This window comes from Mytilus trossulus, chromosome 14 (genome assembly GCF_036588685.1).
Source record: "Mytilus trossulus isolate FHL-02 chromosome 14, PNRI_Mtr1.1.1.hap1, whole genome shotgun sequence".
In the NCBI taxonomy this organism is placed as follows: domain Eukaryota; kingdom Metazoa; phylum Mollusca; class Bivalvia; order Mytilida; family Mytilidae; genus Mytilus; species Mytilus trossulus.
The window spans coordinates 76,437,326-76,581,504 of record NC_086386.1 but is presented as its reverse complement, the minus strand read 5'-3'; the positions used below and the strand labels follow the sequence as shown (position 1 = coordinate 76,581,504).

The window sequence follows — 144,179 nt, the reverse complement described above, 5'->3', positions numbered from 1 at the left end:
AACATTCATGCTATGTTTGGTTTCATTCCATTAAGTGGTTCTCTAAAAGAAGTCATTTGTATGCATTTCTCATAGGTTCCTATGTTAAACTTAGTCCCCCGCTGGCGGCCATCTTGGATAATTGATTGGCTACAAAGTAACAACACTTTTTCAGCACCTCATAAGGAACATTCATGCCATGTTTGGTTTCATTCCATTCAGTGGTTCTCTAAGAGAGGTCATTTGTATGCATTTCCCATAGGGTCCTATGTTTAACTAAGACCCCCGCTGGCGGCTATTTTGAATGATGGATCAGCTACAAAGTAACAACACTTGGTTAGCACCTCATAAGAAACATTCATGCTATGTTTGGTTTCATTCCATTAAGTGGTTCTCTAAAAGAAGTAATTTGTATGCATTTCTAATAGGGTCCTATGTTAAACTAATTCCCCCGCTGACGGCCATTTTGAATAATGGATCGGCTACAAAGTTACAACACTTGGTCAGCACTTCATAAGGAACATTCATGCCATGTTTGGTTTCATTCCATTCAGTGGTTCTCTAGAAGAAGTTCAAAATGTAAAATGTTAACGACGACGACGGACGACGACGACGGACGACGGACGACGGACGACGGACGCCAAGTGATGAGAAAAGATCACTTGGTCTTTCGGTCCAGGTGAACTAAAAAAGAACATGTTGAATCATGGTTTAAAAAAATTAAATAAAACTCTATTGTAAAATACATATAAACTGCAGAAGACTTGATATTTGCATATAGATGCTATCATTGTTGCTACATGTAATAAGACTGAAGAAGATAGGCCATGGTTCTTAAAAATTCACAACCATTTATAAATTTGATTTTGATGAATAATACATCATCTCAAGTCAAAAAACTATTGTTCTGAGACTCAAAAACTTTCCAATCAAAATACTGGATTTGGGGTTTCTATCACAATATTTTATGTAGAACTAATAGCTTCTTTGTCATAATTTAATACAACATCAAACATTATTTTAGGGAAAAAACAATTTTGTATCAAAGGAGTAAGTTCGGTAAGGGCCATATTTGGCCCCAATTATAAAGTTCATAGTTAGAAGGAAGACAATAAATGTTTTAAGTTGCTTTCAAGACATATGAGGAAAAAAAACAGAACTGTTTTTGTCAAAGTTTAATTCTAACACGTTGATTTTTACATCCCAAAAAGGTCAAGATAGGGGATATGGGTGAAATTTGACAAAATCAGCTGGATTTTTACCAAATAAAGGACAAGGAAACATAGAGCGCAGGTGTCGACAAGCTTAATATTCAAATAAGACATATGAAATGTGAAAAATTAATTCGAGTACAACTTGTGACGTCATAATTGAACACAAAAACGTAAAATTTTCAACAAAATGGCTTATATCCTATCTAGTCAATGTATTAGCTATAATTTATCGTAATATTGGTCAATACATCCGCATTTGAAATTTACGCTAAAAAGGGGGCTATTTTAGGACCTTATCGAACATACTCCTTTTCCATATTCATAAAATTACGAAATGTTTATCAACAGAAGCAAAATCTAACAATGGTCTATCTTCCTAGCAGAACAAAACAGTTCATTGGCAAGATGATTACTGTCTTCATTTTTTCCCTAATACATAAAATAAAAATAAATTCAATCCAAATTTTCTAAACATTCAGATATATTATTGTAATATGAGGAAGGCGCTACCTTAAATGCCAGCTTTATAATGTCCTAGATATTGATTGGTTGTTGGTTGTTTAAACGTTCAGTGGCAAATATTTCATGCATGGTCAGAACGAATGTCCAAGGCTACAATAACGTTTTGTTTATGTCTAAAATAAAATTATAAGTTCAGATGGAAAATGCTATTTTTCTTGAAAAAAATATTCTGATTCCCAAATGGATGAATAAAAAAGCATAGGACAAAAAAATATTTTGAATCCAGATCTTTGCCAAAAATGATTTTATCTTTCAGATATGCAAATTAAATTTAACTTTTATATATCTAAAACATAAAAACTTCCCAAACCGCACATGTCAGTCTGTACACAGTAGTTTTTAGGTGATAATAAGACTTTATTTGCAATTTTTTATGATAAACCTTAATACTTAATACTAGTGTTAAATTTTGACTAAATAATTTTAAATGATAGCGCCGAAGGGCTTCGGTAAAAAAAAATCTGACTCGAATAAAAACATTTGTATTTCTGATCATCTTCAGTTTGTGAGTTCTTCATCAATATCTGACATGTACTATTAAATTCAGAGTCAGTTTTATGTCATTTCTTGCATATATTTTTTTTGTTACATGTACATAATGTAGCTTACTTTTCAAGTTCTTATATGATAGCGAAAAAAAATTGAGAATGGAAATGGGAAATACAAGCATGTTAAAAAAAACACATTTGGTTTCAGACAATAACTTGAGTTAAGTAAATGGATTTCCATGAAATTTTAACAGGAGGTTCATACACAAAACTCAAAAGGAAGATAAGAATTGATTTTGGGGTTATAGTACATTATTGGGGGTATTTTTATTTTTTAATTTTGGGTTTTTCTTCCAAAAATTACCTTATTTACATCAATTATACTCATCTAGTACAGATTTGGCAGGAGATGCACTCAAAATATGGTGTTTTAAACATTTTATCTGTAGTCTGTGCATTTTTCCTATGATGTACATGTACTTCTTGATAATGTTGATGTGAGTATCATGATAAAGAAAATATATTTGGTAACCGTAAGTATATATTCACAATTGACATGCACCAGAGCAAGAAAAGGATCTTCTTTCCCTTTAATTCCAAAAATTGCACATGATTTTTTTTCTCTCACAGAAACACATGAGTTATTTGGTAAATAAAACATTTGTCAATGTTTGAAAATTTCAGTAATAAAAATTCAGTTTAGCTTGTTTGAATGTTTCACTGATTGTGTGAAAATTTTAACAGCATGTACAAAACACTTGAATAAATTGCATTATCTGCAGAATTATTGATAACTTTCCTCACAATAAATTCACAAGGACATAGAACTTACACATTGTCCATGCTATTCTGATCTGAGTTTTATACATACATATACTGGCATGGCTGTTCTGTTTCAAGTTGTCTTCTTTTTCTGTTTCCTAAGAAGTATTTGTTTAACCTGTTCAGTCACTATAAAGTGTTACAATTCTTATTTAGACGCAACACATAAATAGTGACCAAAAAGGTTCTGCTTTCACACGAGAGGAGCTAGAAAAAAATTAAATGTACACATTTTCAATAGTTAGTAGGACTTACTATCATATGGAATTAAGGAGATATGTACATGTAGTTTGAGATTTCTGCTGAATAGAAATATGTGGGTCTACCTGTGCCTGTTTTCAAATTAGTCCATATTGAAGTTTAAAGGATCTAAAATTAAAATATGTTTGATTTCAACTAACATAAAAAAATTGGTGTTATTTATATGCTCAATATACATCTGCGGTCGTATCCGGCTGTGCATGGCAAAGCATTTTATTGCCTTTAGGTTTGTACTTTTTTTTTGGTCATGAAAATAAATTTGCTATCATGAGAATACCCTAATTTTACCTAAATTGTCAGTTTTTTTTACCAAACTTTTGTTTATGTACCAGACAAAAGTTTATTCTGTGCTTATTTTGATTGTTTTAATGATTGGGATATAAAAAGAGATTTTGTTTTATTTCATGCTGTAACTATTATTTTTGGAAGAAAAGGATGTTCATGGTAACACATTTAATTTGCTCATTTTATTGGAACCCAATTGAACCTTTCCAAAGATTCACCTGATAGTTACCTGTCCATTTAAACTTTTTGCAGTTCTATTGTCCCATTGAACAAATACAACAGGTATTGTTCTGTATAGTTTATAGTCACTCAGATCTTTAAATTTCTTCTAAGAGAAATCTATCACTTATTAATTAATGTACCAGAGTAAAAAGATGATAATAAGATAATTTCACATGGTGAAACAAAACTTGTAAGTTTTTTACAGGTATTTTTTGTTGAATAGGTGCAATTTGGTTACTGAGTACAATTTTTGTACTGTGATGTTATATCATAAGTGTGTATTGCTAAACAGGTTCAAATGTGAACCTGATAGTGATATAGTGATAAAGTACTTGGTAGAGTGAAAATGTTTTGATCAGGGATAAACTGATGCATAAAATATGCACGCGACTGCTGCAGCTTGAATTTTAAAGGATGTAGCCCACATTCTTCCAAGTAACATGCCCTATATACACATCATGGTTTATTCTCATGGGTTATCATAAAAACTCCATCTTCCCATAAAATCCAATTTTGGACAATATTAAAGCATACAATATATACTGTAGTCAGTTCTAAATGTACTACTCATACTCAAGTCTCCTTTTATGATTAAACTTAGAGAGAGAAAACAAAACAGTTTCCGTTTCCTGGGACTGTATAAGGTGTGACATAATCAATGAAAAGATGTCTTGGGAGTTTGCCATTTAGAAAGTACAGAATAAGAAGATTGTGAATTATTTAAATGTTTTAACTTTTGTTAAGTTTTGAATTAGTTTGTGGACTACCAAAGGATTCAGAGGGAGACCCTTTTCTTTGGGGGGGGGGGGGGGGGATGATGATTATATAGGGAATAACTGAAGCATGACTGGAGCGCCCCGTCAGCCCCCCACCCCCCTTTATGAAAAATGCTGGATTCGACATTGACTACATGAATAACCGTGATCACATTCAACTGTATAATTATCACTGTTCCTTGGTGTGGGGAATAATGATATGGGGCAGATGAACATAAGGAGTCATGGTCAACCAGTGCACCGGAGTTTACCCCGCATGCCCGACATGGTCAATTTGTAAAAAGAAATGCGAAATATATTGCTTGCAGAGTTTTTTTTCTGTGTTCCCATGGCTGGACGGAACTTTTACACTAAATATGTTATCGTTAACTATGATTTTGTGACTTTTGAATGAAGTACCTGTGATTATTTAAGACATTTGCTTTGACCTCACTGATAATGGAATGTTGAAGCAGACGAAACATGGCGTCGGATGTTGTTGTCATAACTTCGGTAATTTCCGTGGTGCAATAAAATTCAAAAAAGGTACACAATTAGGCAACATTTCTGAATTCTTGTTTTTGCAAACAAATAAAAATTCATGTCGTATTTATCATCGAATTTGTTCCGTTCTGCCTGTTTTTACAAGATCGCGATTGAAAGAGAATTTTGGCAGCCATTAATAAAAAATAATCGTACGAGATTTAACGAGAGTGACGAAACTTTTCAGTCGTCTAGCAAGAGTTATCGTTCTTTGTCCCAAAACGATGCTTCTACCATTTAAGTGACATTATACACATATTTTTTCATCAGATGAAGCGAAAACATTTATTGTAAATGTTACATTTTAATTTAGATGTGATGTTTGTGTGTCCTTCAAAAGGAGGAAATAAAATCAATACAATTGAGCTGATTATATCTCTTTCATTTTCATTGGTTGATAAATACACAACAGCTCTGGTGACACAAATGTATGTATAAATAATTTAAAAGCATGCCAGATGGTTGATGGCATATTTGAAAATGGTAACAGTGATTTATTATGTGATAAAGCCTTTTTAGAATGCTTTTTAAATTGAAAACAAAAAAGCTTTCATGGTGTCTTTAATATCCATGTACTTCTGGGAACAGATAAATGCAATTGTCAAAACCATGAATGATATATAAAATACACAATTAATGCCGATGAAAATATTACCAATATATCTTTCTACTCATTCATATATCCATCTGCATCTAACATGTATCCTATAAAATTTTACTATTATGAATAATTCTATATTTGAATTATTTTGGGCTATATCTTCTTTTATCATTGGACGATGTTAAAGTGCCTTCCGTTCCGCTGATATAATAAATTTTTTAATCACCCGTAGCCGTTTAGAACCCTGGAACATTTTTTAATGGATTAGCATTTCGGTACCCAATACTTTTTGGCAAATACAAATGATTGTCTTTAAATGGCACATTCATAACTAATATTTTTGAAGCAATGGTAAATGAAACAATATTTCAATCTGATAATTTCTATTCTTTCGCGTAAATTTACTTCTTCTAACATGTCTAATGCAAGATCAATAAGAATTCTTACGTGTATATCAAATTTTCAAAAAATTAGTCTAAAAAGTTAAAACATGTCATTAATAATAATTTTGTAAGGATATACCAATATCATTCATATCAATAGTTTTGACTCTCATATTGCGATATTATGCAAGCAGACATTTTCACTGGAGTTTTAAGTCATTTATATCGTGAAGACATATTATACATTAAAACCTAAAAGTTAAAATCTACCAATAGAAAACTGTCATGAAATCTATTTTTAGGGGTTAAAATCTAAAAATGTTTAGTAATACACAAACAAGTTCAAAAGTTGTTGAAAACATAAAATTCTAAATCTTTTATATTATTTTGGTTTTGAGTAAATTCTTATTTTAAATCTGATATTTCCTAAGTTCATATTTCAAAATTTGACGTTTCCCTTATTTATATTTTAAATCTGACTTTTCTTCTCCTTCGTTAGATATAGATCATGTATGTGGCATGGAGAAAACTAATGCTGGACAATATCAACAAGATATATTTGATAACCACACTAAAAACTTTAAAAAAAAAGAAGCAAATAAACCACTAGACAAATCAACAACCAGAACCAAATTAAAATTTGATCTGTAACTAGTCATGATAAAACAAAAGAGGGACGAAAGATACCAAAGGGACAGTCAAACTCATAAATCTAAAACAAACTGACAACGCCATGGCTAAAAATGAAAAAGACAAACAGAAAAACAGAACCCCACAAAAAATATGGGGTCCAATAACCAAATACCAAATCAATATCTTCAAGTATGAAGAAAAAAGTAAATAATTGTCATTTCGGGGCATTTTATAGCTGACTATGCGGTATGGGCTTTGCTCATTGTTGAAGGCCGTATTTTGACCTATAATTGTTAATCTCTGTGTCATTTTGACCTATTGCAGAGAGTGGTCTCATTGGCATTCATCCCACGTCTTCTCATGATTTGCCCGACTAACGTATGGACAGAGAGAGTGCAAACCTAAAGTCCCCTTGAAATCGTCGGTAGGGGACTAAAAATGTCAAAAATATTAAAACAATAGTCAACATTGTGTTACAAACGTAATAACTATAAAACCCGTAACCCTTGTGGTGTTTATGAGCAAATCAATGCATTGTTTAGAATAGCGATCTTTATTTTAACACATACAAATACCTCTACTTTTATACAGATAAAAGAAAGATTGTAAAAAAAGGCGTAATATATTGATCTGCAATGTTAGCTTGTCAAACATCTATTGAATCATACAAAAAATGAAAGAGAAGACAATTTCATTGCAATTGAATAATAAAAATAATTATTAAGGTAACACGATACCGAATGACGTTACGCCACGAGTTATCGTTCCTGACGTTATCGAATATAACGTTCACACATTCAAGCCAATGCATCAGGATGTGACATTTTTAATGGTAACTTTTTCTGGATACTTGATGGAGTAGAGGAAAATAGTTCCGGAACGAAAACGATTACTGTACGGAGTTTGACTAATGTCCTGACAACCTGACAATGTCCTGACAGAAATGAAAATGCTAAATTCTTTTTTTATTATTGGAAGGATTAACTTGAAATTTGGAACCAAGCAAGATGAGAACTTATATTTAATAAATAAAAGGAAAAAATTGCCGAATATCTTTCTCTATGTTCCAGTATAAAAAGTCTCTGAAATTCATTCTCTGTACAGAGTAAATCCGACATAGTTCCTATAGTCCAAGTCTACACGGAATAGACAGCAACATCGGAATGAAGCCTGAAAAAGGTTAACGTAGGCTGAGAAATACTTGGGAACTTGATTCGACAAAAATAAAATGAAAAAGCAGGTCCCGTGACAGTCTGATTCACGGGGGGTCAACTTCCTATTATTGGGTATACGGGGACGTGCCATAAATATGGGTCATAATTTTGCGTGATTTCATATAAAAATGAGCCTCCTTTTTAGTGTCATCCTATAATAAAATGCATTTACGTTTGATAACTGTATATTGATTTGGGGTATGATCTACACACCAATCCAACAATCCATGCGGATTTATAACGATAAACTATACATATGTGCACCAAACGATGTCAATTCATATATAAAAACTTATGGGTAGCTGGTATATTTATGAATTATGAGTGATGATGAGTTAGTGCTTATATAAGCATGGGTCATATTTAAAATATTGTATATAAGTATAGGTCATTCTTTTTTAAATATTTATATAACTATAAATACTGAATTTTAGTGAATGTTATATTAAAATGGGTACGTTTTTTTATGCAAAAATGGCACACCCCTACAAAAAAGATATCGAAGTTAACCCCCCCCCCCCCCCGGTCTGATTAAAGCCATCCCCAAGTTGTCACTTGCGCCTATAAACGCAAGTTGATAGTCGGGACTGGCTATAGTCAGACTGGTTTCGTTACAATTTTTTTCTCTCCAAATTTACAATCAAACGACTGACTAGTTATTATTCGATTGACTGAAATAGCTAGATCTTGAAATCATTTAGATTTTATTTTCGTGTTAATTACGCTTGCATGGGTATTTGGTGGTAGTGTGGTTTTTTGTGTGATTTAAGGTGGAAATAATGTACATGTACAAGCTCGGAGACAACACATTTGGCTGTGCGGGATGTATTATTTATTGTTAACTGCGTCTTGAACATGCATAAAATATTTGCCACTGGACGTAAAGTTACCATGCAGCAATCAATCCTACAAATCAAAATCGCCACTTGAAACTAATAGAGCACGCAGCATCATATTGTTTCACCCGTGTAAATTCGACCGTCAATCCCACACTTGATAGTCTTTTTGCTTCAGGTTAAAATTGTGTATCTGTTTTTTAAAGGTCCGCATATCGTCTGGATTTCCCAAATTTTTTTTGTTCATGATATGTTGCTTGATTAGGCATTTTGATAAATTATAAAGGCCCGCAGAGTACAGACTCCGGGTAACATCTCCTACATTTGGAATTTCAAGCTTGAGCTTTTATGTTTCGTAGTTTGTTTTACTTATAAAGAATGCATATATGATCTCTACATTGGCTAGTGGTAAAGGGGGAGGGTTGATATCTCACAAACATGTTTAACCCCGCCGCATTTTTGCGCCTGTCCCAAGTCAGGAGCCTCTGGACTTTGTTAGTCTTGTATTATTTTATTTTATTTTAGTTTCTTGTGTAAAATTTGGAAATTAGTATGGCGTTCATTATCACTGTATTATAGTATATATTTGTTTAGGGGCCAGCTGAAGGGCGCCTCCGGGTGCGGTAATTTCTCGCTACATTGAAGACCTGTTGGTGACCTTCTGATGGTTTTTTTTTCTATTGTCGGGTTGTTGTCTCTTTGACATATTCCCCATTTCCATTCTCAATTTTATGATCTCAAGATTTGTTTTATATAAATAATTTTCCAAAAATGACAGACTGTTGAACTAATAGTGAAATTCTGCATACAGTTTGCAATGTTTGTCCGACTTGCACATTTACACCACGCAAAGTACACTATACTAATGTACAAATGTACGTAGAAAGTCAAGAATATAAGTTTTGAATTTTTCTTTGAGTTTTGTTTTTTATTTATCATGCATGAACTATTTGCCACTGAACGTTAAACAACCATCAAAAACAGAGCAATTATATCACTGTTAACTGAATCAAATTTTTAAAATACTATTTTTCTGCATGGATGAAGCAATGACACCACCATTGTCATAAAGGGTGGAGTTAAAAATCTCTGCATGAGGAGAATAACGTTACATTCTGTATTCAATAACGTTACACGTTTTCGTTCAAATTCTAAGGGTATCAATCAATTTTGAAGCCATTTATCTCAAAAACAAGGATGGTGACATATGATTTTCTATACATGTATGAATTCAGTTGGTAATTCTGAATATTATGTTAGTTTTTTGTTGTTCTCCGTATATAAGAACATAGCCATTCATTGGAAAATCTAAAAAGGTTACCCGAAAAACAGGCATTTCCCCTATATACCTAAGTAAATTTGTCGCCCAAATCGACGTTTTCCAATGAAAATACCAAGAAAACAAAAATGGTGACCCCCATTTTTTATTACATATTTAGATGTAACTCGGTGCAAAGAAAGCGTATGCCAAAAAGTTTGGAAATCGGGAGATATGCCATTCGGTATCGTGTTACCTTAAGACACTAAACCCTGCATTAATTTTCATTTTTGCTGCATGAAAGCCTTCAATTTGTTTTTTTTGAACCCCTAGAAATCTTATTTCAAAAATGTATCATCAACATGAGGTCAAGGGTAGGTGAAACCTGCAAAACAAACAGGTAGACTTTTGTCCCGAAGGATATTACCAGACCAGTTTTCTGTCTCAGTGTTCTCCATAGGGCTTTTTAGCCTCATGGTAATGTGATGGTATATTTCTTGAATGTGATGCTATCTGAATCGATTTTGTTATAGGTTGTGTTATGGATGTGATGTTATAATTTTTAGAAACAAGATATTATTTCAAATTTCAAGTTTACCAATATGCTAAATGAAATAGCTGGGGAGAACACTTGCCTGATATATGAAATACTAAAGATGTGTTCATGTTTTTGTAGTTTTTTGTTGAAAATGTTAAATTGTTAGAAAAATTTTGGTTCCTTTACCATTATTTGGCACAACTTCTTAGAATTTTCTTTTTTAATGATCCTCAACTTAATTTCTGATTTTGCCTTCCATCTGTTTTTTTTTTTGCTCCACCAATAAAACAAATTGTTTTTTTGATTATTTGATCTTTGAAGCCAAAAGTAAGATTTTCTTTGACGCCAAATGTAAAAAAGGCTATTCCTGACTTTATGATTTATGGTGAATTGGGAAGATATCCTTTGGATATTTCAATCAAGTTACGAATGATAAATTATTGGTTCAAGTTGGTAACTGGATAACCTGACACATTGCTTTTTATTTTGTACAACTTAGCAACTGCCAAATATGGTACAAATATTTTATGGTTAAAACAAATCAAATCAATTTTAGACACGTGTGGCTTGTCATATGTATGGGAAAATATCTTTTTTGTAAATAAAACATGGCTGCATGTAACCATCAAACAGAATTTGATAGATCAATTTAAACAAAAATAGCTAGAAAACCTACAGGAATCACCAAAAGCATTAAGTTATCGTTTATTTAAAGATACTTTGGAGTTTGAGAAATATTTAAATATTTTGCATGACAGGCAGATATCCTTATTTCTTAAATTTCGAACTTTGAACATGAAATTTTCAATATAAACTGGAAGATGGCAAAACATAGGAAGAGAAAACAGAAAATGTATATTGTGTAAATCAGATGCCATTGGTGATGAATACCATTACATTTTTAATTGTTCAGCTTTTGATAATTGTAGAAAACAATGTATTGCATTTTACTATAGAAATAGACAAAACTCATTGACGTTTTATGAATTAATGAATTCTAAAAAATGTACAGAACTGAACGAACTATGTAAACTTATTAAGGAGATCAATAACAAATTGAACTTTTCTGGGTGAATAATTGTGAACGCCTCTATCTACTTTCATACATTATTTATTTGTGTAATTGTATTGAAAATATGTATAATCTCTATACCTTTGTAATTTGGTTTGTAAGAATAAAGATATATATATATATATAATTCCGACACTGATAAAATTGTTATAAAAACAACAGACATAACAGTTAGGTAAAGTCACCTGTAAATCGTTTAAATACCGATTAACAAATTGTAGCTGTCACATAGATCAAGGGATTTATTGATTAACTTTTATCCCTGCGGCTTAGAAAGCGCTACGAATAAGGTCATTCTTTGTTTCTAATTGTTTTTGTGTTTTCACTAGCCATCGAGTGTGCAGTTAATAACGCTTAATCTCATGTCAATTTCAAACTTATCAAGGTTTTTTTTGTTTTTTTGAGAAATTTTGCCACTTCGTCAAGTACTACATAGATATAGGAAGATGTGGCGTGAGTGCCAATGAGACAACTCTCCATCCAAATAACAAATCAAAAAAAGTAAACCATTATAAGTCAATGTACGGCCTACAAATATAGTTCACTATTTAACGGTACACAGACAACTTTACAGTTTTAAAATTTAAAGATATTTTTTCGGGACATCGAAAAACCGCGAATTTAAAACGACGCGAATCTAGATTGACTTGGCAAATCGCGAAATAAAGACGGCGCGAAAATTTCCCGGTTTACAGTAATACTTTCAGAAGATGTTTTACGGTTATGGAATTTGAATAAAATCTTAATTGTGTCTATTTTACTGTCATAAAATTGATATCTTATCTTAGCTTTTCTATACAATATAAACCACTATATTTTGTTTTGTTTACGGTCTATAAAAACTTATTTTCTTAATTCAAATTCATGAACAATAGCACATGTTGTATTTTGCTTCCTTAAAGGAAAAGGATGCTGAATTAAACTGCACTTTGTTTCAAATAATTGATTTTCATAATGTATAAAATTTGATTTTTTGTAATGGATTTAATCTATCAGTTCATAAAATTGAGCGTTGCTCAATCCCATGACGTATATGACAGCAATGTATCTTAATGTCAAATCAATTTGAATTCATTATTTCCAAATATCAAAATATTTTGACATCTTATATAAATGATCATCAATCTCGTTTATTACTAATAACAAACGTACGGTCTTTAAAAATGTTGTTTTTACTTTACGGTCGAATTCCATTTTGGCTAAATATCGTGGCTGGACCAACTGTTTCGTACATCTCAATAGCGATGAACATTGTGATCTTTGTGGCTTTATTTGACCGGAAGATTAGAACACCTACAACTGTTTTGATGCAGGGGCTAGCACTGGCGGATAGCTTAACAGCATTATGTACTTATGGATTTGAGCCTTTATTTGTGGCATTTTATGACAGGATTGGAAAATCGAATTATTCGTACCACGATTTTTTAGCAGGCTTATCAGAGACTGTCAGTCTTAAGTATCCACTCTGCTGGCTTCACTTTTTAGTAACCAATCTGTCAGATACATTTCACCTCGCGTCTGTATTATTAACAACATCTCTTGGATTACAGAAAGTTCTGGCTGTACTTTGCCCAATATGGACTAAAACCAAAATTACCGAAAGAAAAACAGGTGTAGTTTGTGCTATCTGTTTTTTATTTTCATCGGCCATTAGTATCCCCAGATTGTTTATTGTAAGCTTTGATTCTGGCAAAGGAGAAATCTGTTTGGTGTCAGAACCGCACGTCAGCATCCAGAAATATGTCTTGGCATTTTATCCTATTATTCTAACCGGTGTCCTCTCCACTGCAGTAGTTTCTATGATTGTATCTACATGCTATATCGTTTTCATCCTGTGTCACAGAAAACATGTAAGAGGTCATACATCTGCGTCAAGCTCTGAAAAGAAATCGTGCGTGCTAGTTCTGAGTGTGATGGTTGTATTTTTAATCTCGGAAGTACCAAGATTGTACATTAATTCAACCATATTTTTTACCTATCGCACTGACCTGGAAAGGAACGAAAACATTGCTTTTGATAAAACGAGGACTGCAATTGACACAAAAAGGACAGGGGCGTGTGTTTACCATCATAACGAGGAAGCACAATTGAACATAACAAATTATAATTCATGTACTGTCTTTGGTATACCATCAACCTTCGAAAAAGAAGTTAAAGATGTGTTTGGAATTATTACGTACGAAATGATGATGGACACAAATCCAAATACATATATAAAAAACAAATATCATTCAAATATACAATATGAATTTATTTTTAAAGCTGATTTGCATGACAGGTTGTACCAAGATTTAAGAGACGTTGCCACGAAAATATATTGTAGTGGTGGTAACAATAATGCTATAAATCGGTTTTTGGATACATGTGCTGTAACTTTAATTGACCTTTATAGTTCAGTAATTGTTGTACATGAGCTTGCATCTACGCCGTTCAGTGAACCATTGAACTATACTCTCAACATTATCTGGGGACATTTTGACATTAGTTTGGAAGATTTGAAAATATTCCTGGAGATTTTAAAGTTCTTCATGATTATTGGTTGTTCGTCAAATTTTATAATATACTTACTCATGAGTGAAAAACTACGCACATGTTTGGCTAGAAAACTGAAATGCTGTCGGGACGCATAGGATAAAAGACCAGAAGACATTTGGGATGAACTGACAGATGTTATGTTCCAGTGCAAGATTAATTATTATTAGAAGTGCAACTTAACTGTTTTATATTATCTCGACCAATTAATTGCTATCTTCATGAGAAGGCTGTTGTATATGTTCATGCGTTGAGACATTTAGATAGAAAGAAAGACAGAAAGAAACCATCTTCTGCAGGAATCAATTAAGATCGGATTCGAAGGTATCTTGCCAGGAGAATCTTTTGAACTCACAACATCAGATTAAGCAGGGTTGTGAGTAATCACGAAAAACTTGTAAGACAACTTGGCCTTACAGACTTCTGTTTCATTCATGTATTTTCAACTTCTTTTTTGTGTTTAATTGTTTGTTGACTAAAACATTAGAAGCAAGGAAAATATAAATTAAAAAAATGTATGTCGTTATCTTGAAGCAAATTTATCACATGGTATTTCAAGTATGGCAGATAATTCAATTTATCTTCAATCTACTCTACTTTTAGGCTATGTAAGGGATGAGAAGGTACGAATATATCTTTTGATGGCCGTTCATGGAAGCTTTCAGAACATTTGTTTTGTCTTTTTTTCAGTCTAATTTTGAACCTCACGGATCCGCCTCATTTATGACACAAAATGACATTTAACATTTGGCAACCCAAACGTGAAGTACCAGGGCTTTATGCTTTATTCACCTAAATATATTAACGAGTGTTTAAAAGATGGACCAAAAGCTCACAAATAACCGGCTGATCAGAGAAAACTTCTTCGTTAGATATAGATCATGTATGTGTCATGGAGAAAACTAATGCTGGACAATATCAACAAGATATAATTTATAATAACCACACTAAAAACTTTTAAAAAAGCAAATAAACCACTAGACAAATCAACAACCAGAACCAAATTAAAATTTGATCTGTAACTAGTCATGATAAAACAATATACCAAATACCAAATCAATATCTTCAAGCATGAAGAAAAAAGTCAGTAAAAAAATGTCCTTTCGGGGCATTTTATAGCTGACTATGCGGTATAGGCTTTGCTCATTGTTGAAGGCCGTATTATGACCTATAGTTGTTAATTTCTGTATCATTTTGGCTTATTAAAGAGAGTGGTCTCATTGGCATTCATACCACATCTTCTTTTTTAACATGATTTGCCGGACTAACGTATGGACAGACAGAGTGTAAACCTAAGGTCCCCTTGACATCGTCGGTAGGGGACTAAAAATGTCAAAAATATTGGAACAATAGTCAACATTGTGTTACAAACGTAATAACTATAAAACCCGTAACCCTTGTGGTGTTTATGAGCAAATCAATGCATTGTTTAGAACAGCGATCTTTATTTTAACACATACAAATACCTCTACTTTTGTACAGATAAAAGAAAGATTGTAAAAAAAGGCGTAATATATTGATCTGCAATGTTAGCTTGTCAAACATCTATTGAATCATACAAAAAATGAAAGAGAAGACAATTTCATTGCAATTGAATAATAACAATAATTTTCATTTTTGCTGCATGAAAGCCTTCAATTTGTTTTTTTGAACCCCTAGAAATCTTATTTTAAAAATTTATCATCAACATGAGGTCAAGGGTAGGTGAAACCTGCAAAGCAAACAGGTAGACGTTTTGTCCCGAAGGATATTACCAGACCAGTTTTCTGTCTCAGTGTTCTCCATAGGGCTTTTTAGCCTCATGGTAATGTGATGGTATATTTCTTGAATGTGATGTTATCTGAATTGATTTTGTTATAGGTTGTGTTATGGATGTGATGTTATAATTTTTAGAAACAAGATATTATTTCAAATTTCACAGTTTACCAATATGCTAAATGAAATAGCTGGGGAGAACACTTGCCTGATGTATGAAATACTAAAGATGTGTTCATGTTTTTGTAGTGTTTTTTTTGTTGAAAATGTTAAATTGTTAGAAAGATTTTGGTTCCTTTACCCTTATTTGGCACAACTTCTTAGAATTTTCTTTTTTAATGATCCTCAACTTAATTTCTGATTTTGCCTTCCAACTGTTTTTATTGATGCTCACCAATAAAACAAATTGGTTTTTTGATTATTTGATCTTTGAAGCCAAATGTAAGATTTTCTTTGACGCCAAATGTAAGATTTTCTTTGACGTCAAATGTAAGATTATTTTTGAAGGAAGGTAATGGTTGTTAGTAATTTCTAGATAAACACTTGTACATGTTAACTTTGCTTTCTTTCTATATTTTCTTTGCTTTATATCTTTCCAAGTAAACAACTGTTTAAAATAAACAAGAGTGCACATGCTGAAATGTCTCGCCTTCTTTACTAATCATTGATATTATGTTGATAGTCCTAAGTATAAAGCTTTATTAAAAACTGTCACATAAACCTAACATTAACCAAGATAACTAAACAAAGACCAATGAACCATGAAAATGAGGTCAAGGTCAGATGAACTATGCCAGGCAGGCATGTACAGCTAACAATGCTTCCATACAACAAATATAGTTGACCTATTACTTATAGTTTAAGAAAAATATACCAAAACACAAAAACTTAACATTGAGCAATGAACCGTGAAAATGAGGTCGAGGTCAAATAAAACCTGCGCGACTGACATATAGATCATAAAATATTTCCACACACCAAATATAGTTGACCTATGGCATATAGTATTAGATAAAAAGACCAAAACTCAAAAACTTAACTTTGACCACTCAACCATGAAAATGAGGTCAAGGTCAAATGAGACCTGCCAGTTGGACATGTTCACCTTACATGTTATAACTGGAGATCTTAACATCGTTCAAGATAGAGTTAAAATCATTCCTCAGTAAAGGACCTAAATATCGTCCCCGTCAACTATTAATTGGAATGAGTGTCGTAATATCATCCACGACTCACTCCATACTTACTGTATGAAATGGATAAAACGGGAAAAAGCTGACAAAAAATCTTTGGACTCTTTTTTTAATTCAGTAATGAAGATAGTTGATATACGTATTCAACATTTTAAAGAACATTTTACTATTAACAATAACCACATTAAACCTATTTCTCGTATCAAACATAAACTAAAAGAACTAGCCAAGGAATTTGTTTTTGTCCCGGCCGATAAAGCTGCTAATAATATTATTATTGTTCGACGTAAATTTTACATTGAGGTTCTGAAAAAAGAAATCACCAATTCATCAACATTCCAACTGACTCCATTTTCAGAAAACGACATCTGTTACAAACATAAACTTTTACAATTAGTATGGCGTTCATTATCACTGAACTAGTATATATTTGTTTAGGGGCCAGCTGAAGGACGCCTCCGGGTGCGGGAATTTCTCGCAACATTAAAGACCTGTTGATGACCTTCTGCTGTTGTTTTTTTCTATGATCGAGTTGTTGTCTCTTTGACACATTCCCCATTTCCATTCTCAATTTTACTTCCATACACCGAATATACTAGCCCTATTGCTTATAGTATCTGAGATATGGACTTGACCACCAAAACTTAACCTTGTTCACTGATCCATGAAATGAGGTCGAGGTCAAGTGAAAACTGTCTGACGGGCATGAGGACCTTGCAAGGTACACACATACCAAATATATTTATCCAATTACTTACAATAAGAGAGAATTTAACACTACAAAAAAAAAATCTTTTTTTTCAAGTAGTCACTGAACCATGAAAATGAGGTCAAGGACATTTGACATGTGACTGACAGAAAGTTCGTAACATGAGGCATCTATATACAAAGTATGAAGCATCCAGGTCTTCTACCTTCTAAAATATAAAGCTTTTAAGAAGTTAGCTAACTCCGCTGTCACCGCCGAATCACTATCCCTATGTCGAGCTTTCTGCAACAAAAGTTGCAGCCTCGACAATAAAAACCACAACAAATAATGATACATTTTATTAATATGTTAGAAACACTGAATGAGGACGGACACTTTCAGAAACAGACACTCGATATTCAATTACAGATCGTTTAATATACTTAGAGACAGATCTAAATAATAAGTGTAAAACTACACAAGATAATTGTAGATAATTTACAGATCAGCGTTTGGTGTACATAAAACATTCTTACATATTTAGAGAATATGGTTCATAAGAAGTATTAATATCAAAGAAAAAATGCAAGTAAATAGATGCCTTAAATTCAATAGACATTAAAACATTTTATGGACTTTAAGAATTAAATCATAAGTAGCCTCTTCATGTCAAAGATTTGCTATATTATGAAAGTCTGGATGGAAAGCATCAGAAATATTACAGTTAGTCGACAAGTCAAGCTTGAAAACTTGAGATAGTTTCTGTAAAGATCTTTAGTTCCATAGGTAGAGTTGTTAGCAATCTATATATAAATACATCATATTACTATTTGGATTGTCTGATATTTTTGCAAATCATTGGAGGTACATTGATCGATAGAATTTCTCTTGATAACATATGATTAAAGTCATTCATTTGATAAATATAACATAACTATTATTAAAAAGTTGAGATTTTTTTTTTAATTTTCCTGTCAAAGTATCTTTGAAGCTATGGTTAGTAAATAATAGTTTTTTTTAATTCTACAAAGAAAGTGTCCATCTAATAACATACCTAATGCAACTTCTATGTAACTATGTACACAAAAGTAATTACTCTACAACTATGTAAACATACATGTATTAAATATCAGGAATAAATATTGCACATATATACATTTGATTTAAAGTAGAAATATTGCAAAAAAAAAATTAAAATTAAAAAAAATAAGTTTATCAATAAAATAAAGATATCATTAATTTGTTTTGACCTATATATCTGAATGAGGGTTTAGAAAAAGGCCTAATTTCTGTTTCTTTACTTGTTTATTATTTTATTATTCAGTATTCCAGATGAAAATATTATTTATACCTCATCATTTAAAATGAATACATTGTAAATAGCAAGAGTTTCATTTTATGGATTTCTTCATTAGTATGGACAACAGAAAACAATGAGGTATTTTTCAGGGGAAAGAAAAATCAACAACAACATATCAAGCATAATTATAGTACAGTATTAAACTATTTTTTTGCAAGAGGCATTTCATAAGTTTAAAATTGTTTAGAGATGACAATTAAACCTGCTGATAGAAAAGACTTAATGAACAGACAACCAACATCATCAATTAGTATTTTTTTTTAAATAAAAAGTTTTCAAGCCTTTCAAATTATCATTCTAAGGTTAATTGCTGAAAATATGTATGACTTATGCTGTATAAAGTAAAGTAACTCACAACTTAAAATACTGAATAAATTAAATTAAACCACAACACAGAATTGAAAACCACAAATCTATCACAGAAAAACAGCAAAAAGCATCTTACTTGGTTACAAACTGCAAATCAAAGCAAAAACAGGACTGGATTCTACAAAATTTTATTGATTTGTAAATGATTACATTAACACATCTAACTTCTATTGAATTTGTGCAAACCAGTCCAATATATTAGCAGAAAATATACAAAATACAGGTTTATCAAAATCATTTTTAAAACCATTCTAGCTTTTGTTAAGGTATGTTTTTCCAATATTTTTTCAAGCATTCACATGAAAAGAAGTGATACAGTCTGTGTTACCTAGAAGCTTTGGATATACATGTATTCATGAAAGCGATTGATGCAAATGGTTTTTCCACCGTAAATATATTATTTTTCCAGACTTATTATGAATATTCAAGATCAAATAACAGCAGTTCTTGTTGAAATTGACGAAAGAAAAACATTTGACTGAAACGGTTAATCAGTGGAGTTAAGTGTTCAGAACATAACAATGCAGCATGAGTATTATCCCTATTAAACATACCAGTACATATGTATATATCAACTATACAATTATCAGGATATTTGGTACAATAAATACTTCTATAATTACTAAATATCATAATTTACGAATTAGAAATACAATTCCTATTTATCACTGTTATTGAAAATACATTAAAAGTGTTTTGAACTTATATTAGTCCAGTGCTTATTTTAAATAGTGTTATCATATTTACATAATGTATATATATCAAGTTTATACAACGTGCAAAAATGCAGCAGAAAAAATATGTAATATATATTAAACATTTACTCTAATTATCAATACACCTAAAACTATATAAAAGTTTTAAATGGTATTTTCTTGAGCCATTTCCTCATTTTAATTCTGATTTACATATTCTTGTTAATTTACCGGGCTTTACAGTTCTGAGATACTTACATTTGTAGGCTAACATTCAAGCATCCTTACATATCAATATTTGAACAATGTAGGAAAATATATAATTTATCATATCCTTTACAATAATGCAATTGCTTAGCTATTGTCTAAAATCTGAGCTTGCAACTAGATATGAGATTTAACTCTTCCAAGGTATAAATGATATGCTATATGCTGAGATGTTTTATATGTAACATATACAAATATTCAGTTTTAATATGTTTCTATACATAAATATAATTAAGAAAATTAAAATTTGGAAAGATACATGTGATTAAAGTACTCATTTCAAACAAGATCTATCTTATTTATGCTCAATCAGTCTTACTTTGACTTCCATCAAATAAATCAAAAAGAGCAAAATATGGCGTATGTATTCATGACAGAAAATATAAACAAACGCTTGTCAATTTTTATTTAAAACATGCAAGGTTGCTAAGGTTATTCTAAGCTACATTTGGCTCAATTATGCGAAATTTGCTCATTGCTTTTGGAATTACAAATTACTTCCAGCTATAAACATTGAATGCATATCTTGAAAACAAATTATTTGGTTAAAAACATTATTCTATTAAAGTAATTGGAAAAATTTTCTTCAATCTCATATCATTCCCCCCTTAATATTTTCTAGTATGGTTTAGGATCAATTCATTCCTATTTATTTATCATGTATTAGTATTTGATTTCTTTAGAACTAAAAGAATCTTCATAAATAATATCATGTCTGCAAGTATGTTTAACTGACAACAAGTGACAGAAATGATACATTGATTAAAAGCAGTATAAACATGAACATGCTGAATCAAGGCTTTAAGAATTAAAATAAAGCTTTTAAAAATCTATTGTAAAATATACCTAAAATGTGGAAGACTTCATAATTGCATATAGATGCTATCATCGTTGTTACATTTAATAAGACTGAAGAAGATAGACCATGGTTCGTAAAGACTCACAACAAATTAAAACATATTTGATTTTGCTTAATAATTCATTATCTCAATTTACAAAACTTTTGGGCAAGGGTATCGAAATTAGACTCAGAAACCATCCATCCAAAATACTGGATTTGGTATGTCTAGAACAATACAGTACTGAATACAGTTTTATGACTGAGAGCTGCAATCAAAGACTTGAAGTTTAATAAAAAAAACATTAAAGGGAGCAATTATGAGTTACAAAAAATTACTATTTTTAGTGTTTTTTTTTATATATATATATCAGGTTTAGATATTCATATAATATGGAATTGTTTAATCAACATAAGTCATATCAATTATTGATCTCCATTCCTTTAAGAAATAATAACCTCTTTGTGATAATTAAATACAACTTCAGACGTGATTTTTTATTATTAGATTTTACATTTTCATAAAATGAAGATTTTTTTTTCTCAACAGAATGAAACCTAAAAATGGTCTTTTTTTCATCAGAATTAAATCTAACAATGGTCTATCTTCCTAGTAGAACAAAAATCCTTATTGGCAAGATAATTACTGGCATGATTTTTCTCTAATACAACAAAATAAAAATAATTCAATTCAAATTTCCTAAACATTCAGATATGTCATTGAATAAATGCCATACTTGTCATTTAAAGGTGGATTACGCATAATGTTTTCATCAGATGAAGCCAAAAAAACATTTATTGTAAATTGCATTTTAAACTATGTGAGTGTTTGTGTGATCTTCAAAAGGAGGAAATAAAATCAATACAAATGAGCTGATTATATCTCCTTTATTTTCATTGGTTGATAAATACACAACAGCTCTGATGACACAAATGTATGTATAAATAATTTAAAAGCATGCCAGATGGTTGATGGAATATTTGAAAATTGTAACAGTGATTTATTAGGTGATAAAGCCTTTTTGGAATGCTATTTAAATTAAAATCAAAAAAGCTTTCATGGTACCTTTAATATCCATGTACTTCTGGGAACAGATAAATGCAATTGTCAAAACCATGAATGATATCAAAAATACACAATGCCGACGGAAATGTTACCAAATCATATTTCACTCTGCATCTAACATGTTTCCTAAGGAGTTTTAATATTATGAATAATAGGGCTCCTCACATTTAGTTAGGCCGTATTGGATGGGGTGCAGATTTTTTTGAAAGAGGTGGAAATAGTGTGAAAGTATGGGAAATCCTATGCATGTTTCTAAGCAACTGTTCTGTTTAAATGATGTTTTTCACACCATATATACCTCCATCATGAAAACCGTGAAGAGCCCTATTCTATATTTAAATTTTTTGGGGCTTTTTCTTCATTTTTCTTAGGACTGTTACACAAAGTGCCTTCCATTCCGCTGATTTGATAATTTTTTTAATCACCCGTAGCCGTTAAGAAACCCTTGAACATTTTTAAATGGATTAGCATTTCGGTACCCAATACTTTTTGGCAAATACAAATGATTGTCTTTAAATGGCACATTGATAACTAATATTTTTGAAGCAATGGTAAATGAAACAAAATTTTAATCTGATAATTTCTATTCTTTCGCGTAAATTTACTACTTATAATGCAAGATCAATAAGAATTCTTACGTGTATATCAAATTATCAATACATTAGTCTAAAAAGTTAAAACATGTCATTCATAATAAAGAACCTTAGTGAGCACGCTCACATACCCCACGTCCCCACATTGTCATTGGAGAAATTAAATAAGTGTAAGAAAAAAAAATTGTATAAGAAAAAATTAATTTTCTGCCAATATGCACATCTAAATAGTCTGTCCTTATCATCTACAAAATTTCATGAAATTCTGTTGTGTGGTTTCAGAGGAGTTGAGATGACAAACTGTTGCAGAAGTACATTGAAGCAAATAAGTTCAAAGGGGCGTAACTCCTAGAAAAAAAATTGAATCGCAATTTTCCGTCGATATGCACAACTACATAGTATGTCCTTATTATCTAAAAAGGTTTCGTGAAATTCTGTTGTTTGGTCTGAGAGGAGTTGCGATGAAAATCTGTTGCAGTAGTACATTAAAGTAAATAAGTTCAAAGGGGCGTTACTCCAAGAAAAAAATTGAATCGCAATTTCCCGTCGATATGCACAACAACATTGTATGTCCTTATTATCTGAAAGGTTTCGTGAAACTCTGTTGTGTGGTTTGAGAGGAGTTGCGATGACAAACTGTTGCAGTAGTACATTAAAGTAAATAAGTTCAAAGGAGCGTAACTTCTAGAAAAAAAATTGAGTCGCAATTTCCCGTCGATATGCACAACAACATTGTATGTCCTTATTATCTGAAAAGGTTTCGTGAAACTCTGTTGTGTGGTTTGACAGGAGTTGCGATGACAAACTGTTGCAGTAGTACATTTAAGTAAATAAGTTCAAAGGGGCGTAACTCCTAGAAAAAAAATTGAATCGCAATTTCCCGTCGATATGCACAACTACATAGTATGTCCTTATTATCTGAAAAGGTTTCGTGAATTTCTGTTGTGTGGTTTGAGAGGAGTTGCGATGAAAATCTGTTGCAGTAGTACATTAAAGTAAATTAGTTCAAAGGGGCGATACTCCAAGAAAAAAATTGAATCGCAATTTCCCGTCGATATGCACAACTACATGGTATGTCCTTATGACCTGAAAAGGTTTCGTGAAATTCTGTTGTGTGGTTTGAGAGAAGTTGCGATGACAAGAAACAGGACTTGCGGACGGACTGACGGACGGACGGACGGGTCAAAAACATTATACCCTCCTCAACTCGTTGCGTGGGGTATAATAATTTTGTAAGGATAAACCAATATCGTTGAAATCAATAGTTTTGACTCTCATATGGCGATACTATACAAGCAGACATTTTCACTGGAGTTTTAAGTCATTTATATCTTGAAAACATACTATACATTGTAACCTAAAAGTTAAAATCTACCAATAGAAAACTGTCATGAAATCTATTTTAGGGGTTAAAATCTAAAAATGTTTAGTAATACACAAATAAGTTCAAAAGTTGTTGAACAAATAAAATTCTAAATCTTTTATATTATTTTGGTTTTGAGAAAATTCTTATTTTAAATCTGACATTTCCTATGTTCATATTTCATAATTTGACGTTTCCTTTATTTATATTTTAAATCTGACTTTTCCTATATTCTTATTTCAAATTTAGCGTTTCCTTTATTTATATTTTAAATCTGACTTTTTATTCTTATTCTAAATTTGATGTTTACTATAGATAACCCAATCTATCTTCACTAAGAGGCTATTTAAGGGGAGAGAAGGTACGAATATATCTGTTGATGTCCGTTCATGGAAGCTTTTAGAACATTTGTTTTTTTCATGCCAATTTTAAACCTCACGGATCCGCCTCATTTATGACACAAAATGACAATTAACATTTTGCAAACCAAAAGTGAAGTACTTAATTAAAGGGCTTTTATTGCTTTATTCGCCTAAATATATTAACGAGTGTTTAAAAAATGGTTCAAAAGCTCACAAACAACCGGCTGATCAGTGAAAACTTCTTCGTTAGATATAGATCATGTATGTGGCATGGAGAAAACTAATGCTGGACAATATCAACAAGATAACCACACTCAAAACTTTTAAAAAAGCAAACAAACCACTAGACAAATCATAACCAGAACCAAATTAAAATTTGATCTATAACTAGTCATGATAAAACAATATACCAAATACCAAATCAATATCTTCAAGCATGAAGAAAAAAAGCCAGTAAAAAAATGTCATTTCGGGGCATTTTATAGCTGACTATGCAGTATTGGCTTTGCTCATTGTTGAAGGCAATATTATTACCTATAATTGTTAATCTCTGTGTCATTTTGGCCTATTGGAGAGAGTGGTCTCATTGGCATTCATCCTACATCTTCTTTTTTAACATGATTTGCCCGACTAACGTATGGACAGACAGAGTGCAAACCTAAAGTACCCTTGACATCGTCGGTAGGGGACTAAAAATGTCAAAAATATTAAAACTATAGTCAACATTGTGTTACAAACGTCATAACTAGAAAACCCGTTACCCTTGTGGTGGTTATGAGCAAATCAATGCACTGTTTAGAATAGCGATCTTTATTTTAACCCATACAAATACCTCTACTTCTGTACAGATAAAAGAAAGATTGTAAACTAGAGGCTCTCAAGAGCCTGTGTCGCTCACCTTGGTTTGTGTGCATATTAAACAAAGGAAACAGATTGATTCATCACAAAATTGTGTTTTGGTGATGGTGATGTGTTTGTAGATCATACTTTACTGATCATTCTTGTTACTTACAATTTTCTCTATCTGTAATGAACTTGGCCCTTTTGTTACAGAGGAAAATAGTTATCAAAGGTACCAGGATTATAAACACTCTTTGTAAAATCTTACCAAAATTTATCTATAATAATTTTCAAGATAATAACCGAAAACGGACAAAATTTCCTTAAAATTACCAATTCAGGGACAGCAACTAAACAACCAGTTGTCCAATTCATCTGAAAATTTCAGGGCAGATAGATCTTGACTGAATATACAATTTTACCCCATGTCAGATTTGCTCTACATGCTTTGGTTTCAGAGTTAGAAGCCAAAATATACATTTTACCCCTATGTTCATTTTTTTAGCCATGGCGGCCATCTTTGGGTTTTTTTTGGCGGGTCACCGGACACAATTTTCAAACTAGATACCCCAATGATGGTTGTGGCCAAGTTTGGTTAAATTTGGCTCAGTAGTTTTAGAAGAGAAGATTTTTGTAAAAGTTAACGACGACGGACACGACGACTCTGGACGTCGCCGGACGCCAAGTGATGGGAAAAGCTAACTTGGCCCTTTGGGCCAGGTGAGCTTAAAAAGATGTAATATATTGATCTGCCATGTTAGCTTGTCTAACATCTATTGCATCATACACAAAAATCAAAGAGAAGACAATTTCCATGCAATTGAATAATAAAAAAAATGATTAAGATACAAAACCCTGCATCAAAAGGCTGTGTTATGGATGTGATGCTATAATTTTTAGAAACACGTTGGTATTTCAAATTTCACAGTTAACCAATACGCTAAATGAAATATCTGGGGAGAACACTTGCCTGATATATGAAATACTATAGTTCATGTTTTTGTAGTGTTTTTTGGTTTGAAAATGTTAGAGTGTTAGAAAGATTTTGGTTCCTTTACCCTTATTTGGCACAACTTCTTAGAATTTTCTTTTTTAATGCTCCTCAACTTTCTGATTTTGACTTCCATCTGTTTTTATTGAGCTTCACCAATGAAACAAATTTTTTTTTTGATTATTTGATCTTTGAAGCCAAATGTAATATTTTCTTTGACGCCACATGTAAGATTTTCTTTGACGCCAAATGTAAGATTTTCTTTGACGCCAAATGTAAGACTTTTTTGAAGGAAGGTAATGGTTTTAAGTAATTTCTAGATAAACATTTTTACATGTTAACTTTGCTTTACTCTGATATTTTCTTCTACTTCATATCTTTCCAAGTAAACAGCTGTTTAAAACAAGAGTGCACACACTGACATGTCTCGCCTTCTTTACTAATCATTGATATTATGTTGATAGTTCTAAATATAAAGCTTTATTACAACTTTCACATAAACTTAACATTAACCAAGATATCTAAACAAAGACCAATGAACCATGAAAATGAGGTCAAGGTTAGATGAACCATGCCAAGCAGACATGTACAGATAACAATGCTTCCATACAACAAATATAGTTGACCTATTACTTATAGTTTATGAAAAATAGACCAAAACACAAAAACTGAACACTGAGCAATGAACCGTGAAATTGAGGTCAAGGTCAAATAAAACCTGCGGGACTGAAAAATGAATCATAATATATTTCCATACACCAAATATAGTTGACCTTTGGCAAATAATTTTAGATAAAAAGACCAAAACTTAAAAACTTAACTTTGACCACTGAACCATGAATATGAGGTCAAGGTCAGATGAAATCTGCCCGCTAGACATGTACACCTTACAATCATTCCATAAAAAAAAATAGTAGACCTCGGAGTATTACATAAAGTATGAGAAAAACAGACCAAAACACAAAAACTTAACTATAACCACTGAACCATGAAAATGAGGTCAAGTTCAGATGACACCTGCCAGTTGCACATGTACACCTTACAGTCCTTCCATACACCAAATATACTAGCCCTATTGCTTATAGTATATGAGATATGGACTTGACCACCAAAACTTTACCTTGTTCACCGATCCCTGAAATGAGGTCGAGGTCAAGTGAAAACTGTTTGATTGGCATGAGGACCTTGCAAGGTACGTACATACCAAAATCAATATCAACCTTCCTTTTGTGGTCATAAACCTTGTGTTTATTACTTATACTAAAGTTATGGTGCGAAAACCAAGAAAAATGCTTATTTGGGTCCGTTTTTGGCCCCTTATTCCTTAATTATTGGGACCTAAACTCCCAAAATCAATACCAACCTTCCTTTTGTGGTCATAAACCTTATGTCAAAATTTCATAGATTTCTATTAACTTAAACTAAAGTTATAGTGCGAAAACCAAGAAAATGCTTATTTGGGCCCTTTTTGGCCCCTAATTCCTAAAATGTTGGGACTAAAACTCCCAAAATCAATACCAACCTTCCTTTTGTGGTCATAAACCTTGTGTTTAAATTTCATAGATTTCTATTCACTTTTACTAAAGTTAGAGTGCGAAAACTAAAAGTATTCGGACGACGACGACGACGACGACGACGCAGACGACGACGCCAACGTGATATCAATATACGACGAAAATTTTTCAAATTTTGCGGTCGTATAAAAACCACAATAAATAATGATACATTTTATTAGTATGTTAGATACACTAAATGAGGACGGACACTTTCAGAGACAGACACTCCATATTCAATTACAGATCTTTTAATATACTTAGAGACAGATCTAAATAATAAGTGTAAAACTACACAAGATAATTGTAGATAATTTACAGATCAGCTTTTGTTGTACATAAAACATTCTTACATATTAAGGGAATATGGTTCATAAGAAGTAATAATATCAAAGAAAAAATGCAAGTAAAAAGATGCCTTAAATTCAATAGACATTAAAACATTTTATGGACGTTAAGAATTAAATCATAAGAAGCCTCGTCATGTCAAAGATGTGCTATATTATGAAAGTCCGGATGGAAAGCATCAGAAATATTACAGTTAGTCGACAAGTCAAGCTTAAAAACTTGAGATAGTTTCTGTAAAGATCTTAAAGCTCCATAGGTAGAGTTGTAAGCAATCTATAAATACATCATATTACTATTTGGATTGTCTGATATTTTTGCAAATCATTGGCGGTACATTGATCGATAGAATTTCTCTAGTAACATATGATTAGAGTCCTTCAATTGATAAATACAAGTTCATCATAACTATTATTAAAAAGTTGAGATTTTTTTTTAATTTCCTGTCAAAGTATCTTTGAAGCTATGGTTAGTAAATAATAGTTGTTGTTTTTTAATTCTACTAAGAAAGTGTCCATTTAATAACATACCTCATGCAATTACTCTGCAACTATGTAAACATACATGTATTAAATATCAGGAATAAATATTGCACATAAATACATTTGATTTAAAGTAGAAATGTTGCAAAAAAAAAAAAAAAATTAAAAAAAAAGTATATCAATAAAATAAAGATATCATTAATTTGTTTTGACCTATATATCTGAATGAGGGTTTAGAAAAACGCCTAATTTCTGTTTCTTTACTTTTTTATTATTCTTTTATTCAGTATTCCAGATGAAAATATTATTTAAACCTAATCATTGAACATGAATACATTTTAAATAGTAAGAGTTTCATTTTATGGATTTCTTCATTGGTATGGAGTCACTATGAACAACAGAAAACAATGAGGTATTTTTAAGGGGAAATAAAAATCAACAACAACATATCAAGCATAATTATAGTACAGTTACTGTATTAAACCATTTTTTGCAAGAGGCATTTCATGAGTTTAGAAATTTTTTGAGATGACAATTAAACCTGATGATAGAAAAGTCTTAATGAACAGACAACCAACATCATCAATTAGTTGTTTTTTTTAAATAAAAAGTTTTAAAGCCTTTCAAATTATCATTCTAAGGTTAATTGCTGAAAATATGTATGACTTATGCTGTATAAAGTAAAGTAACTCACAACTGAAAATACTAAATAAATTAAATTAAACCACAACACAGAATGGAAAACCACAAATCTATCACAGAAAAACAGCAAAAAGCATCTTACTTGGTTAGAAACTGCAAATCAAAGCAAAAACAGGACTGGATTCTACAAAATTTCATTGATTTGTCAATGATTACATTAACACATCTAACTTCTATTGAATTTGGGCAAACCAGTCCAATATATTAGCAGAAAATATACAAAATACAGGTTTATCAAAATCATTTTTAAAACCATTTTAGCTTTTGTTAAGGTATGTTTTACCAATATTTGTTCAAGCATTCACATGAAAAGAAGTGATACAGTCTGTGTTACTCAGAAGCTTTGGATATATTCATGAAAGTGATTGATGCAAATGGTTTTTCCACCGAAAATATATTTTTTTCCCAGAGTTATTATGAATATTTAAGATCAAATAACAGCAGTTCTTGTTGAAATTGACGAAAGTATTTTTTTTGAAACGGTTAATCAGTGGAGTTAAGTGTTCAGAACATAACAATGCAGCATGTGTATTAACCCTATTAAACATACCAATACATTTGGATATATCAACTATACAATTATCAAGATATTTGGTACAATAAATACTTCTATAATCACTAAATATGACAATTCCTATTTATCACTGTCATTAAAAATACATTAAACGTGGTTTCAACTTATATTAGTCCAGTGCTTATTTTAAATAGTGTTATCATATATACATATATATATATATATCAAGTTTATACTACAAGCAAAAATGCAGCAGAAAAAATATGTAATAAATATTCAACATTTACTCTTATTATCAATACACTTAAAACTATATAAAAGTTTAAAATGGTATTTTCTTGAGCCATTTTCTCATTTTAATTCTGATTTACACATTCTTGTTAGTTACAGGGCTTTACAGTTTTGAGATACTTACATTTGTAGGCTAACATTCAATATTTGTACAGTGTAGGAAAATATATAATTTATCATATCCTTTACAATAATATTAATGCAATTGCTTAGCTATTGTCTAAAAGCTGAGCTTGCAACTAGATATGAGATTTAACTCTTCCAAGGTATAAATGATATGATATATGCTGAGATGTTTTAAATATAACATATACAAATATTCAGTTTTAATATGTTTCTTTACATAAATATGTTTAAGAAAATTAAAATTTGGAAAGATACATGAGATTAAAGTACTCATTTCAAACAAAACCTTTCTTATTTTGTCTAAGTCTTACTTTGACTTCCGTCAAATAAATCAAAAAGAGCAAAATATGGTGTATGTATTCATGACAGAAAATATAAACAAACACTTTTCAATTTTTTTTTAAAACATGCAGGCTTGCTTAGGTTATTCTAAGCTACATTTGGCTCAATTATGCAAAATTTGCTCATTGCTGTTAGAATCTACAAATTACTACCAACTATAAACATTGAATGCATATCTTGAAAACAAATTATTTGGTTAAAAACATTATTCTATTAAAGTAATTGAAACATTTTCTTCAATCTCAAATCATTCTCCCCCCTTTCATATTTTCTAGTATGGTTTAGGATAGATTCATCCCTATTTATATATCATGTATGAGTACTTGATTTCTTTAGAACTTAAAGACATTTTCATAAATTATATTATGTCTGCAAGAATGTTTAACTGAACAACAAGTGACAGAAATAATACATTTATTAAAAGCAGTATAAAAATTAACATGCTGAATCAAGGTTTAAAAAATTATATCAAAGCTTTAAAACTAAGTTTAAAAATACCTAAAATGTGGAAGACTTCAATATTGCATATAGAAGCTATCATCCTTATTATATTATTTAATAAGACTGAAGAAGATAGACCATGGTTCGTTAAGACTCACAACAAATTAAAACATATTTGACTTTGCTCAATAATTCACTATCTCAAGTTTCAAAACTTTTGAGTAAGACTATTGAAATCAGGCTCAGAAATCATCCATCCAAAATACTGGATTTGGTATTTCTAGAACAACACAGTTGTTAGTACAGTTTTATTAACTAGATCTGCAGTCAAAGACTTGACGTATAATAAAAGAACATTAAAGGGAACATTTATGAGTTACAGAAAATAACTATTTTTAGTTTTTTTTTATATCAGGTTTAAATATTTATAAAATAAGAAATTGTTCAATCAACACAACGTCGCTGGGCTTCTAAAATGTTGTAAATTACATTTTTTTCAAGAAAAAAATATCTTACAAACAGGCTTTGAAAGTTTTGGTAAAATGCATGCTCCCAAAATGTCGTATGTGAACTTGAACATTTTTGTAAATAGCAGTGAAATAAAAACTTTGACGTTTCTGGATTATCCAATTTCTTAAATTATTTTACAGAAATAAAGAAATGTACAATAATTTTTTTCCCAAAGCCATTCTACAACGATTTTCAAGTTTTCATACAACATTTTGTAGCAAACTTTACAAAAAACTGACATCGGAAATTTTGTAATATGTCTTATTTCACACCTTTTGATTGGTCTAACTATATGCTATTTTGTAATACCAAATATTTCCTCCCTTCCAGACCATTGATGTCAAATAAATAAAGGCAACAGTAGTATATTATTTTTTCTATTAGTTTTCATGCTGTTAGGCTAAGTAGTTTTAGCCAAAAAAGTCATATACAACATTTTAGAAGCCCAGCGACGACAAGTAATATCAATTAATGATCACCATTCCTTTCAGAAATAATAACCTCTTTGTCATAATTAAATACAACAATAGACATGATTTTTGGGGTAAACATTTTTTTTATTTATATTTTATATTTTTATAAAATAAAGATTTTTTTTTCAACAAAATTAAATCTAACAATGGTCTATCTTCCTAGCAGAACAAAAAACCTCATTGGCATGATGACTAATGATTTCATTTTTCCCTAATACAAAAAATAGAAATAAATTCTATCCAAATTTCCTAAACATTCAAATGTGTCATTGTATAAATGCCATACTTGTCATTTAAGTGACATTTTACACACAATTTTTTCATCAGATGAAGCAGAAAAATTTATTGTAAATGTTACATTTTAAACTTTGTGATGTTTGTGTGTCCTTCAAACAGAGGAATTAAAATCAATACTAATGAGCTGATTTCATCTCCTAGTTTTGATGACACAAATTTATGTATAAATAATTAAAAAGTATGCCAGATGGTTGATAAAATATTTTGAAAATGGTAACATTGATTTTACATATACAGGCAAAATTTGCTCACATGAATTTCACATGAACCTCATATGAAATTAACATGAAAAATTTCACGTGAGATTCACCTCAATCGAGCTTATACATGAAACTCACGTGAAAATGTTCATGTGAATTTCACGTGAATTGAGATTCACATGAATCTGATGTGAAATTTTTCACATGAATTTCACGTGAAATAGCCAGTACTTCGGTACTGGCATGAAAATACGGATTTTTTTTGTTATTAAAATTTGCTGTTACAAAATATTATAAATTATGATAAATTAAGGAATGTATCTCCCTCATGCAAAGCTCTGATTCCTTTCACGAATTTGGCTATACTTTTTGGACCTTTTAGATTATAGCTCTTCATCTTTTATATATGCTTTGGATTTCAAATATTTTGGCCACGAGCATCACTGAAGAGACATGTATTGTCGAAATGCGCATCTGGTGCAACAAAATTGGTACCGTTGATTATATTACTACCACTGGGTCGATGCCTCTGCTGGTGGACTATTAGTCCCCGAGGGTATCACCAGCCCAGTAGCCAGTACTTCGGTACTGGCATGAAAATACGGATTTTTTGTGTTATTAAAATTTGCTGTTACAAAATATTATAAATTATTATAAATTAAGGAATGTATCTCCCTCATGCAAAGCTCTGATTCCTTTCACGAATTTGGCTATACTTTTTGGACCTTTTAGATTATAGCTCTTCATCTTTTATATATGCTTTGGATTTCAAATATTTTGGCCACGAGCATCACTGAAGAGACATGTATTGTCGAAATGCGCATCTGGTGCAACAAAATTGGTACCGTTGATTATATTACTACCACTGGGTCGATGCCTCTGCTGGTGGACTATTAGTCCCCGAGGGTATCACCAGCCCAGTAGCCAGTACTTCGGTACTGGCATGAAAATACGGATTTTTTGTGTTTTTAAAATTTGCTGTTACAAAATATTATAAATTATTATAAATTAAGGAATGTATCTCCCTCATGCAAAGCTCTGATTCCTTTCACGAATTTGGCTATACTTTTTGGACCTTTTAGATTATAGCTCTTCATCTTTTATATATGCTTTGGATTTCAAATATTTTGGCCACGAGCATCACTGAAGAGACATGTATTGTCGAAATGCGCATCTGGTGCAACAAAATTGGTACCGTTGATTATATTACAACAATTTTTTTAATATTTTTCATGATTTTGATTAAATTTGAAAATTTAGATGTTATTTGAATTACTCTATTTAAAAAATTCATGTGAATTTCACATGAAAAAATTTTACGTGATTTTCATGTGAAATTCACATGAGTTTCACATGAGAATCACATGAAACTCACAAAAACTGATTTCATGTGAGTTTCACGTATAAGCTCGTTTGAGGTGAAATTGATGTGAATTTCACGTGAGATTCACATGAATTTAAATTCACGTGAAATTGATGTGAGTGAAATTTGCCTGTATATGATAATGCCTTTTTGGAATGTTATTTGAACTATTTTCAGTGTTTTTGGACAATAAAATATGTTTAAACTAACTATTTGAACTAAAAACATGCAATAAAGCTTTCACGGTATCTTTAATATCCTTGTACTTCTGGGAACAGATAAATGTAATTGTCAAACCATGAATGATAATGTAAAATAAAAAATGCCCAAGGAAATGGTATCAATTTATATTGATAACCATATCAATAGAAAGTATTTCACTTTCTTTTATAATTATATTAATTGATATTTCTATCAATATTCAATGAAATTTTACTTTTATCTTTAATTGACACAAATAAAATCCTATATCAAATTCATTTTGCCCTTTTTTTAATTATACATTGTTCCAAAATGTATTGGGTGGTAGATGGGAGACACTAAAATTTGTTAAATGATGGTTGTTGAATTTTTCTTAGAACTTTGTAAGCATTATGAGTACAAAGTCAGGGTTTTCCCAAGGTGCCTTCCATGCATTTAATTCTGGAAAAGCCCTTAGACCATTTAGGACATTCCGAGTGGGAGTACAAAAATCATGCTCGAAAGTTTTATGACCGTGAGGCCAGATCTAGGATGAGACCAGGTCGTAATCTGTGTTCTGTTTGAAATTATATTTTAGATAACAACATAAATGATGCAGAGTGGTTATATAAAGAATACAAAAAATAAAAGCATTGGTCAAGGCAAAGTATCATAAAAAAATTTGACAAGATCATCTGTCCATATATCCTGCTCAGACTATGCTGATGTTCAATAAGCCATGAAATCATGGCCGAAATTATAATTCTGTGCATAATTTGAAACAAAAAAATAACTTCACAATATTAATGGAAAGTAGTACATTCCTGTTTTTTAATCTTATTTCAGCTTAATTGAGTTTTTACACATCTTATAAGTTCATAACCAGCACCTTTGATTTGTGTGTTCTTTTTTCAGGACACTCAACATCAGTATTAACCGAAAGTGACAATGACGAGAAACTTGTTAAAATACTCGGCCTTCCAGACCCATGTTTCTTTCACGTAAAATCAACTTCTATACATCTATATTGTAATCAGATAAATAAAGATTACGTCATCAGATCTAAATTCTAATTATTAGGTGAAATTAACTGCACGGATCGAACCCGTGCAGTGAATTATTGAACTATGTAATTAACATTATCTGAGTACCTTTAAAAAAAGTTTCAAACATTTAACAAAAATTTAGATTGATTGGCGCTGTTCGTCAACATTCCTCATATGCATATTCATGAGTAAGAAACTATGCAGAAGTTTAGCAAGCAAACTTAAATGCAGAGGACACCCGAATTACATTGAAGTGATAAATATGTATTTTATCTTTTCTAAAGTTCTAAAAGTGGAAATTAGTGTTGATAAAACAGGTTATGTTTCATAACCTAATAGTTGCAATTGTAGTAATACTTTCAGAAGATTTATTACGGTTTTGGAATAAAATCTGAATTGTGTCATAAAATTGATATCTTATCTTTGCTTTTCTATACAATATAAACCGCTATCTTTTGTTTTGTTCTTAACATCCTCCTGTTATGGTCTATAAAAAAATATTTTTAATTCAAATTCATGATCAATTGTACATTTTGTATTTTGCTTCCTAAAAGGAAAAGATTGCTGAATTAAACTTCACTATTTTCAAATAATTGATTTTTATAATGTATTTTTTCTTTTTAATTATTTATAACGGATTAAATCTATCAGTCTATGAAATTGAACGTTGCTCAATCCCATGGCGAATATGACAGAAAGGTATCTTAATGTAAAATCAATTTAAATTCATGTTTTTCAAATATTAAAATATTTTGACACCAAAACGCTACATATATAAATGATCATCAATCTCGTTTATTACTAATAAAGAAACGTACGGTCTTTTAAAATGTTATTTTTACTTTACGCTCGAATTCCATTTTGGCTAAATATCGTAGCTGGACCAACTGTTTCGTACATCTCAATAGCGATGAACATTGTGATCTTTGTGGCTTTATTTGACCGGAAGATTAGAACACCTTCAACTGTTTTGATGCAGGGGCTAGCACTGGCGGATAGCTTAACAGCATTATGTACCTATGGATTTGAACCGTTATTTGTGGCTTTTTATGACTGAATTGGAAAATCGAATTATGTGGCGCACAATTTAGGAGACTTATTAGAGACTGTCAGTCTTGAGTATCCACTCTGTTGGCTTCACTTTTTAGTAACCAATCTGTCAGATACATTTCACCTCGCGTCTGTATTATTAACAACATCTCTTGGATTACAGAAAGTTCTGGCTGTACTTTGCCCAATATGGACTAAAACCAAAATTACCGAAAGAAAATCAGGTGTAGTTTGTGCTATCTGTTTTTTATTTTCATTGGCTATCAGTATCCCCAGATTGTTTATTGTAAGATTTGATTCTGGCAAAGGAGAAATCTGTTTGGTGTCAGAACCGAACGTAAGCATCCAGAAATATGTGTTGGTGTTTTATCCTATTATTTTAACCGTTGTCCTCGCCACTGCAGTAGTTGCTATGTTCGCATCTACATGTTATATCGTTTTCATCCTGTGTCACAGAAAACATGTAAGAGGTCATGCATCTGCGTCAAGCTCTGAAAAGAAATCGTGCATGCTAGTTTTAAGTGTGATGGTTGTATTTTTACTCATGGAAGTACCAAGATTGTACATTAATTCAACCATATTTTTTACTTATCGCACTGACCTGGAAAGGAACGACAACATTGCTTATGATAAAACGAGGACTGCAATTGACACAAAAGAGGAAATAGAGTGCTCCTACGACAGAGAAAATACAGAGGGAGCACAATTTAACGTAACAAATTCCTGTATCGTCAATGATCTACCACCGACCTGGGTAACAGAAGTTGAAAATTATATTACTGATAAGCTAGACTTCGATAGTGACATATTTCAGAATGCTTTAAAAAACAAATATCATTCAACTATAGATCTTTTTGAATTTTCCAGCTATGACATGTTACTTCAATCTTTGATACAGGTTGCCAAGAATGTGTATTGTAGTGGTGAAAGCATTGATGCTTTAAACCTCCATCTGCTAATTGCTGATTGTAGTTCTGTATTTTTATTGGACCTTCATAACTCAAACATTGTTCTAAATGTGCTTGCATCTACGCCATTTACTGAACCATTGAACTTTACTCTAAACATTATCTGGGGATATTTGGACATTAGTTTGGAACATTTGAAAATATTTATGGAGATTCTAAAGTTCTTCATGATTATTGGTTGTTGGTCAAATTTTATAATATATATACTCATGAGTGAAAAACTACGCACATGTTTTGCTAGAAAACTGAAATGCTGTCAGGACGCATAGGATAAAAGACCAGAAGACATAGAGATGAACTGACAGATGTTATTTTTCAGTGCATCATTAATTATTATGACATGTGCAACTTAAGGGGGCTTGCGGGTCTAAATCATTTTTTTTTTAATTTAATATAGCATGTATAGGATTTCGCTATATTTTTCTATAAATGAATCTTATACTTAATAGAAAAATGAAATAAAACAATGGGGTCACCGTTCATTTACGCTCACAATCTGTCATCGAAAGAAACATACATTTTTGTTAATGTCCCTTTTTTCTGTTGAACTAATAGGAGAAATTGAGTTAATATCGAAATGAAAAAAAGAACTAATTTACAGAAATCGCTTACATTTTACAATTATTTAGTTTATGTACAGCTTATTCGAAAACAACAATAAAAAATATAGGTCACCGTTGAGTTAAAAAATGTTTCAATTTTAATGCCAAAAACATTCCATTTTTGCACCAAATGGAGATAATTTGGACCTTTTTAATGATATCTACGTTTTAAAAATCACCATGGGCCAACCCGAGTTGATTTTTTGAAAGATTTTTGTACCATATGATAGGGTAACAACTACTAAAGGTAATAATAAAATTTGTAATGAAAAATAAATGTTTCATTTTTTCTGAAAATTTTATACCCGCGAGTTTTCTTAACTGTACTTTATGTATATCGTCTTATTCATTTCTATCTTCATCAGAAGATTTAACAAATAAAGGCAACTGTAGTATACCGCTGTTCAAAACTCATAAATCCATGGACAAAAAAAAATCGGGGAAACAAACTAAAACTGAGGGAAACGCATTAAATATAAGAGGAGAACAACGACACAACATCAAAATGCAACACACACAGAAACGGACCAAGCACCAGACAAAATCCCACGAGAACAACAAACATAACATCAAACCCAAATATATGAATTTGGGATAGATAAGTACTGTGGCACGTCTTATAGTAATGTGAATTTACACTAAAAAATAAGAGAAATCAAACGACACATCGTTAAAATATAACACACACAGAAACGAACTATAATATAACTAAGGTCATATTCCTGACTTGGTACAGGACATTTTTAAAGGAAAAAAGTTGGGTTGAACCTGGTTTTGTGGCATGCCAAACCTCCCTCGTTTATGGCCATGTGAAATATAACATTAAAATGACAACACATCATTACATGACTACGATATAAATGAATAGGAAAACATAATTGACAAAACAGAAAGAAACCACCGATCGTCGGCAGCGATCAATAAAAATCGGATTCGAAGGTATCTTTACAGGAGCGTCTTCCGACCTCACAACATCAGTGTTGACAGGGTGGTGACAATGACGAGAAACTTGTTAGGCCCATGTTTCATTCACGTGTGTTTAATTGTTCGGTTGCTTAAACTTAAGTAAGAAGGAAAATATAATTATATTTTTTTTAATGTTGTTATCTTGAAGCAGATGTATTACATGATAGTTCAAGTATGTCAGATAACACAATTTATCTTAAATCAACTCCACTAACAGACTATACGGGGGATGAGAAGGTACTGATATATCTTTTGATAGCCGCTCATAGAAGTTTTTAGTACATTTGTTTTGTCCTTTTTTCAGGCCAATTTTAAACATCACAGATTCGCCTCATTCATGACACAAAATGACTTAACATTTAGCAACCAAAAAGTGAAGTTTCCTAGGAGTTTTACTTTTTAGTACATTAAAAAGGAAAGGACAAATTCATGTTTTTATATTAATACAGACATTTGCTACGTACACATAAGATGTCAATACATACTGTCAGTTCATATCTTACTTAATAGTATTTTAATTGTAATTCTGTTGGACTTATATAAGACTAAAAGTGTCCTGGGCCAAATAATTTCCATGGAAAAGAGATATGTCAATGCTTATACAACTGCATACCAATTTCCATAAACTTGCCACTAATGGTTACCCATGAACTGAACTTATCACCAACTCATACATGAAAACTAAGCAAAAGTTTCAGTCAATAGACCATATCTGCGGGAGTGGGGCCAAATAATCTCCATGGTAATGAGATGTGCTTATACTATTACACAACTGCATACCAAAATACCACTAGTGGTTAACCAAAAACTAAACCTAATCACAAACTAAGACATGGTTGACGCCGATGCCGGAAACAGCATACCTATGTTCCGCTTGTTCACTCCGTCAAGCGAGATGAATATGGGAACAACAGTCAACATTGTGTAACAATCTAAACTATAAAACCCATAACCCTTATGGTGGTTAATAGCACATCAAATAATTGTTTAGAATGGCAATCCTTATTTTTACCCATAAAATACCGGTACTTTTGTACATATGTACATCTGTTCAAGAAAGATAGTAGAAAAGACAAAAAAATATAGATCTACATCTTTTAAAACATCTATTGAATCTTACAAAAATCAAAGCAAAAACAATTTCAACGCAATGTTTTATGAAATTTATTGAAAACTCCCGTCTCAAATTCCATTTTTGTCAAGCTTGTGATTTTTGTCGCAAAAGTGAGACATGGCGATCATACATTCCGTAGTCAGTGTTGCCCACAAATATTCATTCTGTGGTTAAAGTTTTTGAAATTATAATAACTTTCTTAACCTTCCCTGGGTTTCTACCAAACTCGGACAAAAGCTTGTGTATGATCAAAAGACAGTATCAGGAAGTAAATTTGTAAAATCAAATACTGTTTATCCGAATTTTTACTTATAATTGGGACTATTTTTCTGGCAGTGACCATTACATTCACTCTGTGGTTAAAGTTTTTAAAATATAAATTACTTTCTTCAAATATCTTGGATTTGTACCAAACATGGACAAAAGCTGGTTAATGATCATAAGATAGTATCCAGAAGTACAAAAAAAATCCTGTTCATCCATATTTTACTTATAGATGGACTTAGTTTTTCTTCCAGTTAACATTACATAGTCTGTAGTTCGTTTTTTAAACATTTATTAGATTCATAAACCATCCTGGATTTTTACCATCATTTGATAAGGGAATTTCAGTTTGGTATTTTCCTTGGAGTTCAGTATTTTTATTTTAGTTATGATTTTGGCTGTGTTTTCTTCAGATCCCTGATTATTTGACCGCAAATGTTAGATTGTCTTAAGGTGAAGGGGAAGAAGATAATGGTTGTTAAAGTCATGGTCTAGATATGAGCTGGCAAACAGGACTTGTACATATCATGCAAGGTTAACTTTGCTCTCAATCTATATTTTCTTCCACTTTATATTTTTGAAAGTATACAACTGCTTTAAATAAATAAAAAACAACAAATAATGATACATTTTTATTAATATGTTAGAAACACTGAATGAGGACGGACACTTTCAGAGACAGACAATGGATATTCAATTACAGATAGTTTAATATACTTAGAGACAGATCTAAATAATAAGTGTAAAACTACACAAGATATTTGTAGATAATATACAGTATAAAAAAGAAGATGTGGTATGATTGCCAATGAGACAACTATCCACAAAAGACCAAAATAACACAGACATTAACAACTATAGGTCACTGTACGGCCTTCAACAATAATCAAAGCCTATACTGCATAGTCAGCTATAAAAGGCCCCGATAAGATCAGCTTTTGATGTACATACAAATAATTCTTACAAATTTTAAGAATAGGGTTAATAAGAAGACAATAATGTTATAATATCAAAGAAAAGCAAATGCCTTAAATTCAATAGACATTAAAACGTTTTTGGACTTTAAGACTTAAATCATAAGTAGCCCATCAGAAGTCGATGATTTGCTAAAATATGAAAGTCCAGATAGAATTCATCAGAAATATAACAGTCAGTCGACAAGTCAAGCTTAAAAATTTGAGATAGTTTCTATAAAGATCTTCAAGTTCCATAGGTAGAGTTGTTAGCAATCTATAAATACACCATATTACTTTTCGAATTGTCTGATATTTTTGCAAATCATGGTGGTACAATGATCAATGGAATTTCCCTTGATAACATATTATTAAGGTCATTGATGAATATAGCATAACTATGAAATAATCATTCATTTTTGCAAAAATAATATGTCATATTGAAAAAAAAATGCACAATACTTTCATAATTTTCAAGGGTTATAAATCATTGTTGATTTCCTGGGCCTGATCATTTGAAACTTAAATTCTATCTTTGCCTAAGACTGTGACATCTTATTAATACAAAATATCTTTAGGTTAATGCCCAAACTTGACCTCTATATACATTTCAAATAATATTGAACAGATCATGTTGATATCCAACACAGCTCCAAAGTTCAACATGCTTTGGATTTCTCAATATTAATATATGTCCACTAACAATATACCGAAATTAATTCCTTATTTTTTGTAAGTTTTATATGAGTTTAATTGTTAAAAGTTAAGATTTTTTTTAAAAATTTCTTGTCCAAGTATCTTTGAAGCTATGGTAAGTAAATAATAGTTTTTTTTATTCTACAAAGAAAGTGTCCATCTAAAAACAAACCACATGCAATTACTATGTACACATAAGTAATTACTCTGTAACTATGTAAACATACATGTATTAAATATCAGGAATAAATATTGCACATAAATACATTTGATTTAAAGTAGGAATATTGCAAAAAAAAAAAAATAAAAAAAAAAATATATCATTAAAATAAAGATATCATTAATTTGTTTTGACCTATATATCAGAATGAGGGGTTAGAAAAAAAAATAATTCTGCTTTGTACAATCCCATAGATTTTTTCTCTTGATTCGTTATTTTTTTTTATTATTTTATTTTTCAGTATTCCAGATTACAATAAAAATATTATCTAATTATCTATACCTTATCTTTTAACATGAATACTTGTAAATAGTAAGAATTTTTTTTATGGATTTCTTCATTGATATAGACAACAGAAAACAATGAGGTATTTTTAAGCGGAAATAAAAATCAACAACAACATATCAAGCATAATTGTAGTACAGAATTTATCTATTTTTCTGCAAGAGGCATTTCACATATAAGTTTAGAAATGTTTAAAGATGACAATTAAACCTGCTCATAGAAAAGTCCTGATGAACAGACAACCAACATCATCAATTAGGTTTTTTTACAATAAAAAGTTTTAAAGCCTTTCAAATTATCATTCTAAGGTTAATTGCTGAAAATATGAATGACTTATGCTGTATAAAGTAAAGTAACTCACAACTTAAAATAAAAATACTAAATAAATTAAATTAAATTAAACCACAACACAGAATGGAAAACCACAAATCTATCACAGAAAAACAGCAAAAAGCATCTTACTTGGTTACAAACTGCAAATCAAAGCAAAACAGGACTGGGTTCCACAAAAGTTCATTGATGTGTCAATGATTAAATTTAAACAACATCTAACTTCAATTGAATTTGTGCAAACCAGTCCACTATATTAGCAGAAAATGAACAAAATACAGGTTTATCAAAATCATGTTTAAAATCATTTTAGCTTTTGTTAAGGTAAGTTTTGCCAATATTTTTTCAAGCATTCACATGAAAAAGAAGTGACATAGTCTGTGTTACTCAGAAGCTTTGAATATATTAATGAAAATGATTGATGCAAATGGTTTTTCCACTGTAAAAATGTTTTTTTCCCAGACTTATTATGAATATTTAAGATCAAATAACAACAGTTCTTGTTGAAATTGATGAAAGAAAAAAATGTGACTGAAACGGTTAACCAGTGGAGATAAGTGTTCAGAACATAATAATGCAGCATGTGTATTAACCTATTAAACATACCAATACATATGTATATATCAACTATACAATTATCAAGATATTTGGTACAATAAATACTTCTATAATCATTAAATATGATAATTTACGAATTAGAAATACAATTCCTATTTATCACTGTCATTGAAAATACATTAAAAGGGGTTTTAACTTATAATAGTCTAGTGCTTATATTAAATAGTGTTATCATATATACATATGTATATCAAGTTTATACAACAAGCAAAAATGCAACAGAAACATTATATAATAAATATTAAAGCTCTAGTGTGATTATTGATGTATTCAAAATAACTGTAAAAAAGTTTAAAATGTATCTTTTACCAAGCCATTCTGTCATGTCCTCATTTCAATTTTGATTTACATATATATTCTTGTTAATTACAGGGCTTTACAGTTCTCAGACACTTAGGTTGACATTCAAGCGCCTTTACATACACAATATTAGTACAGTGTAAGAAAATAAATATTTTATTGCTACAAGCTCTAGAAAGGGGAAAAAAGTGATGCTTCCTTTCACAAAAATAAAATCGCCTAGCAATAGTCTAAATTCTGAGCTTGCAACTAGATATCAATTTTGCTTAATCTATAACTTTACTAAGGTATAAATTGTATGTTAACGTTATATGCTTAGTAATCATAAATACACATGTATAACATATGCAAATATTCAGTTTATATATGTTTATATATTTAAATAAAAAACAATTCGAAAGATACATGTAATTAGAGCACTGATTTCAAACAAGATCTATCTTCTTTTGGCTCAATCAGTCTTACTTTGACTTACATCAAATAAATAAAAAAGAGCAAATATGGTGTATGTATTCATGACAGAAAATATAAACAAACACTTGTTTTTTTAAAACATGCAAGGTTGCTATGGTTATTCTATGCTACCTTTGGCTCAATTATGCAAAATTTTGTTTTAATCAAAATTTGCTCATTGCTGTTGGGAACCTACCAATTACTACCAACTATAAACATTGTATATATATTGAAATCAAATATCTCGTTAAAAACATTTGTTATTACAGTAATTGAAATATTTTCTTCAATTTCTAATTTTCAAGTCAACTTCATATTTTCTAGTATGGTTCAGGATCAATTCATCCCTATATATATAGCTATTTATATATCATGTATGAGTACTTGATTTCTTTACAACTAAAAGACATGTTCATAAATTATATCACACCTCAATGATTTGTGCTCAACGTGAATACAAGTGAACAGAAATGATACATTGATAAAAGCAGTATAAAAAATAAACATGCTGAATCAAGGTTTTAAGAATTAAAATAAAGCTTTTAAAAATCTATTGTAAAATACATAAAATGTGGAAGACTTCATAATTGCATATAGATGCTATCATCGTTGTTACATTTAATTAGACTGAGGAAGATAGACCATGGTTCGTAAAGACTCACAACAATTTAATACATATTTGATTTTGCTTAATAATTCACTTTCTCAAGCAACAAAACTTTTGAGTAAGACTATTGAAATCAGAATCAGAAACCATCCTTCCAAAATACTGGATTTGGTATTTCTAGAACAATACAGTACTGAATACAGTTTTATGACTGAGAGCTGCAGTCAAAGACTTGACGTATAATAAAAAAAACATTAAAGGGAGCAATTATGAGTTACAGAAAATAACTAATTTTAGTTGTTTTTTTTTATATAAGGTTTAAATTTCCATAAAATTTGGAATGGTTTAATCAACAGAAGTAATATCAATTAGTGATCTTCATTCCTTTCAAAAATAATAACCTCTTTGTCATAATTAAATACAAGATCAGACATGATTTTTGGGGTAATTTATTTTTTTATTAGATTTTACATTTTCATAAAATAAAGAATTTTTTTTCAACAGAATTAAATCTAACAATGTTCTTTTTTTCATCAGAATTAAATCTAACAATGGTCTATCTTCCTAGCAGAACAAAAAAACTCATTGGCAAGATAATTACTGGCATGATTTTTCTCTAATACAACAAAATAAAAATAAATTCAATCCAAATTTCCTAAACATTCAGATATGTCATGGTATAAATGCCATACTTGTCATTTAAGTGACATTTTACTCATAATTTTTTCATCAGATGAAGCGAAAATAATTATTGTAAATGTTAGATTTTAATCTAGATGTGATGTTTGTGTGTCCTTCAAAAGGAGGAAATAAAATCAATACTAATGAGCTGATTATATCTCCTTCATTTCCATTGGTTGATAAATACACAAAAGCTCTGATGACACAAATTTATGTATAAATAATTTTAAAGCATGCCAGATGGTTGATGGAATATTGGAAAATGGTAACAGTGATTTATTATATGATAAAGCCTTTTTGGAATGCTATCTAAATTAAAATCAAAAAAGCTTTCATGGTATCTTTTATATCCATGTAATTCTGGGAACAGATAAATGCAATAGTCTAAACCATGAATGATATATAAAATACACAATGGGGACAAAATGTTTATATTTCTATTCATTCATATATCCATCTGCATCTAACGTGTATTCTATAGAATTTTACTATTATGAATAATTCTATATTTAAATTATTTTGGACTATTTCTTCTTTTATCATAGGACTGTAACAAAGTGCCTTCCATTCCGCTGATATAATAAATGTTTAAATCACCCTTAGCATTTAGAACCCATGAACATTTTTAAACGGAACAGCATTACGGTACCCAATACTTTTTGGCAAATACAAATGATTGTCTTTAAATGGCACGTACATAACTAATATTTTTGAAGCAATGGTAAATGAAACAAAATTTTAATCTGATAATTTATATTCTTTCTTGTAAACTTACTACGTTCAATGCAAGATCAATAAGAATTCTTACGTGTATATCAAATTATCAATAAGTTAGTCTTAAAAGTTAAAACATGTCGTTAATAATAATTTTGTAAGAATAAACCAATATCGTTGATATCAATATTTTGACTCTCATATGGCGATACTATACAAGCAGACATTTTCACTGGAGTTTTAGTTTTAAATCATTTATATCTTGAAGACATATTATACATTAAAACCTAAAAGTTAAAATCTACCAATAGAAAACTGCCATGAAATCTATTTTAGGGGTTAAAATCTAAAAATGTTTAGTAGTACACAAATAAGTTCAAAAGTTGTTGAAAAAATAAGATTTTAAATCTTTTATATTAATTTGCTTTTGAGTAAATTCTTATTTCAAATCTTACATTTCCTATATTCAAATTTCAAAATTTGACATTTCCTATACATTGTATTGATATTTTAAATTTTTACTTTTTTCTATATTGATATTTTAAATTTTACTTTTCCTGTATTTATATTTTAAATCTGACTTTTCCTATATTTCTGATTTTAAATTTGATGTATCCTATGAACCCCCCCCCCCCCCCCAAAAAAAGGTCAACACTATGCCAAAGTAGTCAATTGATATTATTTCATATCACACTAACTAGACATTAAAAAAACAGATTTAATCACAATAAATGCCTGTTCACTGTACACAACAATTAGCAATTTCAATTTTTCTAAAATAACCAGATATAATATTAATGAGGGGACCATACAATTTATCTTATCAATATTAAAATACAGTCTGCACCACATATTTTTCCAAAGACTAGTCCAATATTCTGATATTTTTCTAAACAGATTTTGAAACAACTTATTAGTCCCAAAAAGTGTTTTCCTAATCTAGGGTATTGGACTAGTGGTTAATGGTGCAGACTGAGAAATTCTATTAATATTCTGCTTAAATAACTGTAAACCAACTAATTTTCGCGAGCAATTTATTTTTGCATCTTTCGCGAGTAGAAAAAAAATACAAATATAAATCGTCGTGAATTTGTAAAACTCGGATCTTGCCTTATGGAACTACATATTATAAATAAGAACATTGCGAAATTAAATCGCCGCCAAGTGGTATAGAGGGGATAAACGCGAAATAAAGTATCAGCAAAAAATAAGTTGGTTTACAGTATTCAAATCGTTAAGATTCCTTACATGTGAAGATATATATTATCTAGCAGGTAGTACACATATATATATGTCTAACTTATCCCTCTATACATCTAAAAGATATTTTAATCTTAAAATTCACAATATTTAAAGATATTTTAATCTTAAAATTCACAATATTTGGAATTCAAAACAATTGCTAGCAATATAATCATATCCTTGCTTGAAACACACACATACAATAAAATGTCTATTATCATGATGCTGTATGCTTCAGTTCTGTTTGTTCTTCTTTGTTCTTGCTAACCTGTATGGTAGCAAATTGCTGTACACCAGATCTAGGATGAGACCAGGTCGTAATCTGTGTTGAATGGCTGAAAAATAATATAAACAGTTTTAAGCTACATTTTACATTTGAAAATGCCTGTACCAAGTCAGGATATGACAGTCGTTGTCCATTCATTTGGTGTGTTTTATCCTTTGATTTTACCTTTTGATTAAGGACTTTCTGTTTTGAATTTTCCTCGGAGTTCAGTATTCTTGTGATTTTACTTTTTGAATACTGTGGATTCATTATTATTCGTTGGATACCAATTTCCGTGGATTTCATGATTATAGCTAAACCACGAAATTTAGTGTTCAACAAATTAGCAATTTTCTATAAGGTTATGTGCAGACTTCAGCAAAACCACAAATTCAAATATCCACAAAAAAAGTAAGTTTTCCTCAATCCACAAAAATTGGAACCCACTAATATAAATGAATCCACAGTACCCCCATACAAAAAATTTCTGTAGAAAATACAAAAAAGAAAGCATAGGTCAGAGAACAAGAATGTGTCCCTAGTACAAGGATGCCCCATCTGAACTTTCATTTTCTATGTTCAGTGTACCGTGAAAATTCTAGAATATCTGTCCATACGACACTATGCTGTGATTGTACTATCTTAAGTTGATGTTGAGTTCAGCCCTGAAATCAGGATCAAAATGGTAATTATTCAAATAATTAGACAAAAGTTCCCTTCACCGCAAACAATTTTTGGAATTTAACCAATGACCTGATGATATAGTTTTAATTTTGGGATACACACAATTAAATTACCCATGATCCACTAGATTCCAAAACATTGTGATTGGCTTACAACAATCTAACCAATGGTAATTCAACCAATGATGTGTGATAAATTTTCATTTTGGGGTGTAAACAATGAAATTACCCATAATCCTCTAGTTTCTGAAATGACAAATTACCACTTGTACTTACTTTAGGTAATACTTCATGCCATCAGCAGTATAGGCTTCTTCCCAACCATACGGTAAAGCTGAAACACAGAGTTGATGCCTTTTGTAAATTAGTGCACATTAAACTTTGATGTTTTTTTAATATGGCCATGTTAACTTTATGTTAATTAACTGTATACAAAATGCTGAACTACTAAGTATTCGAAACACTAGGGTTTTACTATTTCCAGGTAAAAACTGTCTTAGTTGTACATGTATTTCCCACACCTATTCAGAATTTTTTTAATGCGCCATAACTTTTATATTTTTTTCAATCTTCAAACTGTTTTAATTTGAGCGCCCCTGATGAGTTGTATGTAGATAAAAAGCAAATCAGCAAAATAAATTATAAAGCTTTGTATATTTAATGAGATTATTTAGAAATCTTTTTATAAAGGATTTATGTGTATTTGTGCTTTACTTACGTTCAGCTTCAATAATAGATCTCACAGCACAAACAACTTCTTTGGCTTCAGCAGCTATTGTCTTTGGTGATAACTTTTTATGTTTACTTAGATAAGCAGGGGGTTTGTTTCCTCTAGCGACTTCACCTTGCTGTCTACAAATTGATAAAATACATTATATATATTGATAATATATTTATATTTATTATAAAGGATGTTCGCTACTCAGTTTAAAAATAACATGCTTTTTAAAAGACTGTTATAAATTGAAAGTATATAAATGAAGAAACAAAAAAAGCAGAAAAAAATTGAGGGTCCGTGTGCTTGTTTTTAAGATAAAAGCCGTTGAAAATTTGGCAGGAAATAATTCTCTCTAGATTTTTCTTTCACTTAACATTGGCACCTTTTTTGTTTAAAAAACTATGAAAAAATAACAAGGATTTCATAAGATTTTGAAATATAGCTTTTAAAATAATATGTAATAACTAGAGGCTCTCAAGAGCCTGTGTCGCTCACCTGTTACAGTATTTACTAATGTCAGTCATCTTGGTTGGTAGGTGGGGTCATTAGACACTTTTTTTTTAAATAGATACCCTAGTAATGATTGTGGCCAAGTTTGGTTAAATTTGGCCCATAGTTTTAGGAAAGAAGATTTTTGTACGAGTTACAAAAATGACAAAAAGTTGTTCAATATTGACTATGAAGGGCAATAACTCCTTAAGGGGTCCTCTAACAATTTTGATCATGCTGACTTATTCGTAGATCTTACTTTGCTGAACATTATTGCTGTTTACAGTTTATCTCTATCTATAACAGTATTCAAGATAATAACCAAAAACTGCAAAATTTCCTTAAAATTACCAATTTTGGGGCAGCAACACAACAATGAGTTGTCGGATTCATCTGAAAATTTGTGAGGGGATAGATCTTATTCTGATGGACATTTAAATCTTGAATGATTTGTGCTAAATGTCTTAGTTTCAAAGATATAAATCAAAAACTGCATTTTACCACTATGTTCAAATTTTAGACATGTCGGCCATATTGTTTGGAAGGCTGGGTCTTTGGACAAATTTTTTAAACTATATACCACAATGATAATTGTGGCAAAGTTTGGTTAGATTTGGCCCAGTAGTTTCAGAGAAGAAGATTTTTGTACAAATTACAAAAAATGACAAAAAGTTGTTAAAAAATGACTATAAAGGGCAATAACTCCTTAAGGGCATACGATACAGTTACAGGGAAGGTAATGACGTTGCTAACGTAAAATGTTATTTTTCGCGACGTCAAACTGTGACATATCGGGAAAAGATGCATTTTTCGACTGATTTTTATCATTCAAACTGATTTAATTTGAAAACGAGTTCATGGACCCCTATTTTTCAAAACGGCAATTTGTTTCATTTGGCAGGGAGATTATGTGACCCAAATTTTATAAAACTGTAAATAGAGGAATTTTTTTTAATTTTGATAAACATGCAGTAAAAAATGATGTTTTTGACTTAATTCATAAACATTTGATTAAATATGAGTTATTTTTTTCGCATATTTTTTTATGATACTTATAAAATATAGAAATTACTGATTATTTAACAAAAAACAATTCGTGTTTATCTTTCATAACAAAAAAGTTATGTCTTTCTTATGAAAAAGAAATTGCGGCCACAAATCTTAATTTTGTGCAAATATACAAAATTTCGACCCCATTTTACCCAAAAAGTAGCACATGAAGGTATATTTTTTATTACATATTTGATTTAATCAGGTAAAAAATAGCCTATATGCAAATTTTCATCAACTTGTAAATACAGGTTCAAAACTGTATCGTATGCCCTTAAGGGGTTGACTGACAATTTTGGTCATGATGACTTATTTGTAGGTATTACTTTGCTGAACATTATTGCTGTTTACAGTTTATCTCTATCTATAATAGTATTCAAGATAAGGTATAAAAACTGCAAAATTTCCTTAAAATAACCAATTCAGGGGCAGCAACCCAACAACAGGTTGACGATTCATCTGAAAATTTCAGGGCAGATAGATCTTGACCTGATCAACAATTTTACCCATTGTCAGATTTGCTCTAAATGTTTTGGTTTCAAAGATATAAGCCAAAATATACATTTTACCCCCTGTGTTCTATTTTTAGCCATGGCGGCCATCTTGGTTGGATGGCCAGGTCACCGGACACATTTTTTAAACTAGATACCCCAAGGATGATTGTGGCCAAGTTTGGTTAAATTTGGCCCAGTAGTTTCAGAGGAGAAGATTTTTGAAAAACTTTACGAAAGACGGACGCCAAGTGATGAGAAAAACTCACTTGACCTTTCAGGTCAGGTGAGCTAAAAATATGAAAAGAAAAATAGGGGTTAGTGGGCAATTTTTTTAAATGTTGATAGATACATGGATAAAACCAGAGGATTCCGAAAATCGGACAAAAATTGAAAAAGTAGAGGAGCAAACATCCTTAAGCTGTTACATCGACTTGCTTAGTAGTATTCATTATCACTGAACTAGTATATATTTGTTTAGGAACAAGCTGAAGGACGCCTCCGGATGAGGGAATTTCTCGCTACATTGAAGACCTGTTAGTGACCTTCTGCTGTTGTTTTTTCTTAGGTCGGGTTGTTGTATTTTTGACACATTCCCCATTTCCATTTGTGAATTCATTATTGGTTAGATAACAAGTCTCATGGATTTTGTGGGTACACTTTAACAACAATGAAGTTTATATTTTCTAAAGACATGTATACATATTTTGGCAAATCCATAAATTACAAATTCCACCAAGAATATATGACCAATAAGACAAAAGACAAGTCAGACCAAGGCAACTTGGGCTTATTCAAAATAAACTTTGACAATTTTTAAAATACTGTAAATTCAGAAATTATTGCGATGTTTTTATCATTGCGCAAACATTTTTGAATGAACAGTACACTTCTTAAAATACTTTTTGAATACACTTCTTGCCAGTTTGAAAAACATTTCAAACCTGTATAACTGATTAAAAAGTGTCACTATATGGACCAAACATTTTTTTTAATGGTCAGAATTGTCTTATAAAGTGGTCCAAGTTGTTTTAAAATTGTCTTTGGTCTGACTCCTGTACCAAAACCATGTGCGAGTGGTTAAAAAACTGCAAGCACAGAAACATAGCAGTGGTTCTGTGAACACAAGACATGTATGTGCCTGTCCCAAGTCAGGCGCCTGTTTTTCAGCAAATGTCGTTTGTTTATAAATGTGTTACATATTTGTTTTTCGTTCATTTTCTATATAAATAAGACCATTAGTTTTCTCATTTGAATTGTTTTACATTGTCATATCCGGGCCTTTAATAGGTGACTATGCCGTATGGGTTTTACTCATTGTTGAAGGCCATACAGTGACCTATAGTTGTTAATGTCTGTGTCTGTTTGGTCTCTTGTAAACAGTTGTGTCATTGGCAATCATACCACATCTTCTTTTTTTATATCATACAATTTCCATAGAATTGTTGTACTTTTTACATACCTAATAGACAACACATTACTGCCTCCTGTCATTATTTCATGTACATTCTGCCAAAAAATAAATAATTAAATTAAATGCCACACCAAACAAATTACTTAATTGAGCTTAGATCAAATTTTGCAATTTCAAAGCTGAGAAGTTTTGCTAGTTTTATGTTCCCCGTTTCTTATTTCTGACTCTTTATAATACCCTATTCTTCCTTAAATATAAGATTTCCCAATTGAACTTTATTTAGGGATAAACAAAACAAACAACTTATATTAGAAATATGATTAAATCTGTATTCTCATTCATCATCTTTATCCAACACAAAAACAGAAGTTGTTTAACAAAGGGAGATAATCCCAAGTATTTAGGTTTTGGAAATAATAAAATTATGTCCCCAAATATTGAAATATATAAATATCACAAAAATAAACCTCTGCAAACTGTAACAACTTTTCTGTAGCCACTTCATATGTCTTCCTGCCTGCTTCTGACTTTCTCAGCTGACAGGTCAACACTGCTATCTTTTGTTGTGTAGCTGGATTAACTTCCTGTCAAAATATTTACAATGCTCTTTTACAGAAAATAATCAAAGGTTTCATAAACTGTAGATTTTTATCTTCTGTAGCACTGATTCTAATGAATCTTGAGGGAAAAAAATGAACTGATGTACAGTAGTTGACATTTGTTTACGTAATTTATACATGTTCTGGTTTCTGTTTTTTTATATAGATTAGACTTGATTTTTCCCGTTTGAATAGTTTTTGGGGCCCTTTATAGCTTATTGTTCAGTGTGAGCCAAGGTTCCATGTTGAAGGCCATACATTGACCTATAATGATTTACTTTTATAAATAGTTATTTGGATGGAGAGTTGTCTCACTGGCACTCACACCACATCTTCCTATGTCTATTTAAATTAATTATCAAAATAGCAGATGCATAATTTCATGTCTTGGCCACAGACCACAATTAATTCCTCTATCAGTTCTTTATAACCTTTTGCATCATTAAAAAAATTGCACCATGCACTTTTGTCAAATTTTTTGTGTGTGTAATGTATAGTCCTAGTCCAAATATATATCCAAAATTCAGAAAGATTGAAGCAATGACTTTTACAAATTTAGCCAATACACATCCATACCCCTATTGGCAAGTCAAGAGATGTTCCGAAAACTGCAAATATCACCTTTTTGCACTTGGCCTAATCACTCATTCCATATCAAAATCAGTTAAAATACAACATCCAAAAATTTATTTGACCTCTCTTCTTTCATTTCCACCCAAAAAGATTTAAGGAATGAGTGAGGAAAGGAAAGAAAAAAAATTAAGGAAAAATACACTCTAATTAAAAGGAACTATATTCGTGTACAACGAAAAGCGGGGTCATTAATTGTGGTCTTGGGCCTATTAGGGGCCTAAAACTTGACCAATTCTAATAAAACTTGGCATGATTCAAGCCTAATATATTATAAAACAGGTTACAAAGTTTCAAAGCCATATGATACCAAATAAAAAAAATGTGGCATTTTTTATATCTGAACTTTGGGTGCTGAATTGTGGCGTTGAAATAGAACAATTAAAACTATCAAATTTGAGCTTCTAAAAACCAAAAGATACCAAAACTAACACTTTTTAATGTCTGTATGTATAAGTTAACATCTATTCAAAGCAACAGAAAGCATACTTCATGTATCAGACTTATGAAAAATGGCCAGAAGTTAATTTTATATGAGCCTGTGCCAAAAAATAGAGGTTTTCAATTAGGGTGAGGCCTTATATCAAATGTAAAAATTTTCACTTACCACAATTTTCTGAAGTTGTTAAGTTATCAAAAAAACTTAAACAGGTTATAAATGTACTTTTAATGGAAATATAAGTTTCAAATAGCATAACACATGTGGATAAAATGGTCTTTAGCAATGTTATGCTTAAAAAAACAGGTTGCCAGTTTAGGCCGTTCCCCACATTTGCATATTTAAAAGCATATAAATGATATGGGAGATGGAGATATTCTTCTTTTTGCTAAAATCTGTGCTCAGATATGATAAAACATGGAGCCTGGATGTAACAAGACTATCACTTTCAACTATATATGTAGACAGTATGGTCTGATGCAAAGTTTATTAACTTTACTGTTTAAAAACTGAAAGAAATTTCAGCCTCAAAAGGCCAATATTTTAACCCCTAGCTATCCAACAGAAGAAAGTAAAGGTAGTCTGTGACACAGAAATGGTTAAGCAACCAGTAATAAGTGTTTTTGATGTAGGTTCAGTGCAATCTGTTTTGGAATACAACTTTTAAGTGCATAGAACTTCACATTTCACCTGCTGCTTATACTGACCGTTAGACTTAGACTATTAAAACAGCACATTTTGCACTCTTTTTATGTTTTTATCCACTTTTTTTTGTGTTCAGAGTTCACAAATAAGTTAAACAACTGAAATAAATACCACAAACACAAATAGATATCAGAAAAAAACTGTCAGAGAGAAATAAAGCATGCAGTTTTTGAAAAAATAGTGAAAAAAGTGAAAAAGCTACATTTTGGGCATTTAACCTGAAAAGTGACTTTTTCATAAAATTTCTATCAAATGAAAGTGAAAATCATTTCTTCTCATATAGTTTGACAAATCAATACCAATAGATCATTCAGAACTGATGCCAAAGTAAAAATTCAAAATTTGCTGAAATGCACCTCTTAGGCCACAGACCACAATTAATTCCTCTATCAGTTCTTTATAACCTTTTGCATCATTAAAAAAATTGCACCATGCACTTTTGTCAAATTTTTTGTGTGTGTAATGTATAGTCCTAGTCCAAATATATATCCAAAATTCAGAAAGATTGAAGCAATGACTTTTACAAATTTAGCCAATACACATCCATACCCCTATTGGCAAGTCAAGAGATGTTCCAAAAACTGCAAATATCACCTTTTTGCACTTGGCCTAATCACTCATTCCATATCAAAATCAGTTAAAATACAACATCCAAAAATTTATTTGACCTCTCTTCTTTCATTTCCACCCAAAAAGATTTAAGGAATGAGTGAGGAAAGGAAAGAAAAAAAATTAAGGAAAAATACACTCTAATTAAAAGGAACTATATTCGTGTACAACGAAAAGCGGGGTCATTAATTGTGGTCTTGGGCCTATTATGATTGAATTTTGTTGATTTTTTTTCTAGCAGTTGCCAATGCGATTTGGCATTAAATCCCATTGGACACAGACGATGCTCCCTCTTGCATATAGATGTAACGTAACAAAAGGATATATCTAGAGAACTTTAACAGTGATGCCACCAACATTGAAACTTGGTGTATGTCTTATATTAATAAGCATGATGTATAAGCATCCTAACATTTGATTGAGGCAAACTAAAGTTAGAGAACAGAAACCAATTTCTGGAGGAACAGTGGAACTTGGTGTGAAAATTTGTTCTACAGGTCAAAACTGTTTTAAGAATGATAAATTAATTTAACACTATTAATGATTAAAATATGTGTAGTGTATACATGTACCATGGAGGAAGCTACACATTATTATATATAAACTTACCCCTTGAAATCGTAACTGTTGCTTTAGTTTTGCAATTTCTTTCTCCAATAACTGGACAACCTCCTCATAATCCTGTTCCATACTTCTCGCAGCCCTCTGAGCTTGTTCAGCTAGCTGTACTTTGTCTCTGAGTGACCTGGTTTCATCAACTGCTCCTATAGCTCTCTAGTAATAAAAAATGAATAATGTCAAACTGTACAAGAAACTTGCCACATTCCTATCAACACCAACTAGTTGCTTACCAAAAACCTGACTTATTCCCAACATGGATAACATGCACATTCACTGTAGAATTTATAACCTCAGGAAGTGGTGTTAGATGCTATCATTTATTACATACTGTGGTTTCATTATTATTTGTTGGATACCAATGAACCACAAATTAAAAGTCATATGAAACAAGTGACAGGTGAAAAATAATGTTTTATCCAATTCTTGAACCAATGCATGTATATGTTACAGACCGTATGAGTATTTGGACTGTATGCATATTTTTTGAAAACACTCAAACGGTTGGACCGTACACGTACTATTTGTTATAAAATGGGTCATTTTTTTTAAATTTGAGGTTTCATATGACTAAACTGTTCAAGGAATTGATTTTTCTATAGGCTTTTTATGCAGAGATTGACAATCAAGAAATAAAAAAAACATGAAAATGGATGAATTCAAAGTAATAGATCTTTTAAAAACAGTTCTCAAAGAGTTGCTTGTCTCCACACTCATAATAGAATAACTGGATGTTTCCTTGGAAAAAAACCAAAAGAAAGTTTGCTTTGATTCTGTTAAAAGCAGAATAACTTGACCTAAGTTGACATGTGACATGTTATTATGAAATGAAGAACACATTGTGAAATATCCTCAACTGTTGCGAAAACAAAGCTAAACAAGAATGTGTCCAAAGTACACGGATGCCCCACTCGCACTATCATTTTCCATGTTCCATGGACCTTGAAATTGGGGTCAAAAGTTTAATTTGACTTTAAAATTAGAAATTTCATATTATAAGCATCAAGTGTACTAAGTTTCAAGTTTATTGGACTTCAGCTTCATCAAAAACTACCGTGACCAAAAACTTTAACCTCAAAATCCCACTTTCATTTTATATGTTCAGTTGACCATGAATTTGGGGTCAAAAGTCTAATTTGGCTTTAAAATTAGAAAGATCATATCATAAGCAACAAATGTACTAAGTTTCAAGTTGATTGGACTTCATCTTAATCAAAAACTACCGTAACCAAAAACTTTAACCTGCCAACGAATGAACGAACGGACGGACAAACGAACGAACGAACGTAGCCACAGGCCAGAAAACATAATGCCCCTCTACTATCGTAGGTGGGGCATAAAAATCAAGAGTCATTTTGCTCATTTGAAAATTTTTTATTAAATAAATAATATGCGAGGAAGTATGAATGAATATATTCACCTTTTTAATTCTGGCCAACTCTCCTTCAGCAACAGTTTGGTAGTGGTCTTTTTCACTTAAAGCATTCTTAAATGTACAAAAATTACATATTTTATTAGATTCTTCCTCAACTACTGAACAACTAACTTAATGATAATCCATTAGTTCTTGACACTTATAATTAGCCTTTAAAATTTATTACTTATAATTTTGCCTTTAAAAATTTACAAAGTTGATTTGAAACAAAATTGATAAAATTAAAGGAAAACTAATAATGTGATGTAAATGAGCGTTTTTAAATTTTGATTTCACTAAGTAGCAATTAACATCGTCAAGACTTCATTCATTATGACTTTAAATTCTGTGAACCGCACAACCACAGAATCTATACTTCACTGTAATTTTTCAATATTGTAATTGTCCTCAAGACGCCATGCTTGCTTGCAAACCTGTTGACCGCAATACATTATTCACCATGCAGTAATTGATGGGTGTTGTTGTCTTTAATGTCTTTTAAGGAGGCTCGCGGGTATAAGATTTTACGAAAAAAAATAAACTTTAATTTTTCTGTACAAATTTTATTTACTACCTTAAATAGGTGTTACTTTATCATATGATCCAAAAATCATTCCAAAAAATCAATTCGTGTTGGCTCCAGGTGACTTTCAAAATGTTGATGTCACTGAAAAAGCTCCAAATTATCTCCCTTTGGTGCAAAAACACCATTTTTTTGGCATTAAAATTGAAATATCTTTTTTAACTCATCGGTGACCTATATTTTTTATTGTTGTTTTCGAATAAGCTGTACATAAACCAAATAATTGTAAAATTTAAGCGATTTTTTAATTTAGTTCTTTTTTTATTTCGATAAAACCAAAATTTCTCCTATTAGTTCAACAGAAAAAAAGGACATTAACAAAAATGTATGCTTCTTTCGAATGCAGATAGTGAGCGTAAATGAACGGTGACCCCATTTTTTTATTTCATTTTTCTATTTAGAATAAGATAAAGTTCGTTTATAGAAAAATATAGAGAAATCCTATATTAAATAAAAAAAAATGATTTAGACCTGCGAGCCCCCTTAAGTTGCAATAATTAATCATATACTGTTAATTCAGAATGTATTGTGAGGTTTTTATCAATATAAATAATGTGACTTAGTGAGTATCGCAATAATAAGAACTCGCATTGCTTTATTTTAAAAATATATCTGTATGCAGATTTTCCTATCATCGCAATAATCAATCTAGCATTTTTGTCCATTTTTCAAAAATTGCAAAAGTACAAATAGGATTTTTCAATTACAAATATGTATTTTTATTTATGGAATTCAAAAGGAAATACAAACTTAGTGACTTTAAGTTACACTGCAATTCTTGTGTGATATTTTTCAATCGTCGATTAGATACAAGCTTGAGTGAACTTTACTTGTGTATATGAAACAAAATGTTTTAAGAAGTAATATTCAATGACTTATCATTCTATAGATTTGAAGACTGTTGTAACAGAGTACTTAAAATGCACAACCTTACCTTTCACCTTTGAACTTCATCTCTCAACTGATCCCTTTCAAGGCGAAGAGATTCAATACACAACCTTACCTTTAACTTTTGAACTTCATCTCTCAACTGATCCCTTTCAAGACAGAGATTCAATACACAATCTTACCTTTAACCTTTGAACTTCATCTCTCAACTGATCCCTTTCAAGACGAAGAGATTCAATACACAACCTTACCTTTAACCTTTGAACTTCATCTCTCAACTGATCCCTTTCAAGACTGATCCCTTTCAAGGCGAAGAGATTCAATACACAACCTTACCTTTAACCTTTGAACTTCATCTCTCAACTGATCCCTTTCAAGACGAAGAGATTCAATACACAACCTTACCTTTAACCTTTGAACTTCATCTCTCAACTGATCCCTTTCAAGACGAAGAGATTCAATATCTTCTTTTTCTGGAATGTCTGTTATGTTACTCATCTAGAAAAAAAGTTCATAAACATTTTTATAGTGACATATGAAATCAAATCACTGACATTATGCAAGTCTTCAGCAAGCTTTTTGTACTGAGAAGTATCCAAATCATATCAGTGTTTAACTTAGCTTTAATCATATAAATAGCTGGGCATTATATGCACATCACATTTTCAAAGAATCAAGTTCAATTACTTCTTATTGTCATATCAGAAATTTTTGAGAATCAAAAGGGAGCTTACATCAATACATATAAACAATTCACCAAAGTTTCATGAGAAATGCTAGAAGCGTTTTTTGAGTTACTGTCTGAAAACTGGAAAATCACCCCTTTTTTATGAGTAAAACCATGTAACTTGGAAACTTTAAATCTAAAATTTATAAAAATCGAAAGGGAGCTCATTTCAATATAGATATAAACAATTCACCAAAGTTTTATGCAAATTTGTAAAAGCCTTTTTGAGTTAATGTCCAACATGTTGACCAGGGACAGACAGTCGAACAGACCAATAACAGAATACCATTACGTAAGTGGGAGTATCAAAAATTAAGTAACTGATTTTTTTCTTCAAACAGTTTGACAATAGTCTAATCTTACTATGCATCTTGTAAGAAATGGTTGTCTGTGACATATTCTAATTAGAGCTTTTCTTAATGCTTGTAGTTAAGAGGTTCTGTGGGCATGCTTGCTTTATTAGTATAAATGTTTCCTCAAGCATTGTAATTAAGACTGACATTAGCAATCAATAGACATATCCGTAGCCAGGGGGGGTTAAAACGACCCCCCCCCCCCTCTCCTTCTTGAAACCAAATTAGCAGTTAAAGTCAACATTCTGTTCAAATTGTGACTGTTAAAGTCAAATTCATCAAATAACTGCCCCCCCTCCCCCCTGGCTACGGGCCTGATAGATAGATGGAGCTTCAGTCTGTAATTTTTAACAGTTGATTTTTTTTGTTGACATTGCATGCAAGGTTTCTCTATTTTTTTACTTTTTTCACTAGATTCATCATCTATTATCTATTCTAAAAAAAACTAGATGGTATTTTTATTGTGTTACCTCAGGTCTGAAAGGGGGTGGATCAACTAAATCAGTCAGATCACTGGCAGCAAATAACATAGCCCCTGTTGTAATGTTCCGCTCTTCTAACTCATGACGGAATACTTCCTTGGCAATCACAACAAAATCTAAAATGAAAAGTTTTTAAACCATTTTCAAACTGTCATGTCTGACACAATTCCTCTCACATGTTTTATTTATTACAATACTTTTTCAGGGCAAAAATATATATATTCATGTTGACTGTAACCTTCTTAAAATTTATAAAGCTGGCCAGTCTGCAAACATTGTTTTGGGTCTCTGCCCAGTCTAGCTGACTTGACGTCATTTAAGATAAAGATATACCATCACATAACCTTAGTGCTTTTTTTTTTTTTTTTTTTTTTTTTTAAAGTTTACCAGCATTGCTAAATAGGTCATCATTTTATTGAGATTTCTCAAACATTGATTCGTCCTAGTTTTGTTCGTATATTCCCCGATATAGAAGGAATCGTTCACACTTTAAAATACCAAGGAGTGAATTCTTATTTTCATTCATATTAATACCAAGGAGCGAAGTCTTATTTTCATTCATATACCAAAATATAACTTAAAATTCCTTAACAAGATTATTCACACTTTAAACCAAGGTGTTAATCCTATTTTTCAATTATTAATATTTCCTCATCTACAAAAACTCATTGAAAAGATCATTCACACTCTAATGTTAAGTTTAATATGTTATTTCCGGTGATTATTTCTCATCACATATTCATGTCCATAGAACATTCACACTTAACTCTAGGGGTCGACTCTCGGTGTTAATACACCTAATTGACTAATTTGAGTGTAAAATTAGAAGTTATATATTTATATATTTCCATTAATTATAATTTTCTTTTCTTTCTATAAAATTTTTATCCCTTTTTTTTTGGTTAGCTCATATTTCTTTGAGAAAAAAAATGAATCCAGAGTAATTAATGGACATGGGTACTAATTTTAGAAAATTAAAAATATATATTTCAATCCAAATTTAATTCCTAGTTTTAAAAACATCTGCATACAAGCCTTTATATTATCTTTTTTGTCAAACTTTAAATTTTGTAGCTAAGCATCATCAATGAATCCGTAAAATGAGTACCCTATGAACTATAATAGATTTCTGCACGGCAATGACATATTGTGAATTCATTTATTTTCATTGGTATCAATTTTCCGTGGATTGAGGGAAGCATGAATTTTCGTGGATATTTGATTTTGTCGTTTATCTCTTTCCTCCATTGAAATTTTTGTTTTGCATGCTTCAATCACATAGGATTTTTCAACAAAATATTGAAAATAGGCTTTCAAGTTTTAATTCATTTTGAAAACCAAATATTCCATTAAAATAAATTTTAGTCTGATATTCTTATGAATATTCTTTTCATTTTCGATACAAATTTTATTAAGTCTGAGGGGTTATTAGGGAGGAAAGGGTTAAGCAATCTCTACATACAATGTCTATGGAAAATTTGCAAATCCACGAACACCTCATGAACTATACCGAATCCTTGCACACAATGACAAATACAAACCTCCGTAGTTGACAGTCCCAGATGAGTCCACATGTAGCCTCTTTCTCATTATTGACTGTTGTTCAGCATTAGGTTCCAGTCCAAGATACTGCAATGCCTAGAAGTAAATATTATTTATACGTGAAAGACATATCAAGAACATTTCTTGTGAATAATTTAAATACTACTTGTGAATAATTTAAATACTACTTGTAAGAATACTCTTGAATTGAATTTTAAATGTAGGTATTGTTATGCGTTTACTTTTCTACATTGGCTGGAGGTATAGGGGGAGGGTTGAGATCTCATAAACATGTTAAACCCCGCTGCATTTTTGCGCCTGTCCCAAGTCAGGAGCCTCTGGTCTTTGTTAGTCTTGTTTTATTTCAATTTTAGTTTCTTGTGTACAATTTGGAATTTAGTATGGCGTTCATTATCACTGAACTAGTATATATATTTGTTTAGGGGCCAGCTAAAGGACGCCTCCGGGTGCGGGAATTTCTCGTTACATTGAAGACCTGTTGGTGACCTTCTGCTGTTGTTTTTTCTATGGTTGGGTTGTTGTCTCTTTGATACATTCCCCATTTCCATTCTCAATTTTACATCAAACAAGAATGTATCCATAGTACACAGATGCCCAATTGCAGTATCAATTTCTATGCTTACTGGACCGTGAAATTGGGGTCAAAACTCTTATTTCAATTCAATATTAGGACAAGAACCTTTTAAGAATTTTTATCAATATACATCATTGTTCATTATACTTAATACTGTGAAAGTAAAAATTAAGGAGGGTATAAAAATAGAATAAAATTCCTCTTACATTTTTTCATGACATAGCCCTAAACATCAATATATAATAATCAACTGGAATAATCCAATAAAACGTTGGGTGTATCTCTTTAAGGAAACATCATCAATATGCACAACATCTAAATAATACTCACAACTTCCAATTTGTCTATCTTTAATCGTACATGTGGATCTAGGGACAGTTTGCGTGATTGGGACATGTCTTTAGACTTTGGTAATCGGCTATGACTCTGGTGAGTGAACACTGATGATGCGTCGCTGTTTGATAACCCATGCAAGGGTCTGACCCCAGGGACAGGAGATATATCCTCTGGGGGTAACATGGAGGATACAGAGCATAAACTATCTCTTGGTCTGGATCCTACAGAACCTGAGACAAAGTAAAAAAGAAAGAAAATTCACTATCAAAATTATTTTTCATATATTCTATTTCAAGTTATCCTTTTCTGACCTACATTTCTACGATTATTTTCTGTATCTGGTAATTTTCATGTGTTAATATATCATTGGGGATTTAAGTTCTATATCTTTGTTACTGTTTGTTTTCAACTGATGGACTTAAATCACTGGCGAAAAATTAGGATTGTTGCAGCTAATGTTGAAAATAAAAGAAATTAGAATGTATACCATTGCATGACAATATATTTATAACAGTATTTGTGAGAATTTCTTGCCCTTTATAATTCATGTTATTTTTCATATTACCCGGTGTTTTTGATGCAAATATGAAATGTAGTCTCATTGTGTATAGAATTCCAGCAAAATTTGTGCTAGAGCCGTCATTTTTATGTGTAGATACATTTCTTTATGCATGTAATTTTATAAAAATCTTATGTCTATCAAATATGAATACAAGGCCTAAAAATCTGTATGTCTTACTGACAATTCCTGTGGTATGTACCAAGTCAGGAATATGGCCATTGTTATATTATAGTTTGTTTCTGTGTGTGTTGTTTGTTTCTTCTTATATTTGAGTGTGAATTCACAATACTATATGACGTGTCACGGTACTTTTCTATCCCAAATTCATGTATTTAGTTTTGATATTGTATTTGTTATTCTCATCAAAATTTTGTCAAATGCTTAGTTTGTTTCTGTGCGTTGCGTTTTGGTGTTGTGACGTTGTTCTCCTCTTATATTTAATGCGTTTCCCTCAATTTTAGTTTGTAACCTGGATTTGTTTTTTTGTATCGATTTATGAGTTTCAAACAGAGGTAAACTATTGTTGCCTTTATCTAATTATAATGCATGTACTGTCAAAAGTATATTTGTTTTGCCTAACAATAGTTCCATTTGAAACTTTGTTATAAACAATGTCATAATATCTGTTCCTCTTGGAACAAATGTTATATACTCTTTATTCTGTAAGGAACAAATACTGTAATATTTCTTTCATTTGAAACATATTATGAAGTAACTTCTATTCCTTGACTGCACATCATATCGTATTTATACTAACCTTTGACCTGTGGGGTTGAGGCCATACTTGGGATCATTATGCGATACTGAGGATCACTATGTGTCCTTTTTGGAACCCCATTACACTTTGAATGTTCCTCACTGCTGCTACTACCATTTATCTACATATCAAAAAGTTCCAATGTTTTAAAATGAACTTTTTAGATATATATCCGAATACCTACAGCTTATAATTTAGAAATAAGGTATTGAAAAGAGGAATGCAAAATTTACATCAGAATTTTTGGTTCATTTATATATATGTTTCAGAGTTCATTGTGGAGTCCACTTTTGCTGAACTAGTATACACATACATGTAAGCAAATATATTGCTGAGTTAAAGACCAGTTGGTGTCTGTGGGCTGTTTTCTGCTAGTTATTGTCTGTTTAACACATTCCCTGTTTTCATTCTCAATTTTAGAAGTTTATTCTAATATGAAAATCTATTATCGTTAACCAGTACAATTACAATATATCTACCTTTAGGGCAAATGCAGAAAAACACAAAAAAACGGCTGTTCCGCGTTACAACCAACTAATTTATACTACCAGATACCCTCAATTTTTCAACATCAAAACCCCCAGTTTACATAGGCCAAGATTCAGGTACAATATTTAATTCTGTTCTACAGCAAAATAAACATATCTATGGCACGCCTGAACCACTTTTATAGATAATCCTAAATTATCTCAGATAAACCAGGATTTTCTCAGATAAACTAGGATTATCTCAATTTTTTACATTAAGCTCAAATAAACCGGGATTATCTCGATTTTTTCCAGATAATGCCGGTTTATCTTAGAATTTTCAGATAAACCGGGATTTTCTCCAGATAATGAATTTTCTTTATTTTCTCAGATAAACTAGAATTTTTTCGAATTTGAATTAAGCTGAGATAATCTTAGTTTATCTGAGATAAACCGGGATTATCTGAAAATTCTGAGAAAATTGATTATCTGAAAATTCTGAAAAAATGGATTATCTGAAAAAAGGAGCCAATAGAAAGTCACGACACATTGGAAGAAAATTTCATGGTCATAAGGGATAAGATATAGAGACCATGGAGCATCTATACAGACAGAATAATTAAAGATAAGGCTCTTACGGGAAAAGTTTTAGAACGTTTATTTTTTACTAAATTTTTAAAAATTAACAATTGATTTATTCAGGATGTACATGTATTACAAGTATTTCGATATTTATGAAGATCAGAGGGAAGTTGTCTTGAACGTTTCTTTTAAGATAATTTGAATGTAATATCCGTTTTTTATTTTTCCTTATGAAGAGAGTGAAATGTGTTACATGAATCTGACATCCGCACAATTAACTAGGACAAATAACTTTAATGTTGAAACAAGTTTAGCACAGTTGAAATACACCATTTAGAAGTCATAAAGAGTTTCCTTTTAGAAAGTTATAATCTTAATTAAAAAAGATACCACGCTCCATTTTCTTTCCGTAATTTTCTCTATTAAAACAGTGAAATATGGTATCATACATTTTATTGCTTAAATACACATTTTAGTACTTACATTTTGTGTTTAGTAAATTGAAATTTAAAATTTTAAGTGTTTTTGTCTATTAGATAATCTTATCATGATGATGGCAAATGCCCAATACCTGAAATATTTATTACCTTACAACTTTATTATATTGTTTATTGGTTTGTTATTTACGACACGTGCGACTGTTTATCTGTTTATTCGGGTGTTTGATCGGTTCATTCTCATTTATCCAACTTTTTAAAAATTATATGTAGTACAGGTGAAAAAAAGTTGGATAGATGAAATCAAAGGTAATCAAGAACAATTTTTTTTTTAATTAGAATTTGGGTTGAAAAATAAGATTGAAAATTATACCCGGATTAAATTTTCTGTAGTATTATTTAGCCGGCGTTTTACGTTTCCGCAAATTGACATAACTTTTCCGGAAAAAAAAGATGACGTTTCCGGAAAAAAAAGTTTACGTTTCTGCAAATAAATATCTTATCTTAAGTAACTATTCCGCAAAAAATAAATTATTGCTTTTCCGCATATAATTATAGAATACCTGTTGATCGAAAGCAAATCCTTAATAAAAAAAATCAAAATTTATTAAGTTAAAGGTCATCAACACATGCAAGTAAAATTCATCATTAAAATGGATGAAAACGTATGTTCAAAAGTCGGCACTAATTCGCCATATCTTGATATGAATTCATAAGTCAGTTCTGGCAGAATATTTGTAACCAAAACGTCGTACAAAGTCCACAGTAGTACATTCACCGTTTACAAGTTTTGTATTTTCTTCAAGAAGAAGTCCATCTTCTCCTTTTCATATTTCCGAACGGCTACTTTTACAGTTAGAGTTCACATCTTAATGCAAGATGTTGTACATGCATTTTCGATAACTGACTCATAACTCATCGACACAAACACAAATAATAGGATGGCTTGAGTCACTCTGCTCTTTCGGGTGGGCATGAAAAGACTCGGCACCATTCGTTGTTCTCTTTTGGTCGGGGTCAGGACGTGATGTCCAAATGGTTTGTGGAAATCTCGAATTGATATCTGTATAAAACTCCAAGATGTAATCTGCAAACTTTATGCATCTACCGTCAGATGGAGAATCGGCTACCAATTCAACAATGCATGCTTTAATCATGTCATTGGCAACTAAGCCAAACCAAAAAAATGTGATAGCCATTTACGAAAATCCTTACCAGACTTTGAAGGCATAACACTTTGCTCAGTGCTCGGAGCACAAAAATCATGCTCGAAACATGAAATCCAGCAATTTGATTGGTTGATTTTCGAGTCTGAGTACACAAATCTTGCTCGAAAGTTTTATAACCGTAAGACCAGAGTCAACTAGTTATATCTTATATAGACTATAGACAATAGACAATATTTTATTGCACACACACATTTACATTAAATGGTTATGGCATACAAAATTAAGACAATAAACTTACAATAGTTAAATTGATTATAATAATTATATTAGAGTGACAGTGGTATTCACAGTGAAGAAGAAAAAGGCAATAAATATCAACAGTTAAAACATTATTAATGTCCCTGATCAATTAAAAAAAAAAAGAATACAAACAAAAATTAGGTTGCATATTAAAAGAAACACAAGTTATACAGATGTTCTAAAAAAAACCCAATCATTAATATACTTTATGGTGATTTTTATAATGACTGGTAGACTGCTATTTAAGAGTACAGTCAAATGCTTCAATGTTATTTATATAAATTGAAATTAAGATTTTTATTAATATTTTGTATATAGGTATCCCTCTATGATGTATAGCATGGACAGATTGAGAAGAAATGGTATTCATCCTCAATTTCTTGTCTGTCACAGGATAAGCAAATGCGTTTACTTCTTTCAATGTTAGTATAACGCCCTCTTTCAATTGCTAGATAATGGGCACTTAGTTTAAATTTACTGAGAACTGATCGGCCAGTTTAGAATTTACATATATCAATATATGGGGGCCTTTTTCTAATTCTACTAGTATGACAAAAGAAATTTAATTTTTCACATTTATTGATAGAACAATTCATAATTTGATAAGCCTGGTCATAGATTCTTTGTTGGATACTATTTATGTGATATTTTAAATTAAAGGTATCAAAAGTGAGATGACCAAAACCTAATTTATTTAACCAGTCTTTTACATTGTTAACCCATTTACTTGTTTTTTTCTATATTATTATATATTTTATGGATTAAAGTGTTAGGCGAGTTTACAATGTGGTTTAGAAATTGGATAGCTGAAATCTGAATTTTAAAGTACAAAGGGATTCTGTTTGTCTAAGTTACACAGGCTACATTTGTTGTTTTGCACTGTACTCCTAAAATTATATTAAAGATATATTAAGATCTGAACCCTTTCTAAATGAAAATATTAAATAAAATATTTATCTGATATAATTGTATTCAAATATTTATAAATTACCGGATAAATTTCCGGAAAAGTAATAAATACAAATTGCGGAAACGTATACTTTAAATTTGCAGAAACGTAGTATTGGGACTTAGAAAAATTAGCGGAAATGCAATACGCCCTATTTAGCATAGCATGTTAAACTGTGCAACTGACATTTTCATCCTCGTTTAAGTAGGGGAAAAACTGCATCAGTGTAGACTAGTGATATACGTTGATGGTGATAGGTGTAGAGAGTGGTAAAATATATACAGAGTGGTGATAGATATACATAGTGGTGATAGATATACAGAGTGGTGATAGATATTCAGAGAGGTGATAGATATTCAGAGGGGTGATAGATTTACACAGTGGTAATATACATACAGAGTGGGGATAGATATACAGAGTGGTGACAGATGTACAGAGTGGTGATAGATATTCAGATTGGTGATAGATACACAGAGTGGTGATAGATATATAAAGGGTCGATAGATATACATAGTGGTGATAGGTGTACAGAGAGGTGATAGATGTACAGAGTGGTGATAAATATTCAGATTGGTGATAGATATACAGAGTGGTGATATTTGTACAGAGTGGTAATATATATTCAGAGGGATGATAGATATACACAGTGGTGATAGACATACATAGTGGTGATAAATATACAGAGTGGTGATAAATGTACAGAGTGGTGATAGATATTCAGATTGGTGATAGATATACAGAGGGTTGATAGATATTCAGAGGGATGATAGATATACACAGTGGTGATAGACATACATAGTGATGATAGATATACAGAGTGGTGATAAATGTACAGAGTGGTGATAGATATTCAGATTGGTGATAGATACACAGAGTGGTGATAGATATTCAGAGGGTCGATATATATACAGAGTGGTGATAGGTGTACAGAGAGGTGATAGATGTACAGAGTGGTGATAGATATTCAGATTGGTGATAGATATACAGAGGGTTGATAGATATTCAGAGGGATGATAGATATACACAGTGGTGATAGACATACATAGTGATGATAGATATACATAGTGGTGATAAATGTACAGAGTGGTGTTAGATATTCACTGTGGTGATAGATATTCAGAGGGTCGATAGATATACAGATTGGTAATATGTGTACATAGTGGTGATATATATTCAGAGGGGTGATAGTTATTCAGAGGGTTGAAAGATATTCAGAGGGATGATAGATATACACAGTGGTGATAGACATACAGAGTGGTGATACATATACAGAGTGGTAATAGATATACAGAGTGGTGTAAGATATTCAGAAGGGTGATAGATATACACAGTCGTTATAGCCATACAGAGTGGTGATATATATACAGAGTGGTAATATATGTACAGAGTGGTGATAGATATTCAGATTGGTGATAGATATACAGAGTGGTGATAGATATACAAATAAGTGTTAGATATTCAGAGGGGAGATATATACTCAGAGGGGAGATAGATATACAGAGCGGTGATAGATGTACAGAGTGGTAGTAGATATATACAGAGTGGTGATATATGTACAGAGTAGTAATAGATATACAGACTGGTGCAAGATATTCAGAGGGGTGATAGATTTATAGAGTTGTGTTAGATATTCACTTTGGTGATAGATATTCAGAGGGTCGATAGATATTCAGAGGGATGATAGATATACACAGTGGTGATAGACATACATAGTGGTGATAGATATACAGAGTGGTGATAAATGTACAGAGTGGTGATATATATTCAGATTGGTGATAGATATACAGAGGGTTGATAGATATTCAGAGGGATGAAAGATATACACAGTGGTGATAGACATACATAGTGATGATAGATATACAGAGTGGTGATAAATGAACAGAGGGGTGATAGATATTCAGATTGGTGATAGATATACAGAGTGGTGATAGATATACAGATAAGTGTTAGATATTCAGAGGAGTGATAGATACTCAGAGTGTCGATAGATATATAGAGTGGTAGTAAATATACAGAGTGGTGATATATATACAGAGTTGTGTTAGATATTCATTTTGGTGATAGATATTCAGAGGGTCGATATGATAGATATACAGAGTGGTGATAAATGTACAGAGTGGTGTTAGATATTCACTGTGGTGATATATATTCAGAGGGTCGATAGATATACAGATTGGTAATATGTGTACATAGTGGTGATATATATTCAGAGGGGGGATAGTTATTCAGAGGGTTGAAAGATATTCAGAGGGATGATAGATATACACAGTGGTGATAGACATACAGAGTGGTGATACATATACAGAGTGGTAATAGATATACAGAGTGGTGTAAGATATTCAGAGGGGTGATAGATATACACAGTCGTTATAGCCATACAGAGTGGTGATATATATACAGAGTGGTGATATATGTACAGAGTGGTTATATATATTCAGATTGGTGATAGATATACAGAGTGGTGATAGATATACAAATAAGTGTTAGATATTCAGAGGGGAGATAGATACTCAGAGGGGAGATAGATATACAGAGTGGTGATAGATGTACAGAGTGGTAGTAGATATATACAGAGTGGTGATATATATACAGAGTAGTAATATATATACAGACTGGTGCAAGATATTCAGAGGGGTGATAGATTTATAGAGTGGTAGATATATATATTCAGATTCAGATTGGTGATATATACATACAGAGTGGTGTTAGATATTCACTGTGGTGATAGATATTCAGAGGGTCGATAGATATACAGATTGGTAATATGTGTACATAGTGGTGATATATATTCAGAGCGGTGATAGTTATTCAGAGGGTTGAAAGATATTCAGAGGGATGATAGATATACACAGTGGTGATAGACATACAGAGTGGTGATACATATACAGAGTGGTAATAGATATACAGAGTGGTGTAAGATATTGAGAGGGGTGATAGATATACACAGTCGTTATAGCCATACAGAGTGGTGATATATATACAGAGTGGTGATATATGTACAGAGTGGTTATAGATATTCAGATTGGTGATAGATATACAGAGTGGTGATAGATATACAAATAAGTGTTAGATATTCAGAGGGGAGATAGATACTCAGAGGGGAGATAGATGTACAGAGTGGTGATAGATGTACAGAGTGGTAGTAGATATATACAGAGTGGTGATATATATACAGAGTAGTAATAGATATACAGACTGGTGCAAGATATTCAGAGGGGTGATAGATTTATAGAGTGGTAATATATATATTCAGATTCAGATTGGTGATATATACATACAGAGTGGTGTTAGATATTCAGAGTGTTAGATATTCACTGTGGTGATAGATATTCAGAGGGTCGATAGATATACAGATTGGTAATATGTGTACATAGTGGTGATAGATATTCAGAGGGGTGATAGTTATTCAGAGGGTTGATAGATATTCAGAGGGATGATAGATATACACAGTGGTGATAGACATACATAGTGGTGATAGATATATAGAGTGGTGATAAATGTACAGAGGGGTGATAGATATTCAGATTGGTGATAGATATACAGAGTGGTGATAGATATACAGATAAGTGTTAGATATTCAGAGGAGTGATAGATACTCAGAGTGTCGATAGATATATAGAGTGGTAGTAAATATACAGAGTGGTGATATATATACAGAGTGGTAATAGATATACAGAGTGGTGTAAGATATTCAGAGGGTTGATAGATATTCAGAGGGTCGATAGATATACAGAGTGGTGGTATGTGTACAGAGTGGTGATAGATATACAGATTGATGATAGATGTACAGAGGGGGTGATAGATATACAGAGTGGCGTTCGATATACAGAGTGGTGATAGACATACAGCGTGGTGATAGATATACAGAGATGTGATAGATGTACAGAGTGGTTATAGATATACAGAGTGATGATAGATATACAGAGTGGTGATAGATATACAGATAAGTGTTAGATATTCAGAGGGGTGATAGATACTCAGAGTGTCGATAGATATACAGAGTGGTGATATGTGTACAGAGTGGTGATAGATATACAGAGTGATGATAGATGTACAGAGGGGGTGATATATATACAGAGTGGTGATAGACATACAGAGTGGTTATAGACATACAGAATGGTGATTGATATACAGAGATGTGATAGATGTACAGAGTGGTTATAGATATACAGAGCGATGATATATATACAGAGTGGTGACATTTATAGAGAATACTGATGGATATACAGAGTGGTGATAAGTATACAGAGTTGTGATAGATATTCACTTTGGTGATAGATATTCAGAGGGTCGATATATATACAGAGTGGTGATAGATGTACAGGGTAGTAGTAGATATACAAAGTAGTGATATATATATATATACAGATTGTAAGATATTCAAAGGGGTGCTAGATATTCAGAGGGTCGATAGATATACAGAGAGGTGATATGTGTACATAGTGGTGATAGATATACAGAGTGATGATAGATGTACAGAGTGGTGATATATAAATATATACAGCGTGGTGATATATATTCAGAGGGGTGATAGATATTCAGAGGGAGTGAAAGATATACACAGTGATGATAGACCTACAGAGTGGTGATAGACATACAGAGTGGTGATAGATGTACAGAGTGGTGATAGATATTCAGATTGGTGATAGATATACAGAGTGGTGATAGATATACAGAGTGGTGTTGGATATTCAGAGGGGTGATAGATAATCAGAGAGTCGATAGATATACATAGTTGTGAAAGATGAACAGAGTGGTAGTAGATATACAAAGTGGTGATATTTATATACAGAGTGATGATAGATATACAGAGAGGTGTAAGACATTCTGAGGGTTAATAGATATACAGAGTGGTGTAAGATATAGAGAGTGGTGATAGATATACAGAGTGGTGGTATTCAGAGGGGTGAAAGATATTCAGAGGGTCGATAAATATACAGAGTGGTGATAGGTGTACAGAGTGGTGATAGATATACAGGGTGGTTGATAATAGACAAACTTGTGATTATATTTAGATCAGAAGTAGATATACAGAGGGTCTATATATATACAGAGTGGTAATATGTGTACACATTGGTGATATATATACAGAGTGATTATAGATGTACATATTGGTGATATATATACAGATTGTGATTGATAAACAGAGTGGTGTTAGATATTCAGAGGGTGATAGATATTCAGAGGGTCGTTAGATATACAGAGTGGTGATTGATGAACAGAGTGGTAATAGATATACAGAGTGGTGATTGATATACAGAGTGGTGATAGTTGTACAGATTAGTGATATATATTATTGGTGAAAGATAAACAGAGTGGTGAAAGATATACAGAGTGGTGAAAAATGTACAAAGTGGTGATAGATATACAGAGTGGTGATAGATGCACAGATTGGTGATAGATATACAGAGTAATTAAAGATATACAAATTGGTAATAAATTGTAACGTTTTCGCTCGGTGTTGCTATAGGATTTTCGTTACCCTGAAGTGAAACTCTGACCCACTGACAAAACTAGACAATCCGCCAGACAAACTAATACTCGACAATAAATACTGTTTCAAATGACTGCTCCCTTGGGTTAACTCATTCCTGTAATCCAATAGGTATATTTAAAGATGCAGAAGATGTTTCAGAAGACAGAAATAAATAATTCGTTTCAAGTAAATGATTTAATGAAGTGTCCAGTTATAGATATGTAATGCAGACAATTTCAATATCGTATATTGACAAAAAGTCACAGGATATAAACTAAATTGTCACAAATTTGATAGGACAAAAATCAAAGGACAAAAAGTCACAATTAATTTGTTAACAATTATTTGAATATATAAGAGTAAGATCTTAAAATATTTTCTTTTCGTTACATATTTTCATTTCTAGGCTTTGAATATTTGTTCATAATAGATATAGGTAGATGTGATGTGGTGTGAGTGCAAATGAGACAACTCTCCATAAGCCTTGATAAATTAAAATTCATTAAATTTTGATCATGCAAATGATATATTCCTTAGTACATAACAATTATTTTATCATTATTATATTTGTTCAATACATTTAAATAACAAAGTTGTTTGTATACATGGTATAGAATACTTCAAGTAAAACTTTTTGTTTGCGATTTTTTTGTCCTGTGACTTTCTACATTCGTTTTAAATACATTTAAACAGAGTCTCAGAGGATTATCAACTTCCTTAGTTTACTATTGTCATGTCAATTGACTGTCTGGAAAAAATAAATAATTAACACTTGAAGAATGAAATTTTAAAAAACATGTTATTTATTTACCTTAAAAAGAAACAAAGTGAAAGTGAGATTTTTTTCATATAAGAATCTTGACTTTTAATTTTGTAACGAGTGCCTAAGTTTTAATGAATTATCTTGTATTGTCGGTAAACGGACAGAAAGTCACAGGACATAAAGTCACAAATTTGATAGGACAAAAAGTCACAAATATTTTTTTTGACAATTGTTCAAATATATTTTGAAAGATCTTCTTTAAGTTTTTATTACATATAATCCTTTTTAAGTTAAGAAAAAAGCTCATACACCTTGATAATTGAAGATGCATTAAATTTTAATCATGCAAAGGATATTTATATTGGCAAAATGAAGCCATTTAGGTTCCAAGTCACTTTGACATTTTATTTTCATAACAATAACTTGTTCGTTATTGATATTTATTGAGAAGATTTTTATTACAAAGTTGCTTGAAACATAAAACTTCAAGAAAAATGTGAAAAGAATATTTTCAAAATAAATGTGTTCTTGTTCAAACAAAAGTAATCTCAAAACTGAATTGTGATTTTTTGTTCTGTGACTTTTTGTCTGTGACTTTTTGTCCTGTGACTTTCTGTCATACGTTCGCCTTGTCTTTCAATATTGGTGAATTTATCTTGTATTGCCAATTTTATGAAATCATTTATTTTTACTTATAAATCGACTAAATAATTGAATTCTCTCCATTTTTCATGCCTAGGACCAGCATTTTACAACTTGGTAGAGTTATTTTAATTATGTACAAAATATGCTGAAACATCTGTGTTTGTTACAACACAGAGACAATACCAATATCATCAAGAGGTATGTGAAATTCAGATGAATTTTTGGTTGAACTGGATAAAGTTCCATTCTTTCTTTGTACACGGATTGACGAACACATTTTAGATTTCTTTTCTTTCTTTTCTATATGTTCTTCGTCAATTTTGAAGATCTCTGAATTAATTATTATAGAAGGATATTTCCTGTGAGAAGGATCTAATTCAAGAAATAAAATTCATACATTGTATCACTAGATTGTGATTTTGTGTCTTTTGTGTTAAAATATGCTAGTTTTCGAGTCAAGATTCTTTATTTCTTAAACACCATAAAGATACAATGGTACAAAGAAGTTCATCAAAAGTCATATATCATAACACAAACACACATGACAAGATGAGATGAAAATAACAAATAATATATAATAAACAGTATAGTAAAGAAGAGTGGTGATTAACCAGGAAGACTCACTTGAAAAGTTATAACCCTGATAAATTTGCACAGCTTTTTCAACTTATTTTTTATTTTTAACTGAAATAGTTTTTCAAATTTTAGTATTTTACATCTGTGTAAGAAAAAGTATCCAATATTTTGCTCGAAAATTTGCCAAAGAACTACACTGCAAAGTGTAATGAAATTCATCACCAATCTCGTTACAATGACATAAGTTACAATATCTAAGGTTTCGCTCAATCTTATTCCATCTACCAGTTTCGATGGGTAACTTATGGTTACCCGTACGAAATCTACAATATGTTATTCTATCTTTATCATTTAAAATATTCAGATATTCCTCAAATTCAAAATTTTGTTTATACAATTTGTAGGCCGAACCTTTTGGCGAACAGTCAATATCAGCTCTCCATTTCTGTTGAAACTGATCAAATAACTTTTGTTTTAAACTAATACCCAACCAATTAGAATTGAAATTTCCTTGTGACAACCAAATATTGCTGTATCCCGTTTATCTAATATATTTTTAATGTATTTCAACCATATTATCTGACCTAAATTGATTGTCCGAATTTTTCAAGAACATGTATTTGTATAGTATTTTATCAATCGTGTTATCATCCCCGTTAACCATTTTTGACCAAAAATTAACCATACGCAGTTGTATATATAAAGACATGGGATACATACCAAGTTCACCATAAATCATAAAATTGGGTGTCGACTTCTTAAAGTTTAATAATTATAGTTTACAATATTTTAGGTGCACTTTTTCTATAATATCAGTATTACTGAAACCCCAAATTTCACACCGATACAGGAGAATTGGCTTCACAATTTTATCAAAAAGATCATATTGTGATTTCACTGACAAGTTGTGCAACCTCCCATTTTTCAATACTTCATACATTGCTTTATTTGCTTTCCTAACTAAAATCTTCTTAGCACTCATAAAGCTACCTGTTCTTGAAAAAATTCAACCCAAGATATGTCAATTCATTTCCGTCATATATAAAGATAATATGTTTGGGTAATCTACCACCAGAAAAAATTATAATCTTAGTTTTACTTGTGTTAACTTTTAATTTTTAGGTACTGCAATATTCAAAGAATATATCTAATTGCAACTGAATGCATTATCCGAAAATAACACTGTATCATCTGCGTATAATAACACAAACAGTTTTAAGTAGATATCAAACTCATTCTCTATTTCATCAGTAATACAATTTAAACCACATACATTTTTTTCTTCAATAAACTGTTGAAGGTCGTTCAAATACTATGAAAATAAAAAAGGAGACATATGTTCACCCTGTCTTACACCGATATTGCATGAAAAGTATTCTGACATTTAACCATTATACATAATACGAGATTTAATACCAGTGTACATATTAAAAATTACATTATACATTTTATCGTTAATATCATTCACAAGTAATTATGTCAAAGACCCTTTCTCCAAACAGTATCAAAGGCTTTAGCAAAATGTACGAATGCACAGAACAGTTTCTTTTTCTTATTTTTCAAAATACTAATAAGCATGTAGATAACAAAAAAATTATCTGTAGTAGAATAACCTTCTCTGAAACCAGCTTGATTCTGACATAGTAAACAAAAATCATCGGAAAATGTATTCAAACGTGAATTCAAAATAGAAGTAAATAATTTCCCAAAGCAGCTTATAACTGTTATAGGTCTAAAATTGCTAGGATCATGTTTGTTACTTTTATTTTTAAATAAAGGTATTATATTTCCAGAAAGCCAATTTTAAGGGATAGTTCCACTGTCAAATATAATATTAAAAAGTTTCACAAACACCTGTGACATAACACTAAAAGAGTGTTTTAAATATTCATTTACAATCATAACCAGAGGATTTATTAATTTTTTTTAACTTTCTCAAAGATTTTTCAATTTCCTCTTCTGTAATAGGTGAATTAAATATAACATTTACATCTTTTACATTGTTCTGATTTTCTTAAACAATCTCTAAGACTTCATTTTCAGAATTTCCTAAATTTAAATTCTTAAAATAATCAAACAAAATATTAATATGTACACATGGATTGTTTCCCCTTTTACCACCGTTTAAAATCTTGCAGTATTCTTTCGGGTTAATCGATTTTAAGTTTTTTATCTTGTGTCTAATTTTCTTTCTATGTTTACGAATGCTCTTATCCATTACTCGCTTAGAACTCTTTTCTAGTTTCAGTCAGAAGTGATAATTTAATTTAGAATAAAAGGTAAGAGAAAAATATAAAACAGAAACCTTAGGAATGTTAATCTTTCAAAATATCTTTTTCGTGCATGAGTTATTTTTTGTTTTGTTTTGAGCAGTCTTAAAAGAAACTTTTATTACTTTTTTCCTGTTATGTCAACATTTATTGGGGGAGGTTGTATATTTATTACCCATAAAACAGACAGAGGTTTGACAATCATGCATGTCACCCGTAATTACATTTACATGTAAAAATTTCCCTATTTGGATCCAGATTTAAAAACAGAATGAAGAGGGTTTCTCCTGTTTCTTAGCGAGTAAGCAAACATTTAGTATTTCCGACAATGTACATGTATTGTTTATATCCTACAATTTAAATCTGGCTTTAAGGTTTAAACTCTGACTTATGTATTTAATTATTTTGAAGGCAAAATGAAAAGTATGTCTTATCAATAACCATGATGAAATAATTGTTTTTCCATTATTGAATCGTGCATTATTTGTGTATTGGATTACTTGATTTTCATCTCTATTTGTTGACTGACACATGACGAAATAGTTAAATTTAAATATTTTACAAAACCGTTGTCATTATCAAAAGATTAAAATCGACTGATTAAATGAATAAGAGAGTTCAATTATTATCGGCGATGTCGAAATTAGCCGTCAGTAATAAACCATCAGTAAGCGTCAAAACAGCTAACAAAATGTGTTTATTAAGTATGTTTAAAGTATATGATGTATATTGTATCTAATCAGCCCTTCTGTATTTCACTGTTGTTTTTTTTTTTTTATTTATTCAACAAATTTCGCTTGTCCAGGTGTCTATAACGATGATGTCCACACCATAAGAAGTTTGTTAATTGCGTGCCGTGTGCAGAACGTCGCCCCTCTTCTAAAAAAGGACGGTATAAAAACTATTTTTCATATAAAATCTTGCAAACGATTGTAGTCCAATTATAACACTCGTTACATTGTTCTTTGGTATATTTAGAATCCATAATAAACCTTAATTATCTGGAAAATGAGATAATGAATTATCTGACGGTATTTTTTTTAAATATAATCTGGCAAACGATTGTCGTCCAATCAGAACACTCGTTACATTGTTCCTTGGTATATTTAAAACTAAATTATCTGGAAAATGAGATAATGAATTATCTGAAATTCAGATAATCAATTATCTGGAGATAAATTAGGATTATCTGAAAATCGTTCAGATAAACCTAGCTTTTCTTAATATTTTCAAATAAACCGGGATTTTCTCCAGATAATGAATTTTCTGTATTATCTGAGATAAACTAGGATTTTTTCGAATTTGAATTAAGCTGAGATAATCTAAGTTTATCTGAGATAAACCGGGATTATCTCAGATAAACCTAATTTATCTGAGATAATCTAAGATTAATTAATAAAAGTGGTTCAGGCGTGCCATACATATCAGTGCATTTCAATTTAATTTTCATGGTAAAATTTCATAAAACAAAAATTCTGCAAAAAATGCGACAGAATTGTTAATTTTTTTGCGCAATAATCAAAACTTGCATTTGGAAATATTTTATATGAATTAAACAGGATTTTTCTCACAATTGTAAAAATCTAAAATGACAAAATCAAAATAATAAATGCACGCAATAATTTCTGAATTTACATTATATTTTCATATATTTTTTTTAATTTGAACAGCAACATCATAAAAGGATTCTTAAAAGAATAGTCAAAATCAACCTAAGGACAACTTTAGTGAAAAAACTTCATTTAGTTAATAGTTGGTTTCCAGGTAACATGTGCAATATTAGTATCTCTATGGGACATCATAGTATAAATACATAACATGTGAAATATTTATATATCTCTATAGCATGTATAGGACATTGTAGTAATACATAACATGGGAGATAGCGTCATAAAATAAATCTATTTTACAGTAAAACCTGGCTCATTTATTACCTGTGAAGAATATCTGGGACTAGAACTGGAACCTGAGATTTCTCTGGGACTATTTTTGCCATCACTGAGTGAACTGTCTTGGTCCACATTAGGGGATTTTCTATGTGTATCTGTGCCTGAAAGGATAAAATATTTAATATTGGTGTAATATGCCACATGGTTTACCAGAAAAAAAAATAATAGTCATTTTTTTTGTTTTTGACTGAATTTGTTATACATTCATTTCTGTGAAGAGTTATTTCCTCTTTAGGTGATATGGGAGTCTAAATAAAAAATGATAGAATTTTTTCATACTTTGCCAAAACATAATTTTTATTGATACATGTTCATAAATATAACTAGAGGCTCTAAAGAGCCTGTGTCGCTCACCTTGGTCTATGTGAATATTAGACAAATGACGCAGATGGATTCATGACAAAATGTGTTTTGGTGATGGTGATGTGTTTGTACATCTTACTTTACTGAACATTCTTGTTGCTTACAATTATCTCTATCTATAATGAACTTGGCCCAGTAGTTTCAGAGGAGAAGATTTTTGTAAAAGATTACTAAGATTTACGAAACTAGAGGCTCTAAAGAGCCGGTGTCGCTCACCTTGGTCTATGTGCATAATAAACAAAGGACACAAATGGATTCATGACAAAATTGTATTTTGGTGATGGTGATGCGTTTGAAGTTCTTACTTTACTGAACGATTTTGCTTCTTACAATTATATCTATAATGAACCGTTGGTTTTCCCGTTTGAATGGTTTTACACTAGTAATTTTGGGGCCCTTTATAGCTTGTTGTTCGGTGTGAGCCAAGGCTCCGTGTTGAAGGCCGTACTTTAACCTATAATGGTTTAATTTTTAAATTGTTATTTGGATGGAGAGTTGTCTCATTGGCACTCACACCACATCTTCCTATATCTATTTGCCCATTAGTAACAGAGAACTATATTTGGTAAAAATTTACATAAATTTACCAAATTAATGAAAATTGTTAAAAATTGACTATAAAGGCAATAACTCCTTAAGGGGTCAATTGACCATTTAGGTCATGTTGACTTATTTGTAGATCTTACTTTGCTGAACAGTATTGCTGTTTACAGTTTATCGCTATCTATAATAGTATTCAAGATAACCAAAAACGGCAAAATTTCTTTAAAAATTACCAATTGGAGGGCAGCAACCCAACAACCAGTTGTCCAATTCATCTGAAAAATTCAGGGCAGATAGATCTTGACCTGATTATAAATTTTACCTTGTCTAATTTGCTCTAAATGCTTTGGTTTTTGAGGTATAAGCCAAAAACTGTATTTTACCCCTATGTTCTATTTTTAGCCATGGCAGCCATCTTGGTTGGTTGGACGGATCAACGGACACATTTTTTGAACTAGATACACCAATGATGATTGTGGCCAAGTTTGGTAAAATTTGGCCAAGTAGTTGCAGAGGAGAAGATTTTTGTAAAAGTTAACGACGACAGACGCAAGACGACAACGGACGCCAAGTGATGAGAAAAGCTCATTTGGCCCTTTGGGCCAGGTGAGCTAATAAAAATGATAGGTCACCGCATATTTTTTTAAGCTACAGGTTGTGACAAAATGACACTGACAAAATGACACAATTTGAATGGATAATACAGGAAAAAACAAAAGTTTGTGATTAGAAGCTAAACTAAATGATTGAATTGTAAAATAAATTACGAGAAGATTGTTTTTATGCAATGTTTTCAGAATATAAAAATTAAAGATAGGGTCACCATGTGTTTTTTTTCAGCTACTATACAAAATAACAATATTCCATGTAGATTCCTTCAGAAAATGCACTATTTCAGAGTTATCTCCCCTTAAAATGCCAATTTAAAAACATTATAAATCTAGCAAAAAACAATTCATACTTTTAAAAATATAAAAATTTATAAGTTATAATCTTGTAAATTTGTTGTTTAAAATGAAAATTCACATTAGTTATCTGCATTCCTGCATTAAATTTTGCTAATTTGATTGAAAATCTAGACTTAAGATTCTCTGTTTTTTACAATCTAAGATGGCGAAAGACAAATGAACCCTAAAAAGCTTAAATATACCTTTGCTTGGGTATCTACCTGAATTTCTATTTATTTTGTATGCACCTTAATTTTCTTTTGATTGTTAAGATCATAAACATGGTAAAGAATAAATAAATGAATAAACAGCAATGACTTAAAAGCATGGATAAGATGACTATCTGCTTACCATATCCAGATGGAGTTGTTGCCCTTGATGTAGACCTGTTTTGAGAATCATTAGGAATAGGTGTACATGGAAAACTGTACCCATTCTGTTTCTCAAGGATCTCTTGGAATTCATTCCTGTAAAAAACATGCAACTTATTCCTAGAAAACAACCTCCTTTATACATGGACTGTCTTTAGGTACATAGTACATTTAAAACTCTTGTTTTTCTCTGGTTTGCTTAAAAAAAAAGCACCACACGATGACTTTTGAACTTGTGCAATTTAACATGCTTGAAAAAAAAAAAAATCCGATTTATATGGTTTCAGGCATCAATAGATATGTAAATTATAGATTTTTTTATGTTTTTTTGTTGTTGTTGTAGCAAATCTGTTTCTCTAATGATTTTTCAGGCAAACTTGTTCGGTCTTTTTGAATGATCTGCAAAAAGATGTGCTCTCTCTATGTGAGGTCATCGGGCATGGTTGCCTTTTTTCAGACTGTCATAATAGGAATTCATAGGAAAGCAAGAAAATTCGACATCATAATCATATTTAAACCAATGATGATCCAAGGTCAACCGAACCACACATGAATTAAACTTTTATACAATGGGTGCAGAAAGGTATAAATTTGCAAAGAATTAGAGAAATATATATATATGTATTATATAAACTATAACTTGCGTTAAATTCTGAAAACAGACATTTTAGCACTAATCAATCTCAATTTCTAATATGGCAATTAATTAATTAATGCATGGAATAGTTTTATTAACTTATGCTTAATAAGTTTTTCTCGATATCAAATGATCTGAATATATATTGTGTTACTTTAATCATAATGTTTGACTGTTAGTGTAGAAGCAAGCTAATAAAGCACTTTTACTGTTTTTTCCAACCATTGATGCATATATATACCTCTAAAATTTATATTATAAATATAATAATTAAATGCATAGAAAATATATATACATTGAATTAACATAATGCAAACACTTAAAAAGATTTCAGCAATATTTTAAACAATAGTAAAAGTCAAAACAAACAAATCAAATAAATATCAGGGTCTCTTTTCACAAAAAAAAAATCATACAACAGAACAAAATAAAATGAAATGTTCAGGACTTAAAAAGTTTTATTTTTCCTGTAAGATTTTTTAGTGAAATAAGTCACAGGAATACAGTGATAATTCATACTCTATAAGCATGACAAGTTATTTTTAGAATTCCCATCATACCTTGCTATTTGATCTCTACAAATCACCATGACTACATGATTAGTAGCTGAAGCCTGACGCAGTATAGCTACCGCCCTGTAAACAAATTTAATAGTGAGTTATAATAGAAATATACAAAGTTTTTACCTTGAACATCATGCACCTGTTCTGTAAATAAATATTACAGTATAAATTTTGTTTTCTTTCCAAAAATCAAAAATGTTAAGGACTATTCCATTAAAATGTATGTTGGAGGGTAAGAAAGGACTTTCAAAATATCCCTACAACCCCAGAATTTTTTTTTTATAAATTTTGCATATTGGTTATAGATAGATACATACTGAAAAAGGACCCATGACCTTCATTCAATCATTAACTTCCTTTCATACCTGCTCATACATGACATACATTTTAATGGACATGATGGAATAGCCCAAATTAAAATAATACTTTATTTCTCTACCGTGTCTACAATGTGTTAACAATTTTAAATAAAATATAGCAATTAAATTTTTTATTTACTTTCTTAAACTATCATACTTAAGTAAAATAACAACCAGATGCTCCGCAGGGCGTAGCTTTATACGACCGCAGAGGTTGAACTCTGAACGGTTGGGGCAAGTATGGACACAACATTCAAGCTGGATTCAGCTCTAAATTTGGATTGTGATTAAATAGTTGACACATCATAGGTTTCTGACACAGAATGAATGTGTTCTAATGAAATTAAAATGTTTGTTTTCTCTTAGAGCAATTCACTATGCTGTTGAATATTATTCCTCTCAAAAAAAATGTTTGAAGAAATTTTCTTTTTATTTATGAAATTTCAAATGAGAAAATTGAACCAAATTTTTTTAATCACATCCCCCTTTCCCTTATTCCAAAACTAATCTCAATTAAAATTTCTAATGGAGTTTGCAACAATTACTACTCATTTAAATACATCATAAAATATTATGATGTAAAAAAAACTGCTTGTTATCACTGAATGGTAAAGATTATTTTAATTTATCAGTTGGTAGTAAAAAGTGAATATACATTGTATATTGTATATATAACAAAGATTTAAGTTGATTCTGGTCAAAGAAAGATAACTCCAAATAAAAAAAATTCTTACAATTAGATATTTCTTGCTGACTATTCTGGACAAAGAAAGATAACTCTAATTAAAAACAAAATTGCTATTTCACAATATTTTGCAATAAGATATTTCTTGCCATTGCGCAATACTGTGCAATTGAAAAGACTTGCTATTGCACAAAACTTAATATAATAATTTTAGATCCTGATTTGGACCAACTTGAAAACTGGGCCCAGAATCAAAAATCTAAATACATGTTTGGATTCAGCATATCAAAGAACCCTAAGATTTCAATTTTTGTTAAAATCAAACTAAGTTTAATTTTGGACCCTTTGGACTTTAATGTAAACCAAATTGAAAACAAGACCAAAAATGAGGAATCTACATACACAGTTAGATTTGGCATATCAAAGAACCCCATTTATTCAATTTTTGATGAAATCAAACAAAGTTTAATTTGGACCCCAATTTGGACCAACTTGAAAACTGGGCCGATAATCAAGAATCTAAGTACATTTTTAAATTCAGCATATCAAAGAACCCAACCGATTAATTTTTTGTCAAAATCAAACTAAGTTTAATTTTGGACCCTTTGGACCTTAATGTAGACCAATTTGAAAACGGGACCAAAAGTTAAAAATCTACATACACCGTTAGATTCGGCATATCAAAGAACCCCAATTATTCAATTTTGATGAAATCAAACAAAGTTTAATTTTGGACCCTTTGGGCCCCTTATTCCTAAACTGTTGGGACCAAAACTCCCAAAATCATTACCAACCTTCCTTTTATGATCATAAACCTTGTGTTTAAATTTCATAGATTTCTATTTACTTATACTAAAGTTATGGTGCGAAAACCAAGAAAAATGCTTATTTGGGTCCCTTTTTGGCCCCTAATTCCTAAACTGTTGGGACCTAAACTCCCAAAATCATTACCAACCTTCCTTTTGTGGTCATAAACATTGTGTTTAAATTTCATTATTTTCTATTTACTTAAACTAAAGTTATTGTGCGAAAACCAAGAAAAATGCTTATTTGGGCCCTTTTTTGGCCCCTAATTCCTAAAATGTTGAAACCAAAATTCCCAAAATCAATCCCAACCTTTCTTTTGTGGTCATAAACCTTGTGTCAAAATTTCATAGATTTCTATTAACTTAAGCTAAAGTTATAGTGCGAAAACCAAGAAAATGCTTATTTGGGCCCTTTTTGGCCCCTAATTCCTAAAATGTTGGGACCAAAACTCCCAAAATCAATACCAACCTTCCTTTTGTGGTCATAAACCTTGTGATAAAATTTTATAGATTTATATTCACTTTTACTAAAGTTAGAGTGCGAAAACTAAAAGTATTCGGACGACGATGACGACGACGACGACGCCAACGTGATAGCAATATATGACGAAAATTTTTTCAAAATTTGCGGTCGTATAAAAATACCAAACTACAAAGAAAATTCAAAACTAGTTTTTAAATTAAATTACTCATCATGCTAATATGTCAACATGGTCAAAGAGCATTTTATTACCTTAAACAATAATCATGATAATTATGATAATTCCTATTCTGAAATTTGTAAGAATGGAACTTCTCTGATTTATTTTGTGTATCAATGGTTTTAAATACAAAGGTAATTTAAGTTTGCTCTTTTACATTCAAAATTCCAAAGTTTTTTATTAGGTGTGCATACATGTAGTTCTTTAAAAATATCATTATTAATTATTCAACTAGTGCTAGAATAAGGAAATGAACAGTCATTTTGGGGCACTTTATAGCTTGTTGTTTAGTGTGAGCCAAGGCATTGTGTTGATGGTCATACTTTGACATAAAATGGTTTACATTTTACATAAATTATAAGCAATCTGTAAAAGTCTTATAAAATCCTTGTTATTAATTTATAGCTTTAGCGCACACTTAAACTTGTCAATAATAGAGCTATGAAAAAATCAAGGGAGAACATTTTCCCGCCAAAATTTCAATGGCTAATATCTAGAAAACAAGCACATTGACCTATATTATTTTTTTGGTTTATTTAATAATCCCCTATCAATATATACTAGTGTTATATTGAAACTTAGTTAACCTCCTCAACTGAAAATGTCATGTTTGTTGACAAGGAGATTTTACTTTGATGGCAGGGGTTGTCATTTGATTTGTACTAACATGAGCAAGCTGCAGGTGCCACAAATGGAGCAGGATCTGCCTACCATTTTCGGAGCACCTGAGATAACCTCCAAATTTTGGATGAAGTTGATGTTGCTCAGTTTTTAGTTTTCTATGTTGTGTTTTGTTAACTATTGTTTGTCTGATGGTAATTTTATTTTCTAGCCATGATGTTGTCAGTTTATTTTTGACTTGTGAGTTTTAATGTCCCTTTGATTTCTTTTGCCTCTTTGTTTCATAGATGTATTTCTGACAACACTTTTTCTCATAAGGCATATATATATTTAAAAAATAAAAGCATTGGCAAGCTATGATTAGAAAAAATATTGTCACTCTACCTCTCATTTGTAACACCTTCCAAACTTTCATCATTAACTCTCAATACATGGTCACCTGCCTGCAGACGACCTGAAAGAAAAAGAAAAATCTAGATCACCACTAAATCATAAATTATTAAGATACACATGTTAAGAGATAACCTCAAAAGCATTTAAAACTATAGTGCAGAAAATATCAGCTATTTTATAGCCTTTAAAGAGGTAGATCATGATATATAAAGATAAAATTCTTTCAAATTTCATCCCAGCATTATTATTTATTTGGAAATTTGTGTGTACTAAGTCTCATTTTGTAGAAATTTTGAAAATAATCTGATTAAGAATAATTAGTGTGAAGAAACCCTGCTGTGTAACACATCGTGTGATGTATCCCTGCTGAGTAATTCTACACATGGTGTGAAGAAACCCTGCTGTGTAATTTCTACACATGGTGTGAAGAAACCCTGCTGTGTAATTTTCACACATAGTGTGAAGAAACTGTGCTGTGTAATTTCTACACATGGTGTGAAGAAACCGTGCTGTGTAATTTCTACACATGGCGTGAAGAAACCCTGATGTGTAACTTCATGGTGTGAAGTAACCCTGCAAAGTAAAACTCCAACTTACCATCAATATCAGCCAGTCCTCCTGGTAAAACTCTCTTCACAAAGATACCATTGTCTTGTCTGCCATCTAAACTACAGCCACCACAGATCTTTATACCTGAAAATAATTTAATTTGGATGTAATGTGTCTTCCAATTGGCTGACATCGTTTTGTTTATTAGCTCAAAGACATACTTTAGTCATGTAAAAGTGATGTCATCAATGTTTTTTCATGATTCACTCCAGTTTAAAATGGAATTTAGCATTAAATTATACAAAATGACTGTAATATTTTTTCTGTCTATTTGAATAAAATAAAAAAATGTGGTGCATACTGTTAAATAACCTGCTATGTGCTTTATTCAGTGTGCACCACATTTTTAATGTTTTTTCTTCGAAGACAGATAAAATATTACAGTCATTCCTTAAATAAAATCACAGTTTGAATGACTTCAGAATTTGGCCTGTCATGAAATGTTTTAGGATTCCATGTGTTACATAGACATCTCAATCCTATATATTGGTATGGCTTTTTCCATGTGTTCCATAGACATCCCAATCCTTTAAGTTGGTATGGGTTTTTTCCATGTGTTCCAGAGACATCTCAATCCTTTATTTTGGTATGTTTTTTTTCCCATGTGTTCCATAGACATCTCAATCAGTTATTTTGGTATGTTTTTTTTCATGTGTTCCATAGACATCTCAATCTTTTATTTTGGTATGGTTTTTTTTATCCATGTGTTCCATAGACATCTCAATCCGTTATTTTTGTATGTTTTTTCCCCATGTGTTCCATAGACATCTCAATCAGTTATTTTGGTATGGTTTTTTCCATGTGTTCCAGAGACATCTCAATCCTTTATTTTGGTATGTTTTTTTTCATGTGTTCCATAGACATCTCAATCTTTTATTTTGGTATGTGTTTTTATCCATGTGTTCCATAGACATCTCAATCCGTTAATTTGGTATGTTTTTTTTTCCATGTGTTCCATAGACATCTTAATCAGTTATTTTGGTATGGTTTTTTTCCATGTGTTCCATAGACATCTCAATCAGTTATTTTGGTATGGTTTTTTTCCCATGTGTTCCATAGACATCTCAATTCTTAATTTTAGCATGTTTTTTTTTTACATGTGGACCATAGACATCTCGATCCTTTATTTTGGTATGTTTTTTCCATGTGTTCCAGAGACATCTCAATCCTTTATTTTGGTATGTTTTTTTCCATGTGTTCCATAGACATCTCAATCCTTTATTTTGGTATGGGTTTGTCCCTCCAATTATTTTAAGCCACACTCGTTTCAAAGCTACTACTAATCTCACTTAACATGTTTAAAAAGTGACTTTACTCCACACATGCCAGAGACCTTTGCATCCTTTATTGTATTATCTATGGTACAGTAAATTCAGAAATTATTGCCATGTTTTTATCACTGGGAAAAATGCAACAGGGCTATAATGGTAATAAATCAAACTTTGAAATTTTTATATGAATAGCTATGGAAAAGTCTACCAACTATACCAGTGTTTCAGCAATAAAGAAATAGCAGTACATTTGTTTATCTTTATTAACCCTTTCAACGCTACACAAAAAAATAGAAAAATGGTTGCTGCTGCTGCATTTTTTGTGTGTTCATTCATTAGAACAGTATATTCCTTTTCAGACTGCTGTATCTATTTTATTATAAGAGATACAGAGAAAGTTATTGCATGAAAAATGCTCAGGAGAGCATGAACTGTAATGTTAGGCAGTTATTTCAGTAAATTTTTTATCAGGTTACCTGCATTTTCAGGTAATTAACAGGTAAAAAGTGTAATTTATTACATTTGTGTTGAAATTTGAATAAAAACTACTTTTAGTCTTCATCTATTTTGTTGTTTTATCTGCCATATAATAAAGAAGACATCAATTGCCCGATTCCGTAGCGCATTGCACCATACACAACGGATTATGTAATCGTGGCACAAATCAGTGGCTCCATTCTAAAAATTTTAAGTCAACCTCCGTTTTCACCCCTTTTTCTACGTCTCGTAATGATCGATCAAATCATATTTCCCACACGAATTGAATGTAATAAACAAATTGAGGTAACAAGAAACCTTTTAACTAATCCTTGTTGTAAGTTTCCCCATAGAAATGCTGAAATATTTCCATATTTACAGCTTCGTTTCCGATTTCCGCCATTTGTATTTGTCAAAATATTTGTTTTTATTTTCCTTCAATTTTCCTTCTACTGCATGATTTTACAATAAAAAATTGCCTGGATTTCAAGCGCAAATGAGACCTTGTATATCCTCGATTCATAAAAGGAAAAATTAGAGAGGACCTGAATGAAAAACGAATGGTTTAAGAGTCCTTATGAAAAATCGTTGTCATCGCGGCATATGCCGCGAATAGCAGTGGCGGACGGCGTATGTCATCGCGGCATATGTTGTGTATAGCGTTGAAAGGGTTAAACTGAACTCAAGAGTAAATATTTAAAAGTATTTGTATCATAATACAGCATTTATTTTGTTAAAAAACCATGGTTTAGTTTAAAGATTGATATGTTATTCCAATTAAAAGAATCATGAAGTACTTTGTGCTAGTAACTTCATGTAGATAGGCAGAGCTTGGCTATGGTTTAATCTGATATTTTTCATGTTATACCATGATTTAAACTCCGCCTCTTTGTAACAACTGCATGTGACTGACAGTTAAGTGAATGCATGTGGACAAGGCTTTCTGAATGAACAAGCTGATTTTTGAAAAATTGACTGGATCGATTTTCTTGTGCACGTGCTAAGCAAGGGGCTACAACGACACCCCACTTTTTATTGGATAAAAATCACCAGGCCACTTTTAAATGATGTCACAAAACATATATACCACATATTACTCATTAAGCTTACACTATGTAACTAAACGTATTTAAACAACGAATCCACAGGATGAGTTCATTTAACAATGTTCACTCTTAAATAGCGTGGTACATATAAAACTTATTTCATTTATAATAGGTTCAATAGTTGAAAAAAAATAGAGTTTAATTAGCAGTTTTATTAACACCCTTGTCATACATGTCATATATACATTGTATAAACCATGTGTGAGGTATTTATTAACAAGAAAGCTGTAAACATGGTGAATGTGAAAGAACAATTTAATATTTAAAGTATAATTCATCTGAGCTTAATCAAAGTGCTTGTAAGCACTGAATGGTAAAATTTCTTTTTTAAAATTTTTAAAGTAGGGAGTGGGTCTTATTAAGGTATTTATAATGGTGACATGGGTTTGCCTATTTTTTTGTAAGTGTGACATGTGAAAGTTTAATCATTGTCGTAAAAACAGGAAATGAGGTAGAGCAGGACCTGGGAAGTGACAAAAAAATGGGAATTGCTTACGTACATAGTGTAAGCTTACAATTTTTCATGGATTTCATGGGTAAAGGTTAAAAAAAGATTTAAATGATCAAAGTTTTACAAAAAAAGTCCTATTGGCTTACACATGTTACAAGTATGCTGACTTTGGCATAACCATGAATAAAAAATATCTGTGAAAGTGCTATTTTTCTCAGTCCACAAAAAATAAATGAATCTACAGTATCATTGAGGGGGGTGGGGGTTTGGAGGAGGGGTCGGAGGGTCCTGATCCAAAAAATCCCGGGCTTAAAAACATAAAATACCTAGGTCCTAATTTTAGTCAAAATTAAATCCCAACATCCCGAAATTTCGAAAAAAAAATTAAATCCCTAATCCTGAAAGGGTCAATTCAGAAATCCAGAGGTTTAAAACACCTGATCCCAACGTCCTTAAAAAGGTCCTGCCCCCCCTCCCTACGTCAATAAATTCTTACCAAGACCTTTAGAGCAATCATCAAACTCTATCTCCTCTGCAGCTCTAGATACTTCATCCTCATCATTACTGAAATGTAAACTGAAAAATCTCATCATGTAAAATATTACATAACAATTCATTGAACAAGCACAAAAGACAGAATCCTATAAGAACGAACATGTATTGCAAGATATCTATAAAACATAAAACATCCTTTCTTGAATATTAATTTTTGTGATGTTGACCCTTCAATATATATGTAATAAGTCAACATCACTAAAATTAATATTTGAACAACTTGAGCAATAAAGATTAGCATGATTAGTGAAATTATTTCTGTGGATTTATGAATTGTTATATAATTTGTTCTCCTTATTTTTTTATTTCAGCATGTTGATGATGTTCAGTCTTTCCATTCTAAAATTATTTCATTAATGCAATTTTTTTAATTTATTTTTTTATCAAAGATGAATATGAAAAAGAGAATAAAGTCAGGGAATGTGTCAAAGAGACAACAACCCAATCAAAGTGCAGAAAAAAGCCTAAGGCTACCAATGGATCTTCAACATGTTTAATGCAGGAATAAAACCTGGCTCTAGCTGAGTTTTACACTGGTACAGTGACCTGCAGTTGTGCACATGTTTGTCCATTAGCATCTATACATCATTTGTACATCTTTAACATGTTTAATATTCACTTATTAGATAGCTAGGTGTTTAGTTGACAATCATACCACATCTCCTTATTTTCAAAATCATGTAAATAATGCTGAATGTATCATTGTGTACCACAGTCTTCACGACGAAATTTGAAATCTACAAGCCCAGAGCTCAATTTTTGAAATTTTTTGGTTATTCTGTTGGTCTGTAGATATGATTTTTACAGGCCCGAGAGCAATTTTACTAGCCTGAGCTGCCTGAGTTGCCACTCAGCGTGAAGACTGGTACCATACCATGCATACCTTAATCCATTTAAAAGTTCCTCTTTATCTAAAACTTGGGTTAGGCACACTGTCGTTGACATAATCTGTTTCAGTAAAGATCAACATCAGGACAAAATTTCCATGAAATAGTACAATGTACCTGAAAATTAAAAAAAATAACCACATAATGTTTAATAAGCTGATTATCATGTGACTTTTTGGAGAACTAAAATTTTGAGAAATAAAGGGGGGGGGAATAAATGCAATGAAATCTTACTGATCAGAGATTATATGATGATGTACCTCAAAGGTCAATTGAAATGGACAAGGTTTTCTTGTTTATATATACTTATACATTGCACTAATGCGATACATTCAACCTTCATAAAAATCTGATACAGACATGACAGAAATTTTGAAACTTGCCTTTATTGCAATGATGATTTTACACAATGATTATGTAATTTTTATGCAAAATATTGAAATTTTTGGAAATAATTCCCCACTATTTACAATAAATGACTTATTTTTTGTTTAAATCATGTTAATTGTGCATCTTTTTTCTATTTTTTTCTTTGATTGGCCAAATTTTATTCTCATGTGAATTGTTTGGGGAAATTATTGACACTCAACATGCTCAAGTAATCAAATTACACATTTAAATGATTGGTCATATTTTTTTTAACATAATTTGATTTGTTATAAAATACATTGTAGGCTGTTAGTACAACATTGTGCAATGTATTCTTGATTGAATTGTTTCATAGACATGATCATGATGATAGGGTATGGGTTTTTCACATTGTTGAAGGATGTATGGTTGCCTATAATTGGTTATATCTGTTTCAATCATTTATAACTAAAGTGGATAATTGTCTCATTGTGAATTGGCACTCATACCACATCTTCCTACATGTCCTATATTTAATAAAGAGTTGGGCTAAACCCATCTATTTATAGACACAAAATTTGTAGATTTCTGAACCTGTCTGAAACAAGAAGAGGAGGTGGGTGTTAATTAATGACAATTCATGTATACATGTGTTAATTCTGTCAAAAATAGCTTTGAGACATGTACAACATGCATGACATATTAGACATGTTAAAAACTAAAAAAACCAAAACAATATACATATTTCAAAAATGAGAAAATCAGTGGAGGCAGAGAAGGTAAGCTGAGTCAATAGAGTAACGCTAAAAAAAAATCTGATTGGACAAGCTGGATATCAACATGATCAATGAGCATGAGTGCTGATGAGCAATAAATGAAGGTGTTACAATTAATACCCCAAAATTTATATTTATTTTAAATCTACCTTATGGAAAGCATATTATGTACGATAAGTAATTATAGTTCAGTGGATAATACCAGATGGAGACATCACAGAATAGACATATACAAAGCTGTGTTCAGGTAATCTTAGTCATCGGCATATCCATGATATCATGCATATTACAGTCAGGGGTACTACTTGTACAAGTGTATTTTATTTACTTGAAGAAGTAAAAAAAAATATACACATATAAGTAAATTTGTAGGATACTTATACAAGTGAATTTTATTTACTTGTATAGGTAAGAAAAATATTGGCTTAGTTATGTCCCTTAGTCATTCAGATTTTTTTTACTTGTATAAGTAAAAAAATCATCCTTTCTTCTTTTCTTGAATTCTTAAGATTTCTTTGCTCTAATAGAATTTTAAATTGTGTACCCTTTGCAGATGTCTTTACTAATCATTTAAGTGTAATTTCATGGACAATGAAAGTCCCATTTGTCTGTTATCTTCTAAACACAGCTCATTTACAAGCCCCAAAGGAGCAATTTTTGAATGCCTTGCGCAAATATACAAGATCTTTGCTCAATCAGTTTCTTTGATGAATTAATGAGATGAAACATTGAACTTTGATGAAAAAATTTGAGCAAACCTGGGAAAAATCATTAAAGGCATGATTTTGCATCTAAAAACTTGAGGATTTTTGTGGGATTGTAAGAAAAATTTACTTATACAATTGAATTTTTCAGAAAATTAAGGGGAGAGTATTCAAACATTATTTATTTACTTATATGTGTATATTTTTTTTCACTTCTTCAAGTAAATAAAATACACTTGTACAAGTAGTACCCCTGACTGTATTACAAATATATATATAACATTGTATAATATTGTCATGATTGTGGGTTCCAATTTTTAGTGGCTTGACTGATATTTAAAAAAGGATCTTTGATACATAGAAAAAATACACTTTTTATACTTTGAGGACTGAGCGAATCAGGTGAGTTTGTGAGTTGGTATGTTTTATTTTGTTATTATATTTATTATGTTTAGGGAAGGTTAACTTTCTGGTAATAAGACCTTTCACGGCCTGGCTGGGGAATTGGATAGGCAAAGGCTCACATTAATCTGTACCTATACAGGCTCAAAAAGCTTCCTTTAAACGCCATAACTCAGGGTGGTAATCCTTATAAAGGATGCTTATAGCAGACAAGAAGAAGAAGACTCATTAGGGTGATATCTAATTTCTTGGTTTTGGCAAAGTTTGCATACATTCAACATGTTCAACACATAATTTTTCGTACGGGTATGGATAGTAAACCCCATATTGACAGAAACAAGTGCCTGTGGCCTTTCTCCCAAAAAATTATGGACAGGTAAAATAAATTTATTTAAATCAATATCTCATGAATACAGTTAGTGATGCAAGCTAAACCGTTTGTTTCAATTATTCTTTGAATAAAATAGCTTCAAATAAACAAGTTATATGTAATATAAACTTTAAACCACTTACAAAGTTATTTTTTCGAACCGGAAACAAGAATCACTCTGCAACGCAGGCGCAAATTGCTAATTTTCCCGAGATTCATCTAACGGCCGCCATAACAGCTGAGAGAAGTTGTTTATCGGCTCGAACAAAGATCTACTACAAAGCAAGGATGATTTGGAACTATTTATGATTATATATTTCAATTAGCTTAAACTAAGTCTCCCAGAAATGTACTGTCTACTTAGAAATCAAAATGATGATAAAACAATCGCAAGCTGAAAAATAAACAAAACGGTGTCACAACAAAACCACTGTCACTGACACTTTGTTATCCTGTTTCCTCAACAAGTTAAATAAAAAAAATACGCTTCATTTATTTATTTTGTTAGAATATGGGATCAAGAGGCGTACCTGTGGATAAGGTAACTTTTGTTAAAGATATAGTAGGTTAGCTATGCATGCAATAAAATGTGTCCTTTTCTTAGCTGAACAGTGAACTTATGGACACTGCAAATGAGTTAAATTAAATCAAGATTGTTGATTCTATAGAAAATCAACATTAGTGTATTGTGATAAACGACTATAACTCAATACTTTGCGTTGTGTTGCTTTTATGCTCAAAATCTATATTGAAGGCGCCCATACAAAGATACAAAGTAACATCATAGACATAAGATGTTAATACGGGAAACAATAATGTTAACGTTTGCATTATATTCTCAACATACTGGGGGGCCGCAAAAGTATATCTTTGTAAAAAAGTCAAATATTTCTTTAACTGTTCACATATGAAACGAAAAAATATGATGACAATTACTGTCTCTTGAAATCACTACATATGATAAAATTAAAAATAATCAGTCTCTATAATAATTTTAAATAAAATTGGACATCCATAGGCGGTGTTCTTCTGGTATCAACTTCATTTGTCTCATCTGCTGTATTTGGTAGCTCCTCTTCGTTCATCTCTAGTGGATAAAGTTTGACCATCGTTTCCAACAAATAATTCTTCGATACTTCCTTTTTCCACCGAGTTCATGTTTTTCTTCCATAAACTTGCACAGTATCTCCGACACGGGTGTTGATTTTATTGTCCCTGCTCTTTTTATGAAACTCTCTAATGTTATCAGTTCTCTGTTTTGTAATAACATTTATTGGTAAGGTCTTGTGATCATGTTTCCATGGTAACTTCAGTACGGATCTATTTTCATGAAATTCTACTGATGTTTCTAGGTACATATTTTCATCATCACATTGTGTGTCGACTTCTCCTAGTGACTCTTCCGGTTTTTGATTTGTCAAGATGTTGAATAATCCTACGGCTCCAGATCCCAATTTACAATTCACACCCGGTAATGTCGGACCAGACAACAGGTAGCCTAGTTTAGACTTAACAGCTGTCGGGCCTATTCCTCTAATAACGGTATCCTCTATAAAATCCCAGTAAAAATCAGCTCCTATCAGTAAAGATATACTAAAATTGTTGTCGTACGTGATCGGGTGTGTTAATCTTAATCCTTCTAGATGTTTGAAATCTCGTGTTTTATTTGCACTATAATTTGTGATCGGACTTGCTATAGTAGGAACTACTTAAACTTCAATTGGTATTTTCTCCCCTTCTATTGGCTTAACCTATATAATAGCTTTTGGTAAGTGTTGAACTTTAGTGCTTGTATTTCCAAATGTAGAAAGATTAATCACTTCGGTACCTTCTGTCTTAATATCTAGTTTTGAAGCTAATTCCTCGGTCACAAAAGAACGCTGTGCTCCTTCATCGAATAATATATATATTCAGGTTCCTTCCTTGATGTTCACTCCAAATGGGTGCTACAGCAATTTCCAAAATAATACGCTTGAAAGGGATTGTATCGTGGATGAATGGAAACTTGTGGCAGTGGCAACACTTTCATTGTTGACTACAGTGTGTACTGACGTTTCATATTTATTTACACATGTTACAAATGTACATTTGACAGTTTATCGAAGTACGATCTATCGGTATGTTGGGTACATAAACTAGTACATGTATGGTGCTTCTTGATACAGAGTCGGCAACGAATTTGAGATCTACATTCATTTGCGCGGTGCGTTCCCAAGCAATTAAAGCATAATCTATTGTGTTTGATTATTGTTATCAGGTGTTCATAATCTGGAACTTTAAAGCATTTTGCGGGTTCGTGCGTATCGTTGCAATAAATACATGGTTTCTGACGAATATTTGTGCTTTGGCGGTATTCTAATCTATCTTGTGTTCGCGGGTTATCTCTCCTTTCAGTGCTGGTCAAAAATGACACTGTAGACAGTAAATTTTCATTAACTACATCGATTCGTTTTCCTGCCTCCAAATGTGTCAATTCATAGCACTGAGTAAAACTGGATTACCAAAGGATTAAACACAAAACCATTGATTAAAAGTGTGCCAATAGGCAGGCTCTAGGTGCAAAAGTGAAAGGGGGGGGGGAACATGTTTTGGGGTGACAATCTTGACTGTAAAAAGAATTGGTGAACTTGTCCTATTTGCCAAACAAACAATTAGAAATGACTGAATTTTGGACTCGACAGGCACTCTAAGTTTTCTAGGGGTTTTCTTGGTAATAATATACATTTATATGTACATGTAATTAAAGCCAAATCATTCCTTCTACAGCACCACTTCAGCTTATAATTAAGTCAAGTAATTTAAATGCAATATTTGTATTTTCATTTTCAGATAAACCTTAGACTTATACTGGTTAGTGGCAAGACAAAAGAATTTTTGTTTTTACCGAATGATTCAGCGGCAGATATAACCGATCATGTTTATACAAACTGGCCAACAGGTATGTACATATTTATAGAATTTTATGTGTATACTATCATACCTGTAATGAAGTGAATGTATACAATTTTAAGTATAACATGTATAATGGTAATGGCTGCGAAGGTCCTAGCAATAAATGAAATGCAGAATCATGCTAGAGGGCACCACCTTATAACAGATGAAAATGTAATTCATTATTAAAATCACATCCAATTTTATGTTAATATTTAACACTCTTACATGTTTTATCTGCTAAATGATTGGAGTTTCCCCCTACATAAAATCTCAAATCCACACCTAAATTAAATTTAAAATGTAACAATGTACAGTACAAGCAAACATGACAGCTGTCTTTCGATGATGAACGTTTTTAATGTCAGACCTTGACTGGCTATGCAGCCCTTTCAGTTAGTAACCGTTCCTCCTTTTATAACAGATTTCTTAAGCTTTTATTCATTGATTTACACAAAAATTAACAAGAAATACTACCAAGAACACATAGGATGAACAGTCTTAAATATCTATTCGGGGTGTTCAGATATTTATTTTAAAATTGTGTGTGTTCGTGTCCTGATTTATGACCCTGTCATATATGCATATAGTTATAATTCTGTTGTTTTGTACTGTATCAAGATATTGCTAAGTTAAACACACAGAAAGACATTGCTAGTTGAAACACTCAAATGACATAGAAAGACATTGTCAGATTAAACACACATGATATAGAAAGAAATTGTCAGATTAAACACACACATGCCACAGAAAGACATTGCCAGCTGAAACACACACATGACATAGAAAGACATTGCCAGTTGAAAAAAACACATGACATAGAAATTAATTGCCAGCTGAAAAACACACATGACGCAGGAAAACATTACCAGATGAAACACTCACATGACACAAACACACAGAGATATTCATGTACATTACTGCCAATTGAAACACGCACACATAATTCTAGGTTGACACACAGAAAGATATTACCCTCAGTGCAGCTGTCAATTTTTCATGCAATATGTTTTCCATTTGTCTGACAAACATATGCTTGACAATACATTTAACATTAAAAAAAGGAACACGCCTATCTTGCCAGTTCCTTACAGCAAAAAAAATTGGTAGAAGTGTGTGGAAACATTGAATTTTGTAATTGTGTCCAAGATGAAACACAAATATTGCTAGGTGAACATGGTGAAACACACATATATATTTATCTTATAGCCAGGTGAAACACACAAACATTTTACCTTGCGAAACACACATATATTTACCTTATAGCCAGGTGAAATGTACACAAACATTTTACCTTGCAAAACACACATATATTAACCTTATATCCAGGTGAAACACATAAACATTTTACCTTGTGTAACACACATATATTTACCTTATACATTTGTAGCCAGGTGAAACACATAAACATTTTACCTTGCGAAACACACATGTATCATTTTGTATATGTCCGTTCGTCCTGCCTCAGGTTAAAGTTTTTGGTCAAGGTAGTTTTTGATGCAGTTGAAGTCCAATCAACTTGAAACTTAGAAGTTAGAACACATGCTCCTTATGATATGATCTCTCTAATTTTAGTGCCAAATTAAAGTGTTTACCCCAATTTCATGGTCCACTGAACACAGAAAATGATAGTGTGAGTGGGGCATCCGTGTACTTTGGACACATTTTTGTGGATTATAAGCCCAGTTTTCAGGTTGGTCCAAATTGGGGTCCAAAATAAAACTTTGTTTGATTTCAATAAAAATTGTATATATGGGATTCTTTGATATATGCTTAATCTAACCATGGTATTTAGATTTTTGATGTTTGTGCTGGGTTATCAAATTGGTCCACATTGAGGTCTAAAGGATCCAAAATTGAACTCTATTTGATTTCATCAAAAATTGAACTTTTGGGGTTCTTTGATATGCTGAATCTAACCATGTATTCAGGGGGCGAATTTAAGCTTTTTTGTGTACTGGCCCGCCGTACCAGTGGACTGAAAACTCTACTGGTTCAGCTCCAAATCTACTGGTCCTGTAAAAATGACATTAATTTGACATGTGCTGTTCTGATTGCTCATGAGCAAGTACAGAATCCAATCTGAAATTTGACGATCCTGTTGCGAAAATACATTTCCTATCTAGGTTTGTCACTGCAAATTTTTCACATATTGTACAGTTCATTAAATTCCGATCTACTATATAATGCAACCATTCATGATCTTTTTCCCATGAATCTTTGGTATTTGCGTTTCCTTTTGTCACTTTCGTATACTTTATTTTGATCTTCCTTTTGATTTTCAGTTATCATAACTTTTTTGTCTGGCGGTTTTACTCCTTCCAAAAATTTCCACTTTTTATTCTGTGAGTGTTGCATTTTAACGTTGAGTCGTTTGTGTTTTCTCTTATTTTTGAGATATTGAGATAAGACATGGCACGGTACTTGTCTATCCCAAATTCATGTATTTGGTTTTGATGTTATATTTGTTATTCTCGTGGTGTTTTGTCTGTTGCTTAATCCATTTCTGTGTGTGTTGCGTTTCGGTGTTGTGCCGTTGTTCTCCTCTTATATTTAATGTGTTTCCCTCGGTTTTAGCTTGTTACCCCGATTTTGTGTTTTGTCCATGAATTTATGAGTTTTGAACAGCGGTATACTACTGTTGCCTTTATTTATATTGTTGTGAAGGACGCTCACCCGAGATATTAATTAATTTGATCAATTGTAATACCCCCCAGTACCGTGTGATTGTTTTCACAGGTAAATTGTTTTGTTAACAAACGGGGATTGCAATGCAATCAGTGATTTTTATCGACCAATTCCTACTTGTCCGTCGGACCACAAGCTAACAAAATCGACTGGTCCGACCTAAATTTTACTAGTCCAGGACTAATTTCGACCCCTGTGTATTTAGATTTTGGATGTTGGACCATATTAGGTAATTTTTATGTTAAATTAAAAATTTTAAGGTTTTAAGTTTAAGTTCTTAGACCACATTCATTATGTGTCAGAAACCTATGTTGTGTCAACTATTTAATCACAATCCCAATTCAGAGCTGTATCAAGCTTAAATGTTCTGTCCATACTTCATGTACATGATGTACTTGCCCCAACTGTTCAGGATTTGATCTCTGCGGTCTTATAAAGCTGTGCCCTGCGGAGCATCTCAGGTTCCTTTATACCATCATACCATGAATATCTTGAAAACTATAGAAGACAGATGAAAACTCTGAATATGAAAATAAACAGCAAAACAAGATTAACCAATTAGTCAAATGGCCAAAATCCTCAGTCAACTCAATTAACCTTCTTTTTATGAGTTTTTGTTGTTTAACATGATTAATGTAGATTTTTACCCTTTTTTTGTGTTTTTGCCAATGTCTGGAAATGAACATGTTAATGTCTGTGTCATTTTGGTCTTATGTGGATAAATGTGGTTGTCTCATTGGCAATCATACCACATCTTCTTTTTTATATGTACAAATACTGGTGAGCAACACATGGTTAATATAGCCTTTAGTTGGAAATACAAAAGTCAATGAACATGATGAACTTCCATTCTTTACTCTGATTCTTTATCATGTTTATATACCATGTATACATCATATATATATATTTAAGACCTTAGATCTTAACATGATTTAAAATGAAGCCAATAGATGTTAAGGAAGACCTTGAAATTCAAATGTCCATGATCTTCATTTTTAAGAGCAAAGTTGACCCCTTGTAGCATGTGTAGTGTATGTAATCCAACGTCATTTAATCATAATTATCTATAACTGTTAATAACCCTATATATGCTGAGAAGACTTGAATGTACACTTAAACAATTGAATTGATTGTAAATGTGTAATACAAATAACCAATGAAATTATAAATATTTTATAATGTTTATTAAGGGGGTAACTTATACCAACTTCATTAACGACAGATTAAACAAATAATGCAGTAATTTCCTTATTCAAGGAAATTGATTACATTATATTTCTTTTACCATATTAAGTAATTTGTATTGATTAACCTGATGGTCAAAACGATATTGATTATACATGTTATATATTCATGATATTGTAAACTGTATTTTGATACCTATATAAATATATACATGTATATAATATTTAGACGTATTCATTAAGTATCTAAACTCTAAAGAAGAAATAGCAGTGTTGTGAAAGCTACAATTTACCATGTTTACTGTCTCACATAGTCTAGAAGTGGGTGTGGTTTATTACAACCTTGACTGTCTTTGTTATAATGGTTATATAAATTTCATGTTTAAAGGGATTATGTGTGATAAATTAATTGAAAAATACCAAACAATCCTCATTTCCAGTTCCATCTTTAAGAATATATTATAATAATGTGAAATTGTGATTTTTTTTAATGATACCCTTAAACATGCTTCAGCTTTTATGGATCAAGAAAATGTTGCATTTTCAAGGACTTTTGATTTTGTGTATTTTTCCAAATTTTGCAAATTTAAATATACATATATCACTTTATTTTTGTATTATTAGATTTTGTAAAAATCATAGAATTTGTTTTCACTCCACGCCTTCACACAGAAAAGAACCCAACTGTATTTATCCTAAACATTTGTTCTTATGAGAAAACATGAAAAAAGCTCGTCTCAATTGACACAATATTAAGCTCGTCTCAATTGACACAATATTTTTTTCGAATTATACGCTGTCAGATAAAAACCATAGAATATCCATGAAAGTATTGATTATTAGTCCCAACAGTATCATGTTTTCATAAGATCATGTATTTTTATGTATATATTTACTTTGTGTAATCATTGTTAATGATAAAGTATTGAAGTTTAGTATACAATTTAATAGCAGTATATCAACCAGATCAGGTGAAATGATCTTAGGTTTCCTTTTGTTGCCTGTAGTATTGTATTGATTTTTGATTTGTAATAGTATATGTGGAATAAATATACAATGATACAACAAAATCCTGAAAAAGGTGAAATAAGCTGGAAAGAACTAAACATTCATCCACTGGTTTTTCTTGAACATAATTAAGATATTTAGCTCAGCCTCTATTTAAATGAAATTGTCAGAAGACAAGGGACACTGGCAAAATGATCAAGGGGGTCATTTAAGCATATAGCTATCAACTCATGAAAATAAAGATTTCAGGTTTTCATTAATTCATTATGAAATATGTCAACTGCTCTTAATGTTCTAGGTAAAAGGTTATGGTAACACTATTAAGTTAAGAAATAATTCCTTCATGTCATGCTCTATGCTAGTTTTAAGATGGGTAGGCATTATATTTGTATATCTTTTACACTTCAGCATTAGCGAGGTGAAAAATGTGGTCAAATATAATGCTTACCCATGTTAAAAACATTTTCTTTACATGCAGACTATGTTACAGCATGTGTATAACATATAAGAATGTATTGGTCGGTCCTGGTAACTGATATTTAGTTAAACTAATGTTATTTCTATTTATAGATTGGTCAGAAGAACAGCTACCTAGTAGTAACATACTGAGGTTGATATACCAAGGAAGATTTCTCCACGGGAATGTTACACTTGGTGGTATGTAACTCACAATATTGACTATAGTATTAAGGGGAAGTGATATGATAGCCAAAGCGACAACTATTTATAAAAGTTCAAATGCAGTGCATGGATGTGAGCAATTGTAATGACAACCATATGCCTTCTAATGATGAAGCTCTTCTGAAAAGAAACATAATAAAAAGATTTCAAGTCATGCTTACAAGCATGGTTTGAAAATCGATAGTAATACCTTTTCATTTAGTTATCAATAACTTTATCATGTTTTTCTACTGTATATATATTATTTTGATGTTTTATTTCAGCTTTACAGTTACCGGTTGGTAAAACAACAGTAATGCATCTAGTGGCAAGGGAAAATTTACCAGAGCCAAATAATCAAGGTATGGTAATATCAGTGTTCCAGCTAGGCCCTTTTCAGAGGCCGCGGCGCCCGCCCTTTTCCGAGTGGCGCCTTGTGCCCTTTTTTACAGTTTCCAGGGCGCCCTGCCTTTTTTGAAGATCGATTGTATATTAATTTGTTCGTATTGATATGATACGCTAATACTAAATTTTACCTTAGGGAAAAGTTTATGACTTTGTTTACGACCCCAAGCTAATCAAAGGTTACAACTGGTGTCATAATCTGTTGTTATAGGTAATCCGCTTATCGGATGGGTCATTAATGATCATCAACATTAATTCATTCAAATAGAATCGGTCAGTTGGCAATTATCTTTAAAAAAAATGTGCATACAACAACTTGGGCACAATTTGCGATGTTTACCGTAGTTTAATGGAGGAAACGTAATGACAGAAAGTTGAAAACCATAATAAACTCGTTGAAGACATTGTTTTACTTGTTTTCCGTGAAATAAATAGAAAATTCAGACGTATTTGTCATTGACTGCCTTCATTTTTGATACGAAAATAACAAAATCGGCCGCCATATTGTGATCCTATTTACATCATATTTACGTACTGTTTATAATCCCCCAAAGAAGGAGCACACCCGAATAAAGAAAGATAACTCAATCTGATTTTTTTCCTAGCATTGAGTAACCCATTTACATATTCTAAAATATGTCTACATACTTCTTGCTTAATAAGAATATATGTTTAGGTATTTATTTTCAGTTATGGGAAAAGTTAAAGAGGGTCTTAGTAGCAGTGTTGGTAGGGTGCCTTGGTCATCTTTTGTATTCTTTATTTTTTATACAATTTTTCACTGTTGCTATATATATCCTAAAATTGTGCATTTACTGAGCACACCTGTTTTGTGCTGTATTGCCATTAAGCACAGCAGGGGGAGAAAGGTGACACTTGTAAAATGTGGCAGATCATAGAAACAGAATGAAACAGGTCACCTTTCAAAACATACTGCATATAAAGGTCAACTGTGCCAAGCAATGATAAAAAAAAACTTGTGTGACAAGCTGCTTGACAAGTTTTTCAGCCTAAAAAGTAGAAAGATAGAGTTCTATATGGGCTAAAGATTTTGTTCTTGTATAATCTGTGATTCAACGAATAAACACAATGTTTGATTAATATCTTTTATTAAAATATGCCCTTTTCATATTATCATATCGCGCGTTAAATGCCCTTTTTCAGGATTGGCACCCTGCCCTTTTGAAATCCTAGCTGGAACACTGAATAAGTTTATTATAATCCATTCTTATTTCTTCAAGAAAGCTAAAATTAACATTAATATCTTAAACTTTTGTTTATTTTGAGTATTTTTTTTAAGAAATAACGTGGAAAGGCCTATTTACCCTCAATCGTGCTTTGTAAACGTACACAGATTTTACTCATCCGTCACTGGTCTATGTTTAACCATTGTCTAGTTAACATCTAGTATTAGGAAAAAGTTCTTTTAAAAACAAAAGTAAAGTTTTTGACAAAGTTATTTTGCACAAATAAAGAGTCTAAGGCAGATATACTTGCGCTGATGTTGCACACTTAGAATGGTGCACTGTCAATCTAAGAGTTTAAGTCAAAACTTCTAATTAATATTAAAGTAATGCTTAATATTTATAGATTATCGTTGATCATCTCAACGAGATTGATTTTCTCGCTTGAGCTGGTACAGTGAAATGGAGAAAAGCAATCGAGTTGAGATGACCAATGATAATCTGTTTATCGCTATTTTACCTATGACGACGTTGTCAATTTCATGTCAATTTCGTTAGCAAGCCAAATGGCCTCCTTAGTTTCTAGCGATAATTTTTCCATCTCAAGCGAGAAGCATGATATGAAAATTATCACAAAAAAAGATCAAAGGAAAAATGCACAAAATAGGGGTAATGTTCTTTATCAATCATTGGGATGGCCAACTGATTGCCATAATTGCGTTTTGTTATTTAGTCTTTAGGGATCAAAATCAGGACCAGGCATAAAATGTTGAACTGGCTCAAAATTTTTTGGAAGCCCTGCTCCCAGGTCTCATACACATTATAACATTGATGACCCAGGATCATTGATTATGTTATCCTTTAGGGACGACATCAAAAAATCAATGAAGGATAAAAAACTTTATTCAAATAGTTTGGGGGTGGGGGGTAAAAATTGCTGCAAGTTTGGGTTAATTGACATCAATTTTATATATATCCTTATTGGTCAATCAATGTTTCCCAAATTAAGTTAAGAGGGGGGTAGGGGGTCAGTGAAAAAACTATATGAATTCAGTTTTTTATCCTACATTGAACTTTTGATGTCGTCCCTTATCTGAAGGAGGTGTCATTTTAATTTTTATGGACAGTTCTAATGAGATTAATAAATACCCAATTACAAATCATAGACCAGATAATCAAGACAAAAGGAGAAAAATAATGATGATGAGTTCAGAAAATTGAGAAAATATCTAGAAACATTAAAAAAAAAACAATAAAGAATTCTTCACAAAGCAACTTGCTAATTTTTCCTGGATCTCCAGTAACAAAACTTTATTTATGTTAATTCCGTTTCTACCTTTATTTATAAATATAAAAAAAACATCAGTTCTCAATGCAAGATACAAAGCCGTTTTAAGAATCATACCCGCTTACAATGAAATAATTCCAATATCATGAATATTTATTTGGAAATTTTGGGCAAGTGCACACATCAAATTTTTCCACATCCTTGTTAGATGTGAGAGTGTTATATATGAATTTAAACAATTAGAATGGTGCTGAATAACTCAGATAAGCCTTATATGTGTTATTTAGCACTATTTAAAAGCAGTACAAAAATGACAAATATCTTACATTTTAAAGCAGCGAAAAGAAGAAATATTTGACTTCCTCTTTTATATGTAGTGCATTATTATGATCAATTCCCATATTTCTATTTCAGGTCAGTTGAAGAAAGATAAAAGTGGAGAGAGTGGTTGCGGTACATGTTGTGTAATACTATGACATCATTATAGAACACAATCGGCAACTCTCACTAGTCTGTGATATTTAGTACCAAAGGGGAGGTAACTCTCCAAGCAGATCTGTAAATCATTATTATATCAAATTTTTACTGCCAAACAAACTGAAGATGACTACTGTTCTGCACAGTTTGGCATTTTTGTTCACATCATATTATAATATAGAATTGCACAATATCATCATCATCATGGGATAGGAATTGATTTTTATCATGGGATCGGAAATGATTAAATCATGGGATCTGAAATGATTTATATTTAACAACAAGCAGGGAACAGATCCTTCATGCAGCAGGAATGCAGTCACATAATTCATTATTTGAAAGAGAAAATTTGAATATATTAGTTTCATATGAAATTTTTCATGACATTTTTTATTTATTATCATTCTAAAACAACAAAATGTGCAATTGATAATATTTCACAATTAATTGAATTCAAATTACAAAATGAAAAAGGGGTGATCTTTACACTTCAGGAAATCAACGTGTTGATAGATAACAGAACTTTTAAACCCGTCTGCAAAATAAAGCATCTCATTAACACAGTAACAAAATTCGACCTCATCTGCTGGTATTTGGATATAAGTTATGGAATCTAGTTGCTATTTTTTTAAACAACAATTTTCAAAGATTGTCAGTGAAACTATTCATTACTTAGAAAAAAAACCTGAAAAAGCTATATCACTTAGAGTATTTCCAGTAAGATATCCTCATAAAATGATAAAATGCTGAAAGGGAGGTAATCCACTACCTCAGAACAAAGTGCTGTAAGGATGTTTTATTTAATGACTGGTTGTTTGCTCAATGATTACTTTTGACTCCATAAATATTTCTAGATAGTATAAAAAATTATTGTGAGAATTAATAGGAAAACAGTTTGGGTTTTGTTAATGGCTCTAATTCGAATTTTCGTTAATTATGTCAAAAACAGTTATCTTTAAATACTTGCAATATGTTTTTTTTTTATAGATTTAAATAAGGATTTTCAAGATTCTTAAAAAAATTATTTAGTTGACATCGACTTATGATTAATTTTAGATAAATGAGTGCTTAACCCCCAAAAAAATGGGATTATCTTTTAACATGTTTAAGTTTGTATGATAAACATGATAAATACACATAATGACATTTCTTCTTTGTTATGATGGAAATTTGGTTTTGATTTTGTGCATTTCGTCTTATTATAAGTATTGATGCAAACTGTGCATTTTCAGATTTACGAAATATGCTAGTCATTTCTTTGTAAATCGCTCAGTTATTTTTAATTATCTTTAAGATTTTTAAATCGTACAGGAAGTACACACAATTTTTTTGTTATCTGTCATGTTATTTGTTGACTTGTAAATATTTATATAATATATGTAAATTTATTCATTTTTGCGTTAATTGTGCTACATAATGTGTTGACTCATTCTTGTTATTGTGTGACTTTGTTAAAATGAAAGAAAGAATTATGCATAATTTAATGTTCAGAATGGTATAAATATTGTTTTTATTGAGATGAAGATTAGTTATGTGGTCAGCTGAGGGCTTTTTCAGACTTAAATGCATGGGGGTTGATGGGGCATGGGTGACGCTTTAAAAGACCCTGATCAGCCTAAAAATAAAAATTATCAATTGATTTGAAATTTTTACAAATTAAAACCCTAAAATTTATCCACAAAAACACATATTGTGTAGTATCAAATCATCTCACATTTTTTTTATGAAATTGCTTATTTTTCTTTAGTACAATGTAGTAGTTTGTTTTGTAAGTGGTGGTAATTATTCTCCATTCTTTAAACAGATAAAGTTAGTTAAAGTTTTCATGATATTTTTAAATAGGTTTCATGGTTAAATATTTTTTTACATTTCCATGAAGATATTTTATCCATTATTATTCCCTGAAGTTATTCTTATACTGTAAATTCTGAAATTATTGTGATAATTTTATTTATAAGAAAATGAGACGGAATCAGGTTTGCAGTAATTAAATCTTGCATTCATAATTTCAGTAGTGGTTTTCTATAATTTATTATTGTTCTCATATTAACATTCACATTTTTGCCAATGGACAACAAATTGCAATATTTAAATAAATGTATGCATCAGTTTCTGAATTTACGGTATTTAAACCAAATAATCATTTCTAGTGCCTGTAGTTACAGGGTTCAAGGACTCTTTCCCAGAATTTTTTATTTTTGATGGTTTGTACTGCTACCATGCTTTTAGTATAGGCAACATTGTACCTATTGAATTTAATTTAAATTTAACTAAACTTAATTTTGTGTGAATTAATCTCACTGAAAGACATAACCGCTGACGTAAAATAAGATTTTGAACTTGTGATGAGTGTATTAATGTATGATGAAGTAAATTGTATGTGTGCCTTTTATGTGTAGTGTGTGAAATATAATTTTCATGGTGTAGAATCATTAAGTATAGTGTAATTAGAACATACACTGTCTTAGTGTTAAGTCTCAGGAGCACAGTTACATATATGTACCTGTAAGCATGCCGAGGGAAAAATAATAAAATTAGAAATATAAATTATGGATTTAAACTTAGCAGAAAAGTATACCATCTAAGAATTAAAAAAACCCACTTTACTTGAATCTTTATAAATGTCAAATATTTGATAAAGGAATTCAATTAACCATCCTTTCTCTCTTAGTTTCTCTAGAAAAAGAAGAGCAAGGATGTCCAGTATAGAAAAAACTGTAAATTCAATAATTATTTCATGCATTTATTATTGCGGGTTTGTCATTTTAGACTAAAAAGGGATTTAAATTGGAGCAAATTTAAAAAAAATTCTATTTAATTCATAATTTTTATGACAAATGTGAGTTTAAATTATCCTGATTACCAGTCAGGGATATAACTCTATAGGGTTATTACAGGAAAATAACATACATTTGTTATTGTGGACTAAAAAGTCAAAGAACTGTGATAACATATGTATGTTACATGTTTCAAAGGGACAATATTCATCATAAGTTTAGTTAAAATGTATACAAGTTCTATTGATATTACTATTGTCTTTATGTATACTTAACTATTCAAAGATATAACAGTTCATAGTATTCCAATTTTGAATAGTACACCTATATGTTATTACAGAAAAAATATGCCTGTAATAACTAAAGGGTGTTATTACGGCTTCTCTATATCACTTCAAAGCATTTGCTCAGACATAAATCATGCTTAATTACAATGTATTTAAATTTATTGTAAGAAATAACCAGAGTATGTAATGAGGTTCTGCGCAAGTTTCTCAGTAATTCCCAAGTGTCTTATATAATAAGTTACATTCCTTTAATAACTAAGCCTTGTTATCAAAGCCAAGTTAATTCCTTAATAGCCTTGTCTCATTGATTAACCATGGTTAATCAAAAATGTATTAATTCAATTTAAAAATTAATTATCAAGGCTATGCATTTAGTTTCTGCGCAAAGTCTCAAGAGTTCCCTCGAGTCCACTAGAGATTAAATGATTTTACGAATAACAAACATATGTTATTACAGATTTAGAAAATTTAAAGAAAAGTATCTTTAATAACACACACAAGTTATTTTCTGTAATAACCCTATAGAGTTATATCTCTGACTGATTACAACCTGTTTGCATTTTTTCGCAATAATTTCTGAATTGGCAGTAGTTAACTCTGAATTAATCATTCACACAGCATTCTTAAAAACAGAAAAGTGTGATTTTGGTCAATCTGCCCTCCAATAGTGTGCTTTCCATCGTGTAGATCATTACGTTTGTTAGTTTTTAATAAGGTTACACAGGGAAGACATATCATTGTGTCTACAATTTATTCATTAAGGGAGTAAGGGCTAAATTTGAATAGGTAAAGAATTGAAAACTATAGTCACAAAAAGATATGATCTCAGTCATTGTTATCCAGTTTAAAGAATTTTATGACATTGTTTGCATATTTTCATTGTGTAGTGATGTTGTAAAGTCACGTTTAGTCAGCATCCAAAACTTTTGCTCCTGTCAATGCCAATCTAGAAATGTTTCTTATTTATTCTGTTTTAGTTTTCATCTGTTTCACTGAACTCTATATAAAAAAGCTGTAGTGTCTATGGTATTAAAGATGCTTGTATAATTGACATAATCTTGAAGAAAAAACCCATATGAACTCTAGGTCGTCAATTGGTTAATGAAAAAATCACATGACTAACAATGAATACAGATTTCATATTCAACATTCAATTTTTCATATTTAATGGACTTACCTTGGAAGTTTTTTTTGTTTTTGTTAGTGGTATACTTTTTCAAACACCAATAGCTTTAAGGTTAGACAATTATTTTGTATATAATGTCCAATCATCATGACTGAGGTTGATGAAGTCTTGTAGTTAATATCTGCCTGATGTACTACGATAGTGGAGGAATGCATTCATTTCTTACTCAAGTTCTCTTTTTGTGAGATCAAAAATCTGATTCAGATAAAATATAGAAATGATATCTGGTCTTCATTCAGTGGAAATTAAGTTAAACATTACTTAGTAAACAGCGCTTTGTAACAGAAAAATGAAAGGGATTCAGATAAGATAATACATATTGGGATACATCACATGTATTATTGTAAATTGTGATAAATTTGAAAATATGACACCTGCCCTCAAAACAACAATTATCCAATTCAGCAAGCATTCATGTCATGCTTACCAACATTTAATTTTTATTTTTGTACAAGCTTATAGGAATGTCAACTTAATGAAGAACAGTTGTTAATGGTTGTTTATTTCATTAGAGAAGCCTGAACTGTTGCAAAAATATATTTTGCATATTTAAATCTTCATTTAAACTGGGTGTATTTATTCCTCATTTATAAATATCATAACTTTCTGTTGTTATATTAACACTTTTGACAAAAGTGTAAAAATCATTAATGAAATTTATGTTACATGTAGATTTGTAATGACATTGTTTTGTGTTATAATTTGTTACACCTATTGTGATTTATAAAGTATTCTCCCTTGTTTTATATATCCTAATTACAACCTGAGATATGAATGATATATAGTTGGTAATTTAGTTGTTTGAAATTCTAAAATAGTCAAGCTGTAGTCATGCTTAACAAGATATTACACAGTGGGGAAATGAATACAACTTTAAGATTATAATAATTCAGATCCAGAATAATGAAGAAATAAACAACATAATTAAAGCTTTATGCAATGTGGGTGGAACGATAAAAATTTGCCATGAGTTAATTCAGACATTTACTTTTTCACTTGGTATTTTCTTACTGGTTCGAGGCATTATTTTTTTTACCAAAATGTGTGAACAACCGTAAAAAATTAGTTTGTACGACTTTAAGCCACAGCTTCATTTTAAATATGTCTTATGGTGATATTTCATAAAATTATGAACTTTGATTAAAACAGGAATGCTTTCACTTAATATTGTGAACTAGAGTTATCCTTCTTTGTTCATAATTTAAATTGTGTTTTCATAAAAAGCATGTCAGCTGAAAGGTCACATGCTTATTTATGTAAAGTAGGACTTAAAGTCTCGTAACCATTTAACATTTCCTTTTTTTCTTCATTTTTGATCTTTAAATATGGTCAGAATTGAGAATCCACCAGTGTTTATGTTATCCAGAGCACAAGTTAAGATATGAGCTGCGTCGGATAGAAATCGACCTTATGCAAGTGTACGTAGATATGTAAATGCATAAGACAGGTTGCTTTGGAACATTTATATACAAAATACAGTAAAAAAAATAAAGAAGTTTGGTCTGTTTTTAAGCATTTGATAAGTTATTTAACTATATCACAAGGCCCTAGACTTTCTGTTGAACTTCTTTTAAAAACCAAATAGGTTAACCATGTATTGTGTAAATTTGCATGAAGTCAATTTCTATCCGACGCAGCTCATATGTTGGTAAAACCAATCCTTTCTACACCAATGTTGATATATGTTTTACCTAGTAAAAACTAGGTCTGTTTTCATTTCTATAATTTTGTGAGCCTATTTTTATACTTAAGAACTATGTTTAAGATAAATAGTGGTTGAAATCAATTTGTTATTAAGCTTATGAAGCTATATTGTAAAGATACAATTGGTGTCAAAATCTAACTTCACATTGCACTGAGAAGTTAGTACATGGAGATTCTTAAGAAAAATCTGCTGTTCTTTATGGATGAATTATTTTCAAAAAATGTCTCTTTTGAAAAATCAAGTATCCAAATGATATCAGATTTTTATTGATTTTTAATCTTTTAGCCTTTCATTCAATTGTGAAAACAGTCTTAGTCATTGTGCTCAGGGGCACAAATTGCAATTTCACTGTGAAAATGGCATGTTGATCATACTTATCTCTCTCAGGCATTTACCACCTTATATTATAACCAGTTTATAGATGTTGATAACGTTTATATGAATCAAAGAAAGGCTTAGGTGATGTATGTATTGTGTTCCAGTGTATGGTATTCTACGGGATCAGATAAACGTGACATGCATTTTTACGTTGACCTTTTCTTCAATTGTGACATTTTTAAAAATAATTTATCTTAAAGTACCATATCTTTTAAAAAATATTAAGTTAATTAATAATTACACAGGCTAGTGCTTAAAGCAGTTGTTATGTTTTTATTGTAACACCAGATTTTTTGTGAAGTGACTTACTAGAAATAAAAATTGAAACAATTGTTATTAACCTAAATATAAGGAACCTCTTGGACCCTTACATTTGTGTATTAATAAAAATAAAAGTAAATGTCTGTGTAGTGTTCAAATATATAATTCAATAGGAAGCATGGCTTCAATTTATGTATGTAAATTATGAGGTAAAATTGAATGAATATTCATGGCATAAAGAAAGCAAAAGATGGAGTTTTATGGTATGAAAGTTTAAGATGTGTGATATTTGAGTTAGTTTGTGATAAGACTTTTTTGTTTTATATGAATTGAGATGTTAGAGAAAGAGTTATTTTATAACAGTTATAACAATAAACCTCCTGTAGGTCATAAGAAAGTTAAAGCGAGATTTGATAATGATTGATTTTAAATTCAATATGTAGTAAAATGGAGACAAAAAAATAACTGAGTGTAAAATTTAAAAAAAATATTTAGCTCATTAAAAAAAGTGTGGGTTTTACAAACCATGCAATGACTATAATGTTGATTACAGAAATCTAAATTATTTATAACCAATTATTATTATAATTTTTTTATTAAATGGAGTCATTTTTATTTATTTTAAACAGCATTTATTACTTTCAACTGGTGTGAAAATAATAAGAAATGCAATGATAACTTTTGCATTTGATACAATTAAATATATATGTGTGTCTTAATTGAAAATTTTATACTGTGTAATTCACATGAATAAGGTGCATATAGACATGCTTCTAATAAGACAAAGTCTATTCACAAGCTGTAACTTGACTTGGCTTGCTACATAAGGAACTGTTATAACATTTAATTTTAGAGATAGTAAATCTTTGTAACCACATGTTTACTCCTTTGAATATACTGTACCTGACTTCTAAATGTTTTTAAAAATTTCATCGTTGACAAATTTTTAATCATTTAATAGGATACTACTATTAGGAAACTTTTTGGTATAAATGAATTTTATTTATTACAAAATTGTGGTGCATTTTAAGTTGTATGAATGAATTATTGATGTAAATTTTATTCAGGAATGATATTTCATTGTGTTCATTATGGTAGATGTTTCCATGGGAACACCTTTGAATATATTTTCTATTTGATTTAAGATAATTTTTTCCATTTGAAGTCTACAGCAGATAAGAACAAGCAGTTATAAGGAAAATTTAGCTTGTTCTAATCGGAAATAGATTTAAAGAGGAATATGTTTATCTTTATATTGATTCTGTGTTACTGCATTTAAATTTGCATGAAAAATGGATATACTGCTCACCCAAGTATTACGATCTTCAATAGCTGTTAAAAATGTGGATGGTAGAACTGTGAAACAAATATCTGTTTTTGGGGTTTATTTTCATTTTTTCTTTGGAAATCTTCCGAACTTTTCAGAAATAGTATGTCCTAAAGGAAAACAGCCAAAAAAAAAAAATACTAAGTCCTTAAGGAAAATATCCCAAAAATAAATCAGAGTATTTACTTTTCAATTATTTTTTTTCAGTGATCCACTTCCTTTAAATTATGAGAATAAGCTGTATCAAACTTTTAACAACAATACTTTAGAATTGCTATCTTCTATAAAGCTTATTATACTTGGATGAGCAGTTATAATAGATTTAATAGCCTCTCAGTATGATACTATTAGACCTATGTTTGCAAATTTAATTATGAAATGTTATGAAAGGGACCCTCCCAGATCATATTGTTGTCTAATATAAGTTCATTGTCAAATCTCAAATAAAATGTGATCTGTATAGTTGTGTTTCAATTTGTTTATATTCACAAAAGTGCAACATACTAACAATTATAGTTCCAGACCAAGAGGTTTGAAAATCCAAATTTGAAACCAGGAACTAAAATTCTAAAGGACATAGATGAAACGTGTTTAAACATATAATGTCAGTCTGAACCTAGAGAGTTAACTTCCGATTCAATACAAATACACTATTTGAAAGATCTGAAATTAATAGACATAAAAAATTCAATCTTGTCAATATAAAACTTGAAACTGGACAGGTTGAATTGTATAAAAGGAACTGATTATCAACTAATAGAACTAGTGTCAGTAAAACAATTTTTTACACTACATAATATAATTTTAGTTTTTACACATGATTCTTCAGTGAGCCGGTATTCTTGTAATAATCCAGTTATATAATGAATCATCCCCACAAGGTCTGTCTTCTTTATGAAACCAAAGTGTCTGACTCAATACGTGACAATTAAACTTCTGGAGTATCACATCAGTTGAGAGAGATTTACACATGAAACTTTTGGTCCTTAGTGCTTTCAACTTCGTACTTGTTTTGGCTTTTGAACCTTTATCATCTGAGCATCACTGGTTAGTCTTATGTGGAAGAAACGCACCTCTGCCGTATTAGATTATAAACCTTGTACCTTTTTGTTAGCTTTTATTCGTGTGTTTCTCTGTCCTATATGTAAAAAAGAAGATGTGGTATTATTGCCAATGAGACAACTATCAGCAAAAGACCAAAATGACACAAAGATTAACAACTATAGGTAACCGTAAGGCCTTCAACAATGAGCAAAGCCCATACCACATAGTCAGCTATAAAAGGCCCCAATAAGACAATGTAAAACAATTCAAACGAGAAAACTAACGGCCTTAGTTATGTAAAAAAATGAACGGAAAACAAATATGTAACACGTTAAGCAAACGACAACCACTGAATTACAGGCTCCTGATTTGGGACAGGCACATACATAAATAATGTGGCGGGGTTAAACATGTTAGCGGGATCCCAACCCTCTCCCTAACCTGGGACAGTGGTATAACAGTACAACATAAGAACGAACTATAAAAATCAGTTTAAAAAGGCTTAACTCATCAGATAGACAAAAATACAAGTGGACGTGGCCAGGTACTTCTACATCCCGACACAAAAAGACACAATGAACAGATCTGAGAGTACTTGCAGTTATCTGACAGCTAGTTCAAAGCCACTAACAACTAATAAAAAAATCATGCATCTAATCCCATTTATTTGTATTGTAGTCCTGTCATGTAATGTTTCCATTTTAATGTTATATTTAACATTGCCGCAAAACCAGGTTCAACCCACCATTTTTTTTCTTAAAATGTCCGGTACCAAGTCAGGTAAATGGCCATCGTTATATTATAGTTCGTTTCTGTGTGTGTTTCATTTTAACGTCGTGTTTCTGTTGTTTCGTTGTTTTCCTCTTATGTTTGATGCGTTTCCCTCAGGTTCAGTTTGTAACCCGGATTTTTTTCTGAATTGATTTATGAGTTTCGAACAGCGGTTTACTACTGTTGCCTATATTTACTCCATATGCAGGAACACTCAATGCCTAACATTTGAGAGCCAAGGATTTAAAGGAACCGAAACTATATGACCAAAAATAACCATATAAAATACCATATCCATATAGTTCTGGACGTTCGTGAAATTTATGCCATTGTCCGTAAAATAGCCAACAATCAACCAATCAATCAAACAATCGAAATGACATACAGGCAATACATATATCCGTGTCAACAGTTTATTTTTGTTGACCTTTAATGTCATAAACATTTACTGATTACGGTAATAAATAATGTTAAGAAAGAATAAAAATCACAAAATTCTGAACTCCGAGTAAAATTCTAAAAAGAACGTCCGTCTTCAAATGGCAAAACAAAAAAGCTAAAACCAATCAAACAAATAATTAACAACTGTCATATTCCTATTTAGTTTTCTTTTTACTTTTAAAATCTTTACAAAAAGTCTTTAAAATCCTAAACATATCAACATATTTTTAAAATAAGCCTTTACATACATACTATTTACAGAAATAAATGGCGTTTTTCATAACCAGTCCGGTTTTTATAAAGATTAGTTTTAAATATAGTAAATATAGGACGAAGGCTATTTATAACTTTTTCTTTATTGATTTTGAATTGAATACGTCATGATTTTAAATAACTTGTGTTTAGATAATCTCCTACCTGGATAACTCTTTTCTCCCTTGACTATACTATTTGAGGTAAGATATAATCAGATGTAATAGATGTGGCTTCGTGTGATGTATACAAACCTAACATTTTGGTGTAATATATATTTTCATATTATGAATAGGAGTTGTGGATTTTATGTCGATAAAACAAAGATACACAAAAGACAACTAGAGGTCAACCTGCTGTTTACTGTAAATATTATACGACTATTAATATTCACTTAAAGAACATACAACACATATCTATGATATAAAAAAGGAGATTTGGTTTGATTGCCAATGAGACAGCTATTTCAAAGACGTAGATGTAATAATTATGGGTCACCGTACTGCCAAACATGTCACCAATTTCAATGTAATGACTGCCTTCTATGAATAGATTTAACATATCTTTGTATTATTACGGAACAAAACAGTCAATAGAACAACAGACAGGAAATTCACAAATATTCTATATTTCTGCAGTTGTCATTATATTGCGGTTATTTAGGTTCAACATAGTTATTTAAGTACACTTAAAGGATAAACAGGAAGAAAAAGGGGACTTATGTTATAATTTTTATTAACACAGACTTACATCCCAACTCATTTGATCTTACAGGGGTGATCCGAGTCCTTACCAGACCACCCTACTTTTTCTATACTGATAAAAAGCAAATTTATACCAATATGAAATGGGGAAATCGAGATATTCCCTGCAACGTAATAAGAATCCAATTGAGTTGAAAATTTCAGACGAAGTTGATTTCACAAAATGCTAAGTTACTATGGATTGCAAATTCCGTAAAAAAAATAAACTAAATCTCGATTCAATACGTGTGCAATATTTCTGTTATTATTATCTATGAGGCAGAAATTAATAAGCAATGCGATGATTTCAACAACTAATAAACTTTACACGTTTTAAGTTCAAACAGACAATAAACACCAAAATAAAACAAAACAGTATAAACAAAAACACCAACAAAAGACTAACAAGTCATAAATGATAAAGGAGTAGGTCCGGTAAGGGCCGATTTTGGCCTCATATTTCAGGTTCATCTGCCAAAAGATTTTTTACATTTTTTTAAACACTTACGGGTCTATTTTAGTAGATTGAATTAGATGATGTAAAATATTTTAACTGATTTAGTCATTAGAACGCTCCGATTCAAACTAAAACATGAAAAAACTATCAAATATGCCAGAAAAAGTCACTTTTCAGATGTTTTTTTTTGTCAAAAATGAAAGTGGCCACATTCGTGTTCATCCTTAACCTTTATATATGTTATGTATTATCATCAAATACAACTTATATTTCAATATTAAGAATGAACACAAATGCGGCCACTTTCATTTAAGACGGAAATCGTCTACAATTTAACTAAAATGCTAAAATTGTGAAGATTTCAGTAATTTAGCATGACTTAATGATGCTAGTACCCGATATATGAGAATTGTATTGTCAAAAACAGCTCATATTTATGTAGAAGAAGCATTCTACTTTCCAATAAATAATTAAAAGTTTACATTTTAACAATTTTGTAAAACTGCTATATTTTGGGGCCAAAAAGGAGTCTTACTGGACCTACTCCTTTAAAATACATGTAGTACAATATCCAATAGCCATGTTACAATGCGACCTCTTTCCGTAGTTCTAATAACCTTTAACAAAAGAAGCCAATAATTCTAACATGTCTAAAGACTAAAGCATTGAAAGACTCAACAATACCAAATCTTGGAATAACATTAATTAAAACTAGTTAGATGGTTTATACGTGTTATAGGAGGCTGTGTGGCTATAGTAGCAACCATGTAAAATCATTTCAATGAACGAAACCAAAATATTGAATATCTTGGTTTTCGTTTTATATTGTAACAAGTTTCTATCATGCAAGTCTATATGAAGAAACAATTATCTTTTCGAAAATTGATAAATAAATAACTAATAAGTTTATAAACTTTTTTTCTACAGAATATACCCTTAAAATGAATACAGACCTTTTTGAAGAATCAATGCATGGCAACATTAGTGAAGTAGAATCTCTATTAGAGAACGGTGCAAATCCAAATCATTTCTCTGCAAATGGCTTTACAGCGCTTCACACTGCATCTGAACTTAATCATGGAGATGTTGTCCAAATGCTTCTTGAAAACGGTGCCGAACCCAATGTTATGTCATCCGATGCAAGTAAAATAACCCCGCTTGGATTTGCCTGTAACACAGGAAATATTGATATTGTTTCAAGACTTCTTAAATACTCCGCTGATGTCAATCTTTGTGATGAACACTGTGTTAGTCCTTTGTATGCAGCCTCCCGTAGTGGCAATTTTGAAATAGCAAAACTTCTTATTCAAAGTGGCGCCGATGTAAACAAAGCCACATTAGAGGGATTTAAAGCTCTACATACTGCTTCAGAATTTGGTCATGTTGATATTGTTAATTTGCTTTTGAATAATGGAGCTGCAGCGAATGAAAGTTCAAACAAAGGTAATGTTTCACCACTTTATTTTTCCTCAGCTAATGGACATGTTGAAACTGTTAAGCTGCTTATACAGTTTGGTGCTAATGTAAATGAACGAACGTCTAAATCATTTACGGCTCTTCACACTGCATCAGAAAAGGGTCACATTGCTATTGTTGGAATTCTACTAGAAAATGGAGCAAACCCAAATATACTATCCGCATGTACAAATAGAACATCACCACTTCACTTAGCTTGTAGTAATGGCCACAAAAGCATCGTTGAAGATTTGTTAAAACACGAAGCTAATATAAACACGTCAACCGCACAGTGTGTATCGCCTTTATATACTGCTTCCCAAAACGGTCACACAGAAATAGTTGAATATCTTTTGCAAAACAGAGCAGACGTGAAAAGACGCTGTGTAAATGGAAATACTGCTCTTCATACAGCTTCTGAAAGGGGTCATTTAAGTATTGTAAATACTCTTCTGGAAAACGGTAGCCAGATAAACTTTCAATCAAGTTCCGGATCTACTCCGCTTTATTATGCATCTGCGAACGGTAGAAATGAAACTGTCAGTCGACTTATTCAGCTTGGTGCTGACATAAATAACCCCACTGTGACAGGATGCACTCCTCTTCATGGCGCAGCTGACCACGGACACAAGGCTGTTATTTCTGGTCTTCTCGCTAATGGCGCAGATGTCAATCAGCAGACCGAGGGTGGATTAACTGCATTGTACTTTGCCGTACGTAAACCTGATATCGAAGTCGTAAACATTTTACTTCGACACAATGCTGATGTCAATTTGTGCACTGTCCAAGATTTTAGTCCTTTACATGCTGCGTCAGAACTTGGGCATTTAAATCTGGTTCAAGCTCTTATCCAGAATGGAGCAAATATGAATCATCAATCGAACACAGGTATCACTGCATTATACTTTGCATCATCAAAGGGACGGAGTAATATTACCGAGTATTTACTTAGGAATGGGGCCAGCCTTAATATTTACACAGTGCAGGGATTCAGTCCACTGCACACAGCATGTGAACAAGGTCAAATAGAAGTAGTGAAAGTTCTATTAAAACACAACGCAGACCCATTTCATTGTACAAATGGAGGTGAAAATGCCTTTACCTTTTCATTAAAGAAACAACATTTTCTTATATTACTGTCATTGATACAAAACTGTGCTTTAAGTAGAAAATACATTTTTCTTGCGTTAGCTGGATTTATTTCGTTGATATTGGCCTTTTTGTATGAATAGACGAACGAGTATATGATACACATATTATTAAAATCAAAAACGTTGTAAATATTAGTTTAATTATATTACTGGATTCTTATGTTTGATTTGATAACTGTGTTATTTAACGGGAAAGCAGAAGTATTTATTCATCCCTAGACGACAATACTAACACGTTTTGAATTTAACACGTTTCATAATAATATGAATGAAAAGCAGGACAAACAGTTATACCGACTTTTAGTACTCTTTTAATCTGTTTTATAAGTACAGTCAAATAATGGTATGTTAATCTTCAAATGGTCATTGTTAATACATGTAATAGTATCCGTTACATTCGTCCTCTTACATCACGTTTATTAATATTCAGAAGCCTTTTATAATGATAGTCATGATTTGTTTTTTACTTGCTTTTAAAATTCATATAATAGTAAATATGAACAGTGGTGTTATTCATGGAAGAATAACGATTCTTATCCCCGGCTTAGTATATTTCTAGGATTTTGATTGGCTAATGCAAGTCCTTACGAATCCCAGAGCCTCTGGGTGTTGCTAACCCATTTACACAGGCGTTCCTACCCATTATTCCTATATCTTCACACACGTTTACCTTAGTTCCCTGGTTGCTCCTTGTCAAATTATAAAAATTCTGTAGATTATCCATTATGTCTGTAATCAAATATTTAATTTATTAACAATTTCGTTCTATACTGGAAATAATTTGCAATCATTTCAGTAATTACATCACTTGGCTGCCACATTTTCAAGGAATGGGACTTCTGACCCAGCTATGTAAATAGCCCACGTTAACGTCACACCATCTTCTCACGTACTTCTCACAATATTGAGAACCAAATTTGATTCATTCTAGTTTCTCTGTCCCCTGATTAAAAACGTCTTGCATTTGAATACCTGTATGTTTCTATCAAAGGCAGTTCCCTTCACCTCAAATCCAAATTTTGATAAAAGTTTTTAGAAAATAAAAAAAATCATATTTTTTTCGCGTTTATGTATCAAATTACCATAAATATCGCCCGATTCGTTGTCTACGTTCAATTCAGTAGATATGGGATTTTTACACCCTTCGGTTAAGCCTCAAGGTGTGTTGTGGTTCTTCAGGGTGTTAAACTATCCCTATCTACGAATATGGACGTAGTTAACTTATAGTATGACTGTGCCGGCATGAATTATCATTGATTTGGTCATAATTATAAAATAATTGTTCACAAAAATTTTAAGAAAATTTGGTCCGACTTTGTGGGTTTTTTGCCCTTTTTTTGCCCTCTTTGTAATTTTGCGTCTAGTGCAAATACAAAATTTTTATCCTGGTATCTATGATGAGTTAATGATACTATTATGAATAATAACATTAACGGTACCAATTTTCCTGCACCAGATGAGCATTTCGACAAAACACACAGTGCTCCAAATATGAATTACTATCACCTTAAATCTGCTACCAGTATGAGAAATGTTAACTAGTTTTATATGCTATTACTTATAATTGATTGATTGGCGATTAACGCCACTATCAGCAATATTGGTTATTTCGTGATGGTAAGTTTGCATTGATGGCGGAAGATGGAAAGCTCGGAGTAACCCATCTACTTTCGATATGAAAACTGATAATCCTAGTCAATTGAAGTCGGGCACACCTCTCACGAGCGGGAGGCGAGCTCGTTACTTCAGTGATGAAAGAGTTGTTATTCAGAAGTTGTCGAGGAGACGTGACTTTCACGTTGAAGACACTTAGAACAATACGACTTAACTGGGTTATTTTTATTTAATAAAAAGTTTTAACAATGTGACATTAAAACATCGAAGAAAAAATCCATTTTTGTAAGTGATATTTTGTGTTAGCAATTATTTCGAAACAGCAACGGGACGCAAGAGATAAAGGAATCCATTTTTGCATTTAATAACCCAATTTTCGCAAGTAGAAATAAACGCGAATATTAACCGTAGCAAATATGGAAATCTTGGATCTTTCGTATTTACATCGAGTAATGTGAAAATCGTGAAATTCAATAGACGTGAATTAAGATTGAATGGGCTAAACGCGAAACAGTGTATCCGCGACAACACGAACTGTATCAACAACTAGAGGTAATGTCAAGTTCGTCGAAGATATGTATGTATTAATTCACTAAATATTATTGTAAAAGTAGTTTAGATGAGACTGAATACTTTTGCTGAATAATTGTTGAATGTTATCATATTTTTGTTACATCAGAAAGTTCAGACAAACTTTTAATGGTAAATCTGTCGGTTATGATACAATTAATTTGAAGTTGTTTCGGTCATAAATAGAAATTTTTAATCTCCTGTTAAACGAGAGATGACCACATGTCTAAAAAAACAAAACTTTGAACTAAATTGGCACTTAATCTACAAAGTGATATTGTGTATGTAACAGAAAGGAAAATAATAAGATTGTCATTTATAGAAGAACATATTTTTACTGAACAGTATTTCTATTATGAACACGAGAAAACAATAATTACCTTCATACACCGGGAGCAATTTAAAAAAAGGACAGGGAAAAACAATTTGAGTATGGTGACCAACAGGTTCTAAAATAAAATGGGATACATACTACAAAACGTTTATAACACAACTAGCGACTAGAGATCCTGAGGTAGTTCATCTGATTTGAGATTCTTTGAAAAAAAAGGAGTTCTAGAACCAGAATATTGAAGAATTAAAAACTAATTGTTCAGAGAACAATTGAAGGTCTTTCCATCAAAACAATGTATTTTGATATGAAAAGTTGTGAAACTAAGTTTAAAATGTCATTTCACTCGTCAAATGATAGCTCCTAGTAAGCTGATTCCAAAAATATATTGTTTTTATACATTTTTTTTTAAATAAGGGAGATAATTTGTTACTTCCGGTTTGAAAAATGTTATTTACGATTATATTTGAATATTTACTTGACACTGATTCCAAAAATATCTGGTTCTATATACTTTTATATTAATAAAGTACAAGAAATAGCTACTTCCGGTTTACAAAAGGTCACTTCCGGTGTTTTTTTTTCAAGGTTTAATGGTTTGATACCTTTTTCTAAAAGTTTTAAAGCTTTATCATGTATACATATAGAATAAAATCAAAGGTCAAAATCTAGAACGTCAAATTAAGCTATGACCTTGAGATCAATTTCAAGGTAATAAACCAAGGACCTCAAATCAAAAGACCATAAGTCTTAATTATATTTAGTTAATGAGTTATATCACCAAACGTGTATTTTTAAATACAAGAGGGGATAAAACTCCCTTTTACGTTCAACATACCCTTGCAATCAAAATTTACGTGTAACGACATGTCGCAACAAACAATTTAGGTAAAATAATTTGTCGTTATCTTATACAGTTTCTGGAAATAAGAGAGAATAAGCCAATTCAAAAATTAGAATATGACCTTGACCTTTGACCTTGACCTAATTTTATTTTTTTTGGACCAAGGACCTCAAATCAAAAGATCCTAGGTCTCTAGCACTTATGGTTTACAAGATAGAAATGCATATCACTTATAACAAATGCATAAGGGGAAATAACTCTCATATGGAGCGTTCATATCGCTACGTTCAAAATAGGACAAATCATGCTGAGGATATAACGAGCAATTTTGTAAAATAAATTTGTCATAATATTTTACAGTTGCGAAGGAGTTGCGATAACAAGGAAAACAGTGTTTGGGAAGATAACTCCTACAAAGAAAAGTATTCGTTTACGCAGGGTAAATTTCAAAAGCGCATAAACTGTTCGATATCATATACCAAATATCTGTGTGACATATTGCGAAACAAATGTTTATCGCAAGAACAAAATTAGGCGGAAGAAAAAAAAATAATCAGAAGAAAAACAATAGGTCTTTCCACAGAAAAGTGGAAAGACCTAATAAAACATTCATTAAACCATCTAGTAACAACAAAAAACATTATTTTGATTCTGGATCAGAAATTAAGTGTTTGTCTAAAAAAAGGCAACCTTAATGTGTTCTGCCTAATTTCCATAAAGTGTCATTTTGGTCTTGAGGATCGAAAATTGGACCTTGGTCTAGTGAATCATGGATCACCGAATTTAGGTTCAGTCCTAGTTTGTCTATAAATTTTGCTAATTGAATGATTAATATGGTGTGTCGGTGTATTATAACACTATCGGCATGTTTTTGCAGTCTGAGATTGAACTTGATACCAGTATACCCAGACAACATGAATATGTTGGCCCAACATTGGCACAACGTATATCATTGCATTGGCCCATCGTTGTATTTTAACGTTGGCCCAACGTATAAGTGCAAAGTGGGCCTACGTTGGTCCAACATGATGGCTTCATGTTGGCCCAACGTTGTACGGTTATATGCAATACATAGAGCCAACGTTGGCCCATTGTATGAAAAACGAAATCCATGTTGGCACAACGTTGGACCAACGTAGAAATATCTTTTCTTATGTTGGCACTATGTTGGTCCAAGGTAGGTAGTTCTCATTTTTATGTTGGCAATACGTTGGTCTATTGTTTCAACCAAATTACAATGGATGCTGCATGAGGACCTGTATATGATAAATACTCCGGAACGCATTTGATCTTTTTTGTATTCCAAACTGCCAAAGTTTAAGGTAGCAATTCTGTATTTTTGTATTACCCATTGTTGTTACTGTTCTTGTTTTTTTCATGAACTTTGCCTCTTTAATTTTATTTATTGTGTGACGCTAAGATATTTCTTTGGCAATGTTTGATGGATCGACCAGATAAAATTTGTGTCATTTGGTGTCTTGTAAAGAGTTGTCTCATTAGCAATCATACCACATCTTCTTTTTTCATATCAATTTCATTTCTTTCTTTAACAGAACAAATGACGTATGGCTTATGGTTAGGCGATCAAACAAATAGTTTTTTCGGAGATGTAATTTTAGTTGTATTGGTTCCGCTGAGATCCAGAATGAAAATTTAATAATTCAGAAGATGAAACTGTATTTATTTTAAATTTAATATCATTGGTCGTCACCGCTATTAGTGTCCTCCTCAATTTGAACTTCAACAGTGTCATTATAATTTATAATTGTTATTCTTTTTTTCCCTTCTCTGTTTCTTGCCTCCTTCTCTGTCAAGGCTTAAGCGCCGCCAATCTTTAGCTGCATCATCTATTTCCTTATCCGAAGACTCTTCTTTACAGCTATGTTTTTTTCTAACCGAATCTGTAATAAAGTTATAAGTAAACTTAAATTGCGTATTTGCCTAATGCATGCGTGCGTAATCTCCCTTCTAGATATGTAATATAAATTAATGTATATTCTAAATAGTTTAAACACTATTTAATACAAAATAAAATCTTAAATAACCATTTTGTTTTATATTGGTTATTTGTCTAATGGTCAGAAATTCATTAGTATTAGACGGATTTGTGGGTATAACAAACCCTTATTACTATTATTTCAGAATTCGGTATCATGCTTTATATATTCGTAATATACATGATATATAAAGAATAATTTAGATGTGTATTTATGAACAGTTATATATTTGATATATAACATGTATAAAAACACTGTTACACATTCAAGTGTGTATATGATTAGGTTTCACAAATATATCGTATCTCTGTTTGCATGCGATTTAGAAATACAAAAAAAATAACAATTTCATTTATATTTTAATGAAGTAGAAATCATCATACCACATGTTGTGGTTATAGATTTATATATTTTACCATTTGTTTGAAGATACTAATGTTCAGTGGCAAATATTTCATGATAATTAATAGGATTGAAATGATTTAAAATCTAGAAAATATTTCCCCCGAAACGTATAAACTTCAAGATCAGCATTATTTTAAAATGATAGAAATTAATATATGTTTAGATTTTTAACAACATCCCTAAGATTAAAAAATCATATTGTATTTGTCATTCTGAATTGTATATATATATCAGATTTTTTAAAGTTACAACTTACATGTTACTATCTTTCTCTTTGAATCTCAGATGACATGATTTTCTCTTTTTGTTTTCTTCGTATCGCTGCTTTCTTACAAATACACAACAGGAAATAATCACAAAAGTGACCATCCCATTACATTCAGATTTCCTATAAACTTAATTACCATAGCAACTATCTTTGAAATTTGTCGAACATATGGTCAACCTTATCAGAATGGGCTTGATTAACAGACTGGCTGTATCAAATATCACGTACTCTGCAAATAATTGCTATTATTATTTTTCACAAAGTTTAATGAATAAAGTTATTATAAATAATGATTTCAATAAATTTTAATTTTTAACCAGGCAATCTATGTTTACGATATACATTTTTTTTATTACAGTAATGATATTCCAGTATAAATTTTACCTGACTTATATATAGAGTATAATATATAACCACGCAACGTTGGGCCAGCATTGGCCCAACATAGAGTTGTAAATGTAATTTCAGTTGATAAACACTTTCGGTATAACATTAACTTTTCATAAAGTCTGCTGCAAAAGAAATTATCCGCCTCCCAAGAGAAATAAAGCGTAAAATATTATATTATCAATTCTATTAACAAAATTTCATATCGGCCCTATGTTGCTACTAACATAATGCCAACATTTGCCCGATTATTTATAACCAACATGAGATAATAATATGAATTTACAACAACAGACCAACGTTGGGCCAAGATTGTGCAGCCGACACCAACGTGTGACCAATGTACCGACAATTTGCCAACGTTGGGCCAATGTTGTGCAGCCAACATAAACTTGCGACCAACGGACCGACAATTTGCCAACGTTGAGCCAATGTTGTGCAGCCAACATAAACTTGCGACCAACGGACCGACAATTTGCCAACGTTGGGCCAATGTTGTGAAGCCAACACCAACGGTCGACCAACGGGCCGACCATTTGCCAACGTTGGCCCACTGTTAGTCTGCTGACTGGGAGTATAGTCATCTGATCTGTACTATGTTTGATGGATGCTGATACTGCTACTAAGTATGTATTCGTATGGGAGAGGAGGGTTGTATGTTTTAAATCATTGGATCTAGCTCCTTTTACAGTTCCATCATGCAGTGCTTATAAGTATAGATTATAACATGCCTTTTTCCATATTGGCCCTGGTATCATCCCGAGACTCCCATATCGGCATCGAGGCTTTAGCCGAGGGCCGATATGGGTCTCGGGATGATACCCGGGCCAATATGGAAAAGACATGTTATAATCTTTTTATCACATATTTAAGTTCTGCAGAAAAGAGAAAAAAGTTCAATTATAACAATTTAATGATACATAAAAGGTAAAATCTTAAACAATTTATTAAAAACGTGTCGTTCAGGATGCAATGACGTCACGTCATTAGGTACAGGGCACAATATGGATATCTCTTTTTTGCCCCGGGCAAATTTGAGGTTATTGCATATGCAAAACTTAAGGTATTCATAACAAATATATGATTATTAAGTTTATTTGGTATGAGTAGTAATGGGACATTTCTCATTGAAAGTCACATTGTACAATCATTTAGCAACTATAGGTCAAAGTACGGACTTTTCAACGGAATGACTCACACGTAAGAACATACTATAAAAGATTCCCAAAAGTACTAATGTAAAACAGTCCATCATGTTCAAACAGGAAAACCAACGGTCTGATCAATATTTCACATAACAAGAAATACCAACACCAACAATCAATAAACAATGAACCTGGCTCCTGACTTTGCTTGTTGTCAAGATTTACGATATATCAACATTGGTAAACTAATGTGTCCTGAATTCACAATATCTGGAATGATGATAAACACTAGGGGATTTGATAAATTTTGATTATATATATGCAGCATGTGTAAGAATAATAAAATGTACAATGTGAATATCATCATACAAATTGTATACAAACCACCAGAACGAGTTTATCTAACTACATAATAATTTTTTTACGAGTAAAATTATATTTATTCTTTTATCTTTTTGATCAAGAAAACATAAATTGTCTGAATGTCAGTCAACATCAATACAGAAACAACTGTCGCTAAAATTGTAATTCCTAAAGATCCAACAGCTTTCGATGATGGACGTTGATCCTCTGCGCATGTCAGTTTTCTTTTTGTTGCAGACAAGTCTTCCTTTGATATTGAGAGGTTTTTCTTTATCTCGGCTGTGATATCCTGAACATTGTCCATAGTGACTGTACTAGACTTTGGAGTAGCACAAGTACATGTACACGTGTTGAGATTTAAAGGTGTACCTTAAACATTCTTAAAATGAGTATATTCCATTTTAGCACTTTAAAGAACAGAATTATAGATATGAAAAACGAAAATGTTAAAATTGTGCTTCATGTCAATGGTTTCATAAAAAACGTAAGCATAACCGCGTTCTGCTTATTTTATTATTTTTCACCATGTATTTGTCTTTTGTTATCGGAGTTTTGTTTTCCAAGTTCACACTGGATATCTTACTTCACTTTTTCTACGACTTCAGTGAACTTATATCGATAAAAGCCTGTGATAGAGTTTGTACGGTCTAAAACCCCTTCTGGAGGTCGTCTGTTAACCTCGACAGAAACTTTTTGTTTTATTATAAACCGCGTTTTTTAGTGTATAGCTTACATAATTTTGCCTCACTAATAGTCAAAACAAGTTCATGTATACCATCATGAATGTTTCTCTTCGGATGGTCGGGCTCTTCTTCAAAGACTATTCTCGGTTGTGATTGTTATCAATACTATTTTGCGCGAACGTTCCATCTATAATTATATATACTTACTTGTCTTTTCAGTAGTACCATCGTCAAAGCCTACAAAAAATTCAAATACGTATATATATCCTTATCTTAGAAACAGGCAAAAGCACTTAAACATCAGTACAGGTCACAGTAAAGCAGGATTTATTGATTAGCTGATCGGTGTTAAACGCTACTGCCATCACTCATGGGTACTTCATAGCTATCGGTTTTCATAAGTGAAGGGAGAAAAATAGTATAAACGTGATTAAGATAGCGACCCAATGACACACAAACATAAAGACATCTCGATGTTAATAAAGGATCATATAAGTAAGCAATGATATCACATTTGAATTGTCTCACCAGGGTTGACAATAGAACAGAAAAAGAACACGTTTTATAGCCAACTCTTATCGCTATATTGTAAAAGAACTATCTTTTCAAATCTCCGAATACTACTCCAAAATCGATAATTTGTGTCTTCATCTTTTTGTCAGTTGTGGTTTTGCTTTGTGGCCTTCTGATGAGTCTAGTGCTTTCCAACTATTTATAACACTTTGTATTATCACATAATTGTTCCATGTCAAGGTGTCGCGGTGGCCAAGTGGTTCTACTTCTGTAATCGATAAAAGCGGCACATATACACCAACAACAATCAATGTCATGAACTATCGCACTCATGTTTAACACGCTATATTCTGTATATATGCTTGTCGCAAGTCTTGAGATCGCTGTAGTTATTTGTTGTTGGTCAGATTTACTTTTTCTAGTAAAATAATATATCGGTTGCATTGTACTTGTAATTGTTTGACGTTATTAATGTATGTGTTGACTATATATATCATTTCAGTGTTTTATACATAATGGTTGTATGTGGAGTAGAATTAGACAAATGAATACTTAGTTAGTAAAACAGAAGAAAAATAAGATACATTAAAACTTATCAGTAAAAATAAACTGAAAACGTGATTGTAAAAAAGAAAAGTCCAAAGGCATAACTCAGATTAAACTAAAGACTAAGCAACACGAACCACGCTTAATTACATTTGGTGATATCATGTGCTCTAGGAAGTTAAGTTGATCCTATTTTAAATGTGGCAGGCACATGTTGTGCAAGTACACACCTGGTAATAAGTCTATTTCGGTATGTAGTATTCGGTGGAACAGGGACGGGATTGTGATAACAATTAATGGAACATTTGTAATTTTATAAACCATATATGTGGTCTTTTTTTATTAGCATTATGTTGAAACATTTATGTCAAAAACCAATGACTTTTTAAAAATAGGTGGCACTAAAAACCCAAATAAATGTATTGAACAAAACGATAAGCGATATAAATTAAACCAGTTCAAACCAAGAGTTTTCTTCATTAGTGTTCTCCTTGCCCAGTCGCTAGTTTTCTATATCGTGCTTCGCTTAATTCAAGATTATTGTCTGAGAGATTTCGACACATGAGTTTGAATATCCAAGATGTCTCTTACACTTCTTTTAAGAAAGGCTAACGTCGACGGTAATATCGAATATGAAAAATATACACTTACAATCGAATACATTCTCGTTCTGATCTATCACTGGGCCTCCAAATCGATTGAAAGCAAAGTATACTAAAATAAAAAAAACCCAAACAAACAAAATAATAGATTGCTGTATGCTTTATCAAAAAACAAAATGCTAAAATGCGTAATATGTTTCTATGAATTTATAGCAAATTTCTTAAACAATATATATTTTTTTTTGTTAAGATCATATTTCCTCAGATCGGATTTTATGTTATGTTTGCACTATACTTTTTTTCTAGGTGAATTTTCCTTTACTCTCTCTCTCTCTCTCTCTCTCTCTCTCTCTCTCATGCACTTTTGATTATGTAAAACTTAATATATTTTTTCTATTTATATCTTTGGTTGTAGGAACACCCGAAAATGATTATTCAGAAGCTTATATTTTGAACAAGTAAACCATTACAGCTTTTGGTAATACACACCTCTTTGCCATGATTTCCAATAAAACTGTGTTTTATCTTCCGCTGTAATAAACACGAATTCATGTTTTGCCTCCATATCACCATAGTTTTTGTCCATATAATGATAGCAATTAGATTCAGTGTGGTTAAACAGAGCTCCCAAACAATGCATGCTATTGACTTCACAGTATTCCATACAAATCTCAAAGGATGCATGCAGTTTAATAGATGACTTAACGTACGGTGAATTTATGTTAACAGACGACACATTAGCTGTTTTTAACGCAGTTGGATCTATACCACCTTCTAAAATGAATAAGTAAACGTTAATACTTTTTAGGTATGGTTAAAATCTACTTTATTTCCATACAATAAAAACATTTACTAATTAGAAATAAGAAGATGTGGTATGAGTGCCAATGAGACAACTATCCACCAAGTTTAAATTTGTAAAACGTTAACAATTATAGGTCAAAGTATGGCATTCAAAACGGAGGCTCACACCGAACAGCAATAATTAAAGCCCACAAATTGACTAGTATAAAAAAGTGCTGTCATGACAACCACAGGTCAAATATATATAAACATGATAAATAACGATAAACGAAACACACTTATAAACCACACCAACAAACGACAACCACTAAACAGGCCTCTGACTAAGAGAAGGTGCTTATTCATATCCAAAGCCTTACATAGCCGTATAATTGTTTTTGTAATTTGGTTTAAGAACAAACGAGATTTGGTCAGCTGGCAATTGAAACAATTGTCCAATAAATTATAGTCGTTTGACTGAAGCTCGTAAATATTACATTTAAAACAACCTAAAAAAACGTATAATGCAGATGCATACAAAATTTAACACATTGCGATAACAAAGGTATGTTAGACTTTAATTTCTCTTAATTCAGTTTCTATTTCTACAATACTTTGACATTGATTCAGTGGTAAATCTTAAAACCCGTTTATAAATGCGTATCTTTTCAGTACACTTACATTAACGTAGGGATTTGGTAAAATGTTTTGCTTGCAATTTGTTTTGTATATGTTGCAGTAAACATCTAGATGAAATTAGAAATTACATGTAAATACTAAACAATGATTTTTTGGTCATTCTAACAGCTAATTACTAACTTGGTTTCTTTTTTTAATTTAAGACATAATTCAAAAAACCAAATAAGAAAGTAAAGGCTTACTTGAAGATTATGGAATCGAAAGTCCGTCAAGATTGCATGCTCTGTAGTTTTGTTTTTGAATTGAAACTGGAAAATGGTTGTTTTATAAATTTTGAAACCAGCTAAACATAAGTTTGCAACATGCATAACAATGGTATAAATCAAAATATGTGAAATTCATTTTTTGAAAAGTTTGTAAGCATCTTTCCGAGGTTTTTATTATGAGAGTCATAATGTTTTGCCAAAATTTAATAAATAATCTTGATAATTCATAATAAAATCAAAATATCTATCAGGCATATTTTTTAAAGTGGCTATTGCATATTTGTTGTTTAATTAAGAAGCCTAGAAAACTTATCTTTACAAAGTTCCTCACCATAATTTGCAAATAGACATACACATACGGGCATTATTATTTCAAGCCAGGTTGTTTGCTTTCATGGTTAATTTTTACAATGTGGTTTTCACTGTATTTATTTACATCATTTATTAATCACCAAGATAAATTGGGAGGGGATGAATACGACAAAAAGTTTTCTTCCTGTAGTGTTATGTATCACATTAACTTACCTCTTGATATGCATACGTATGGATGTTTATCTAAACAGTTACCATATAAATAGACTCTTGACGATATATTATATAAAAGGCATTCTCTGTTTCCCGAGACAGCAGGTAAATTTATTTTATTTACAATGTAGTCCTTCACCGGTTCACATGTGTCTGAGTAATACAATATACCATCGTGCTCTGATTTGAATGCTCCAACCCAGATGAAAGTATCGTTTAAACTTTACTCATAAAAAATACGAAAAGACAGACATTTCAATACCAAAAAACACATCATATTATTAGTTACATTTGTACATAGTGTTCAAGTAAACTAATACGGTATATATGGGGTCATTAAATTCCACATGGGGTGAGAGCGAAGCCTCCCTTTTACCTAATATGGAATATAAAGGGACGTAACACCACTACTAACCGTGTAACCGTGTATGAAATAAGCCTCTTGTATATTTGTTAGTGGGGCTCGTCTTAGTGCTTAGTTTTTTAGTTTTTTATGTTGTGTCTTCTGTACTATTATTTGTCTATTTGTCTGTTTGTCTTTTTATCCATGGCGTTGTCAGTTTATTTTCTATCTATAAGTTTGACTCTCCCTCTGGTATCTTTCGTCCCTCTTTTGTATAAATAGGTATACATGTGTGTTCCACATTTGTTTTTTGCTCATTTTTGTACATAAATAAAGCCGTTAGTTTTCTCGTTTGAATTTACATTTGTCGTTTCGGGTTTTTTTACAGCTGACTTTGCGGTAAAGGCATTACTCATTGTCAAAGGCTGTACGGTGACTTACAGTTGTTAATTTTTGTGTTATTTAGTCTCTTTCGGAGAGTTGTCTCATTGGCAGTCATACCACATCTTCTTTTTCATATAACTTAATTCGTTTCATACCCAACCCTATTTTAAATATACAAGCCAAAATATTCTGAACAACGTTCCTCAAGCTACATTTACATTGAGACAGAGAAGATATGTTACAGTAGTAAACGAAATGAATAAAAACAGTAATGAAAATCGATGATTATAACTCTTTTTCCAAAATGATGTCCAACACGAAAAATATATTTCAGTAATCAATGATTTTGTTCTCTTTTAATTTTCCCATAATCTGTCAGCAAATCACAACAATCTACCAAACACTACTTTAATGAATGAGATATAACGAGTCCAGAACCAATCCTATATATACCAATACATATTCTTAGTATTTGACTTTATTTCATAATCTATTTTGTTCAATTCAATATTTTATCATAAATATTTGTTGTTTTTTAAGGTGTTTCGGTTAAGGTTTAACTACCAAGGCTTTTCCTCATCAGGTATCCCAAGCCTCTAACTAATAAAATAATCAGTTTCAAAGTAAAGTTCAAAGCATCCATACGCATAGAATTTAAAAATTCTGCATACCGGGATACACATTAAAAACTAAAAACTAAGCGATATGAATCCCTGAAAGTTGGAGCTGATTTCGCCCTCTCGCGTAGAAAAAGCTGACTATGTTCATAATGGTACGAAGACAGAGTTGTTATGTTTTGTGCAAAAAATATTTATCGTCAATCCGTTAAATCTTGAATAGGCTTATGTTTTAATTGTTTCCATGAAGATATCTCAATCTTATTCTTACTCTTAAATTTCATACCTGGCGTCTGCTGAATCAAGGTATATTGCAACATCCGTAATGAGATGTTGTCGGTTAACCACGGTCTTTCCAAATAAGCAATCCCTATTGTGCGCTTGTTTAGCAGAATACCACGTGACCGATTCATTTATGTAAAATACTGTACTATTTTCGTTCCAACCATCTCCAGCTAAATAGTAGAAATGTGATTTGTATTTTAGAAATTTCATTGCCAACCATTCTATACATGTTATAATCAAAATAAGTTGCATCGATTTAATATCTGTGTAACAAGGATTGAAGACATTAATAAGAGTTTGAATAAGACGAATTTGGACAAGGAAAGACGATTATGAAAATTAACAAAAATCGCCAAGAAGTGTAAGAAAAGCTAAATCAATACTTTTATGAAGGTGATGCAACATTGTTTGCGTGGAGTAAATCACAAGCACATGTCAGTAAAACTTAAATTAAGCAAAGACATTTAAATTATTATTCTGCACCGGTTCCATGAACACCGGATAAGGGTTCTAGATAAGTGGATATGAACACATAGGAACTTGTAGTGTAGTGTGCAATCTAGCCACATTCGAAAAAAGGAGAATCATGATCATACGATTACGTCACGTGTTCCAGAAGTATACGAGGGTACGGAAATGAGACAAAAAGAATGACAAATGGACTATTTAAACCAATAGTTTCAGAAAGAGATTTGGGTCAAATATATTACAATCATCATTATTTTTGGTCATGGACGTGGATTATGTCAAAACTAAAAAGACAAGATTCACCTTTTCACTGCTTTTTTACAAAAATTGTTTAACATGTTTAACCCCGCCGCATGTTTGCGCCTGTCCCAAGTCAGGAGCCTCTGGCCTTTATTAGTCTTGTATTATTTTAATTTTAGTTACACTTTGGAAATTAGTATGGCGTTCATTATCACTGAACTAGTATATATTTGTTTAAGTCTAGCTGAAGGACGCCTCCGGGTGCGGGAATTTCTCGCTACAGTGAAGACCTGTTGGTGACCTTCTGTTGTTGTTTTTTCTATGGTCGGGTTGTTGTCTTTTTGACACATTTCCCATTTCCATTCTTAATTTTATTTGATATTAATCTTTGAAAAAGAATCAATTGTTATTGTTATTCGTTCCGTCCTTATCAGAAATAATAATTCAAAAATATACGAGAAACATTATAAATAGAATGTTTTAGTTATACACAAAATATAGTTGAAAATGTTTAATATACGTGATTGGTTAAGTTTTATACAATTTAACGATGTGTCTGTGTCTAAATTAACTAATGACATTTGCACCACCTCTTAAATTGTAGTTTAACATGTATGTCTTGTGTAGGTACCGAACGTGACCTATTCCAGAATATGACTGTTATACCGAGAGTGAATATATGACGTCTATCTGTATTTTATACATTCAACATTCATGTATTTATTGTTGATGTCTTTGTTGTATTATATACTGTATCGTACCGTTTTAAATGCCATCATTGTCATATTCCGAATATGATTGTTATACCGAATATGTATTTGCATTGCTGTGTGGTAGGTCCCGGTTTTTGGTGCATCCAATTTTCGGGGATTTATATTTGTTGTTTCTGTAACAGTTTTATTTGATTATAAAATTTCCTTTCCATTCCATTATTGTCATGATCATTGTTTGGACAAATACTATAAATATAATTGTATAAAGCTCGAGTTTGCATGTAAGTTAAGTGCGTCACTCTTTTTGATATCCTGTGGTGTTTGTCGTTGATGGAATATGTTCGTTATTGTTCTGCGGTTTGCATGTTGTTTCGAATATTATATAATTTGTTTGTACGTTTTTCTGTTTGAAAGTTATCGCGTGTGTTTGTGCTGTATTTCTGTGACGTAGTGGTTTAGCGGTATATCTTAACGTTTTCATAAAGCCCCTGGCATACAATAAAAGACTCTTTTATCTTGTAATTAAATGAACACATTTGACTGTTCTACACTATACACTTGTATTCCTTTTTCCATACTAAAAGACAAAACGAAAGAGTTGGTATTGCTCGATTTCATAAAGAATTTCCAATGAAGATACAAGTTTCTTATCTTACTTTGTAAAAAATCTCTTTGATCAAAACAAAAATGTATTCTGAAACTGACATAATCAAGAGGCTTGATCTCTTGATTAACAATCTATGTAAAGCGTTTGGAGGACGTGTTTGTCATCAAACTATCGACATTCCCATGGGAACAAAATGTGACCCTCTTCCGGCCGACTTATTCTTATAAGGCTGACTTCATATAGGAACTTCTTTAAAAGGAATGAAAAGTATCCTGTAACTTTACTCAACGCTATATACTAGTAGATGATGTTCTCTCACTTAATTATTCCCAATTTGGTGTCTATGTTAAAGGCATCTATCCCATCGAAATTAAGATAAAGGAAACAACAGATACAGTTCAGTCTGCTGATTATTTTGACTTACATCTAGAAATTGATAATGAGGGGTTGATTGAAAACAAAACTTTACGACAAAAGAGATGATTACAGCTTCCAAATAGTGAACTATTCATTTCCATGTAACAACATTCCAGCAGCGACTGCATACGGAGTTTATATCTCCAAATTGATATGATATAACCAGGCTTGTCTTTCCAGATTACTTTGATAGAGGTGTGCTGCTCAGAAGACAGCTATTAAAACCAAGAGTTCAAAATGGTGAGGTTGAAATCATACCTTCTCAAATTTTAGGGACGCCATCACGAGTTGGCTGACCGTTATGGAATATCTGTTTCACAGCTGATATCGTATATGTTCCTTTTGTCTTATTAACTACAACCCCGTTCCCTTTTCACGAATGTGACCTACCGAATTAGAATTTAACCGGTTCTGTACTGACATGAGCATATCAACGGGTACATCATTTGGAGCAGGATCTGTTTACCCTCCCAGAGCACATGAAATCACCCCATTTTTTGATGGATTAGTGTTGAGTAGTCTTTATTTTTCTATGTTCTGTTTTGTGTACTATTTTATGCCTGTTTGTCCTTTTTTTTTAAGCTATAGCGTTGTCTGTTTATTTTCGAATTATGATTGTCCCTCTGGTATATTTTGCCCTAAGTTTAGTCAAAATTCGTTAATTTTGATTGAATGAAAATGTAGACAAAAGAAGGTTGAATATATTCTGAAAAAAATATCAGTATATTCGTCCTCAATGAGGATTGTATGTGATTATAGAATATAGACTTACCGTACACTGTTTCTGTTGTTGTAGCGTCGATTGCAATGACGAATATGATAACCAACACTGAAAAAAAGTGAAGTATATATAATTTACATATGTATATGATGCATTTTCTGAATAAAAACTTTAATGAAATGTACAATTTGCACGTTATATATCTACTAACAATGTATTTTTCTACTGCTGCAGAGTCAATGTAATGTTAAAGTCATCATAAATTAAAATCATGATATGTATTCTGACTATTTTCTAGATACAAAACGTATACGACATTGGTGTTTATCAGTGTTAATGGCAGGTCCACTGGTCGAGTGTTTTCTGCATCCTCGGTCTGTTTTCTCTGACTACAAAATTCATTAGCAATCGTCCCAGAATGACAACCATGTATGACCAAAGACTACAATTGATGTGAAAACAACATGTCGTAGTTCAGATGTTGTTTTCAGTACCACTGTTATATGTGTTCTACAGATAACGGTTGATACATTCATTGCTACTATAATTCTATATAAAAAAAATAGCAAGATGTATAAATACATTGTTTTACATGCATGTAAAGATCCGAAAACATTTTTTTTCAGTATTGATACATGCATAGTAAGTAAGTATGTGGTATGGGCTTTGCTCATTGTTGAAGGCCGTGCGGTAACCTATTGTTGTTAATGTCGGTGTCAATTTGGTATCTTGTGGACAGTTGGATCATTGGCAATCATACCCCATCTTCTTTTTATAGTAAGAAAGTAAGTTTACACCCCAGGAGCCTGTAATTCTGTGGTTGTCGTTAGTTTATGTGTTGCATACAATTGAGAATGGAAATGGGGAATGTGTCAAAGAGACAACAACCCGACCAAATGAAAAACAACAGCAGAAGGTCACCAACAGGTCTTCAATGTAGCGAGAAATTCCCGCACCCGGAGGCGTCCTTTAGCTGGACCTAAACAAATATATACTAGTTCAGTGATAATGAACGCCATACTAATTTCCAAATTGTACACAAGAAACTAAAATTAAAATAATACAAGACTAACAAAGGCCAGAGGCTCCTGACTTGGGACAGGCGCAAAACTGCGGCGGGGTTAAACATGTTTGTGAGATATCAACCCTCCCCCTATACCTCTAATAAATGTAGAAAAGTAAACGCATAACAAAACGCACATTAAAATTCAGTTCAAGAGAAGTCCGAGTCTGATGTCAGAAGATGTAACCAAAGAAAATAAACAAAATGACAATAATACATAAATAACAACAGACTACTAGCAGTTAACTGACATGCCAGCTCCAGACTTCAATTAAACTGACTGAAAGATTATGATTTAATCATATGAACATCAGGCACAATCCTTCCCGTTAGGGGTTTAGTGTCATACCATCATAACATATATGAGGAGAACATAACCCGTGTCATGCCAACAACTGTTTTTAGAATAAATGTGTTTAGTTCCGACGCAAAGACCTTATCAGTGACTCAATATTAACGCCAAAATATGCAATATTTAATGACTTCACAACAGTATCGTAATTATATCCCTTCTTGATGAGTCTATTCAAAGGTTTTGTAAGTTTTTGAGGTGAATACTGACATCTATGTGCTTTATAAAGAATATTTCCATAAATATTTGTTTTCGTTCATTTTTGTACTTAAATAAGGCCGTTAGTTTTCTCGTTTGAATTGTTTTACATTGTCTTATCGGGGCCTTTTCTAGCTGACTATGCGGTATGGGCTTTGCTCATTGTTGAAGGCCGTACGGTGACCTATAAATGTTAATGTTTGTGTCATTTTGGTCTTTTGGGGATAGTTGTCTCATTGGCAATCATACCACATCTTCTTTTTTATACCTTCATGAGACATGAAGAGCTCTCCGAAGACGTATGGTTTAACTTTTTCTCAGAACGTATATGAACCATTCAAAAACATTTGCGAATGATTATTACTATGACTTTACAGCATTGGCAAATCATACATTACGTTCAATTCATATCCGGTTTAATCTAAATCAGAATCGAAGAGTGAATGAAATTTGTACGGATGCATATTTAAGAATTCTGTTTATGTGCCAAAATGTTAACAAAAAAGTATAAGCTTTGATGAATCCAAACACTCAACACATTCTTATTTGTCAACGTGTGTACTTACATGCAGTCAATATGCAAAACCACTGTCCCATTTTATATCAAACTTCTACAACGCCTAAAAACTCATTGTTCAGTAATTTAACGAATTTCACTAAATTTCCTGACAATCCGACGTTTCGCATTGTTTATTTTGAGCCAATATTAAACTTTACCTAACCATGTGAACAATAAAAACAAACTGTTGTCACCATTTAAAACTTGAATTGTTTTAACAAAAACTAAAATATCCCGATGTTTATTATCAATTTAATCAAATAATATTAAGAATAAGTAAAAAATATCGAACATTAATTGTTTCAGCAAATATAACCCCATTAGTCACTACCAACTAAATGTAATATTATGCTCAATATATTTAAAAATCGAATAAAGAGACACAATATATAGTGCATGTAAATCCGAAATGTTTATTTAAAAGTTCAAACTATTTTAGTTCCTTTTGTTATCAGTAATTGTTTTTCATGTCCATTATTATTCGAGCAAATAGAAAGCATCGATTTCTAACGTTGTATACTTTGATTTTAAAGTATGCTATGTGTACATTGTATTAGAAGAAACAATAATATTTCAAAAGTGTCTGATATTATTTGCATTGTGATGCATTCTTCAAAACTATGGAATGATCTTCAAATGACATATTTTGGAACATAATAAAGCATGTCAATTCTTGTCTTCATTCGAACGATCTTGTGAGCACAAAATTACACTAGAGATACATATATCGATAAATTCGCATAAAATTTCCGAACGACTATTTCGGTTTAATAATCAATGTGTCTGACGAGCGTCAGCCGGATCTTTCTTTTTAACGTTTTAACGGATCACATCCAAAAATTGTTCTGCACTTTTACACAAAAAATAAAATAGTAACAACTTTTTTTCTCGAAATATCCTATCTTCAAGAGAAAATTTCAAATAAATTATTTATGTGCCACTTGACCAAACATCGTACAGTTTGATCAGCTATGAAAGTATCTTCAACGCGATCTAAAGGTTACAACATTGCGACTAAATCAATGTGTCGAATTTAAAAGTAAAATCGATAATTATGATTTAGTGCGCTCTTGAAAGGGTTATAAGTAACTAGTCCGTGATTATCCTTATATATGAAATGTGGGGAATTATCTAAAGACGGTAATAGTTAACAGATGTTTTTACCAATTAAAAGGACAAAGACAATACTCATCATTGTTAATTATAAACGTTCACCAAAACGCTGTGATTGGTTTAAAACGTTCAAAACAATGAAAATCGAACCAATGGCGTAATGTTATTTTCATTTTGGTGTACGAACAATGGGATTACCCATAGTCCTTTAAAACCTGAAATGGCGAATTGAGACAGAAAGCTTAAACAATTAAGTAAAGTTAGTTTGTCATCGTGCTGTTTATATCGATTTATGAGTTTTAAACATCGGTATACTACTGTTGCTTTTACTTATGTTTAGATATAATTTGACAACAAAAGAGGAGTGTTATCCATGTTCTATATGTCAAGGCACGAATTGAAATATAAAAATATATGCTTTAAGCTGGCTCGAGGGTATAAATCTTTTTTTTTATATAGGATTTAGCTATGTTTTTTTTTTTAAATTAACCTTCTCATATGCTTAATAGAAAAATGAAATAAAAAATGGGGTCACCGTCTTTTAAGTTCACAATTTGCGTCTGAAAGAAGCATACATTTTTGTTAATTTACTTTTTTCTGTTGAACTAAAAGGAGAAATAGAGGTTATATCGAATAGTAAAAGAACTAAATTATTTTTTAGCTAAAATATTGACTATGATGCATAAAAACTCTTTTTTTTATCCTAAAAAAATCTAGAATCGGTCATTAGTATACATAGGTTCAATATGGTGTCGGGTATGTCTTCTCTAACGTGTGTACGTGTTACCTCTGACAAAGAACATATTACAAACAGTTTCGTCTAATTTAAAGATAGAAAATGTCATAACAGGTAATTATTAACACCCTATTAACCAAACGTTAAGTTAAAGACTTCCATACAAAAACAATTGCCCTTTAAACGTTATTTTCAGTTTCAAAGCAACAGTCCTCAGTCTATGGAAGGTGCGATACGATAAAAACTTTTCTTATATCAATGAGCGATATTGTCTTATATCAACGAGTTGCATTGTGGGAAATCTCAGACGAATGTTTACATTTTTATGAAGGAACGAAGATTTCTCGGTATAAAGTAATGATTCTTTTCTTAAAACAGGCTGACATTTAACAAGACATACGTCTGCTGTATAATTTCCATGAATTTTATTAAAGTTATACCAAGCAAGATGTATTTAAACGAGAAAATTAAATTGTTGAATAAATGAGACATATAAATGCACGATTTATCATTTGTAGATGTACAAATTCAATTAATGTCATGTAGCAAATTATGTGGAATGCAATCGAGATGAATTAAATTGTTGGATAAGCCAAAATCGCCTATAAGTCAAAAATACTGCTATATTTTAAAATATCAATGCGATGTTTGTCTTATATCATAGCGATATTTTTTTTAATATCAAAAATTTATGAATGCGATACTTTTCTAATATAACTGCTATAGTTTTCTAATATAGAATTAATACGATGACACGTCACAATGCATGTCAAAAGAACCGCAAACATAATTCACAAACTTATTTCATGACCGGCTTAATGTTTGATGATCAATACCACTAAAATTTCGTTTCTGTAACAAAATTAACGCTTAAACGATCTTATCATTTTAAAATGTTGCCTGACCCTATTGATATTTGAAAGTGTTAACAACCTGTTCAGTCTATTGTTTTGCAATCACATGCTTTAACCGACAAATTCTATTTGAAGTGATGATGCAATCAAAAATCTTGTGAAACAGAAACTGTATTTATTATCACCATGTACGCTTATTTACAAATTTAGCTATATATTTTGGACCTTGGATTATAGCTCTCCCTCTTTTATATAAGCTTTGGATTTCAAATATTTTGGCAACGAGCATCACTTCAAAGACACTATATTGTCGAAATGCGCATCTAGTGCATGAAAATTGGGACCGTTAATGTTATTACTTCCACTGGGTCGATGTCTTTGCTGGTGGACGGTTAGTTCAAGGGGGTATCACCAGCCTAGTAGCCAGTACCTTGATACTGGTACTGGCATGTAAATACGGATTTTTTGTGTTATTTAAATTTTCTGTAGCAAATTTTTAGAAATTATTATAAATTATGGAATGTATCTCCCTCATGCAAAGCTCTGATTCCTTTTACGGATTTGGCTATACTTTTTGAACCTTTTGGATTATAGCTCTTCATCTTTTATATAAGCTTTGAATTTCAAATATTTTGGCTACGAGCATTGCTGAAGAGACGTGTATTGTCGAAATGCGCATCTGGTGCAGGAAAATTGGTACCGTTAATGTTTTTACATCGCGACAACCGCGAGGACATTCGCTGTATTGTTACCAGAGATTTGACCTTAGTTTTTGACTAGTAACCGATCGTATAAATACGCTTACATTTCTTAGTGCAAAATAACAATCCGTATCGCTTGTTATAAATCCATTTCTACAATGAATGCTAAAAAAAAATGTTTAGAAAACAAATAGATAAGATGTAAACGCCAAACGCGCGTTTCGTCTACAAAAGACTCATCAGTGACGCTCGAATCCAAATGTGTATACGTATTTTCTATATTTTAGAAATAATTCAGGAAAGCCATAGATTCTTGGAAATTTA

At 31.4% G+C, this 144,179-nt stretch overlaps 3 protein-coding genes and 2 long non-coding RNA genes across 8 annotated transcripts; 2 read left to right on the top strand and 3 right to left on the bottom strand.

Annotated features, from left to right (window-relative positions):
* Positions 1 to 18,138: 18,138 nt before the first annotated feature.
* On the bottom strand, positions 18,139 to 29,072 carry LOC134696482 (uncharacterized). The gene is made up of 2 exons (XR_010102954.1): positions 28,967 to 29,072; positions 18,139 to 18,848 (listed from the first exon to the last, which is right to left on the bottom strand). It is a non-coding gene; the product is annotated as an uncharacterized LOC134696482 (long non-coding RNA).
* Positions 29,073 to 46,862: 17,790 nt separating this feature from the next.
* On the bottom strand, positions 46,863 to 95,186 carry LOC134696638 (syntaxin-binding protein 4-like). Of its 2 annotated transcripts, none has more exons than XM_063558551.1 (20): positions 95,087 to 95,186; positions 92,340 to 92,460; positions 91,398 to 91,477; positions 87,585 to 87,680; positions 86,979 to 87,048; positions 83,420 to 83,494; positions 82,203 to 82,318; positions 79,984 to 80,099; positions 64,416 to 64,536; positions 63,091 to 63,326; positions 62,165 to 62,261; positions 60,612 to 60,739; positions 59,467 to 59,559; positions 57,597 to 57,662; positions 56,168 to 56,332; positions 53,044 to 53,160; positions 52,625 to 52,671; positions 49,133 to 49,266; positions 48,691 to 48,748; positions 46,863 to 47,801 (listed from the first exon to the last, which is right to left on the bottom strand). In XM_063558551.1, the coding sequence occupies exons 2-20, from the start codon at positions 92,399 to 92,401 to the stop codon at positions 47,684 to 47,686; spliced, it is 1,995 nt and encodes a 664-aa protein (XP_063414621.1). In that variant the 5' UTR covers positions 92,402 to 92,460; positions 95,087 to 95,186; the 3' UTR covers positions 46,863 to 47,683. The 2 variants fall into 2 exon arrangements, with proteins under 2 accessions (XP_063414621.1, XP_063414622.1); XM_063558552.1 differs by having other exon boundaries at positions 91,398 to 91,465.
* LOC134696640 (ubiquitin-like protein 3) lies at positions 95,139 to 109,625 on the top strand. Its single transcript, XM_063558554.1, has 5 exons — positions 95,139 to 95,484; positions 97,773 to 97,881; positions 103,325 to 103,411; positions 103,699 to 103,776; positions 106,706 to 109,625. Exons 1-5 carry the CDS (start codon positions 95,455 to 95,457, stop codon positions 106,765 to 106,767), a joined length of 366 nt encoding a protein of 121 aa, XP_063414624.1. The 5' UTR covers positions 95,139 to 95,454; the 3' UTR covers positions 106,768 to 109,625.
* A 5,335-nt stretch (positions 109,626 to 114,960) lies between these two features.
* On the bottom strand, positions 114,961 to 117,248 carry LOC134697039 (uncharacterized). Of its 2 annotated transcripts, none has more exons than XR_010103058.1 (2): positions 117,194 to 117,248; positions 114,961 to 115,827 (listed from the first exon to the last, which is right to left on the bottom strand). It is a non-coding gene; the product is annotated as an uncharacterized LOC134697039 (long non-coding RNA). The 2 variants fall into 2 exon arrangements; XR_010103057.1 differs by having other exon boundaries at positions 117,198 to 117,243.
* A 65-nt stretch (positions 117,249 to 117,313) lies between these two features.
* Positions 117,314 to 121,999, top strand: LOC134696150 (ankyrin-3-like). 2 transcript variants are annotated; one of them, XM_063557800.1, is made up of 2 exons: positions 117,314 to 117,400; positions 119,325 to 121,999. In XM_063557800.1, exon 2 carries the CDS (start codon positions 119,339 to 119,341, stop codon positions 121,082 to 121,084), a length of 1,746 nt encoding a protein of 581 aa, XP_063413870.1. In that variant the 5' UTR covers positions 117,314 to 117,400; positions 119,325 to 119,338; the 3' UTR covers positions 121,085 to 121,999. The 2 variants fall into 2 exon arrangements, with proteins under 2 accessions (XP_063413870.1, XP_063413871.1); XM_063557801.1 differs by lacking the exon at positions 117,314 to 117,400 and adding an exon at positions 117,433 to 117,562.
* Positions 122,000 to 144,179: the final 22,180 nt, after the last annotated feature.

Coding starts and splice junctions, on each gene's coding strand:
- LOC134696638 (XM_063558551.1), bottom strand. CDS start 92,401: ATGTCAACGACAGTGTGCCTAACCCAAGTTTTAGATAAAGAGGAACTT. Junction 83,495..86,978: donor GAAGGTGTTACAAATGAGAG/GTAGAGTGACAA, acceptor ATTTGTTTACAG/GGCGGTAGCTATACTGCGTC. Junction 48,749..49,132: donor ATCTATTATTGAAGCTGAAC/GTAAGTAAAGCA, acceptor TCTGTGTTTCAG/CTTTACCGTATGGTTGGGAA.
- LOC134696640 (XM_063558554.1), top strand. CDS start 95,455: ATGGGATCAAGAGGCGTACCTGTGGATAAG. Junction 95,485..97,772: donor GAGGCGTACCTGTGGATAAG/GTAACTTTTGTT, acceptor TTTCATTTTCAG/ATAAACCTTAGACTTATACT. Junction 97,882..103,324: donor TTATACAAACTGGCCAACAG/GTATGTACATAT, acceptor TTCTATTTATAG/ATTGGTCAGAAGAACAGCTA.
- LOC134696150 (XM_063557800.1), top strand. CDS start 119,339: ATGAATACAGACCTTTTTGAAGAATCAATGCATGGCAACATTAGTGAA.